Raw genomic sequence first — 129,909 nt, 5'->3', positions numbered from 1 at the left:
TCATGGAGGCCAGAGGACTCTCCCCACCAGTACCTGGTCTTGAGGGAGGGGCCTGATTGTCAAATCTGGCCTGAAGCAGGTGAGGTTCCTAGTGTGACTTGGATATTGTTTGGCTTCATTTCAACCTTCTAGAATAACCGAACTCTTTATCCTTTATCAAAGGCCTCATTGATTGCCATTGCATTACTAGAAGAAAGTTTGGGGCTAAATTGGCAACAGTGCTTTCACTAAAAGTCACTTCTAAGTGTTACTAGTTATGAGGATTGTTTGAGACATGTATCAAGCATCATCTCATTTATTTCTCAAAGCAGCCCAGTAAACACCTCTATCATTCCCGGTTTTAAGAAGAGAACACTAAAGTTTAAGAGTTAAGGCTGGTAAGTAGTATAACTAGGATTGTAAGCTCAGACAAGTCTGGCTTTAAAGCCTCCGCTTTTACCATTGTTATATTGTCGTATCTCTCTTAGTGATGAAATGGACTAACTGGAATATGTAGTTGGAAGGGACCTTTTAGACCAGTGTGCTGAAAAGTGTTTTTTTGTTTTTGTTGTTGCTGTTGTTTTTTAACTAATGAAGAAACTGAAATTCAGATTTCACAGTGATTAAAAGAATGCCTGGGTTCATATCCTGGCTATATCCCCTACTAGCTCTATGACTTTGGGCAAATTTCTTCATTTCTCTTTGCCTCTATTTCTTCATCTGTACAATGGAGATGACAGTAATACCCAGTGTGTGGCATTCTTGTGAAATAATGAAATAAGATAATCCTTATAAAGTGCTTAACACAATAAATATTAGCTATTGTTACTGTCATTGTTTGTAATGGTGAAAATTTAGATATAAATTTCCAAAAGTACTGGTTAAGTAAATTAAGTATACATACACATACATAAATATTGAAATGTGTATATAACTGCGTAATTGAGATATCTCTATATAATTTACTTTATATGTATTATATATCATAATAAGATATAAAATGCATTGTAATGAAATTATTAGAAACTATTATTTTAGGTTGGCCGTGGTGGCTCACATCTGTAATCCCAGCAGTTTGGGAGGCCAAGGCAGGTGGATCACCTGAGGTTGGGAGTTCAAGATCAGCCTGGCCAACATGGTGAAACCCAGTATGTACTAAAAATACAAAAATTAATCGGGTGTGAAGGTGAGTGCCTATAATCCCCGCTACTTGCTTGAATCCTGGAGGTGGAGGTTGCAGTGACCTGAGATTGAGCCACTGCATACCAGCCTGGGTGATAGAGTGAGAATCTGTCTAAAACATAAACAGACAAACAAACAAAAACTATAATTTTTCAGAATAAGTACATGGAAAACTGCCCATAATTTAATGTCTAATGAAAAAATAGGTAACAAAACATTGTGTATAATATAATCCCAAATTTAAATTACACACACACACACACACACACATATCTGTTTATCTGTCTAAGCTAAACAGATGTGTGTGTGTATGTGTGTGTGTGTAATTTAACAAAATGTTAACACTTCTTCCTTTATTTTCTCTGAGCAAAGAGATCATGGGTGATTTTTACTTCTAGTTTATGCTTTTCTGCATCTCTCCAGTTTTATGCAATAAAATGAATTGCTTTCAACATGTAGGCAGTATCCAGAAATGATTAGAATTTCATCATTCTTGATGTTTAGTTGATTTGTGACCTTTCTGTCCACGGGATTGCTTATAGCTCTTGCTTTCCTTTTACACACCATAAAAACGATTGGCCTATTCCCTATCTGCCTGCAACATCACAAGGGCGCCTGCCTCAGTCCATGTGATGTCCATGAAGGCCTTTTGTCCTGGGCACAAAGTGGAAATGCTCCCTCAGGAACATGCAACCCTGCAGCCTGTGCCAGGGAGCACTTAGTTTGTTCAGCTGCTCCTGGCTTGCTTGTGTTTGAGCTAATTCTTTTCAAGGTGAACTTCAAATTTCTGACCCAGTTTTATATTTTAATTTAGTTATTTGTTTTTGATAAGCTCCCATAGTCTTGTTTGGAGAGGCAGGCCTGGAGCTGGCACAGATATACAACCACACGTGATGTTAGGGACCATCTTGGCCTGTGTTTCTTAAACTTTTCTACCTCATAATAGAATATATGAATGGGTTATGCCCCCTCCCCACCCTGGTCTTAAAAATCTATAAAAGCAGTTTTATCATAATGTATCTGTGTTTTTAAAAATAAAAGCAAAATATAAAGTTTTATATTGTCATTTTAAAAAACGGCATAAAAATAAAAATAATTTTTTTAAAAATTGCAGTACAACCAGTGTCTCAGCAAGATAAGCTGGCTTTCTCATGCCTTGGGCATCCCTAGCTCCTGCTGCATTCCTGCAAGGATACCTGTCCCTTAGTTGGAGAAGCAAAGATTTGTAACTGCTTAATTCTATCTGTGGGGCCTGGAAGGCCAGGACAGGCCACTTCTTTCAGTTTTTCCTTTGTGGTTGCTACAGAGGTGAAGGATGACCTTTCCCGTCCTTCAGAGACAAGTATCTGCAAAAAAGTTTCCCTTGATAATATTGGCTAACTCAGTGGCAAATCTTTGATGTATTGTTTTGCTAACAGGGTTTCTGTCTCTTTTTTTCTTTTCTTTTTTTTTTTTTTCTAAACAGATTCTTGCTCTGTTGCCCAGGCTGGAGTGCAGTGGCGTGATCTTGACTTACTGCAACCTCCGCCTCCTCGGTTCAAGCAATTCTCATGTCTCAGTCTCCCAAGTAGCTGGGACTGCAGGTGCATACTACCAAGCCTGGCTAATTTTTTTGGTATATATTCAGTAGAGATGGGTTTTCACCATATTGGCCAGGCTGGTCTCAAACTCCTGGCCTCAGTGATCCGTCCTCCTTGGCCTCTCGAAGCGCTGGGATTACAGATGTGAGCCACCGTGCCCAGCCTCTCTTTTCCTCACCTCCAAGGTAGCTGGGATCCATGTTGGAGTCAGGAGGTGAGGGAAACCAATATAGGTCCTGCCAACATTGATCTAATTCAACCTTTTCACCTTAATGACCAGAAACCTGAGGTCCAGAGAAAGTAATTAGTAGAAAAACACTGAAATTCATTATTTATGGGATGGGCACAGTGCTAATTGGCCCTTTCCACCCTAGGCCTTGTTTAACCCTCACAACCCTGTGAGATAACGGGTGTCATCTCCATTTTTTAGATGACAAAACAGAGGCTCAGAGAAGTCATCTAACTTCCCAAAGTCACACAGCCAATAAGCAGAGCTGAGATTTGCTCTGTAGTTGCCTTGACTCTAAATCCAGGGATCTCTCCACCTACATTGAGGTTCTTGAGCTCCAAAGACTCATGACATCCTGGGAGGAATGTTCCAGGAGTCTGTAAGACACAACCATCAAAGTGCTCATGTCTGCAAACAATTCACTTTTAAATTAGGAGGAATCACTATTCCTCACCTGCTCACATGCTTTCTTGGGTGGAAATGACAGGGGAGGCATGGGTGAGTAAGGGATATAGGGGAATAGAGGGATGGAGGGTGTGGTATTAGAAAGAATCTTCCAGAACATGTCAGTATAGAATTTATGAATTATGGTTATATTTTACTTTTCCATACATAAAAAAATAATAATTTTTTTCTCCTATGGAAAAGTCATCTGTCATTGGGTTGTGGCAGACTTTGAGAAGTGTCACAAACCACCTGCTTTCAGGGACTTGCCTAAGGCCACTCTGACTAATCAGTAATAACTCTGGAATCAGAATTCAGGTGTCCCAGTTTCTAGCCTGAAGCTTGTGTAATATTGCTGCTTTTAAATTTTAGCCTTTAAAATGACTTAAGGGGGACTCTAATTGGGAAGAAGGACTTGACCCCCTAACAGTACCCCAAAAGCTTTAACTAAAACCAGTGAAATAAATGAATCCAACTATAAAAGGCTGCACCTTGCACACTTCTTTTCCTTCCTTCATCAATCCATAGAGCAAATGGTTCTGAGGAAGTGCTCATTTAGCATATGTTGGATGTATGAGTGAGTGTGCATCTACTGTGTACTTGGAGAGTGAATCTTAACAGGCTTTGAGGATTAAATGAAAGCTCTGGGTTTTTGCGGCAGACAAGTGTAAAAATGAACATCCTCAAAAACATTTACATACATGTTTAGGGGGTTACTGGACTTGCTGAAGTCTGTTTGTTCATTGAGGTCCTAAGCGCTAGGGGAAGGGCTTTTGGCCTAAGCATTAGACCTTGAATCAGACATTGTTCCTGTTCTTGAGTTGCTCACAACCTAGTTTCTTGCTACTCAACCCTTAAATTTCATAGCCTCTTCCATGCAAGGATGCACAAACATGCACAGCGTGCTTCATTACAATTCCCAAAGCATTGAGCATAAATCCATCTATTCTCAGGATTTTATAAGAAAGGCTTTATACCAGCTGCCATGAGCAAACAGAAACATACCCCACATAAGCTCTGCCCTCAAGGTATCACTTGTCCATAAGGAAGTGTTGAGAGTGATGCAAAATATGGCAATTTCAAGGCCTAGTGAGCAGGGAAGCTCATGAGGATCTTATGCATTTGAAGCAGGGAGGGCATCTGGTGGGCTCAGGTGGTGCTCAGGTGACGGGAGGTGGAGCTGAGGCTAACTTCGTGCTGTTGGTTCCTATGCCAGAGACTCAGATGGGGTAAGCAGGATTCTGTGCAGGGTAGGTACTCAGATGATATGGTGGTAAAATCTCACCCCGAGGGCCCAATAGTTGACATTACTAGAGAGAATTGCAGAGTGGGGAGGGGGAACCATGGAGCCAGAGGAACTTGGGTAGGGCCCACAGCTCTACCAGCCACTGCCTGGGTATCCTCAGGCTGGTTCCTTAATCTCTTTGAGCTCAGCTTGCTTTCAGAGTTGTTGGAAAAATTAGAAATCAGATGTAATACTATGTGCATACGAATGCTTAACAGGTTAAGGTTTGTTCATTATTACCCCTTAACGGAAAAATATGTTAGGGACCAGGCCAATGTTAACTCCTCCAACTTGGCGCATGTCGACCCAGCATTTTCAGATAGTGACTCATTCCTTCAAACCCATTTCACTCTACAGCTTTGGGAAGGAGGAAGGAGCTGTGCATTGGAAAACCCGATTTTGAGTGCCCAACTCGTCACTTACCAGCTTGTGATAACCCTCAGCCACACGTGTTCCTCAATTTCCTCATCTGTAGAATGGAATATGATAGCTAGTTCATAGGGCTGTTGTGAAGATTACATGAGGGAATATATGTTGCAAAAAATAAAGCCGTTGGGAATGATCCACAAAATGCTCGTTGACACCATGGTGATCTGACCAAGCCCTGGGGGAATTGTATGGACCAAGGCAAGGCGGCTGCCCTGTCATTTCTGAAGATGGAGATGGCAAGTGTGATCAGACGGAGGCTGGGCTAATGATTTCATGCATTCTCTCTTTTCTTGGGCTCATCAGAATAGAACCCTGAAAAGGACATGAAAGGGACAAAATGAATATTTACCAGGAGCCTGCTATATGCCGGCACTGAGACAGATGGTTTGTACACATTAGTGCATTTCATACTCACAGAGCCCCAACAGGTCTTCAGGCCCATTCCAGTTTAGAGATGGAATAAGCTCAGGAGATCTTCTTAAGAACCTCATAATTAGAATTGCCCTGGGATATGACAGAAGGTAGTTTTATACGGGGAAAAGAAATGAAGAAAAACGACAGGATTCACATGGAGGAATTGAGGAAATGCAATCTTGGATGTTTCTAGCATCCTCTTTGCAGAGACTTAGCATTTCATGGGACACTAACATTTCAGAGCAACAAAAGGGGGTATATGGAGATGATTTAGATTAAATTCTCTTTTTTAAAATGATGAAATTGAGGCTCAGATAGTAAGGGACTCGCCCATACTCACAGATATGAAGTGGAGAAGGCTAGATTAGAAGTTAGCTCCCTGAGTTCTTGGTCTAGCCTTGTTCTATTTCACCATCCTTTCATGCTTCTGTGTGTGCCTGTTAGTCTGACTAGGGAAAGAAAATTTGAAGAGGAAAATCACTGTTGAGTTTATTGCTCAAGTGAGAGGCCAGAGGTCATTGAAAACATTAGACTTTCAGCATTGCTGGAATGATTGTCGGTAACACTTCATGGGTTCCTTTGATGTCCAGGACTCCCCTTTCTGGGTCTTAGAGAAGCAAGGTCACAAGGCTTTGGAAACCTTGATGTTCACGTGAGCAAATAATGCTTTGCTGCAACTGAACTTTGCCACTTGAACATTATTCGTTTTGAAAGAAACTGCCTTTCAAAGTTTCAAGTTAAACTTGGAACTGGAGCTATGTCCTAAGAGTCAAGCAAGAGGAGTCAAGCACAGTGGCTGTGGCATGAGACATGAATGATTCAGCACATATTTATCAAGTGCCTGCTCTTCCTCTGTGCAGGGCTCTGATGAAGACCTTCCTAACAGAGAGGTGGACCACAGCAAATAAGTGAAACATATAGAGGTGAAAAGAACTATAGGGAAAAGCAAAGCAAGAGAAGGAGAAAGAAAGTTCTAGGGGTGGAGAGTGGGGTTCAGGGTAGGCCTCGCTGAGAAGGGGAGACATATGTATGTATATATATAAAATTGTGGTAAGAACAGGTAACATGAGATCTATCCCATCAACAAAAATTTAAGTTAACTATAGGCACAATGTTGTGCAGCCGACCTCCAGAGCTTCCTCATTTTGTATAACTGAAACTTTATGCCTCTTAAATAGTAACTCCCCATTGCCCTCCCTCAGCCCCTAGCATCTACCATTCTACTCTATTTCTATGAGTTTGACACATTTAGATACATTATATAAGTGAAATCACGTAGTGTTTGTCCTGTATCTGACTTATTTCACTTAGCATAATGTCCTCCAGTTCAGCCATGTTGTGGCATATGGCAGGATTTTCTTCTTTTTTATGGCTTCATAATATTCCATTATGTGTGTATACCACACTTGCTTTATTCATTCATCCATTGATAGACATTTAGGTTGTTTCCTTATTGTGGCTATGGTGAATAATGCTACAATAAACATAGGACTGGAGACTTATTTTCAACATACTGATTTCATTTCCTTTGATATATACCCAGTAGTGGGATTGCTGGATCATATGATAGTTCTATTTTTAATTTTTCGAGGAACTGCCATACTGTTTTCCACAACCGCTACACCATTTTACATTCCCACCAACAGTGTACAAAGGTTCCCATTTCCCCACATCCTCACCACTACTTATCTTTTGTTTTTAAAGAATAGCCAAATAGGTGTGAGGTGATATCTCATTGTCATTTTGATTTACATTTCCCTGATGCTCAGCAGCGTTGAACATCTTTTTATATACCTGTTGACCATTTGTGTGTTGTCTTTGGAGAAATGTCTATTCAAGTCCTTTGACCATTTTTAAGTTGGGTTATTTGAAGTTTTGCCATTGTGTTTTAGGAGGTAAAGGAGACATTTGAGCAAAGACTTGAAGGAGGATTAGAGAGTAAAAAGTCACACCAATGACAGGGGAGGAGTCCTTTCAGGCAGCGATACCAAGAAGCACAAAGTATTAGAGACAGGAACCTGTATGGGGAGATGGAAGAGAGCAAGGAGGCCGGTATGGCTGGACTGTGAGTTAGGAAAAAGTCGTAAGACATGAGGTCAGCATGGTACCAGGGACCAGAGCTGAGGTGGAGAAGTAGTCTGATATGGGGCATATTCTGAATGTGGTATCACAACAAATCATCCAATACAGCTTTAGTTAACAAATATGCAACGTGTGTTTTCTACATTCAAGGCAAATATAGCACGACCCTGAAGCACTCACCATAAAGGTTGGGTGATAAGAAAAGTAAAGAAATAACTGCAATACAAGGCATGTCATAAGCAACACAGAGAGGAGCAAATCACTAGGGGATGTTCCTTTTGTTCCCAATCAGGGATAATTAAAGGCTTTGCTGGTTTGGCCTTTGACATGGTTTTCAAGAATGGATAGAATTTCTAAAGTCTTTTTACTGTTCTGGTAATAAATATTAATATAATATGTGTTCATCACAAAAATGTTGTAAAATGCAAAATATAAAATAACCACCAATAATCCCACACCCAGAAATAATCACTATTAATATTTTGATGTGTTTTCTTTTTCTTTCCCCTATAGAATCAATTTCCCCTGTACAATTATATAATCAATCAGTTTACACAATCACACACAGTATAAAACTTAGATCGAACTGTTCACAAGTTTACAGTATCATTTTTCATTGAACAAATTATGAGCATTTTCTAAGACTAATCTTTGAAATGTTAATTTTATTTATTGCTTGGTATTCAATTATATTGCACCAGGAGTGGTTCAATAATCTTCCATTGTTGGAAATTTATTGTTTTCTTTACTATTATGTAGACAGTTCCACTTTACCATTCAAAATGCTCACCTCATTAAACATCATTATTCATAAACCTTTGTGCATATTTCTAATTCTTTTCTTATAATACATTATTGAACTGGAATTACTGGATTAAAGAATATGTACATAAAGTTCTCAAACATATTATACCTATTAATCAACTTCCCTTCAAAAGGTTGTAATAATTTATATGCCCACAAGAAATCTAAGAGAAGATCTGTTTTCCTATGCCCAAATTAATAATGGTCATTGATACCAAAAAGGAAAATTCCAATTTGAAAGGTTTAAAAAGAATCTCACTTTTATTCCTGATTCAGTTAGTTTTGTTGTATAACAGAACATTCCCAAAATCGTGGCTTATGAAGAAAACCATTCATTTAGCTAATGATCTGTGAGTCTGAAATTTGGGCTAAATTCAGTTGGGGTCACTCATGCAGCTACTATCAGATAAGGACTCTACTTTTAAAGGATTTGCTGCTTATGGGTAACAAGGGCAGGGAAGTTTGTGACTGGATAATGTACCTCTCATCATCCATCAAGGGCTTCCTTATGTGGCTGGCAAGGAGTTCTGAGATACAAATTCTTTTCAAGTCTCTGCTTGAATAGCACCTGCTAACATGCCACTGGCTAAACCAGGTGACATAGTATCAGCATGGGAGCACGCTCCTTGCTGTTCACATGGCAAGGAGGTTGGAACAGAATGAGGGAAAGAACTCGTGGCAGTCTACCAAGGTTATTACAAACAAAATAGAACAATACCAAGTATTTGTTTAGCAATTAATTGTACGCCAAACAGTTTCCATGCATTATCTCATGGAATCCTCACAACTGTCCTGTGAGTAGGTGCTATTATCTCAGTTTTAGAGCTTAAGGATTGTATCAATTGAAAGCAGAACAAGTATGTGATATATATTAAGAGATTTATTGCAAGGAGTTGGCTGTATGCAATTGTGGGTGCTGGCTGGGCAAGTCTGAAATCTGTAGGGCAGGCCCTGGAAGGGCAGGCTGAAAATTTTAGGCACAGGCTGAAGATGTAGTTCAGAGATGGAATTTCTTCTTCACCAGGGAAGCCTCAGTTCAGTTCTTAAGGCCTTTTGACTGATTAAATTATGCCTATGCAGATTATCTGGGATAATTTATCTTACTTAAAGTCACCTGATTATGAGCTGTAATTACAAAACACCTTACAGCAACACCTGGATTGGGGGTGATGGAACAACTGGAGACTGTAGTCTGGACAAGTTGTACATCAAAAGACCATCACAAGGACCCAAGAGAGGTTCAATAACTTACCCCAAATCACATAGCTGTTAAAGTGGCAGAGCTGGAACTAAAATGCAGCTCTGATTGTGAAGACCTCAGTATTATTAACCACTACACTCCCTTTTGATATTGTAATATTTTTATACATGTATTGGGTGTTTAAGTAATTTTTCCTTTGTAAGTTTTTCTTCTCCACTCTGGAGTCGGGTAGCATTTTAACAAGTGGTGATGTGAGGTGAAGAGGCAGAGCTCATTTGTAAATGTAGAGATAGAAGGTGTGTATACAAGGGTGTTTTAGTTTCATGTTGTGCTGTAACAAATTACCACAAACTCACTGGTCTAAAATGATGCGAGTTTATTATTTTACAATTCTGAAGGTCAGAAGTCCAAAATTAGTCTCAGTGGGGTAAAATCAAGGTACCAACAGGACTGTGTTCTTTCTGGAGGCTCTTTATTTGTCTCTTCCTTGTCTTTTTCAGATTCTAGAGGCTGCCTGACTTCCTAGGCTCATAGCCCTGTATCACTCTGACCTCTGTTTCCATTGACACATGTTCTTCCTGGACTCTCTTATTTCACTTTCATAAGGACCCTGTTGATTACCTTTGGCCAATGTGGATAATTCATGGTAATCTCCCTATCTTAAGATGCAAAACTTGTTCATACTTGCAAAGTCTCTTTTGGCATATAAAGTAACATTTTTACATTTTCTGGGGATTAGGACATGGACATCTTTAGGGACCATCATTCTTGCCACCACAAGAAGTTATGGTGTGAGGGATTCAAACCGCCCTTATAAACCTTATAAAATCAGGGAAGACGGGAGGGGGAGATATGTAAATAAACCAAGCTTGCAGCAAATTCCTCATTAATCATTAGGTCAGCTTGCTTTCTGACCTGCTTCCTCATAGCTGTTTGGAGCCTATTGCCTCAGAATCATGTACACCCTGTTATAAGATTATAGTTCCCCTCAACTGTTCTATAGATAACAACTTTAACATTATGAGATGTTAAGTTTTCCCTTTGAGATATTCCTTTCAAGTCCTGCATACCAGTGAAACTACTGACATCATCTGGTCTGAAGAACCTCACAGGAACTGACTCACCAAAAAATAGTTTCCTGATGATTTCATCCCTCTTCCCCAAATCAGTCAATGACCGCAACTCTCCAGCTCCTTCCACTCCACAATCCCCTTAAAAACATCAGTCAAGAATTCCTTGGGGAGATGAATTTGAGGATCGCTTTCCATCTCCTGGCTTGGTGCTCTGTAATCATCAAACTCTTTCTCTGTTGCAAACCTTACTGTCTCTGTGTAATTGGCTTTTTACTACACAGTGGGCATATAAACATATTGGTCCTATAACAGGATCTATTTTATTAGGCCTATTTGTGCTTGTTGGGAGATGGTGCCACATAAATCAAAAGAAATGGTGGATTAGTCTGTTCTCATGCTGCTAATAAAGACATACCCAGGAATGGAAAATTTATAAAGGAAAGAGGTTTAATTGGCTCACAGTTCAGCATGACTGAGGAGCCCTCAGGAAACTTACAATCATGGTGGAAGGGAAGCAAACACATCCTTCTTCTTATGGTGGCAGCAAGGAGAAGTGCTGAGTAATAAGGGGAAAAGTCCCTTATTAAACCATCAGATCTTGTGAGAACTCACTCAGTATCATGAGAACAGGATGAGGGTAACCAACCCCATGATTAAATTACCTCCTACCAGGTCCCTCCCATGACATGTGGAGATTATGGGAACTACAATTCAAGATGAGATTTGGGTGGGGACAGAGTCAAACCATACCAGGTGTGTTGGGACAGATATAGAAAGTCTTGAGAATCTTCTGCAGTAAAAACAGCACTGAACTTGGTATCAGAAGACTGGGGCTCAACTCCCTGCTCCACCTCTGGTTGTGTGGCCTTAGAAAACCTATCTAACCATTTTATGGCTTCAAGTTGATGCTCAATGAAGTTTTTACCTTGACCATAATTAGCAGTTTCTGTGGGCTATGGACCCTGGGGCCTGTGGGGTTCTTGGGTTAAGTCAATGAGTCTATGTATACATAAGTGGCACAACAGTTCTCAATATGTGCTATTTTTCAAGTATATGGAGATTCTGTAGTGATGACTAAGAAACACCATTCATTTAAAAGTGTTACTGAATTCATAGTACCTGTTTGTCAATCCACATACTCTGCAAATGGAAAACTGCTAACATATGCAGAGTCAGTGAACTTATTTTTAAAATAGGGCTTGGAACTATTAAGATTGATGGATTCTCCCAGCAATAAGATTTCTTTTGAATTGAAAAAGAAGGGGGACGCCAGTGTTTTTCAGAAGGGGAGAGGCCTGGGTGGAGCTGTCTTCTGAGAAGGCCAGTCTTGCAGTAGTGTGGGCCATGGACTGAGCAGTGCTTCTCAGCCTTGCAGGCTCATTGGAATCCCCTGGATCATACTGGTACCGCTGTCCATGGCCACACATTCTGATGTAATTGGTCTGTGGTGGGCATGGGGAAATCAAATCTCCCTAAATGATTTTAATGTCCAGCAAAGTTAGAGAACCACTGGTGAGGGACCACAAGTGCTGAGGCCCCAATTGCACTCAGGCGAGAAGCAATGAAAGGGATGGAAATGGAGAGAAGGGGACAGTGGAGGTTCTGCAGAAATGAAATCAATAGCACCTAGAAAATGATTGCATTGGACCGAGGGTAGTGGCTCATGCCTGTAATCCCATCACTTTGGGAGGCCGAAGTGTGCGGATGGCCTGAGGTCAGGAGTTCGAGACAAGCCTGGCCAACATGGTGAAACCCTGACTCTACTAAAATTACAAAAATTAGCCGGGCGTGATGGTGGGTGCCTGTAATCCCAGCTACTCGGGAGGCTGAGGCAGGAGAGTCACTTGAACCTGGGAGGTGGAGGTTGCAGTGAGCCGAGATTGCACCACTGCACTCTAGCCTGGGTAACGGAGCAAGACTCCATCTCAAAAAAAAAAAAAAAAAAAAAAAAAAAAAAATGAAAAAAAGAAAATAATTGCATTTGGGAACTGAAGAAGTCAAAGTGTCAAAGTTAACCTGAGGTTTCAATACTCATGTTAATAATAATTACAATAATAATATAGGAAGAGAAGGCAAAGCTTTACAAATGCTTATATGTGCCCTGTGCTGTGTTAGCTCATCCACCCATCAAGTCCACTTCTCCTCACAGCAGTGAGATAAAGCAGGAGCTCTTTTTGTTCACTTTTTATAGATGAAGACCTGTGAGGGAGCTGGTAAGTGGCTGAGCCGGGAGCCAACTTCAGGTCTAAGTCACACTCTGGATTCTCCATCACTAGTCCACATTGCCACATTGTTAGGCTTGGGGGACCTGGGCAGTGTCTCTTTTATATGGAAGGAGGGGCCCAAACTAGCAATCAGTCAGGTCAACTCTGTGGCTCCTACTTCAAAGAGGACTTCTCACCCCTTCTGGGTAACACCTCACTGCAGGTCAAACACACACCCACATGGTGGTCAACTCTAGACCCTAAAAGGCATGATTGTTACTGTCTGGGAAATGTAAGATCCGATGACAAGGGGCAATACTTCCTTAACCTCAGTCACCTCCATGCCACCTTCAGGTCTTTGCTAAATCCTGTCACAACTCCTCTTCAGGGCCTGCTTCTCCCTGGTCAAGAGATTTTTAATGTCACAGGTGATAAGTTTAAGAAGGACAATTTAGTAGGCCTGATGATTGGAAGAGATTATTTAAAATGTATGTTTGTAAGAATAGAACATTTACATGTTATTAACAGGTCCTTAAATTAGGATGCTGCAATAATTGCTAGCCACTGGATTTTGCTACCTGAGGGAAGGGTTTGAATAATTAAAATTTTGAATTGTTGTATTGTTAGAGTGTGCATTTGAAATATATAAAAGGTGTAGCCCAGAAACCAGCCCCAGGCCCTAAAGGATGAATGTTAACTAATTCACTTGGGTCTGAAAGATGCTACTTTACCCTCATCTGTAGAATGATGATAATAATGACTAATCGTCATTGAGGTTATTATTTTTGGCAACAGAAATTGATCGTCTCACAGTTCTGGAAGCGAGAAGTCTGAGACCTAGGTGTTGGCAGAGCTGTATCCCCTCTGAAACCTGCAGGAGAATTTGACAGTGCCTCTTCTTAGCTTCTGGTGGTTTATCTGGAGTCCTCGGCATTTCTTGGCATTTCTTGGCTTATGGCTGCATCACTGCGATCTTGCCTGTCATCACGTGGTGTTCTCACTGTGTTTCTCTGTCTTCACATGGCCATCTTCTTATAAGGACACCAGCCATATGAGGTTAATGGCCCACTCTATTCCAGTATACTTCATCTTAATTATTTTTGCAATGTCCCAATTTCCTAATAAGCTCACATGTTGATGTCCTGAAGGTTAGGACTTCAATATATCTTTTCTCTCTCTTTTTTTTTTTTTTTTTTGGCAAGAGAGACACAATTCAATACACGACATCTGCTTCACTTGACTGTATTTCATTTCAGGGCTTTTTACAGTAAACTTTCTTTATTCCCATCCCCACTTTATTTTTGTTCAATGAGCTCTTATCAATTAATTCTCACAATAATTCCATAAGGTAAGTCATTATTATTTTTTGTGTGTGTGAATGAGAAACCTGCTGAAGGTCATGCAGCTTATAGGATTTGGAGGCGGCATTTGAAGTCAAGCAGTTGACCCACCTCCCTGTGTCCACTCATGGAGGTGTGAAGAAGAAAAGAGATAAGAATACGTCTGAGGGCAGGCCGGGTGCGGTGGCTCACGCCTGTAATCCCAGCACTTTGGGAGGCCAAGTCAGGCAGATCATGGGGTCAGGAGTTCAAGACCAACCTGGCCAACATAGTGAAACCCCATCTCTACTAAAAGTACAAAAAATTAGCTGCTAAAAATACAAAAAATTAGCCAGGTGTGGTGGTGAGTGCCTGTAATCCCAGCTACTTGGGAGACTGAGGCAGGAGAATCGCTTGAACCTGGGAGGTGGAGGTTGCAGTGAGCCGAGATCGTGCCACTGTACTCCAGCCCAGGTGACAGTGTGAGACTCCATCTCAAAAACCAAACAAAAAACAAACAAAAACCATCTGAGAGTAGTGACCTCAAACCAATCACTTTTATTAAAATGAATTCATTATACCAACACTGAGCACCTGCTGTATACTATGTATGCTGCTGGTGCTAGGGAGACAGGTGAGTCAAAGTAGACTTGACCATGAGTAAAACTTACCGTTCGTGGAAGACAGGCAGAAATCAACAACCGCACAAATGGGATATGTAAGTACAATTTAAGATTAGCGCTCTAAAGAAAACTGACCCAGTTTTAAGAGCATTTAATTGGGAACTGGCCAAGACTGAAGGAGAGGGCTGGCTAAAAATAATATGACAATTATTATTAATGGGGAATGGCTTGGATGGGCACTATATGTGCCTCACAAGTAATTGAATAAATAAGTTATCAAGTATTCTTTCCATATCGTGGGATGTGTCCCATTAGTGAATTGTGAAATAAGTTTAATGGTTGCAAGTGGCGTTTAAAAACAGACTGGAACTAAACATCAGAGTGTATTACCCACAAGGTGGGAGGATTTTATGAAAGTTTTAGTTATATATACGTGTGTGTAATCTGAGCCCCTACAGAAAACATATTTTATAATGTGTCATCCACAAAATACAGAAATATTAGTTGAGCTTTGTGATTAGGTTGGTCTCCAAATTTGAATCCCTACCTTGCCATATTCTTCCAGAGCAACTTTGGGCAGCTTGTGTCATTTCTTCAAGCTTTCTCCTCTGCTAAAACAGAAGAGCATCTCTCTTATGTTTTTAGGATTGACTGCAAGCAGAGAAGGAAGCAATGCACAGGCAATGTCTGAAACATGCTGTCTTCCTTCCCCAGTGGTTTGGTCATGTTCATGGGGTACTGAGGTCAGCCCTAGCCCCACCCACCTTCCTGACATGTGTGTCTTTTCTAGACAGTGAGCCCCCAGGATCCCACACCCCATGAAGCAGACTCTTTTTGTGCCCCACATTACAACCTCTGGGTCTCCCCTCTAACTGCAGGTCAGCAGTGGTGGACACTTCTTTGCTTACTTCCAGTGTGTCCCATCTCAAGTGCCAGGTTCGACCTCAGAGCTTTCTCAGAAACTGAGGGAACCCACTTAGCCACCTGTAGGTGTCACCCAGAGCTGGGGGCAGTTAATGTTCTTGGAGAGGGATAAATGCCTGTCCCAGGTCCTTCAGAAGACACTTCTGGCCTGGTGCAGTGGCTCACACCTGTAACCCTAGCATTTGGAAGGCCAAGGAAGGAGGATTTCTCGAGCCCAGGAGTTTGAGACCAGACGGGGCAATATGGCAAGACCTCATCTCTACAGAAAATTTCAAAATTAGGTAGGTATAGTGGTGTGTGCCTGTGGTCCCAGCTACTGTGGAGACTGAAGTAGGAGGATCACTTGAGCCTGGGAGGTCAAAGCTACTGTGAACTCTATTCGCATCACTGCCCTCCAGCCTGGATGATGGTATGAGATCCTGTCTCAAAAAAAAAAAAAATAATAAATAATAAATAATAAATAAATAAATAAAATAAATAATAAAAATAAATAAAGTTACATTCTACATGGTGCCCAGAAGGTCTGGGCTTCATATCCCAAGATGGGAATCAGCTTGATAATGTCCTCTTAACAGGTGCTCCCCGCTCTAGGTCGCGTTCTCTGCGGTCTCTCACTCCTGCTTCCTGGATCTTTTCCCAACAGGTTACCTGCTTCCAAGGGCCTGCTTTGGGCTCTGTCTCTGGAGAACCAAAAGAAACCATGCCTGCTAGCGCTCAAGGAGGCTTAGGAAGAATTTTCTCAATAGCTCCAGGTTCAGGAAATTTCATCCAATCTGCTGACTCTCACTTCTCTAGATTAATGGAAACTGAAAAGGGTGGGGACAATAAAGGCCCCAGAAAATCCACACACTATATATATTCTTTTTTTGGCAGCCTTCTCAATTTGAGCTTGAGCTTCTGAGCTCAGTCTGGGTCAGTTGATGCCTCACTTACTTTTGCGTTCCGGATGATTCACTAGCAGAAGTATTAATTATATTAAAACAAATATCCTGATTGGGCATGGTGGCTCATGCTTGGAATCCCAGCACTTTGGGAGGCTAAGGCAGGAGAACTGCTTGAGGCCAGGAATTCTAGACCAGCCTGGGCAAGATAGTGAGACCCCATCTCTGCAGAAAAAAAAGTTAAAAAAATCTAAATACACGAAAATAATCCCAGTGGTCACGTAGTGAGCTACTATTGTATCTACTAATTTTTAAATGTCCACATCTATTAATTTAATCTTAAAAATTTTAAATGTAATATTTTTTAACAGCTTTATTGAGCTATAATTCACCTATCATTCAATTCACCCATTTGAAGTGTATAAGTAAGTGGATTTAGTAAATTTACAGAGTTGTGCAACCCATCAGCCCAATTATTTTTAGAGCATTTCATCATCCTCAAAATAAACCCTGAACCTATTAGAAGTCACTCTTCACTTGCACTCAACTTACGCCATCCTTTGGCAACTCCCAATCTATTTTCTGTCTCCATCGAATTGCCTAGTCATAGAAATGGAATCATACAATATGTAGTCTTTTGTTTCTGGGTTCTTTCACTTAGCATAATGTTTTCAAGTTTCAGTCATGTTGTAGCATGTATTAGTACTTCATTTGTTTTGATTGCTAAATATTTCGTCACGCGGATGTACCGTGTATCTACTACTTCCGGATTGTTTTTCTGGTTCACTGTAGTGTCCCTAACTCCTACAACAGCACCTGCCATAAATGCTGTTGAATAAATGCAGACATGAGTGAATGAGCGATCAATGATAGCTATCATAACAGGAATGAATCTTTGTTCACAAACTAGGTTGTAAAAGAGGTACAGGAGGGAGGTGGAGCAAGATGGCTGAATAGAAATCTTCAGCAATTGTCCACCCACAGGGGAACACCAAATTGAACAGCTATCCACACACAAAAACACCTTCATAAGAACCAAAAATCAGGTGATTTTTCACAGTACTTGGTTTTAATATCATATTAAGGAAGGAGGCACTATAGTGGGTAGGAAAGACAGCCTTGAATTGCTTGCACCACCTCTGCCCAATCTTCCAGCAGCCACCATGTGGTGCGGAGAGAGAATCTGAGTGCTTGTTGGAGGGAGAATGCAGTGATTGTGGAAATTTGCATTGAGACTCATTGCAGCCTTGTCACAGCAGGAAGAAACACCAGACAGAACCCAACCAACACCCATGGAGAGAGCATTTAGACTAGTCCTAGCCACAGGCAAATCATCCATTGCAGTGGTCAGAAGCTGAGTTGCAGCAAGCCCTGCCATCATGGGCTAAAGTGCTCTGGGTTCTAAATAAAAGTGAAAGGCAGTTTAGGCCACACAGACTATAATTCTTGGGCAAGCCCTAATGCTGTGCTTGCATGGGACCTAGTGGAATATAAGCCAGGGAGGCCAAGGGAGTGCTTGTATCACCCCTCTCCCAACCCCAGGCAGCACAGCTTGCAGCTCTGGGAGGTACTTCTTCCTTCTGTTTCAGGAGAAGAGATGGGAGAGTAAAGAGGACTTTGTCTTGCAACTTGGATACCAGCTTAGCCACAGTAGAATAGGGCATCAGGCAGAGTCCTGGGGCCCCCATTCCAAGCCCCAGCTCCTGGACAATATTTCTAAACATACCCTGGGTCAAAAGGGAACTCACTGCCTTGAAGGGAAAGGCCCAGTCCTGACAGAATTCATCACTTGCTGACTAAAGAGCCCTTGGTCCCGGAATAATCAGCAGTAGTAGTCAGGAAGTATTTGCCATGGCCCTCGGGTGAGACTCAGAGTTGTGCTGGCTTCGGGTGTGACCCCAGCACATGCCTAGCTGTGGTGGCTGTGGGGGAAGACCCCTTCTGCTTGAGGAAAGGAGAAGGAAGATGAAAGGGGACTTTGTCTTGCAATTTGGTTACCAGCTTGGCTATAGAAAAGTAGACCACCAAGTGGGATCCTGGGATCCCCAATTCCAGGCTTTGGCTCCTGGATGGAATTTCTTGATCTGCCCTGGGCCAGAGGGGAACCCACTGCCCTGAAGGGAGAGACTCAGGCCTGGCAGAAGTCACCACAAGCTGACTGAAGAGCCCTTGGGCCATGAGTGAACCACAGTAGTAGCCAGGCAGTCCTCACCATGGGCCTGGGATGGTGCAGGCCATGGTGAAGAGACTCTTCTGCTTGTGGAAGTGGGAGGAAAGAGCAGAGAGGACTATGTCATGTGGCTTGGTTCAGCTGTAGTAGAATAGAGAGCCAGGTAGATTCCTAAGATTGTTGACTCTATGCGCTAGCTCCCAGATCGCAACCCTGGACCCATCCAGTGCCAAGGGGATCTCATCGCCCTGAAGGGAAGGACACAAGGCTGGCTGGATTTGCTACCAGCTAATTGTAGAGCCCTAGGGCCTGAGTGCACATAGACAGTTGTCAGGCAATGGTGACTGCGGGCCTTGAGTGAGACTCAGTCCTTGGCTTGGCTTTGGGTCTGGCCCAGCACAGTCCCAGTGGTGGTGACCACCTTAATTCAACTTAATTTGAACATTCAACTTAAATTGAATGCATCAACCTATGAAACTACTAAAAGAAAACACTGGGGACACTCTCCAGGACATCAGACTGGGCAAAGATTTCTTGAGTAATGTCCCTCAAGCATAGACAAGCAAAGCAAAACTGGACAAATGGGATCACATCAAGTTAAAAAGTTTTTGCACAGCAAATGAAACAATCAACAAGGTAAAGAGACAATCCTCAGAATGGGAGAAGACATTTGCAAGATATCAATCTGACAAGAGATTAACAACCAGAATATATAAGGAGCTCAAACAACACAACAGGAAAAAAATCTAATAATCTGATTAAAAAATAGGCAAAAGATCTGAATAGACATTTCTCAAAAGAAGGCATATCAACAATAAACAGGTTTATGAAAAGATGCTCAGCATCATTGACCATCACAGAAATGCACACCAAAACTATAATGAAATGTCATCTTACCCCAGTTATAATGTCTTTTTCCAAAAGACAGGCAGTAAGAAATTCTGGTGAGGATGTGGAGGAAAGAGAATCCTCATACACTGTTGGTGTGAATGTAAACTAGGACAACTACTATGGAGAACAGTTTGGAAGTTCCTCAAAAAAACTAAAATTGGAACTACCACATGATCCAGCAATCCCACTGCTAGGTATCACCCCAAAAGAAAGGAAATCAGTATGTTGAAGAGATACCTGCACTCCCATGTTTATCGCAGCACTATTCACAAAAGCCAAGATTTGGAAGTAACCTAAGTGTCCATCAGCATATGACTGGATAAAGAAAATGTGGTACATATACACAATGGAGTACTATTCAGCCATAAAAAAGATGAGATCCTGTTGTTTGCAACATTATGGATGGAACTGATGATTATTATGTTAATGAAATAAGCCAGGCACAGAAAGATAAATATTGCATGTTCTCACTTATTTGTGGAAGCTAACAAAAATGAAGACAACTGGACTCATGAAGATAAAGAGTAGAATGATGGCTACCAGAGGCAGGAAAGGGTGTGTGTGTTGGGGGGAAGTAAGGATGTTAAAGGATATGAAAATATAGTTAGATAGGATAAATAATATCTAGTGTTTGATAACACAACGGGGTGGCCATAGTCAACAATAGTTTATTGTACATTTAAAAAATAACTAAAAGGGTATAATTGGATTATTGGTAACAAAAAGAAAGGATAAATGTTTGAGGTGATGTGATTTACCCTGATGTGATTATTACCTATTATATATGCCTATATCAAAATATTTCCTGAATTCCATAAATATACACACCTAATATGTACCCACAAAAATTAAAAAAAAATACAAAGAGGTATAAATAAGTTAACTTCCTGTTTTGAACCCTACCATGCTCAATTCAGTGCTTCCTAGCCTTTTTTGCTTAAGAGTGTATGTGTCTCCGGGGTCATCATGTACACACACTGATAGCCTCTGAGATAACCCCATTCCCAGCAGATGCAGGTTTGGGAGACCATCAGGCAGGAGGCAGCTGGGCTGTCCCATTTCACAGCCACTGGCTCAAGAATTCTCCTTGAAGCTTCCATACCCTCTGGGTACACAGGGTTCTCTCCCTGAGGTGCTCTTGTACGGCTCCCCAAGATCTTCTTTGCTTTGGTGTGTATGACATAGCCTGTGGCTCCTTCTCCTCTGGGACCTTGCCAGCTTCCCAGGTGTTGTAAACTGAGCCAAGACAATTGGATTGTTCACAATTCTTTAGTTCTTCAGTAGATATGGGTGGGATCTACAGGTAAGGTCACAGAGAAAACAAATCTCAGTTGGAATTCCACCACATGTACCTTTGCTTATTAGCAAACAGACACATGTAATTATGTAAGCTTGATGAAGACTCACTTCTCTGTCCTTTGATGTCTTTCCTCAGCATCTTGCATAAAAGGTTCTCTTTAGATGAATGTAACAATATTTTTGTAGCAGGAATCAGATAAGCTATTCAGAATCAGACAATAAAACCTTCCTATGAACGAGTCTTAAGCCCAGGGTGGCTTTCCAGAGAGTACAGGCTACTGCATGGGACAGGCCTCGTGTGCTCCTGTTGTCTTACAGAACTGGGCTCTCTATGTTCTCACATTCTGTTCATGCAAGAGCAGGAGTGCCTGAATATGTCTAGCAATCTGCATGTGTTCATCATTTCATTCCACTAAGGAAAAATTCTTTCTAACATTCATCATAACTGTTTATAAAGTCTCTGACTGAAGGGCTGGTTGTAGCTTCCATTTTTGATTAGATCATTTCAAATGCTAACCAATGCCTGAAGTGTATATTCCTGATGAGTATACTTCAAATGTTAACTAACCACATGTAGGTGAGTTACTACTCCTTGTTTTACCCTAGGGCTTAGGTTAAAACAAACACATACACATCCTACGATCTAAGCTGAAATATCTTAAAGTATATCACAGACCTTGTCACACAGGTCCTCTATAAACTGAGGCCCAGTAGGGTGAGTACATAATTTATCATCCAAACCAGGATTGTGTTACAGGATGAAAGAGGGTCTTAAAATAATTCTGCAAGACAACAGGAGCACACTGGGCCTGTCCCATGCAAAGAGGGATATGTGATCACTTTAAGTATTAGTCCCTTCCACTCTCCTACGATTATGTGGGGGTTGGGCTATTCCTCGGGCTTTGGCCCTAGAGAGATAGATGAGTGTGCAGGGATCCACCACTTCTATAAACATCCCCAATCCTCTGGACACTACTTCTCCTCCTGTCCTTGACTAGCTTTGAATAACTCAAACAAGGTGGAATCGGGCATGTTCAGATGCTGAAACATAACATGTGAACAGTACCTCCCTCCTGGGCGTGAGTGTGGGGTGAGGTAGCAGCTGGATCTCATCTTTCATCTTGGTTCCACTCCGCAGGAACCTGAGCACCTACTGTGTGCCAGGTACGGCATCAGCGCTGCACAGCTGTTATCTAGACACACTTCTGTGTCTGACTCTCTTTCTCCTTCCCAACTGCCCACTTTTTAGCTAACTGTAGTGGGATGAGCAGAGGTTTAATCTATCAGTTGCAGGATGGATTCCAGCTTCTACCACCCTAACCTTGTGATCTTGGACAATTCCTCTTCCCCTCCTGAGCCTCGCTTGCCTTATCTGTAGTGTTATGAGGGAGACCAGATATAAAGTACATGTCCCCTCAAAGTCCACTGGCCCCCTTGTCCCTATGGATTGACCTTGTTCTAACCGCAACACCCAAAAAGCAAAGCTTATCAGTTTTGTCTTTGGCTGGCCACCACTCTGACCTCTTCCCCTCCTGCTGTCACCGCCCACTCTGCTCCTGACCCGTGGATTTGATGTTTCTCTCTCTAATACTCCAAGCATGTTCCCATCCCAGGAACTGTGCATTTTTTTGTTTCTCTGCCTGGAAGGCTCTTCTCCCAGGCATCTGCAGTGCTAGCTCCCTCATTTCCCTCAGTGCTTAATAAAAACTCACCTTCTCCCAAGGTAGATGGATCACTTGAGGCCAGGCACATTCGAGGCCAGCCTGGCCAACATGGAGAAACCCTATCTCTACTAAAAATACAACAAAAAATTAGCCGGGTGTGGTGGCGCGCACCGGTAGTAGTCCCAGCTACAAGGCAGGCTGAGGCACGAGAATCATTGTTTGAACCTGGGATGCGGAGGTTGCAGTGAGCTGAGATAGCACCACTGCACTCCAGCCTGGGTGATGGAGTGAGACTGTCTCAAAAAACAAACAACCCCCCAACCAAACACACACACACACAAAACTCACCTCCCTGACACCTTCCCTGGCCTCCCCTGACAGCACTCCTATTCCCCTCTCACATACCACCCGCTCTGTGGGCCGCCTTTCCTGACTCAGGCTGTCACTCCATCCTGTCTCACTACCTAACATTTGATATCCTTGTTAACATCTGTCTCTGCCACCACAGTATCAACTACAGGAGAACAGATTTTGGTCCATTGAGTTTGCCGTTATAGTCCTGGTACCCAGAACACTTCAGAAGGTGTTTAATTACTGTTCGTTGAATCAATGTTGAATCAATGAATGCAGATGTGGGGGAGGAGGAGGGCCTATATTATCCGTCTCATCATATTCACTGTCCATCTTTTGGGCCCACCCACAATGGGGATTTCCCATCTGGGGCCTTCCTAGCCTCTGAGGCTCCAGCTTCCCTATCCCACTGCCTGCTTCCCCACCCCCCAGGTGTCTAATGTCTCATCCCTTCCTTGCTTCCTTCCTTCCTTCCTTCCTTCCTTTCCTCACTCACTCCCTCCCTCCCTCCTTCCCTCCTTTCTTTCTCTCTTTCTTCCTTCCTTCCTTCCTTCCTGACAGAGTCTTGCTCTGTCACCCAGGGTGGAGTGCAGTGGCATGATCTTAGCTCACTGCAACCTCTGCCTCTCGGTTCAAGCGATTCTCCTGCCTCAGCCTCCTGAGTACCTGGGATTACAGGAGCCTGCTACCACACCAGGCTACTTTTTGTATTTTTAGTAGAGACGGGGTTTCACCATATTGGCCAGGCTGGTCTCGAACTCCTGACTTCAGATGATCCACCTGCCACGGCCTCTCAAAGTACTGGGATTACAGGCATGAGCCTCTGCACCCAGCTCTCATCTCTCACTTTCTCACAGCAATTCAGTGCTCCTGGATTTGCATACCTCATATGAGATCAACTCTAGCAGGGTTGAGTTCAGAAGAAGGCAAGCATTAAAAAACCTTTTCCTTCCTCTCCCATATAAAGTGCTTATCGGAGGCCTGAGCAAAATTGCGTTTAAATAACAGGTGTGCAGTGCTGACGCGTGCCTGGCACACAGGAGGGGCTCAGGTGCCTGCTGAGGGGAACCAGGATGAAAGATGAGATCCAGGCACTACCTCACTTTAGGGCTCACTCCCAGGAGAGAGGTGCTGTTCAAATGTCGTGTTTCAGAATCGGAACACGCCCCACTCCACCTTCTTCCAGTTATTGAAAGCTAGTCAAGAATAGACATAGAGTCCAGGAGGAACTGGGATGTCTAGAGATGTGGATTTCTGCCCACCCACCCATTGCTCCAGAGACGAACCCAGAGGTTCTTTTATTAAGAGGAAGGGATTGACTATACAGGAGCTGACACAACACTGAGAATGGGGGCTACCACATTTTCTCCTACTCTTGGCACCATTGCTTACATAGGCTAAGGAGGGCAGTGGCATAGCTCAAGGTGCTTGATTTATTCAGAACCTGGGCAGCAAGTAGTGTAATAAATTGGGAATGTTTGGTTCCAAGTCTCTACTCATCTCCAACTTGCTATGTGACCTGGAATAACGCCCTCAACCACTCTGAACATTTGGATTATCCTCTGCCAAGGTGGGGCACCGGCAAATTAAAATGGCAAATAGCTTTCAAAGGTTGAGTCACTGCTCTTTGCTATGAAAAATGAGATGCCCTGGACTTAAAGCATTTTGCATAGTTTGCCTGAGACCTAAAGCAGAAGTGAGAAAAGGCTCAATGACTGGCATGTCAAGCTCCCAGCAGAGTGGGAATGTCATCATCTCGAGAAGCTGCAGGCACTGCTGGCTTCCTGCAGGTGTGTTAGATCTGAAAGCACGGACCATTCGGTTCTCATTTTTCGCTTGTCAGTGCAGGTATCTGTGGACTCACTTGAGGGGCTGGACTTCATTCTTTACTCTCTTCTCTATCCTGAGAGCTTATCACTAATTTTGAACCATTTCATCTCCCAAATAGCTTCAGGCCACCTACTTATCTCCATTCCCACTGATGCCCTCAAGTCCAGGTCCTGGCTTCCTGCACCAGCCTCCTAATTCATGCACTTCCTGTTTGGCAGGGAAGTTAAGAGTAATGTTGGGAATGAAACCAGGGTCACTTCTCTCTCCTGCTTAAGCCCTTCAAAGCTTCTGTATTACTGTAACAGAAAGTTCAAACTCTTTGCATTGCTTCCACTGCCATCTGTGATCATCTGTTTCTCCAGCCCCTTCTGCCCCTGCCTTTGTAACCCCAGCCACATTGAATTACTTGCCCCAGACCTTCCTACCTCCAGCCCTTCACACAAGCTATTCTGAGGCACTTTCTCTCCCCAAATTCCCTGACTCACTGCGTCTGGCTTAGGCTGCATTTTTTCCTCCTTTGCTAACTCTGATTAACTGCCGGGGGAGGGGGCGGGGAGAGGGTGGGCATCTGCCTGGAATGCTAGTTTGAGAAGGTTTTCGGGGCCCAGGTTAGTGGGAAAGAGAGCTGTGAATAGTGAAATGTATTTGCCATGGAAGGAGGAGTGGGTGTGTGCAGTCTAACCTTTGCCATCCTTGATGTAATACTTCCTATCTTCTAGGTCAAGCCCACTCTCTCCCCATGCAATCCTCTGACTGCTTCTGCTCTCGCTGATTTCACCTTCTGCAAATGTGTTTATATAAATTAGAGTCACATGACTTAGCTCCAAATCGTTCCATAATTGCACTAGGCATTATTTTTGTCTCCTGGTCTAGGCTAGAAGCTCTGATAAAGCAGAACACGTTTACTCTCATCCTTAATCTTCTCTGACACAACTGGGAAACAGGTGCTTGTGCGTGAATGCATAGCTGCTTGCAGCCTTTGGCTTTTGATCCCCACTATGCTGTAGATAACCACTTGTTCTTGAATCTACACTCCTTCCTGCAGCCTCGAAGCCCCTGTGCTTCCATGCTGCCTCTCTGGGCTCACCTCCTGTCACTTGCTCCATCTGGAACTCTGCTGTTGCCTGCCTGTGCCCTGCCTGAACTTCTCATGGCTCCCTCCTTCACATCATTCAAGTCTCAATTCAAATGTCACCTTCTCAAAGACTCTTTCCTGACCACCCGCCTACTCCTTTGTGGCTCTCTAGAACCTTACCCTGCTTTATATCCTTTACATCACACTCTCACTGCCTGAAATTATTTACTGATGTGCTTCCTTTTTCCTTATTCTCTGTCTTTCCCTACCACCCTGCCTTCGCAAGTAAGCTTCCAGAAGGCCATGTTTACTCTGCATTGTTCTCACTGTATCCTCACGCCAGGCGCTGTTGTTGAGTGGATGGATGGATGAATAAGTGAATGAATGAATGAATGTCTAACAAATGGACTGTCTGCTTTTGAAATTGACCCAGTAGGAGAACCCTTTGCCTAGACGTTCATTTTCCAGGCCTTTGAGATGATGGCCTTTGGCTCTGCGAATTCAGGAGAATTGTAGATGGCCTCTTGCTTTTTGGGAGAAAGCTGTGTGTATTGGAAAGAGGAAAAAAAAATAAGAGACAGGAAATGACTGCTGAATTTCTGTGTGGAATGGTCTGTCTGAAAGGCAAAGGAAACATCTTGCTCCCCAGTCTCTCAGCCTCCTGGAAACAGAAGAGGCCATGAGAGGACCACTTCTGGTGGCCATATTTGTTGAAACAAAGGGCCATGTTTCACAGCTGACTCACCAGAAAGGAACAAACACCCTCTTTCTATCCGGCTCTGAGCCTTGGACTTGAGAATCCCCTGAAGAATGTTAAGGGGGTTTAATGTTTCTCAGCAGAAACTGCTTTTAGAGAAAGGAAACAAGGAGGAGGGAAGCATTTTATTGTTTTCCTTTTGGTCTTAACAAACAAGGCCTCTTCAGAAGAATTTCTTTTCTTTCTTTTCTTTTCTTTTCTTTTCTTTTCTTTTCTTTTCTTTTTTCTTTCTTTCTTTCTTTCTTTCTTTCTTTCTTTCTTTCTTTCCTTCCTTCTTTCTTTCCTTCCTTCCTTCCTTTCTTTTTTCTTTCTTTCCTTCTTTCTTTCCTTCCTTCCTTCCTTTCTTTCTTTTTTCTTTCTTTCCTTCTTTCTTTCCTTCCTTCCTTTCTTTCTTTCTTCTTTCCTTCCTTTCTTTCTTTCTTTTTTCTTTCTTTCCTTCCTTCTTTCCTTCCTCCCTCCCTCTCTCTCTCCCTTTCTTTCTTTCTTTCTTTCTTTCTTTCTTTCTTTCTTTCTTTCTTTCTTTCTTCTTTCCTTTCTTTCTCTTTCTTTTTTCTTTCTTTCTTTCTCTTTCTTTCTTTCCTTCTTTCTCTTTTCTCCCTCTCTTTATTTTCTTTTTCTTCCTTTCTTCCTTCCTTCCTTTTCCTCCCTCCCTCCATTCTTCCCTCCCTCCCTCTCTCTCTCTTTCTTTCCTCTTTTTCTTTATCTCTTTCTTTCTTCTCTCTCTCTCTCTCTTTTTGGTGTGATTTTTATTCCCCAAATTCTATTTTTCAGTTTATGCTCAGAAGACTTCATTTCCTCCAAGTCCAGGTGGAAAGCTGCATAGGCCACGATTGTTATTTGTTTTTAATATTTTTTGCTGTGATCAATTTGGAAAATACCAAAAAGCAGAAAAAGAAAATCAAAGCAATCTATTAATATATTCCCAGCATTCAGAGGCATCGCTCTAGGCTTTTGCTGCTCTCTGAAAATTGGGAACACATCGTACACATTGCTTTTTCATTTGATAATATACCATAATGAGTCATGAACATTCTTGTGAAATTTTTTTTTGCATTCTTATTATAAAACAATGCACTTTTGTTATGGCAAATTAAAAAAATAAAACAAAACAACAAAACTAGATAGCACAGATAAATAAATTTTAAAAACATATAATCCCACCACTGAGAGATAATCACTACAAAATTTGTACCCAACTATTCCTTAAAAATGTATTCTTAAAAACATAATATTTTTATCTAAAAACCTAATTTAAAAAAAGCAAGTAGAGCCAAGTTGTACATTCAGTGGGGCAGAAAAATAGCTTTTTGTAATGTAAAATCAAGTAAATTTAATACACTACATGATTATTATGTGATAAATACATGGCAAATTCTACTGGTCCAGTGAAACCTATTTAAATCGCCTTCTCCCTTGCCTTCCTTTACTATGGAGCCTGCAAATTAAAAAATACCCAGTTCCTTTGCAGTTGAGGGTGGCCATGTGATTTGTTCTGGTCAATGAAATGAAAGTAGATTTCTGAGAAAGGCTTCTTTTTGCAAATAAAAAGACAGTCATTTACAAAAGAGAAGACTTTTGTCCTTTGTATTTCTCTCATTTTTCCTGTTGCAATGTGGACATGACACCTGGAATGCTGCAGCCATTTTGAAAACATGAGGACAAAATCTACAAGCAGAGGACAATATGGAAAGAAAATAGTAGAAATTATTGATGATTTTCATGGCAACTTCTCCACCTATGAGCAGTCTAACTCTGGAATTCTTGATGAGTGAGAAAAATGTCTCATACTTGGTTATGCCATTATTTGTGGGTTTTCTGTTACTTGCAGCTGAATATTCTCCAAACTATTTTGTGATGGCATGACATTTTATCAAATCTAACATCATTCATGTCTGTCCTGTAGCTCTCCATGCTCCATGCCAAATTGTCAACTGTCAAATTAGAACTTAGGAGGGTCCTGTTCACAATAATATGCCTAATCCAGCAAGTTACATATTTAAGATACTTATTTCAGTGGAAGTTCATATCTGGCTGAATTTTCACTCTCTTACTCTTTATTTTATTTATTCAGTTTTGAGACAGAGTCTCATTCTGTCACTCTGGTTGGAGTGCAGTGGCACAATCTCAGCTCACTGCAACCTCTGCCTCCCAGTTCAAGCAATTCTTGTGCCTCAGCCTCCAGAGTAGCTGGGACTACAGATGCTCACCACCACGGCCAGCTGCTATTTTGTTTTCTTTGGTAGAGACGAGGCTTCAACATGTTGGCCAGGCTGGTGTTGAACTCCTGGCCTCAAGTGATTTGCCTGCCTCAGCCTCCCAAAGTGCTAAGATTATAGGGGTAAGCCACCATGCCAGGCCTTATTTTATTTTTTTGAGACAGGGTTTTACTCTTTCACCCAGGCTGGAGTGCAGTGGTGCCATCGTGCATCACTGCAGCCTCAAATGCCTGGGCTTAAGTGATCTTTCTACCTTCTAAGTAGCTGGGACTACAAGTGCATGCCACCATGCCTGGCTAATTTGTTTTTTCTTTAGGAATGAGGTCTTGCTATGTTGCCCAGGGTGGTTTCAAACTGCTGGCCTCAAGCAATCCTCCTGCCTTGGCCTCCCAAAGTGCTGGGATTACAGATATGAGCCACTATGCCCAGCTCACTCCTTTATTTTTATGTAAGTTGCGAAACTTTTCTGTACTCAAACCCCGATAAGTGACCAACTCACCATCTCCAAGTCAAGGACTGAGCTTTATACATCTGTGTATCAACCCACAGCCCAGTGCCCTGTGAATGGTGGATACTCAATAAACATTAGTAATTGAATTGTTTGATTTTAATTTTCTGATGTCTTGGTTATGGAATATGTAAGTCTTTTTGAGATTATTGATTTACACATCTTTACAGAATCCACAAATACAAAACATTGTTTGTTTATCAAAATGCTAATCAGAGCTATTAAAATGATACTATCATATTCTTTTGTTTAAAGAATATTTTTTAGCTTCCTGTCATCCATCAGTTAATTATTGTCCCTAGCAACATAACTCAGTCTGGTGGTGAGATAACACATTTGAAAGAAAGATTGTGTTTAGAAAGACCTTGAAATGATTAGTGAGGAAACTATGATTCAATTCATGTTGTCTTGTCGTGATTGCAAGTGGGATGTGGTCAATTAGTTGAGCTATGCTTTGTGCATCCAGACCCTTATAATTGAGGAGCTGGCATTCTTGCCTGTCTGGGCAGGCAATTGCTCAGCAGGGAGCCTCATGGCTAGACAGGCAAGAGGGAAGAGGGCAATGTGGTTGCTCAATGAGCCTTTAGAACAAATTGATCCGGACTGTTTGTGGTTCCAAAAGCCGCCCACTACTTGCTATGTGATTTTCCTTGTGGACAATTGGGCAATGGGAGGGGGTGGGGACAGGAAACTTTAACCTCTGCCTAGCCACTCACAGCAAGATGAGAGGCAACTGCTCAGTGCATGTCTTCAGCACATGCCCTCTTTTGCCTGGCTTGGTCCATCTTCTTCAGGGATGGGAACCAGCATGATGAGAGAGAAGATACTCAAGGGGCCAGTCTTCTTGACTTCAGCCCTGTGGGAGGCCTCTTGATAACTACAGGGGCCTAGTGGGCTTTGGACCTCACAGCCAATCAGGTGAGTCGCTTCAGCAACTGAAGAACCAAGACAGCTTATGGCTGGGCTCCAGGATCGGGAGGTCCCAAGAGAGGGCAGAGCAGGCGAGAAGGCTCTAAGGTTAATTGGAAAGAACAGAACAGTGAAAACCACTGAGCTCGTTCATGCTCCTTTATCCCCCAAACCATTTTGCCTAAATCAAAGGTCAGGTGTAATGGACCCTCTGTGGGAAGATCACATTAACTGTCATAAGCCATTTTCTAAACTCAGGGGTCAGGACAGAGTCCACAGGAAGTAAAGGAGGAAGATGCTGTGTTGATTGGAAAGGATCATAGATGTCTTCATGTAATGAGCCTTAGAGGTTACCTAGGCCAACAATTGCCCTTTACTGAAATGGAAATGGCTAAGAGAGGGAGAGTGGCATGCCTAAGGGGTCAGGGTGTTGGGAGAAAAGGTGAATGTTGGGAGAGAAGCTGAGGCAGGGCTTGCATGTCTGACATGATGTAAAAGAGTCTTGGAACATGTCCGGGGTCCAGGGTCTAAAACCCTTCGTGGCCTTTGGAACACCAAGCTCTGTGCTGAAGGGTAGAAGTCTGCCCTGCCTTACCATAATCTAAGCCCAGGGCATAAAACCCCTCATGGCTTGGATGGAATCCAGGGCTCAGGGCATAAAACCCCTTGTGGCCTCTGGAATGTGTCTAGACTTGCTGGCTCCTTGCTTCTAGCACTCCCATTATCTCAAGTAGCAGAACATGTTCAATATGCAGCAAAGAAAATGCTAAACCATCACAGCTGTAGCTCATTTGCTTGATGCATCACTTTCTCTCAACCTTCACATCCTCACCACCTGTTTCTTTGTTTGATCACCAATAAATAGCGTGGGCTCCCAGAGCTCAGGGCCTTCACAGCCTCCATACTAGTGTTGGCTCCCTGGTCCCACTTTCTCTCTTGCTTTTTCTCATTCCTTTGACTCCGCCTGACTTCATAGCCCCCACGGCCTGGTGTTGGGTCCGATCACCCCAACACAGGGTGCAACTAGGCTTCTTCACACCAGGCCTGCTGATCCTTCCCCATGTCTCTTCTGAGCCTCCTTTCATATTTCCAGTGGGAAGTGGCTCGCACTTCCCTGCAGCCTCTGTGTTCTGATTGCTGTGCTCTGCAAGTCCTACTTCTTCTCCTCTCATACTCTCCCCAGTGAGGACCTTCTCTTCAGGGGCAAACCACCTGGTTCCAGAAAAGCACATATCACATGCTGAGAACATAGTGGGTGCTCAGGCAATGTCAGTCTTCCCCCTCCTTTAGCAGCTCGTTGATCCCTGGAAGATCAGGAAGCAATTGGAAACCCAAACTAGATGCCTTTTATGTGCTAAACTACATTGCAAGCTATTTGGGCAAGGGCTTTGCTTGGTCTCTCCTGTAAACTCAGGGCCTAGCTTGGGATCTAGCACATAGTGGGTGCTCAATACAAGCTTGTTGACAAAATAAATGAGCACCATGGGAAAAATGGTGCGATCCTCAGAGCAGTCAGGGGAGGCTCCCAGAGGAGGTGGGGCTGAGCCAGGCTCTAGAAACAAGAGTACTTGTGATTCTTTTGTTTATTCATTATATTGATTTAATAAATATATATTGTGCCAGGCATTCTTCTAGATGAAGGGAACACTGCAGCGAGCAAAACAAAACATCCTTGCCATTAAGAAGCTGACACCCTAGTGGAGGGGGATAGTTGACAGACAATGAGCTCTGTAATGTTTTATGATGATTCATGTAACGGAGGAAAATGAAAGAAGGTAGCAGGGACAGAGATGGTGGGTGGTGGGGAGTCGAGGGGAAGCTGACATTTTATATGGAGAGGTCAGAGAGGGCTTTACTTACGGAAAAGGGACCGTGAACTGCTCTGTAGCAGATCCCAGTGCCAGAGGATCCCACTCAGACTCCCACAAACCCGTGACTCCCTAGAATATTCTTTTCCCTTTGCTTCCCCAAGTAAACATCCTGGTAGTGGAATCAGGCTGGCTGGCATAGGTAGGACGGTGGCATTGTGGGATGGAAAGGTGGTGGTGGTCACACCTAGATGTGGTGGTCACACACAGACTAGGTGCTCAGTACCCAGAAGCTTTGAACCCCAGTCCATGCTTTCCAGGACTTGACTCAGTGGTCCCCACCCTCAGAACTCTTCCCTCCAGGAGCCAGCAGCTCCCAGGCAAGGCCATTAGAGGGGCTTATCCAGTGCTGGACTCTCCTCTGGGATTTTGGAATTGTCGGCAAATTGGTTCTTGTGTGTATGGTGGGGGAATCTGGATAGTGTCACATTGTGAAAAGGCAGCACATCCTGGTTTTAGACCAGAAGCTGAAATCCAGGCTGGGGTGCCATCCACCCCATTCTGGCAGAGATCCCTGGGGCCACTTTCTTGCTGGGGAGCGAGGCTGGCACGTGGGATCACCAGGCTGGCCCTGACCAGGCAAAGTCATCCTAAGGCGTTTGCTTCAGACTAGAATGTTAAGCGCTCCGCATAATGGGAAGGCTATGTGCATTCTGTGGAAATGACTGTGATACTCACTGGTCTGGGATTATCGTTGTTTGGATATAAACAAACAGGTGATCCTGGAGGCTGGAGAACTTGCGGTGACTATGGCACATGCCTCTTTCCTGCCGAGAGCTCCATGACTGTCATTGGATTCCAAAAGGGGTGGTTGACTCTCAAATGGCAAAGATTCATCAATTTAATATTCATAAGGGTCCTTGGATTCTTAGGGGCAGAAAAGGATGTTTTTAGTCCTTAGTACTTGCATATTTTGATCTTTCGAAAGGCTTTGATCTTTCTGATCAACAAGTTTGAATAGAGGAAAGGTCAAGGTTGCCTTCCCAAAACATAAAGACAAACAGCTTCCAGGAGAAGAGAGGCCAGGGGAACACCTTGTGTGTCCCATTTATGATAGGCTTTGCTTTGAATACAGACACTTGCTTGGAGGGAATCTAAGACAGCTTGCAACCCTCTCTCATCACCTGTGTCTTGCAGAGGAGGAAATTTAAACCTTGCCTCCTGGACTGCAACCTAAGGCCAGAAAGCTTAGCTCATTTTCTGCCAGTGGAGAAACAAGGCAGACATTTATCGGTACATACTAAAAGAATGAATCCCTGCTTTCCAGGAGATGAGAAAATGGCACTTTGGGTCCAGTTGTTCTTGCTGCAAAAAATAATCATGATCATTGTGTATGAAATAATATAACTTATTATTACTTAAATTGTATTTTAAATGGCTGGGTTGTTTTTTTTTTTTAGCTCCAGATAAGAATGTTTACATTGAAGGAATACTTTATACTTTTCAAAACACTCTTATTTTCATTATTACTGAATCATTGGTCTCAGTTTTCTCACTTGGGGAGTGTGGGATGCGAACAAATCAAGGGGAAATGATAGACGTCACTACACATGTCATCTTAGCTTGATTGGTCACCCTGTGTCAAGAAGGATGCCGAGGCCACTTCTGAGCTCTGCGGGAAGGTGCTTCCTGATGGATTAGTCAGTTCTATGATGAATGTCAGAGGAAGGATCTAGTTACCCAAAACCCCGTGATGCCTGTTATCTTTTCCAACCCTAAGTGTCCATGACTCTAGGGCAAGGGTCAGTAAATTACAGCCCTGGGACCAAGTCCAGCCCACCACAAGTTTTTATTTGAATAGAATTTTGCTGTCATCTTTGTTTATATGTTATTCTTGGCAGCTTTTGCGCTACACGGCAGAGTTGATTAGTTATAATAGAGACTGTATAACCCACAAAGCTTAAAATATTTGCTATTTTGTTCTTTTCAGAAAAGTTGGCCAACTCTGTCTTAGGGCAGTTTAGAGTACTTCTTTTTCTTTTTTTTAGATAGAGTCTCGCTCTTTCACCCCGGCTGGAGTGCAGTGGCACGATCTCGGCTCACTGCAAGCTCCGCCTCCCGGGTTCACGCCATTCTCCTGCCTCAGACTCCTGAGTAACTGGGACTACAGGCGCCCGCCACCATGCCCGGCTAATTTTTTGTATTTTTAGTAGAGACGAGGTTTCACTGTGTTAGCCAAGATGGTCTCGATCTCCTGACCTTGTGATCTGCCCTCCTGGGCCTCCCAAAGTGCTGGGATTACAGGTGTGAGCCACTGCGCCCGGCCTAGAGTACTTCTAAAAAACATAAATATATCCAACATCACCATGAAGGAGGGAGGAAGATCCTAGTAGCCTTACTTTAAGAATAAAGGAAGTGAGGGACCATAAGAAGTAATTTGCTTAAGGTCACAAGGCCAGGTATCACTTTATAGGTTCCCTAAGGCCCCCGGTTCATTCCACTGCAACATGTGACTTCAAAATAGAATGTCCTAGTTTGGTGTAGAAAAGTTGATTTAATTTGTTTTAGGATAAGAGTTACACACCACATATTTAGCTGTAAGCTAGGAGATCGATAGAATTTGTTTCATGTGCAAGACTGGGAGCTTGGAAATCCCTGGTTGTTATTGGATCTCAGGCACTTCATGTATTCAACAGTGTGAGTCCTCCTAGAAGAAGATGCTGAAACAGGAGTAGATATGTAAAAGATTTATTGGGGGAGGTGCTTGTGAAGGATGAAAGGAAATGGAGCAGAATTAGGTAGGCCTTGGACCATGGTGCAGGTCTGAGCCCTGTGAAAGGAGAGAGCAAAGGAAGGATTGGGTCAGAGGAGCCCCAGACCACAGGGCAGCTCTGAGAAAGGCTGCCAGACTGATGAAGAAGGCTACATGGGGAGAAGGGGAGAGACCTGGCTCTTATGCCCCCATTGTATTCAGCTGCTGACCAGGAGTGGCCTGGGGTACATGTGGCCCTGGCAGGAATGGCATGGTGGAGTCAACAGGGCAGCATCGAGAGGCTCTCAGTCAACCAGGCACCTGCAGCAGGTTCTCTTGAAGGGGAATCTAAACAGTGCTCCTCTGTGGCTGGCATGGCATGGATTATTTACCCACGCCATGGGTAAATGGTGTGGCTGGGCCTGGCTCTGTGCTAGGGCTGGAGGCTACAGAGATCTGAGAGAACATTGTTCTCATCCCCAAGGCGGTTCATGATCTAGCTGGGAAGACCAAACATTCAAACCTGAACAAGCAAATATGCATAAGGCAATAATAAAAGGGGGTGTGTAGTGGAGTAGCCTGAAATTATCAGGAACCATGTGTGCCATGCTTCAAAGAGGGACCCTGGGAGGAAAGCCTGGGATGTTCCCATTTGGTATGATGACAGGCATGTGTGCAGGGTGCTCTGAGTCATTTCAGCCTTCCCCATGCCCACGAGTCACCTTCACCCATCTGGCATTCATCGAATGCCTACCAAGTACAAGGCTCTGTGCCAGGTACAGCCAGTAGGTGGGTTCTTTGCCATAAACAAACTTACGATATTGAGGGGTGTTATAGGCACTGATGAGTCATTTAAAAAAACAAATCTATAGAAATATGTTTGGGTTTGTGTGGGACTCTTAATGACTGGAATCCTGCTAATACTCAGGTGAGGCACAAACAATGGGCAAAATCATTCATTTAGCAAACATATATTTGTAAAGCTCTGCAATGCATGATGCAGTAGTAGGAAGGAAGTCTTTTATTTCCATTCATTATAAAAAATAGAACAAATTTAAATTTAGAAAAATATGAAAAATATAGAATAACAAATTATAAACACCGGAATATACCTACCACCCAACTTCAACAATTGTCAACTCATGACAAATTTTGTTTCACCTTTAGCGTCACCCACATCCTCTCTCATATTAGTTTGGAACAAATTTGCAGACATCATATCATTTTACTGGTGAATATTTTGGTAGGTATCTCTGAAGGATAAGGATGCTGTTTTTCTTTTGAAATATATCCAGAATACTACTACATGTGTCACCTTTGTGAGTCTCATTTTCTTATTTATGAAATGAACATACTGGTATCTATTTTGCAGGGTTATTATCTCCATTTTATATGAAGTACTTGGTCCATATTTAGCTATAGTCATATTCCCTATTATGATTATAGCACATATGAAAAATTGTGACTCAGAAGGGCATAGAAATCTGCTTTTCAATAGGATATTGAAGTGGTTCTGATGCAACCGTGGCCAAGACCACATGTTGAGACACACTGTTCTGGGGGTATACAATGACAAATTGGTGCCATCTTTTTAAAACCTAAGTTGAATTATGTCATTTTCAGACATTTTCCAGGGCTTTCAGGACACACTCAAACACTTTATCTTATACTCAAAGTTCTTCAGGACTTAGAACCAGTGACTCCTAAATTTGAGTGGGCATCATAATTACTTGGACATTCTGTTAAAATGCAGAATCTCAGGTTCTGTCCCTAGGGCTTCTGGGGTGGTGCCTAGGAATCTGTATGCTTATTAAGTTCATGAAGACTAGTGATACAGGGGTCCTCCCACCACACTTTGATGACTCTAGATTTGAGAAGTAAGAGAGATAAACCCACAGTCACCTGGAGGACTCACTCTCACAGTCTATTTAGAATGTTTGGTCACTGTGCAAGAGTAGGTAGGTATGTGTATGCAAGTGCATATTATGTCCACATTAGGGGGCAAAAACTGACAGCCCACAGACTGAGTTTATCTTGAAATCTGTGTGTGCTTTCTGGCTTGTACAGTATTTCATATCTGCAAATGTTTACCAAATTAAAGAAAACAGATTTCACATTAAAATCTTTATTTCTGTCCTCCTTTGAAGATAAAAAGGTCTGACCACACTGAGACTACATTTTCCCATGGCAATATTGGACTGGAGGTGGTAGATGCCATTGGATGTGATATATATTCTCCACTTGACCCCAGTCCCCACTACTTCTCATTAATCACATCTAACCCAGTTTTCTAGTTTACATTGGCTGCCTGGTGCTAAGACACTTTTGAATTTGTGATATAATCTCCCCATGTAAGTTGACATGTGTGTGTGTGTGTGTGTGTATGTGTATTTGTGATCTGTCCTTGGCAGTGCAGATCAAAGCCAAATTGAAGATGGGTTAGTTTGGTCATGACATGCACATCAGTGGTACACATCATTGGGTAACACCATTGATGGAAGTTTCCACAAATCTTCTCTGGGAGGAAAGAATCATCCCAGAGAAAAATACTCAGAAGATAGCTGCAGCAAGGTAATTGTCCTCATTATAGGAGCAGTTTCTTTACTCAGGTGATGACATACAGTAAGATCACCACAAACCCACTATTCAAGGACACAGGCTTTTACCCAACCTCGAGGAAATTAAAACTAAAGCCACTCACACCCTTCTCTGAAGGCAACAAAACACAGATAGCTAAAAGCGAAGATACATGCATATGAATACATGTGCACAGAGAGATGTATTCTCACAGTTATATGTGAGTATGGCTCTAGATGCATGTATGAAACTACCCAATGGTTCCATTTTGCCCACTGCCCAGATAGAGCCAATTTATCAAAACAGGAGAATGCCAATAGAGAAAGAGTTTAAGTCATGCAGAGCCTGCAGAATGGCAGACAGGAATTCTATTACACAAATCCATCACCCCAAACATTGAGAGGCCAGGGTTTTTCTAGGATAGTTTGGTGGGCCAGGGAATGGGTGCTGCTGATTGATTGGGGATCCAATTATAGGGGTGTGGAAAATGATCCTCCTGCCTGCTCAGCCTGCTTCTGGGTGGGGCCACAGATCCAGCTGACTGTCTGGGTGGAGCTATCAGTAGTCAGAAATTTTTCAGTCAAAAACCTGAAGAGACATCTAAAAAGGCTAATCTTAGGTTCTACAAGAGCAATGTTATCCGTAGGAGTAATTGGAAAAGTGGCAAATCTTGTGACCTCCAGAATAATGGCTGGTAATTGTTTACCTTAGCAGAATTCAGGGTCCTTTCATTCTTCTAACCTGGTGGTCTGTCATTAGTTTTACAAAGGCGGCTTAGTTTTAGGGAAGGGCTATCTTTTAAACTATAAATTAAATGTCTCCCAAAGGTCACTTGGCCAGACCCCAGGAATGATTAAGGGCATTTTGGAGGTTAAAGGCAAATTGGGGTTGGTTAGATCAGATCTCTTTGACTGTCATAATCTCACTGTTATAAAATTTTTGCAGAGGGGGTTTCATACATGCTATAAACACAAGTGATTTTGGTAGTGCTAGAATAATCACAGAAGGGAAAATGTATTAAGTGGCAGCTTGTGAAAGACAGAAAGAAAATGAATGTAAGAACTCTCTTAGAAGTGGGAGCATGAAATGATAGAAAAATTATGGATTTTGGAGTCAATCTGACAGTGACTTGCCTGATGTGTACTGAGTTCTGCAAGTAATGAAAATTAAAGGGAAATCAAATGAAGTTGGCAGGATCTTGGTGCCACGAATCAAGATCCAGGGGCTGTGAGGTGCCTGGCTGATTCCAGACCTCGGGTACTTCCACATCCTAGGTGTCCTTTCCATCATCCTCACTCCCAGGTGAAAGCACTTTGCATTGGAATCTCCATCTCAGGCATGACCTGTGGCCAGGCCCTGTCACCTGTGTGCACATGGCCTGCTCAGCCTCCTCTCTACCCCTATGGCTTTAGCCTCTTTCTGGGAGGGTCCTTTTCTGGTGCTGCTATGCCAGGGCTGTGGGCTTTGGTTGGGACTGGACAGGTGCTGAGAATCTGGGAGGATGCTGTCGCTCTCAGTCACCACACTCGTCGTCCCTGTGTCAGAGGCGTTCAAACCAGTGACTCCATCTTGAACAGGGGCTGGTAAAATGAGGTTGAGACCTGCTGGGCTGAATTCCCAAGAGGTTAGGCGTTTTTAGGCATAGAATGAGATAGGAGGTTGGGGCAAGATACAGGTCACAAAGACCCTGCTGATACAACAGGATGCAGTAAAGAAGCAGGCTAACACCCACCAAAGCCAAGATGGCTACAAAAGCGGCCTCTGATCATCCTCACTGCTCATTATATGCTAATTATAATGCATTAGCATGCCAAAAAACACTCCCACCTGCGCCATGACAGTTTACAAATGCCATGGCATTTACCCTGTGTAGTCTAAAAAAGGGATGAAATCTCAATTACGGGAACTCCTCACCCCTTTCCTGGGAAATTCCTGAATTTGGCAAGGAAATTTAGCAAGGGAAATTCCTTTGTTTAGCATATAATCAAGAAATAACCCTAAGTGTACTCAGTTGAGCAGTCCGTGCTGCTGCTCTGTCTATGGAGTAGCTGTCTGTTTCTTTACCTCTCTTAGAAACTTGCTTTCACTTTACTCTGCGGACTTGCCCCAAATTCTTTCTAGCACCAAGAACCCTCTTTTGGTGTCTGAATCAGGACCCCTTTCTGGTAACACCTGGTTGATTTTTTTTTTTTTTCTTATACCATCCTACCCATTACATCTGTCTTATTGTTTATCTAGTGACCTCAAGGGTTTGGATAAAACATTCCTGGCAATGGGTCAAGCTGAGAACTTGGCCAGCTTTCAGTGAAGTCCTCTCCATCTCTCCATAGCCACTCTGTTTTCTCTCTTTTGTAGCCATCTTCTCCTGCATCTTAAGACTCCCATGATCCTTAATCCCATTCTGTGTCCCCTGCTCTGTATGGCATTCTCCTCAGCAAGGCCTACCCCACCTGCAGTGCTTCCATCCAGAGTTCACCTTCCTCTCACTTAAACAGGCCAGGCAGTGCTCTCAGTAGGCTGTTAGGAAGGAAGCAAGTTGATTCTACCTGTACCTGGGAATCAGATCTCTATCTTCCTTTGAATCATCAATTGCCAGCTTGCTAGCTCTGTGCCTCTAGGTAAGATATTCAGTCTTTCTGAGCCTTAGGTAAAAATGTTTTAAATGCCAACATAACAGCTATTTGTCGGCCTAATTGCCATTTTCTCCATAAATAATGATGAAGCCCTTTTAAATTTCTTTCGTTTTTTTTTTTTTCTCTCTTGAACTAAACATCTAGGAAGCCAAGACTGAATATTTAGGAGAAGAATAAAGACCTGTTTTTCATGTGAAGAGTTGAAGTAGGAAGAACATAGGACTTCATTCTGGCTTCAGTTCCTGCCTGGGTAGATTTTGGCAAGTTACTCTAAAGTTTCTGATTCTCCAGGACCTCATCTTTGAAATGACAATAAAAATACTACCTTCCTTTTGCTTAGAGTTGTGGGGAGGGTTACATGAGCGAGAATGTATAATTGTGCTTTATGCACTGTGAAAATCTGTGTAAATGTTAGACTCGGCTGCTGCTGTGACATCATAACTTCTGGCGGGAGAGAAGCCCTTCAATGACTAGCTCTCTCATTTGCTTTGTTCTTTCCTGTTTCCCTGCTATGAGGTTGTGAATTTGTGGCTCTAAGGGTATGCAAACTTGTACATGAATGTCCATAGCAGCATTATTCATGATTTCACAAAACAACAAAGCAAAACATGGAAACCACCCAAATGCCCTCCAGCAGATGAATGCTGGATATCTGTATAAATTGTAGTATATTTATACTATGTAATATTATTCATCAATAAAAAGAAATGAAGTAAATCTTGAAAACTTTATTATACTATGTAATATTATTCATCAATAAAAAGAAATGAAGTAAACCTTGAAAACTTTATGCTAAGAGAAATAAAACTGCTGCAAAGGTCACATATCCTATGATTGCATTTATAGGAAATGTCCAGAGTAGGGGTTTCTGATCTGTAGAAGACATACAGTAGATCAGTAGCTGCCTAGAGCTGGAGGAGGTGTTGGCAGGGTTGGGAGTGATTGTTAATGGGAAGGGAGTTCTTCATGGGGTGATGGAATGTTCTAAAATTCATTCTACTGATGGCCGCACAACTCTGTGTCTGTATTAGAAATCACTGAACTACACATACACTTTAAACGGGTAAATTGTGTGGTGTGTGCATTTTATTTCAACGAGACGTTATATATCAATATTTTTTTTAAAAGGAGTGGAGATACACACCTTTGCTTTTTCTCCTTCTTTCCCCAGTAGGAGTGGTGGCTCACACCCGTAATCCCAGCACTTGGGGAGGCCAAGATGGGAGGATCATCTGAGGTCAGAAGTTCGAGACCAGCCTGGCCAACATGGTGAAACCCCATCTCTACTAAAAATAAAAAAATTAGCTGGGTGCATTGGTGGGTGCCTGTAGTCCCAGCTACTTGGGAGGCTGAGGCAGGACAATCTCTTGAAGCCAGGAGGCAGAGGCTGCAGTGAGCCAAGATTGCGCCACCGCACTCCAGCCTGGGGACAGAGTGAGACTCTGTCTCAAAACAAACAAAAATAAAATAAAATAAAAATAAAAAAGGAGACGAGATATACACCTTTGCTTTTTCTCCTTCTTTCCCTAGTAGAAGCCCTGCAGGGGGTCCCCTTGGAGAATATTTTGACTGTACTTGTCCCTCTGACTTGGATCCGTTTCCTGTCCACCACTACTGGTTTTGTTGTAGTTCCTTTGGACAGGCCCATACCGTTCATGACAAGCCCTCTTCACCAGTCCCTGCCATTGGTTCCACTGCACTCAGGACTTCTTTCACAAACTGCTACCTCCTGTGCTGACCTTGTTTCGGGAGGGCAGGGAACTGCGCCAGGTTTAACTCACCTCAGTGCCCCCAGTCAGCACATCTCTACCAGAGTAGATGCAAAATAAATAACTGTTGCATGAATGCATATTTACCTAACAAGAGGGTTCCCCTTAAGTTCAATATTTAAGCTTAAGAGCTTAAATATTGAACTCTAATACATCAAGACCCTTTGAGGGTTTGCCTACCGGTCTACGGGGCCTGTAAGAGCCTCACAGGAAGGAGAGACAGTTTTAATGCATTTAGTCTTTGCAACAATTAAACAGGAAGCAACTGACAGTGTTCAAAGTCACATGGACAGGGCTACCAAGGGCCTTTATTGGCCCCTACACCTTCTTAGTCCCCAGAACCTACTCTCTTTACAAGACCTCTTCATAAGCCAAACAGAGCAATAATAGCTTTGAAAGGGGAGGGTGGCAGCAGCTGGAAAGGGGATGAAGAAATACAGAAGACCAAAGTCATGACTGATTGAAGACAAACAGGAAATGCACGTAAAGCATCTCCATCATCTCTCCATGACCGTTTCAGGGTTACAGTCAGTGAGCTGCACATTTGGCATCAAATAGACTCACCCTGTGGGGACCCCAGCCCCCCTCAGCCCCACTCAAGCCTCCCTTCCCCTCAGCAGTGAGAAATGCAAGTTGGAAACAGCCAGGCCAGGAGCCTGCCCCACGTGAACACTCAAGCTGCAGACACCTCCACCGAGAATGAGGTTACTGAGCTTGGAGCTTCACTTCCCAGTTAGAAAATCCCCACCAGGCAACGCGAAGAAGACACCATTTGTTGCATCATTAAATTGTAACAAGCCCTGAAATGCACTCCGGAAGCCTGGGTCTGTTTGTCCTTGCAGTCGGAAGGAAGCCTGTGATTGGCTGGCCAAGCTCAGCCTAGCAGGCCTTATCTCTGACTGGTTATTATTTGATTAAAGAGCCTTCCTCCTCCTGTGGTGTTTCAAAACTGCTCTGGGAGAATTTGCTGTTGCGGGGGGGACTCTTTCTGAGGTTACTGTGGAGCACCCAAAGTCCGTCAGCCTCTGGCCGTGCAGAGGGGCACCCAGAGGAAGTAGACCTTGCTTCTTATTCACCCACAGCCTGGGACTGTCTTCTCCAGAGTCTCCATCACCTTTGCTAATCGACTGATTGGAAATAATTCCTCAAACACCACCAAGTCAAGGATACAGGTATTTAAAAACCTGGGGGTCATGGAGTAATTTCTTAGGATGTCATGACATGAGACATGGGGGCAGGACGAGGAAGCCAGGGAAGCAGCGTGGAATGCAGGAGAGGCAGACACAGTAGGAAGAAGAAAGTCAAAGACAAGAACTCAGAATCATGGAATTCCATGGCTAAGGCAAAACTGAGGCTCGTGGGCATAGTTGTTTGCAGCTGAAAAGAGGTGCAAGCGCTTTTGTGATGTAACATTCACACCTGTGTGCATTTGCTCCTCATGAAATCCTTCCCGAGTTTTTGCTAGTCTTTTGGCCTCCGTGTAATCCTCCATCCTGGCTCAGAACCCCCAAATCCTCAGAGGATTTTGGACACTTTACGAAAAATGTAATTGCTTTGGCTTGAAACATCATTAAATCTGATTTGCAAACGGCACATGGCCTTCAAAGGCTCTGCTTAGTAGTACAGATCCTGGTACCAATCCTCGTGATGTTGGCTACAGAGGAAAGAGGAGGAGCTGAGCACCTCTTTTAGGAAACTTTGTTTCCCCCTTTAAGATCTGTGTTTAACGGGTGATATTCATTCTCATCCCTACTGTATTCCCTACTCGGGGGTGTTTTCTGAGCTTGGGTCGGGCAGACAGTCTCGTATCAAAGGACTTTCTCACTGTAGGGGAAAGCTGGGCTCCATTTGGGGCCAGCAGGATTTAACCGTCTGGAATGAAGATCAAAGACAGCAGAAAAGACAGGCTTCATTCTCTCTGTTAGATTTGGCTGGAGGTGGCAGCAGAGGGGAAGATACGACGCAAAACCAAGGAAATCAATACTTTTGTTTTAGTACTGAGTGGAAAAGAATGTTTTTTACAGTATGTCAGTATTCTTAACACTGATTTTTCCCTGTATGCATTTCAGGTTAAAAAATAACCATGCCAACTGCATTTCCTCCCTCCACTCTCTGTGGCTGTCTATATTGTCTTGATTCCCAGTGTTGGTATCCAGATAGTCCCTGCTTTGTTAGCCGCAGTGGAATGAGTCCGTGGATCCCCCGGCAGGACGGTGGAGATGCTTCCTGTGCTGACTGCTGTGGTCCCCAGGGAGCCTTCTCTGCAGGGGTCCCATGGGATTTCCTGAGCTTATCCAGAGTATGAGGGCCGAGAAGTTTGTCATAATGACTCATGCTCTTCTTCATACATTTATGGAAACTGCCAAGAGGCGGAGGACAAGCCCGACGCAAGGGATTATACTTCTTGGATGTGATTCTTCTCTGCTCTTTTGGAACATTTTCTCCCTTTGCCATTACCAGCATGGTCTGGATCCTGTGTGCCTCTTGGGCCTCTTTTCTCCTCCTTCTCTACCTCTGCCTCACCACAGGAACACGCTTTCTGTTTTCTGGACCCACCGTGGTCGAACCTTATCACATGTTATCCTGTCTGCTTAAAGCATTCTTCACCCTACCCTGCCTCCGGGTCTGACCAAGTCAGGAGATTAGTCAGGACTCTTTCTGAGTAAATCCACTTCTGCTATGAGGTTAGGGTCCCCTGAACTTCCCCTTACTGGACCACTAACCACATTGTCTTACGATTGCTTGTTTCCTGATCCATTGCTCCCGCCAGACTGATAGCTGTGAAGGCAGGGTTCATGCCTTTATGACTCCCAGCCAGGACCCCAGAGCCTAGGAATCTGTGACACCCAGTAGGCTCTTTCTTGTGATAATGGCTAACATTGGTGGAGTGTCTTCTATATACCCAGCACTCTCCTAAGGGCTTTATCTTATTAACTCAGTCCCCACAATGAGCCATTGAAGTCACTGAGGTGTGTGTCAACCCATTTAACGATTGAACAAACTGTAAGTTAAGTAAATGGCAGACTTCAGAGCCCTTTTTTTTTTTTACATCTATGTCACGATGGCCACTCTAGGGCTGAATGAGCCAGTGAGGAACGAATGAATGATAGCAGGCTGATGGTAAAAACATTGTAACTGTTTCACATGCTCGGCTGGACCCATTCATTCAGCCGGGCCTACTGAGCACCAGCCATGTGCCAGGCTATGAGCAAGGCTTTGAGAATACAGTGATTAGCAAGTACAGACCCTGAGCTGAGATGTTTCAGTTCTCAGCTCTGCTCTGTTCTCTCTGTCGAGATCAGCTTTCCCGTCCCTCTCACCTGCCTTGGGAGCCAGGGTTAAGCACTTACAGGCTCTCGCCTCAACACGAAGAGGAGCTCCATATCTGGAGTTTGTTCCAGCCTTGAAGTAAACACTTAATGAAGCTAGCCTTGTCTGGAAGCTGACTGTATCTCAGGCACCAGGCTGAGTGCTTTGCCCTGGCTGATCTCATATTTCCTCCTTGTGAGGCAGAGGGGTTACCACCACCCTGTGTTTCAGACGTACGAACCAAGGCTAAGAGAACATAAGGAATATGCCCAAGCTGGTAAGTGCTAGAGCTGGGACTCAATGGCAGGCTGGTCTAGCCTCCAAGCCTTTGCCCTTTCCATCAACCAGGGACTTTCTCAAGACCCTAAGCTTTGGGCTCACTGCATCCTGATGACTGGTTTCCGTTATTAAAAGTAACAGCAAAAACCAGAACTAACTTTTGCACCAACCTAATAATATTCCTGTCAAACAGATATTCCTGTCTGTCTGCCTCCCCAGTTACTGAGTTGGGGTTTTCTCCCTGCTTAGTGGTCCTCAGCCCTCTCTTCCTTGACTGTACCCCTGACCTAACATCTTTTCTGACCACTGATGCTTGTGGGCTCCACATTTGTGCCTGATTAGGCAAGACGGGGCACCTGCCTGGGGACATCTGCTTCGAGCAGCCCTCAGTCTCCAAGTGGCCCCTCCTCTTCTCTTCTCTCAGGGAATGGTCTTGGAGCATCTCGTTCTAGAACATCATGTTTGAAGAAGTCTAAACCAAGGTCCCCAGCTTAAGAAACCCTCACACATCTGTTAATCTTTTGTTAGAAAAGCAGACAGCCTAAGGAAAAGGGTCATTAGAATCCAGAGCCGAATCTCGCGTTTTTCACTTGTTATTTAAATTGTCCAAGCTCTAGTTTCCTCCTTTGTAAAATGGGTGTAATACTTTCTCAAGAGGTTACTTTGAGAGTACAGATTCTGTGTTCAGTAAGTATCGGTTGTGTGCTTACTGTGTGTGAGGCACACAGCGGGTAGAGTGGAGAATGAAGCTGAGAAAGCTGCCTGCCCTTGTGGAACTTACAGTTGAATGGGGATGACCGACATTTAAAAAATCACACAAACAAATAGCTCAGTCCCATATGTGATGAGAAAAAGAACAGAGGACCTAGTTAGATGGCGTGGGAGCTAGTCAAGAAAAGACCCATTGATGAACCAACAGGATTTGAACCCTTAATACCCTGCCTTGACCAGAATGCAGGAAGTTCTCAATACTTGCCGCCCTGGCCATAGACCTGCACCTCTCTGGGGCTCAGAGTCTGTGAGAATAAAATGAGGGAGTTGGACTGAATGATTCCTAAGACTGAGTTGCCCACCTCTGGCATTTTATAATTTGATGGCAGGTTAGATCCATGTGAAACGAGGGTCTCTGACTCCCTATCCTGGGCTCTTCTTCCCCAGGTGCTTCTGCTGGTGGAGAGAAGCTAGGCCCAAACTCAAGGACGGCAGGAGGAAGAGGTAGCCAGTTCTGTCTTCTAGAATCCCCTTTCTCTCAGCACCTCCCCACTACTTCCCCCAGCTGGAGCCCAGTATTCACTCCCCTGGGGTCACTCCTATCAGAAGAACTCTCTAAGCCCCTTTCCAGGAACTATGGCATTCCTGTAGACCCAGTTCTCTGTGTCCTTCCTCTCCAAGCACCTGCACGTCCAGTCTGGACAATTAACGCACCTGGGGTGGGATTCTTTGGATGGTGAAATTCTGAGAACAGGCAGGCTGCGAGGGCAGCAGGGAGCTGAAGATTTGAGAATAAGCCTAGGTCTGTTCCTTGGCTGCCCATGAATGCTCCCAACACTTTCCACTTGACCTCCCCCAGGCGCACCATGTTCCCTCTGCACAGCACACAGTGTCTATTGTGAGCTCTTATTAGTGACATCTCTTGCAAATGGCTGGTTAGCATTTTTTCCAGACAGAGCAGAAACTCTGGAGGTGGTGGGGAGGCTAAGTTTGCAGAGGGTGATGAAAGGAAATGCTTAGCCTCAGGGCCCTGAAAGAATGGGGATGTCAGCATCTTCAATTCTCTCCCACCTTTCCTGGGTGGGGTGGAGGGGGGCTGTCCCCTTGACCTCCAGAAGCATATGCGTTCTTTCTCCATCTCTTCTTCCCTACCTGGGGTCTCACTCTTGCCTGCAGCTGTCGGTTATCCAATACCCCCATTGCTAGCTGGTCATGGGACCTCGTGGGACCTCCAGGGGCACTGGCATTTTAGCCGACGATGCCTGAAGAGAGTAATAATGGTGAGGAAACTGTGGTAGGCATGAGACTTCAGGGCACACAACTTTTCTCCATATGAATTCAGGATTTGAAAACTCCCTGTTTGATGGTCGAGTGCTAGAGAGTTGAATATTAAGAAAGAGATGCTATGCTAGATCAAGAACATTTCCAAAGAGAGGTTGAATAGGAAGTTGTACCCCAGGGCAGTTACCCCCAACAGCTTGTAAGAGGAAAATGACAGTGTATGTGCAATGAAAAGTTCACTCTCATCCTTCAGTTCCCAGAACTTCAGCGTTGCTATTCCCACCATGTGGTGCTGGGTTCTCCAATGGCCACAGCATGTCAGATGTAAAACGGGCACCCTGGATGTCAGACTGAGCGAGTGCTAATTAAAACATTGCATCACGGCTCCTGGGCTCTCCAGGCACAGGCAGGCAGGAGCCCTTTCCCCACTCTGTCCTCCTTGCCGGGTGCACTTGCTTAGTGAGCTCTGCGTGCAAACTCTACCCATGCCCTGTGGGGCTGGCGGGAAGTGTCGCTGTGTTATGGGCTTTAGCATCCTGCCAGAAATCAGATTGGCCATAAAAACACCCAAAATGAGTCTTGAAAGAAAGCGACATTCATTTCTCTCTGGGCTGGACATTCTGCAGGAAAGGGGTGGTTGCCGTAGAAATGAACCCTGAAGGCTGCTAGTAACAGCGTCATTCCTTTTTTGAGTCAATTCCAAAAAGTGACTATGAGGAACAGGGGCCTGGGAAAATTGAAAACCTTGGGAATGAGAGCTCTGCTAGGACTTGGCTATGGGAAAACCAGGGGGACTATGAAGCAGCCGCAGGCAGGAGGCTGGCTTCTCCCCACCATCAGCTCTGCTTCCACTTGGACATCTGCAGGCACCATGGGACAGGAGCTGAACTTTTGCTCAGTGGTCCCCCCAGGCTGGGGCAACAGCAATTCTGACTCCCATCAGGCTCCCCTTGGGGGGCATTTTAATTATCCTGTGGGTTGATGCTCGGGGTGAGCCTGCTGGGTAAGGCGGGCTGGAGCCCTTTCCACTACCCAGACAGAACAACATGAACTATTAGATACTAGGAAATGTGCTCTCTAATCCTCCAATTTTATGGATCTGTGAAGCAGCACCGTGTGTCCCTGGGGCTTCACCATCGCTCCTTCAGTGCATGACTACACCATCATTCCTGACCCATGTCTGATTAGCTCCATGAATCAGGGCAACAAGGCGTAGTCACTGCTCTCAAGGAACTCACAGCCCAGTGGAAGAGACTGGTAATTAAACAGGCAATTTAGTGCAGCATTACAGAGTGGAAAATGTGACCGGACCATAGAGCAGTGCGGTATATTCACAGTGCAATGTGTTTCTTCCCAACTCTCCCTGTCCCCAATCCCTGTCCCTGCCCTGAACACCGTCTCCATTCTAGCTGGGTCTCAAATCTGATTTTTCTCCAGCCAGTGCCAGTGGTTGTTTAGCATTCATGGCACCCACATTACAGACAGCAGATAGCTGTTGGCTTATGATGTTTTTTCCAGTCTAGGGTGAATGTAGTCAATTTGAGGAACTTCCCTTCGTTTTGAGAGTCTCTCCTTCCTGCTTGTTGGAATTTTAAAGCATTATTTCTTTTATCAAATGATGGGGTTTGTTGATTGGCAATTTATGTTTAATTTAATTTTAACGTTATGACTGGGCAGAATAAAAAAGTTAGTATCCCTTGGTTTACTGCACTGTAATAGCTCAGAGTCCAGGAAGCATTGTTCAAAAAGCTGCTTGTCACTGAGGCTAACATTCATGCCTAAACCCATGCAGGAGCCCTTGGGATATCCTTCTTAGTTTCTGATTTCCCAGCCTGTAGCAGAGTAGCAGAGTTGATCTATTCAAATTCCATTCACTTCCCCAAGACACTTAGCTGGCTATTGCAGCCAAATCCTTAAATAGAAACTACTGTTTTCTTGGCGTCCCAGGCTCCTGTATGTTTAATGCCTCAAGTATCCACTTTCTGGGCCAAAGTCATGAAAATCTAAAGGGGAAACTATCCGTCTCAGAAAGTAGTTGCAATGGAAATAAAAGCCATTAGTACTCAGTGTTATCAGGATGTTTAATTTTTCATTGATATTTCAAGATAAAAGTTGATCTTCAGAGTGGTGTTAATTCAGGTCACCAGCTTCCACTTAGATGCAGCTTAGAGACTGCTGCAAAAGATGCCAGTACCTTGGTTTATGGTAGCTGAATCTTGGGGGTTCTCCATCTGCCTGCTTCTGTTAGGGGATCTTGGGATCATTGGCTTTGCTGTGATTAAATGAAGTCCCCTGATGCATGTGGTTATTCTGACACTTGAGATATGTCCAGGGCACTGGAAGTCTCTCACAAGCTTGATAGATGCAACGAAACGTCCACCAGGCAAGCCAAATCCCAAGAATGTAAGTGGCAAAGTCCAAGTTCTTGGGCTATAGTTGAAAGTTCCTGTGTTAAACATTGTTTAAAATAAACAGGTCATGCTAGGACCTCAGTGCTTAGATATTTAGCTGCAAGGAGCGTTTTGTTTGACCCATGTTTGCAATCTTGCCTCCTTTCTGTGACAGCAAATGCAAAAGAGACTCTCATGCTTGTGTTGAGTGCTTCTTGAAGTTAAGGATATACCTTGTGCGTGATATTGGTGGACACCTTCTCCCTCTGCCTGTCGCTCCCTTGAGACCCAACACATCTCCTGGCACGTAAGAGGCCAAACATGGTTGTTGGTGACAATGATAATGCAAACAATACACATTTTAGAGAGAATGTTTCTGGCAGTTTCTACCATGACCTAATACGACTACTTAATTATTAATATTTTAGCTTGCCTATTTCATTATTAAAATAAATTCCTTTGACTTGGTCATTGTGTTTGGTTTACTTCCCTAAGAAAAGGAAGTTGACAGAGCATGAAGCTGGTGGGCAGCAGGGCCTGCAGGCGGACACTGTGTTCCTTTGGAACCTGCACTGGCTGCTTATGCAGGGGCAAGAACATTGTAGAAGATTTCAGGCAGTGTTTCTCACCAAGGCTCTGTCAGCTGTGTGGACCTATGCAAGTCTCTTTATGTCTCTGGGTTTGGGTGTCCTTAGCTGTAGAATGTGTTAGGCTGGATCTGAATGGCTCAGCCTTGGCCCTATAGGTGCTATACATTAGATAATTATTTTTGTTGTGGGGACTGTCCCGTGCATCATAGGAAGTTTAGCAGTGTGCTGTCTCTAACTGCTGGATGCCAGTGGTACCCCTCCCTTCATTTGTGACAACTAAATATATCTCCAGACATTTACAAATATCCCCTGGGGAGCAAAATCATCTCTGGTTGAGAACTATTGGAGCAGATGATTTCTACCTGAGTTGGAGAAACCACACTAAGAGTTGTTAATGCATCCTGTTTTATTGAGCTTCTACTCTGTGCTAGGCACTGTATTAGACTTTGTAACTTGAATAGATATTCTATTGAGAAAAGGGCATCTACTTCATGAAAATCTGAATGAGAGCTGGATAATCTGAATTATTTGCACAGGCATGGAGGTAGAGGGAAGAAGATAGAATCCCTGTTTTGATTCTTACTAGCCATGTGAGCTCCATCTCCTCATCTGTAAAACATCATATTTTCACACTGTTGTCAGGATCTAATGCCCAGTGTATAGGAAAGCAACAGATCATAGTAGACACGCAATAATTAAACTTTCCCCAACCACCGAGGGATTCAGATCTGTGAAAATCATTACTTTTGCCAGTATTGTTCTATCTTTACAACCTACTCTTCTTCCCCTACCCACCCCAACCCTCTTCCTTCTCAAGCCAGTGCTGATATATCATCTTAAAATCCCCAACTGTCTATTTCAACAAGAGCCCCCAGATCTCTTGTGTCACCAGATTGTTGAACTTGGGCCATCCTTGAAAGGGTTGTCTCTTCCTATCAAAAAAAAAAAAAAATTCTCTAATAACCGGAGATTTGTAGACAGCCTTGTTCTACCTGTGTGCTTGAGCAGGACAATGGCAATAGGAATTGAGGACAAGGGACCCTCTACCCACATGCATTAGCTGCATGCTCCTCCTGGAGGCACTGATTAGGCATGGGTTCTCAGTGTCTCAAGACCATGCTTTGGATATTGACAGCAGCTGCTGTGCCATCTCCTCCACGGAAAAGACCTTGGTGTTTGGTAGCCTGGCATAGTGAGAGTCCTCATGTCACAGTGAGAAGGATTTCGGGGTGAGGGAGTTTGAAGCTGCACCCTCCTCTCAGTGAGAAACTGACTAGGGGCTCCAAGGAACATAAAGACTGTGTAGTTCTTTAAAAAACAGACTCTGCCTCAAATCCCAGCTTTGCCACCTACTCCCTGTGTGACCTTGGGAAACTTAGTTCTTTTTCCTGAACCTCAGAATCATCTCTGAGAAGTCTGTAATCATAAGGGTCTTTCTCGAGTTGGATAGTTATGAGAATTAAATAACAGAGTGTATGGAGAGCGCGTGGCACAGTTCTGGTAAATACTAAGTGCTCACCAGAAATCCATTATTGTTAATAATATGTATCATCTTAAATGGTAACTCAACACTAATGAATGTAACATGTTAAACAGACAACAAAAAGCAGAAGTTTGGGTGGATGAAAAATATGAGGTTGACTCATTCTGTTACTGACAAGAAAACAGGCTTAGAAAGGGCCACAGTGGGAAAGCCTTAGCAACTAGGACCTCGGTGCTGGCTGTTGGCAGAGCTGGGACAGATTCCCCCTCTCCAGATTCCCCTTCAGATGCTGGTTCTCCCACGCTGGGGCTGCTTTCCTGCTCAAACCTTTATGGCTCATGTTTAGAAAATTACACAAGAATTAAGGGAGTAAGGTTTTAGAACAGTGTGCAGTTTGCAGAGGGAATCTTTTTTGGAGACTTGTTTTCAGAGGGACTCTTTCTTCAGGATAAGAGAGAAATGAGTATTTTGTCTAATATGTTCCTAAATACCCAGGGGTACCCCAGAGCAGGGGGTTTCTAAACTTCCGTCTTAGCTAGATGAAACAGGAAGAGGAGACTGAGTGTTTCACAGCTTCTCTCTCCCCCTACCCCGCTCCCCCTACCACAGCGCTGAGAGGAGGCCTGTCCTCTACACACCAGCTCACACTAACCCATTGCTTATGCATCGCCAAGCACTACTGAAACTACCTCCTTTGCCCATTGTTCTCCCACCTTCTCAAAGTTCAGCTCCTGACTCCCAACCTAGACCCAAGGGATGGTGAGTTGATATTTTGCTTCAGTGCTGATATTCGGTCTTAAGAACCACTCTGAATTACTAAACAGCTGAGCACAAATAATATTCACCTTTCCAAACGAGATTTTAGATTTCTCTGGGCTGGCTCAGACCTCATATCTTGCCTTTTACCCTTGGCCAGTGACTCATAAGTTTGCTTGAGAAGGAAAGACTGAGGTGTTCAGGGTCCATGGTTGAAAGAAGAAGAATTTTTAACAGAGTGGCTTGGTACTATTTTAGACATGCTTGAGATGAAAATTTATGTAGGTTTTTTATGGTGTCAGCATGTAAAATTATGCATGACTACAATGTGAATGGAACCTTGCTTAAAATGTCATAAAATATTTGAATTAAACTCTACTGTAGTCTTAAGTGATGGTTATAATTCAGTCAAAAGGTTGAATCAGTGGAGTCATAATTCCTATTAGAACTCTATTTCCTATTTTGCCTTTTTAAACGTAACAGTCATCTACCTGCTGTCTTACTTATTAAAAGAGGGCTCACCATGAACATAGTACACATTTGAATGTTATTCTTTTCCTCACCCCCTCATTTTTAAACCCCTTTCTAGAATAGCATATATAGAACAATGACTTAATGGAAAGATTGGTAACTATGGCTCCTGGGCCAAATGCTGCTTATTCATCAAATCTGTTTGATGAATAAAGTTTTATTGGCACACAGTCACATCAGTTTTCTTATATACTGTCTAAGGCTGCTTTCATGCTACAAAGGGACTGAGTAGTTGTGGACAGGACCATATAGCCCACAAAGCCTAAAATATTTACTATCTGGCCATTGATTTTTTAAAAAGTGCTGATTTTGACTTAGAGAATGAGTGTCAGAGTCAGATACATCTGGGTTCAAATCAAGTCTTGGTTCCTTGCTAGCTGTGACATTGGGAAAGTTGCATAACTTCTCTGCGAAACCTAATCTGTACCGTGGGGATGATCAATACCTATCTTGGAGAGCTGTTGTGCGAGTTAATTGAAAAACCTACAGCCTTGTGCCTGGCACAGAGTAAATGCTCAATAAATGGTAGCTATGCTGATGATCTTTCATTCTTTTATCCAACAAATGTATATTTGGTGCTTTTTCTATGATAGGTCTGGGGGCTATGCAGTTACTAAAATGTAGAAAGTTTCTGCTCTTATGGAGCTCACATTCTAATGAGGAAGATAGACAATGGTCAAGAAAAAAAATTAACAGGTTATTTTCAGAGAGGGATAAGTGCTATAAATAAAATAAATAGGATGATATAGAAGAAAATGACAAGGCAAGGGACAGAAAGTTGCTAACCAAGTTAAGATCTAAAAATAATAATGAATCAGCCACGCAAATGTCTGAAGAAGGAATGTTCCTGGGAGAAGGGACCATAAACACACAGTCTCTGAGCCAGTCATGAGCTGGGGATGGTCCAGGAACAGAGAGATGACCTTGGGGACGAGGGTTGAGTAAGGCAAGGGAGAGTGATAGAGGACCAGAGGCGAGAGGTAGGCAGGGGCAAAACCATGTCAGAGCTTGTAATTCCTGAAAAAATAATTGGCTCAGAGGCAGGGATGCAAGCTGAGACCATGAAAGGGCAGAAATGTAAGTGGGACCTTGACCTTATTCTATGATCTTTGTTCTAAGTATCATCATCCATCCTCTTTGGTCTCAGGCATTGGCCACTGTTGAACAGAGGAATGAGTAGGGTCCTCATGAGTCCTGGTCAAAGTGGCAGCTTTTGGCTGTGGCAAACCCCTCACACCCTACTTGGGTTCTTCTCCTCACAGTGCCCCCTGATTCAGCAGACAGATCTTCTGGCCTATGTCTCTACCTCTTTAAAATAATTCCTTTTCAGAAGCTTTTAATGCTTCTCGAGGTAGAGCACTTAAGGTGAAAATCAGTTAACGTAATCTCAAAACTCTAATAAATGTCCAGCAACATAAGACCACCAGATAAGCATTTTATCCCTAGGGTCACTCAGAATTCACAGCTCAGTTCTCATAATTAGCATTTCTTTTATGTCTGAATCATTGAACAGGTGTGGAGAACTCCATAACAATATTTTACCTGTTTAAGGTTTAAAAGCAGGCCTTAGATATAATCAGTTGCTCAAACTGCCTCCAGAGTTGCTAATAATAGCTACACAGTATTCCACAGTAGCAAAACACTATTGCATACTTGTGGCTCACTTAGAAGTAAAAGTATCCCTTCAGTTTGCTTACCTTTATCCATTTTGAATGACTCCTTCTCCTCCTCTGGTTGTTTCCCTCTTTATTCTCCTTCTTCATCTCCTTCATCATCAGCAAAACTTTTTATTGGAAGTACTTAGCTCACTAATAGTAATTAATATTTCCTTTACAAAGCCGGGCATGGTTGTTCATGCCTGTAATCCCAGCACTTTGGGAGGCCAAGGCAGGAGGATCCCTTGAGCCCAGGAGTTTGAGACCAGCCTGGGCAACATAGTGAGACCCTGTCTCTACAAAAAATAAAAACAAAAATTAGCTGAGCCTGGTGGCATGCATCTGTGGTCCCAGATACTCGAGAGGCTGAGGTGGGAGGATAGCTTGAGATGGGGAAGTTGAGGCTTCAGTGAGCCAAGATCGTGCCACTGCACTCCGGTCTGGGCAACAGTGAGACCCTGTCTCAAAAACAATTAATAGTATAGTTGTTGAAGGAAAACTATTCTCTCTCTATATATATAGTATATATATACTACATGTAATATATACTATATATAGTATATATACACTACATGTAATATATACTATAGTATATATACACTACATGTAATATATACTATAGTATATATACACTACATGTAATATATACTATAGTATATATACACTACATGTAATATATACTATAGTATATATACACTACATGTAATATATACTATATATAGTATATATATACACTATGTAATATATACTATATATAGTATACATATACTACATGTAATATATACTATATATAGTATATACATATATTTCAGTCCTTGGGTTTGCAGAAATTAAGTATTAAGTATAGTTTACTTACATATCTATAGTATAGTATACTTACTATATATAGTATGTTACTAGATATATATATATACTTACTATAGTATAGTATATATAGTATAGTATAGTTTACTATATATACTATATAGTATATGTAGTATAGTATATATAGTATAGTATATATAGTATAGTATAGCTTACTATATATATATAGTAAACTATATTCAGTAAGCCCACCCAGAAGTGGGCTTACTGAATCACATGGTAGCTCTATTTTATTTTTTGAGGAACCCTCATACTGTTTTCCATAATAGTTATACTACAAACACTGATTCTTAATCTGGGGTACAAACACTGATTCTTAATCTAGGGTCCATGAATGACCTTGGAGGGAGGTTATGAAACTGCTGAAATGGAATATAAATTTTTACATGTGCATTTTTTTCTGGGAAAGAGACTGGAGTTTCATCAGATTATCGAATTGTTCCCAGATGCCAAAAAGTGAGGACTTACTGCTTTATAGACTTCGCTGCCTCAATCAGTAGTATAGTCCTTGAAGGAAAACTATGTAAGTTTATACCTGGAAAAGAAAAACGTGCTGAAGTTGAATCCAAAGAAGCCTGTGATTCTGAAATACACCTATTACCGGCTGTGATCTGTGAAAGCAAGTGGGACTGATATCTGGATCCAGTGGAATCTTCGGTCTTTGAGGGGACCGGACATTTTCCTAGGAACTGCAAGCATTACATAGTACCCACTCTGTGCCAGGCACTGTCTCAGTGCCTTACATATTTTAACTCTTAATCCTTATAATACTATGAAGTAGGTACTATGATTAGCTTTATTTCACGGATGAGGAAAATGAGGTACAGTGAGATAAAAACCATAAATTGAGTTTACTTTAAACATTCCAAGACCCTTCACAATTGTGGACAGTGTAGTTTGATGAGCTGTAATTAATGGTTCAGAATAATTATCATTTTGACATGTGTGAATGGCAGCCATGTTGTAATCTTGAAGTACATACCAAATTAATAACAGAATTCCTATACATGCCACCTCTGTTTTTGTGAATAAGAATGCCGTACCAGGTCACATACAGAGGAGAGCCAGTTAACTGATTTGCTTAATTAGAATTTGGCTAAGAGTCACTGTGGCTTATAAAATAGGTTTACTAACCAAGTAGGCAATTTTATTTTTGTAACTATTAGCACAATCAAAAAAATTCAGACTGTTTACCTAAGGCATGCCACAACTTTGTGGAGCTTAAAGTCAATGAAACTTTATCTCTGGGAGGTTAAAATTTCATTCATTCAGGATTTGATCAATTGATGGAGCTTTAGATAGAATTCATTCTTTACCTGGATTATATTTATTCAACAGTTAACGAGCAGGTGACCTTGAAATTTAAACGAACTATTCTCTAAGAACATCACTTATAAATAAGCTAGAGAAAAACCAACATTATTGTGTTGGTTTTTATTATTATTATTTATGGCCCATGTTTAGAAAGTTAGGCAAAAATTAAGGAGAATAAGGTTTTAGAACAGTGTGCAGTTTGCAGAGGGAATCTTTTTTGGAGACTCGTTTTCAGAGGGACTCTTTCTTCAGGATAAGAGAGAAATGAATATTTTGTCTAATATATTTCTTTTTTTTTTTTTTTTTTTTTTTTTTTTTTTTTTTTTTTTTTTTTTTTGAGACGGAGTCTCACGCTCTTGCCCAGGCTAGAGTGCAGTGGCGCGATCTCGGCTCACTGCAAGCTCTGCCTCCCGGGTTCCCGCCATTCTCCTGCCTCAGCCTCCTGAGTAGCTGGGACTACAGGCGCCCGCCACCGCGCCCGGCTAATTTTTTGTATTTTTAGTAGAGACGGGGTTTCACTATGGTCTCGATCTCCTGACCTTGTGATATATTTCTAAATACCTATGGCTACCCTAGAGAAGGGGGTTTCTAAATTTCCATCTTAGCTAGATGAAACAGGAAGAGGAGACTGAGTATTTCACAGCTTCTCTCTCCCCTCACCCCGCTCCCCCTACCACAGCGCTGAGAGGAGGCCTGTCCTCTACACTCCAGCTCACACTAACCCATTGCTTACGCATCGCCAAGCACTACTGAAACTACCTCCTTTGCCCATTGTTCTCCCATCTTCTCAAAGTTCAGCTCCTGATTCCCAGCCTAGATCCAAGGGATGGCGAGTTGATATTTTAAGATTTATTTAACCCATATTAAGATTTATTTAACCCATATTAAGATTTATTTAACCCATTGGTTACCTATAGCAGTTACTGGGAATTCTACAATTTATGTATGTGTGCTTAATTTACACCTGTGTCCAGTGCTTTATGGAGGTGAAGTAGGAACACTGGCCCAGAAGTGAGAGCCTCTGGAGAAATAACTATGATGTGATTGATAAAGGGGGAAGGTGTTTTGTTATCTCATAAGCAGAATCACATGTGCAAAAGGAATGGGGTGAGAGAAGTGTTGGTCTCTGTGATCCATCCAACCAGTAGTAAAACAAAATGGGGCTAGAAGAAGAAATTGCACCTTGCAATCCTAGATTATGAAAAGCCTGTTCTCTAATATCTCACTTGCATGTTGGAGATCATCCTTGTAATAAACATCAAATATTGTATGGAGTAAGATGATGATGACTGCTAGTTAGAAAAGATGTGGTGAAAACCATAGCCAAATAATCCTGCTATGCTTACTTAAGTTTTGCTTTATGTAAGGTAATTTAGGTAATTGGAAACTAGATTGATAACACTCTTTACTTTGGAGGCCTTTTCTTTTGGGAAATCTGTAAGTTAAAAGCCAAAGACAGTTACACAGAGTATGTTTAGAACACCCAAGAGAATAAATTTTCTAAAGGAAAATATTTGAGCTTTTATATGTCAGATTTCTTTAGAAGTATTCTAAAAATTCTAAATGTCTTTAGAAGTATTCTAAAAATTAGCCTTAGTTGAACTTAGATTGATCTTCCTTTCAATTATACTTAATGAGTGAGGTTCTACCTTACCTTGAACTCATTGGAAAAAGAATAATCCAATTGCCAAGTAGTTCAGCTTCTCCTCTTCAGGAAAATTCTTTCCTTTTGACAAAGACTGATTCTGAGGGAGGAACGATAAAAATAAGTCTTCTAGCCATGCCTAGTTTTTCCCTTTCAAGCCTTTTCAAGTTCCTTCTTTCAAGAGTATTGGACATATGTGTGTTTACCTCCCAGCCTCTGCTTGGCCTTGTTCTAGATCGTGGCATTCTGTTCTGTGTAGACCACCCCGTACACTGGAGATCAGGGCGTCTAGTCTTCCTTGTAGTCACATGTTTCCTCTACTCTGACCCAAGGAGTGGGGTCAGGGAGAGAAGATGGGAACTCCGCTGCCTACCTTAGATGCATGCCTGCTCTAAGAGTTACAAAGTGATAAGCCCCCAAACTGTGGTTCACACATCCCTCCTTGAATGTTTTTATTCCTAAGGCTATCCTTGTTCAGGACTCTTGATAGTTATAACAGCCATGCATCCTCTCCTTTTATAAGTAGCTAATCATGTCTTATGCTTAGACATTCAACAAATAGATATTGAGCATCTGCTTTACGCCAGGTACTGTTAGGCACTAAGAATGCAGGGGAAAAGTCAAGAATGCCATTTGAGAGAGAGAGAGGGGCAGATATTAAATGATTAATTCTACAATTAAATGTTTAGTTATAATTGTGGTCATTCCTATGGGGAAGAAGCTTAAGAAAGGGGCCTGCCTTAGTCTGAAGGGTCCACAAAGTTTTTCATGAGGTCATGAGTCCCGAGCTGTGTTATGAAGCATGAGTTGGAGAGGAGATGTGGTGGGGACCACTGCAGGCAGAGCAAATGCCAGAGAAGGGCAGAGCCTGGCTTTCACGGGGAAGTGAAAGAAAGCCAGGGTGACTGGAGTCAGAGAGAGAAAGTGTACGTGGAAGGAGATGGGGGTGGTGAGATTAGCAAGGGCGGACTGAGCCAGGTATTCGACACATGTTACAGGCTTTAGTTTTTGTTCTAAAATCTGTAAGGAATATATGGAAGGATTGTAGTCAGTTGGAATGGTGACAAGGGAGAGAGATGGGGGTATCTGGCGTGGTGCATTTGGCACGCTGCGTTTTCAAATGCTCGGTCTGACTGATGCGTATGGGACGTCTGGATGGGTAGCCAGTGCAGAAATAGATGTGGGGCGTCCAGGCAGTGAGTTTTTATGCCCCCCAGTGAAGATGGTGATATTTTGGATTAGGATAGTGCAGGTGGAGAGGGAGATAAGGGGATGATGAGTTTAAAGCTATTTAAAAGGTACAATTGTTTAAGAGTTAGTGTTCTATTGGATGTAGGAAGAAGTCAAGAACTTCTAGGTTCTTCGTCTGCTGAGGAGATGGTATGAAGTGAGAATGAAGGAAGGACTTGAGCCAGCAAAACATGCCAAGAGAAAACATCTAGGTGGGTAGAAAGAAATGCAGGAGAGCATGGGGTTGTGAAAGCCAAGGGACTGCCTGGCTCTTTACACCCAGAGCCGCGACTTGCTCAGCAAGCCATCCCTACCCAATAATCTGCCGTCAGGTTATACAACAGTAGAAAGCTTGGAATGAGTCTGGGCTTGTCCACATTAGAATCTAGTCCACATTAGGATTTCTTTTCCAGACGGCAAGATGCTTTGTTTTCACATCATTCCAGCCAGCATCTCAGCTCCCCAAGCCATCTTGGACAGCATCTTTTAAGAACCAATGGTGATTTTTAGGGAAATGGTCTTAAGCAATACTTAGGAACAAAAGGTTTTCCTGAAAGACATAGCGTCTGCAGAGATGCAATTTTAAGCACAGCAAAGACAAGTTTTTATGATGTTATATAGTGTAGCCTGGCTTGTTAGAAGCTCCTAAGTCTCTTCATTCTACATTAGGATTTTGGTTTATCTCAGCCCAACCAGAACTGTCATTGATGTGGTATAATTGTCATTAGAGCTGTTCACAAATGTTTAATTATCTGGGATATATGGTAGGATTACACTTCTTTACCCAGCAAAGCAGATTAGGAGACAGTGTACAACTTACTCCACTCTCTTTTCCAGCCTTGGCAAACACGAAGGTATCTGTCAACATGGAACCTTCCTCAGCCTGGGTTCCTCAGTGACCATTATGAGCAGAGTCCCAGAATAACCTGCTGTTGACATGTAGTATAGGCAAGAAATAAACTCTGTTGTTTCAAGACTAAGACTTTTGTTACTGTATTATAACCTAGCCCATTCTGACTGAGAGTCATTCTTCCTAGAACAAAGTAACTTTAAGGGTTCATATGAGTTTCAAAAATTTTAGGACAAATTTTGCCAGGATCCAAGCTCAAAGCAACAGCATTTTCTCTTTTGTCCCCAAAGTATCTGCAAGAAGTATGTTTTCCAAGCATAAGGTTTTGGCAGCCTAGCCCTGAGATGAGGATCACCGAAGAACTAGAGCCACTTCCAAAGCAAATCCTAAAAACAATTATCATAGTGTTTTCAGACCTGGGATCTGCTAGTCCAGCTCTAACTGCCGTGTTCTTGCCTACGCTGGCTGAATAATACAGCCCTTGTATGTTTGGGCTTTAGTATCAGGGAGACGCTGAATTCAAAGTGCGTTTCTGCCACTTTACAGATTCTGACCTCTCCTGGTGCCTCAGTTTTCCCCATCTGAAAAATGGGAGTAACAATAGTTTCTAACCCACGGGGCTGTTGAGAGGACAGGTCCATCATCTGCCTGTTTGCCCTCAGATCTATTCCCCATCCTTCCCTGCTCTACTCTAGATCTTAGGACAACGCCTCCTTGCAAACTTATTCCTCAGGCTTCCTTGAAGCTTGGGTCAGCCCCAATTGGCTGAGAGAGGATAAAAGTCATGGTGTCTCCCTCTTTCTCAGGTGGTACCTTCAGCAGTGGTGGCTCCATGGTTTTGGCTCCTCCTGGGCAGGACCCCCTCCTTGGTCCCAGTTGTAGCCTATGAGGTGATGGCTCGTGGCTCTGTCAACACCCGTCTTTGCCACTCCAGCCTGAGGCACGGCAATGATCTTGTGTTGCTGCTGATCTCTGGGCCTCACCCTTCTCCTTTTGTCCTCTCTGCTCTTCCAGGACCTTTCTAAGTAGTTTTCTGTATTAACGTCTCACTAGTGAACTGTCTGGAAGGGGTTCTTTTTTCCTGATGGCACCATGACTGGCACAGGTGATTATTTGAGAAAATGCCTCTAAAGTACTTAGAATAGTGCTTGGCACATAGAAATTGCTCAATAAAGGGTAGCTAACAAAACGTACTTACTTTCTTCCTTACCTAGATGCTCTGCTGCCAATTCCACCCAGGCAGGCAGGCCCGTGAATACAACATAGCTCCTGAAGCATTGCCCACTTCTTCTCTCCCTGGTTGACCAAGTCCATAGACATAGGCTTCTATTTTGATTCACCCTTCTCTAATCTTACAAGGTAAAGGGTATTCACATACCTCCATGACATTTATGACACATGTCAGAATTTTATTTTGAAATTTCCAAACTTTTTACTATGGCTTACAAAGACCTGGTCTGCCTGCGTTTCCAATTCCTCCCTCTGCCATTTTCTCACTTATCCACTCCAGCCACACTGGCCTTGGTTCAGTTCTCACTCTCTGCCAAGCTCTGCCCTCCCTCCGGGCTTTGGCGTGTACTCTTCCCTCTTCTTGGAAAGGTCTGCTCTGGCCTCCTGTCTTGGCCCAGCCCTGCTCACACCCTGGCCTCAGTGTAACTCCTCTCCCCTTTTAGAAGTCCTCCCTGACCGCCTTATCCAATATTGACCGCCTCTCTTCTTCTCGGGAATGGATGCTGTTTGGATTCTTTATTGCACTTAAAAAAAATTTCATCGTGATTTTAAGTTTGTTTATCTTTCTTCTTACTGTCTCCATCCCTACATACCATAGGCCATTAGACCATGAATTCCACAAGGGTAGGATCTGTGTGTGACTTCTTCATCTGTATATCTTCAGCACTTAGCAGGATGCCTGCCACAAAAAAAGGCTCTCAGTCTGTGTTATGAATGAATGGTTGAACGAATGAATACTGTATTACTCTGTCTTTAAACAGCTTATGTCAAAGTTCTCTTGCAGGGCAATAGTGATAATTTGGGGTATTCTACCCCTACTCCTTACCCTGTTGCTTGTGTTGTGTGGAAGCCAAGCAGAGGTCCTGGGTTGGCTCAGGCTGGTTACCCGCCCCATTGCACCTTGCCTGGGCTCTGCGTGGTACTCAAAGTTCCATTCCCTTCGTGACATACTCAGCCACTGGGACCTTCGCTGAGGTTTCCAAGGTGCTACACTATCATTCTTCACAGTCCCCCCATCTTCACCCTTTTTTGAAGCCCTGCCACCTCCAAGCCTCTGCATCTGAAGGATCTCAGAGCTGAGCCACCATCAGACCCCTGAGTCCTGTCCCTTCTCAATGCCTGAGCCATCCTGGCCTCCACTCTTTTCTTGGACATTCTCTCCTCCCACAAGCCAGCTTGAGTCCATGAGAAAATAAAGGCCCATTTAGAATTTGTCTTCTTGGATACCAACCCCCCAAGCAGCTTCTCGTTTTTTTGCTTTTGATCACAAAAAGGCAGTTAATTGCAATTACTTAGCCTCCTTCCAGGGCTTAGGAAAGCTCAGGATTTAAACCACAGAGCCTGGCTATGCTCCTGGGAGAAGGGAAAATACCTTTCATTCCTTAAAAATGAGCAAACAGTAGTTACAAATTAAGAGACATCCAAGCTAATTTCTTAACTACTCTGCTCTGCTAGTTACCCCACGCAGGGCCCCCGTTTCCCTCTAGAATTGGTGCCCTGCCCAGTGGCGCAGCTAGTGGCTGGAGGCATGGAATACTACCTAGTTCCCACCGTGCTTTCTTCCTGGGGAGCTGAACTTTGTCATGTACCCTATCTGGTGGGACATGACCAGAGAGATCTCCCAGAAGCCTGGCTGCTTACTGCCTGGCTCCAGTGTATTTGACGACCATCTTGAGAGACTGCTGCTCTAACCTGCCTCGTCACAAAGACCCTTTCCATTCTAGGATGTCTGAGTTAGACCTGGGCTTGGTGCATTCTTTGAACACTATGTCTCGTTGTAACTAACTTCAATGTCCAGGAAAATGTGCTTGTTTTCTCTTCTGTTTGGCTCTGCCCTCCTCACTCTCCCTCCTAGAAAGAGGTCCCAGGATACCTTATGCTTGAGCCCAGGAAGTTTACATGATTATAAGCCATGATGTTTGACCACAGTTCCGTCTTCTTTAAGACTTGGAAGCAGGTGTATATGTAAGAAGAAATATCACAAATATTTTAGCTTGGGAGCAATCATTTGGGACTAAGGAAATAGTTGTCTGTGTCTGTAGTGTGGGCCCACTTTTCTTGGTGAAGCATTCTGGAAGATTCTGCCTTCTCTAAAAGAAGGAAGAATATTCATTATTTGCTTCTCTGAATTATTCAGTTCTGAATTATGATTTCATAAACCAATATATATGTGATGGGTAACGCAATTAGCAATCCAAGTGTGGGGTACCGTTACAGACATTTCCAGCCAGCACCATGCTATTCCAGTCATCCTTTAACGTCTCTTATTTGAAGCTTAGTCTATTGATTGGTTTCCTGATGAGGCAGGTTTCAGTCAAAATGAAGTCCTTCTTATGCCATAAGTGTGGTAAAAGTAAGTCAGAGGGGTTTCCTTTTCTTCTGGCCTAAGACCCTTTCTTCTTCTTCTTCTTTTTTTTTTTTTTTGATATGGAGTCTCACTCTGTTGCCCAGGCTAGAGTTCAGTGGCACGATCTTGGCTCACTGCCACCTCTGGCTCCTGGGTTCAAGTGATTCTCTTGCCTCAGCCTCCTGAGTCACTGGGATATCAGACACGTGCCACCACGCCCAGCTAATTTTTTGTATTTTTAGTAGAGAGGGGGTTTCACCATGTTGACTGGGATGGTCTCGATCTCTAGACCTTGTGAAAGACTTAAAGGCAGAATCTAAGGTCATCTTCACTGCCACCCCCCAGCATGTGATACACTGGTAGGGACTATTTCTAGACACTCTCTCTCTCTTTTATTATTTTTAAAGAATGTTTGAGTCATTCTAGCAATAAGATCCAGGCTCAAATATGATAGGAAATGCATGTATTTATTTGCAGCTATTTAATTGTGCATATTTTATTTTATCCAATGAGATCTTGAATTTCTAAAAACAGGGACTAGAGTGTATCCTCCTCACAGAGTATAGGTAGGCAGTAAAAAAGTTTTTGATTAATTGTTTAAATAAACTGGGCTTGGGATGTGTTACAATAAGGATCTAAGCTGCCCATTTCATTAAAATGAACATGCGTGGTGACAATCAGGAATGTATTTACCCAAGAGTAACGAAAGACACCATTGTAATGGCTTACACAGGTAGAGATTTGGCAAAATCCAGAGGTGTGTGTCTTGAGTTTGGACATTGAATTATGTAGCAAATGGGAGAAAAACGAAAAAGGAAGTAGTGCCAGCTGTGTCCTCTTTTACTAAGAAATAAAAACTTCTTCAGGAATCCTCAGTTTGCCTTGCTCTCAGTTCACATTGCCCAGAACTGGGTCATGTGACCTTCTTGGCTATAAGGATAGTTGCAGTATTAGGGAACAAGATGATCATAATTGGCTTAGATACCTTGATTCATTCTTTTCTCAGAGCTAGACAAGAGATCACCCTGAATATAATCAGAGGGTGGAAATACGTCTTGAACAGGTAGGTCTCAGTGACTGCCCCAAATCAGCTGGAACTAGGGAAGTGAATTCTGGAAGCCACAAGTCAATGAACTTGATGCTGATTTTTGAAACTTTTTGAAATAATGATTAAACAGGAGTAGTGTAAATATTCTAGACTATAAGCTTGAAGGGAGGAGGTATGGTGCTGTCTTGTTCAATGCTGTATCTACAATAGCATGGGTGGCATGAAGTAGATGTTCTATAAATGTATACTGAATAAATAAATAAACAATAGCAGCCCAAGGAAAAGTAGGCCATAATGAGAAGAGTATGGATCCAGTAGGAATAATTCATGCCAAGCTACTTCCTTTAAAAATTCTTGACAGAACAATCATTATATTTTATATAAGGGAATTTAATAGATACTTTATCATTGGATTCTGGCAAGTCAGTTGACAATGTCCTTACAATATTCTTGTAGAGCAATGCTATTATACATAGGTAGACCTGCAGCTACTTGAACAAATGAACCCAGGGAAGTTTGGTCAATGAATCTGGATCAGTCTGACGGGGAGCCTCTGAACAGGGACTATTAGGAAGGCAGCATGAATTATTGTCAAGAATATGAGGTTTAGTATGAGAAAGGCCTCGGTTCAAATCCCTTCTGTGCTGCTTTGTGTCTGGTTGATTTGGGCAATTTATTTAATTACTCTGAGCCCGTTTTTCTTATCTGTAAATTAAGGATCATAATATCTTGCAGCTTCATCATGAGAATGAGCCATGTTAAAATGTAGCAGGTATACTGGTCAATATGTAGGATGGCAGAACAAAGATTTTAAAATACCTTGAAAATCTGGAAAATGGCAAAACAAAACAAAATGCAGTGTACACAGAGGTACATGTGCATTACTATCACAAATGCAGTGTGTGCCCCATTTTCATAATTGGCTTAAGTATTATGATTCATTATTTTTTCAGAGTTGGCCAGGAGATCGTCCTGAACAAAATCATAGAGAGGGAAACAGAGAGCGAATAGCTTCTCTGTTGGTACAATGGGTAGGACCAGATTTTTATAGGATCTAATCAGACTCTCCTTATGAAGACAGGAAATCTAACATCTGGTAACACCACCCTGAAAATAAAAGGCAACCAGCTTGGGTAATGAAAGACTGTATTACTGTGTATATAGAATTTGTAGTGCTGTCACTCTTCTTGTTCCTATTACCAATAATGTGTGTCCTCCTCTTTTTTCCTTATGAATCTGGCTAGAGGTTCATTAACTCTACTGATTTTCTCAAAGAATTAGCTTTCAGTTTCAATTGCTTTTTATTTTCCTACTTAAAAATTTTTCTGTTTTCATTGATATCTGCCCTTTATTGTTTTCTGTTTTTGTTTTGCTTACTTTGGGTTTAATTTACATTTTTTTCTTAAGGCTGAATCTGAGATCAATAATTTGAGATGTTTCTTTTTTTCTAGTATAGGTGCTTTAGTACCATACATTTCTGAGTACTGTTTTAGCAACATGATATATTGTGTGTTCATTATCATTTGGTTCAAGGTACTTACTAATTTTCATTTTTATTTCTTTTTTACATCATGATTTTTTAAAAGTATGTGAGTTTCCAAATAGTTAAGGATTTTCCAAATACCTTTAAGTTAGTGGTTTCTAATTTCTACTGTGCTCAGAGTATATGTTTTACATGATTTGGATCCTTATATGTGCATTGAGACTTGTTTTATGGCCCAGAATGTGATCTATCTTGGTGGATGTTCTGTGCACACTTGAATGTTTATTCTCCTGTTATTGGGTGGAGTGTTCTATAAATGTCAATTAGACCAAGTTGGGTTTATAGTATTGCACAAGCCTTTTACATCTTTATTAATTTTTTACCCACAGTTCTATTAGTTATTGGGGGAGGGATATTGAAATGGCTGACTACAATTGTAGATTTTTAAAATTTATTCTTGCAATTCGATTAGTTTTTGATTTATGTGTTTTGAAGTGCTGTATCAGAGGAATAAATATGTAGAATCGGTTTGTCCTCATTATGAATTGACCCTTTTATCATTATAAAATGATCCTCTATATTTCTGATAATATTCTTTGTATTGAAATTATGTTATTAATATAACCACCTATATTTCTTTTGATTAGCATTAGTATAGCATACTGTTTTCTAACCTTTTACTTTTATTTGTCTTAATATTTAAGTAAGTTTTTAAATAGGTAGCGTATCATTGGATCTTCATTTTCTTTCTAATCTGACGATATCTGCCTTTTCATTAGGGTGAATACTTATATGAGCTTAAATCTATCATCTTGCCATGTATTTTCTCTTTATTCTATATATTCTTTTTTTTTCTCCCCCATCATTTACTGCCTTCTTTTGAATTCATTAAACATTTTAAAAATTCAACTTAAGCTTCTTTGTTGGTGTGTTAACAATAACTCTTAGTTTTGCTTTCATAGTAGTTGCTTTAGGAGTTAAAGTATACATCTTTAACTTATTACAGTTTACCTTCAAGTATATTATACCACTTAGTGCATAAGATAAGAATCTTACAACGGAATACTTCTCTCTTCCTGGACTTTGTGCTGTTGTCATCATACATTTTATTTCTACATATGTTATAAGCCCCACAAAATATTGTTTTTGTTTGTGCATTAAGCAATTATCTTTTAAAAGGGTTTTAATGACTGACATGGTGGCTCACTCTTATAATCCCAGCACTTTGGGAGGTCAAGGCAGGCGGATCACTTGAGGTCAGGAGATCGAGACCGGCCTGGGCAACATGGTGAAACCCCAACTCTACTAAACATACAGAAAAAAATTAGCTGTGCATTGTGGTGGGTGCCTGTAATCCCAGCTACTCGGGAGGCTAAGGTATGAGAATTGCTTGAACCTGTGAGGAGGTTTCAGTGAGCCGAGATCACGCCACTGTACCACTGCACTCCAGCCTGGGTGACAGAGTAAGATTCTATCTCAAAAATAAAATAAAATAAATTAAAATAAAAGGGTTTTAAAAATAAGAAAAATCATTTACCTACATATTTATGGTTTCTTAAGCTCTAATTCCTTTGCATAGATTCAGAATTCCATCTGATAGCATTTTTTTTTTTTTTGCCTGAAAGACTTTCTTTAACATTGCTTACAGAACTAGCCTGCTGGTGATGAATTCTTTTGGCAATTTGATGTCAAAATATGTTTATTTTGTTTTCTTTTGATATATATATATAAAGCATATAAAGTGTACATATTATATATTAATATAAAAGAACTCTTGAGTGATAGATTCTTCATTCAGTACTTCAGATACTGCTCCACCACCTTCTGGTTTGCATTTTTCTGATGTGAAATCTGCTGTCATTCTTATCTGTGTTCCTCTGTACAGTAATGTGTATATATATATATATATTTTTTTATCTCTGATAGCTTTTAAGATTTTCTCTTTATCAGTGGTCGTAGGCATTTTGATCGTGATGTTTCTTGGTATGGTTTTATTCATGTTTCTACTGAGTTTGTTGAGCTCTTTGGGTTTATGAGTTTATAGTTTTGGTCAAATTTGGAAAGTTTTCATCAATTATTCCTTCAAATACTTTTTTCTGTCCTCCCTAATCTATTCTTATGTCATATTTCTCATTTTCTTCAGGGACTACAATTGCATGTATACTAGGCTCACTGATACTCTTTTACTTTCAGTATTTTTCTTCCTTCAGTGTTCCATTTTGGATAGTTTCTATCACAATGCTTTCAAGTTTGTTTATTTATTTATTTATTTAATTTATTTTTTTTGAGACGGTGTTTCGCTCTGTCACCCAGGCTGGAGTGCAGTGGCAGGATCTCGGCTCACAGCAGGCTCCATCTCCCGGGTTCACGCCATTCTCCTGCCTTATCCTCCCGTCAAGTTTTTTACTGTTTCTTTTTTAGTAATGTCTAACCTATTAATCCCGTGTGTGTGTGTGTGTGTGTGTGTGTGTGTTAGGGTGCTAAAAATCTCAGATAGTGGTTTTATTATCTCCTAGATGTTTGTGTCTTTTTTTTTTTTTTAAGATTGTTCACATCTCTACTTCCCATGCTCAGTTTATTTTTTCTACTTGTTGAACACATTGAATACAGTCATAATTACTTTCTTAATGTCTTTGTTCTCTTATTTTATCTGTCATTTCTGGGATGCTTTCAATTCATTGATTTTTTTTTCTCATTACTTTCCTGCTTTTTGCATGCCTGATAATTCTGATTGGATTCCAGATGTTGCAAATTTTACCTTATTAGGTGTTGGTTATTTTTAATTTCCTGTAAATATTCTTGTGCTTTGCTCTCGGACACTTTGTTCTTAAAAACAGCTTAATCCTTTGGTAGCTGGCTTTTAAGATTTCTTAGATAGAATCAGAGTAGCTTTTACATTAGGGCTACTTTTGCCCCACTACTGAAGCAAAACCATTTGAATTGTGAATTATGAGGTTTTCCAGTGTGGGTGCCAGGATCAGGCACTATTTCTGGTCCTGTAGGTTCAGCTGGGTACCTTTCTACTCTGCCTTGTGGGAGCAGAATTAATTTCCTACCCTGTGCAAGCTTTAGTACTTGCTCTCTCTTTTGTTCATACATGATTATTTCCTGCCCTTAGGTAGCTTCCTCACACACCTGCTCTAATAAGCAGAAGACTGGAGTGAGATCTGTTGTAGATCTCCACAGCTCCTTCTTTCTCTGTGTAGCTTTCTCCTTGCTGATACACAACTCTCAGTTCCAGCTGCTTTGGCCTCCCTGCTCTCCCAGTTCCATCTCCTCAACTCAGGGAGTCTGCCTAGCTCTTTTGTGCTGCTCCCTCTAGTTAGTAAATCAAGGCAATCATAGGGCCACCTCATTTGTTTTCCCTCCTCAAGGACCACTGTCCAGCACAATGTTTAAAAGTCATTGTCTTATAAACGCCTGCTTGTTTTTGTTTTTAGTTGTTTTAGGCAGGAGAGTAAATTCAGTCCTGTTGCTCCATCTTAGCTGGCTAGACTGGATTGCTATAAATGACTGTGGCTCTCTTCATAAAACAGATTGCCAAGGGTGTCACCTGTTTCCAAAACAATTGTTAAGTAACATGAAACACCTGACATTGCAATGTACATCAGCTTCTCAGTAACGACTGTGCAACAAACAGGCATTACCGAAGAGTGGCCTATGAATGAATTTTATGTAAGATGATCCATTTTCCCCTTTGGCTTACATTTTAAAACTCCTGTGGTATTCTCTCTAGTGAATTTGTTGTTACTTTCTCTATAGTAGTTACTTCAAACCCTAATACTTTCCCCTATTTTCTCCCTTCTTTCTTTTTTTCCTTGTCATGGGCCTGTATACAAAATTTCATAATGTTTTGGGGTTAAAATTCATCTTTCTCTAGTTAGCATAAAGTGCTTGAGTATTTAAGTGTGTGCTTATTGCTAAGATTATGTGTGTGGGTTGAATAAAGACAGGGTCTTTGACCTCAAGAAGCTCAAAATCTTTTAAAAAATATGAATATAAACTCCCATTGTTTTTGATTGTTGCAAAAGAGGAGAACATTTGCATTTTGGGGTGGATTTATACACCGAGGCATAAGAAAGTTCAAGATTTATACACAGAGGCATGAAAAATTCAAGAGAAGGATTTTTTTTTTTTTATTGTTCCTTAGCCCCAATAAGTACTGAGTGCTTACTATACAACAAGAGACTTTGGTGTTAACTAAGAGACTGAGGCAAGTCACTGACATAATGTGTTTGTAATCTTCTAGAAGACTTGACAGAAATTGAGAAAGATCCAAGGTGTGGTATTGTAGTATATATTTGAGATGTCACAGGAGAGTGTGGTTATTGAGGGCTGGAGAGATTAGGGAAGGCTTGAAGAACTAGTTCAGGAAGGAACTGTGGAGTTTCAGGGAGAACTGTATAAGCAGAATTAAGAGGATGAGTGCCCATGGCTTGTCTAAGAACAACCAGAGAGGAAGTAAAAGGCTTCTGCTGGAGAAGAGGGAATAGCAGAGGCCTCTCTGTGGAGGCCTTATTGTGTTCCAGGCTCAGGCATTTGTCCTATGAGGGGCTGTAGATGATTTTTTTCCAGGTGGATATGCACGAAGATTTGTATTGAATAGGGGATTAGGATTAGTGAGTATATGAGGGACAAGGACTGGCAGCAGAGGCTTGAGGGAAGGGCATATGCCTTAATCATCTTTGTATTCCCAGATCCTAGTTCATACTTAATGTTTGTTGCTTGAGTGCATGTAAAAGTTTATTTATTATATTTCGAGACAGGGTCTCGTTGCCCACGCTGGAGTGCAGTGGTGTAATTTTGGCTCACTGCAACCCCTTGCCTACCAGACTCCAGCAATCCTCCCACCTCAGCCTCCTGAGCAGCTGGGACTATAGGTGTGTGCCACCACCCCCCGGATAAAAAAGGTTATTTTTCCTTCTAAATTGTTAATGCTCTTGATAATCATTGGCCTTGCCAATGGCATGACAAGTATTGTGAAAGAACTTCATGGTCAGTGTTATTTTGTTCCAAGGGCTAAAGGTAGGCCAACTTCAACTCAGACTCCTTCAAGTCATTTTTTTAAAATTATATTTTAAATTAACTAAATAGTTGCATATATTTAGGGGGTACAAATCAATGTTATGACTTAATACAATGTGGAATAACTGAATCAAGCTAATTGACATATCCACCTCAGATATTCCTGTTTTTGTGGTGAGAACTTTTGAAATGTACTCTTAGCGATTTTGAATTGTATAATACATTATTTACTATGTTCACTATGGTGTGCAACATATAGTCCAAAGGGGGAAAAAAGTCCTTATTTCTCCTAACTCAGGCTTTTTATCCTACAAACCTTATTTGCTTCTTTACATATCTCATTCTCCTCCTTAAAGGAAAAGGCACTCAGCCACTTTTGTAGAAATTACACAGCATGGCCATTTGCAATCCCTGCCTCTCCCATTCGTAATAAATCCTACATAGTCTTACAGATCTCATAAAAATTCAGACCACACACATAACCTGATAGCCCACGCGCACATTCCCAACAAAGCCTGGAAGAGGGACAAGCTCCCAGATAAGCTGAATTCACACAAAGCAGAATCAGGTACCCACACACACTCACACACGCATGGCCTAGGCAGTGTAACCATCTGTCCAGGCGCTCACACACTATCTTTAGCCACACACAAGCACGCACAGTCGAGTACACACATTTCACCCTCGGATCCACGCACGCTCCCCGAGACCCGCAGGCCGGGCCCTGCCCCCGGCGCTGGCTCGCCGGTGGCCTGCGTCAATTCCACGCGCCGGTTGCGTCATCATGGTGCGCCATTGCAGCAGGCATTGGCCGGGACTGGAAGTGCGGGGTGCTGCAGCAGCCGAAGCCGGAGCTGCTAGGGTGCGAACTGCGAGAGCAGGTGTGGGCTGCGAGAGGCTGCTCTGGCCGGGAGCGCCGGGACAAGTGCGTGGAGCTGGTGCGGGACCTGCAAGTTGCTGGGGCAGTCGTGTCCCCTTTTCCCCGACCCCCGAGCTCCGGGCTTCTCCCTGAGAAATGGGTCGGGCTCGTGCAGGGGTGGGGGCAGGATTCATCTCTCCTAGGGGGACCAGACTGGGGCATGGGTTCCTCTGGGTTGGAAGGAGTCCTTATGGACTCAGTCCCCTAAGCATCTGCACGCGCGGAGGCGCCGCCAGCCAGCCCGCTTGGGTCCCTGGGGGACACTGAGGCAGCAAGGGGTGCTCTGAAAGGAGCCGGTATGCTGGAGATAATGACAGCTTCACCATTGATTGGACTGAGCGCTCACTGTGTGTTACACACTGTTTTAGACCCTTTGTTTATGTTATTCAGTCCTCTCAGCAACCCAGGAGGTAAGAGCTATCATTCTGCCCATTTTCCAGATGGGAAAACCAAGGCATAGAAGTTAACCAGCTTATGGTAATAAAACAATCACACAGATGGTAAGCAGTGGAAGATTTAAACCTCAGAGCCGGTCTTCCAGCCTCTGTCCTTTTCAGATCCTCCAGTCAGCTTCCCTCAGCGCATGCTGGCTGGTGCCTCTAGGATATTGCTTCTTTATTACTCCTTGACCTTGAGCGAACTGTGGGGAGGGAGGAAGTGCAAAACGTGGACCTCCTATTGGCACAAGCGAGCCTCTTTGTCCTCTCCTCATCCCTTCTTCACTTCGTTTTCTCAGGCAGCAGCGGCTCCCCTGTTGTATGGACATTCTGCACCCGAAACTGATAGCTGAGTCCTGAAGTTTTATGTTATGAAACAGAAGAACTTTCATCCCAGGTGCATTGGTTTATTCTCTCCCCTAGCCTGTTATGTTAGATAGTACTTATGTTAAATTGTTAAGGACATAGGTGGTTATGCCGAGAATAGCAGTGACTGGAGCAAACCCATGTGGGGATTGTAAAGAGATTGGAATATGCCTTCCAAAGGAACACTATTAATCTAGACACGACTTTTCAGGATGTTAAAGGAATAATTTTAGGCCAGGTGAGAAACAGGCAAAATCAAAAATAATTTAAGGCTAGAGACTATGTTTGAAAGTTTTTCTATTTGGGGTTAATATCTATTTTAGGAGTTTACTCTTAGTGAACCTTTTTCCTTAGGGTGGAAAAAAGCTTATCGAAAAGGATGAAAACTTATACATCAGATATTTCAAAATAGTGTGCTTTTCTTTCAGAGCTTTGTAGCTTTGTATTACCTTTGTATTAAAAGTGAAAATGTTTCTTTTAGGACATCACAAGAAAATTAAAATCTTAATTCAATTTAAGTAGGGGAACTTAAGGGGTGCCCTAATTGCCTTAATTAAATAAACATGCCTTCATTCTGCCAGGAACTATTCAATTATTAACAAAAACGAAATAAAAATAAGCTCTTATTTTCACTTGCAAGTGACTGTTCATAGCTATTTTGTTTGGATACAATTCATAGCTATTTTGTTTGGAAACCATTTTGTTTGGATACTATATTTTGTTTGGATACTATTCGTAGCTGTTTTGTGTGTATACAAAGGATACAATGTTGTATCCTTATATATTCAGGAAGTCTTAGAATGCAAATGCTGATTTTTTTTTTTTTTCTAGTCAGGGCCGCCTAACTGTGTTCATATAAACACATCAAAGTCAGTTTTTACCTTGTGACTCAACATGGTAGAAGTCTATCAGTTCATTTGCTATCCCATTATGGAGCAAAGTAATGTAGAAATCAGAATTTTGAGTTCTGGTATTTACTCTTTTGATTCCTTGTTAATTTAAGTGGTACTTATTTTTTATAGCACATGATTTGGGAATTACACTTTGTGACATGGATGAATCTGCACTGACCCTTGGTACAATAGATGTTTCTTATCTGCCAAATTCATCAGAATACAGTGTTGGTCGATGTAAGCACACAAGTGAGGAATGGGTAAGTTTAGGATAGCGTTAAAAGCATTCAGGCTAAAAATGTTCACTTCAGTGGTGTTTGTGAAGGTGCACATACTGGCAGCAACATAATATCACGTCATGATTAATAGCTACAGAAACTGGTAAGTTTATGAAGCCTAATAAAAATTTTTATGGCATTATATTGGGAAGAAAAAATGGTTAGGAAATTAATGTACACTGATGATGTTAGAAAATGAAACAATCATTTTGCATAGGAAAAAAAGTAGTAGTTTTGGGTTGGGTAAGAAATTCTTTGTTTCTTTCTTTCTCTTGGTATGTACTTTCCATGAGTTATACTTAAAAAGCATGAATTTTATAATAGAAATAAACTTTAAAAAATTAAAAATAGGAATGTATAGTATGAATTCAATCCAAAAGGCATACATTTTCTTGGATTGTTTTTCTTATTTCAGTATAACATGATGTATTTTAAATATTATCTCAATTGTCTTTATATAAAAAATAGTGGGGTTTTTTTTTCTTGCTTAATTTTGAGAATGTTATATCTGTATAACAGAGATTTGAGCAACTGAGCTCAAAGTTAAGCATTTTTAGAATAGAAGAGCAAGGTTTGACCCTAATTGAACAGCATAGCTATAATTTAAATTCTGGTCTTTAAGTTCCCTTAATAAGATAAAGGAATGTTATATAAGTTTACCTTTTTTTCCAAATTTAAAGTAAAATTATAAAAACTTGCTCACTATGTAAGGCCTTCATGTTCTGTAGTGGGACTGTGTGATTTCAAAGGGGGTAAGGTTAATTGTTAGACTAGAGATCCCGGAGTCTGAATTTATTTATCTTGCTATCAGAAGTCTGTTTGACCTTCTACAATTTAGTTTTTAAATTTTTGAATACTGCTTTCAGTGTGTAGCTGTTACTATGCTTGGGTGCTCAACGTTTGCTTATGTGGTAAGCTTTTATCCAAGTGTTGATCATGGAGGGAGTACTTAAATGAAAATCACTCCGAATATGCCAGAAGTTTTTCTTCTGTCCAAAATAGTTTTTGAGATCAAGTAGACAAGTATTCTCTTGCCATTTATAAACTATTTTTTTTCCTTAATATTTGTCAGGGTGAGTGTGGTTTTAGACCTACTGTCTTCAGATCTGCAACTTTAAAATGGAAAGAAAGCCTAATGAGTCGGAAAAGGCCATTTGTTGGAAGATGTTGTTACTCCTGCACTCCCCAGAGCTGGGTAAGAACCTTACTGCTTATGGACCTTAATACTCAGCATAAAATATGATTTCCAACTTTGTAGTAGGCGGTCTTATTGGACTAAATTCACTTTCAGAACAGAGACCCATGTTTATGAACTAAATATTTCAAGTAAAGATGTTGACACACTTTTTGTTTCCATTCATTTATTCAGTAAATATTGGTCCCATAATTGATACCGGGTAACATTCTAGTTCTTTTGAGGTTTTAGTAGGATTTTAAGGGGGAGAGTAGATCTTACTTTCAGTTAAGTCTTCAAAGGAGTTAGTGGGAACCTTCATGAACTTTTAGTTGTTGAACTTTAGCACTTAACATTAAAATCCTAGCAAGATAAGAAAGAGATAATGGGACAGAGTAAGAAGTTAAAGCTGTGACTTTGCTTTGAGCCTTTGCTAATGGAAGGTATCTGTTGACTTTGTGATAGTGAAGGATTGTCACTAAAATGTTAGAATGAAGATTTAAGAGAGTGTATATGGGTTTGTTGATTGTATTTTGGTGAAAAAACACAAGCCATGCAATATCTTTTGCATTACAGTGTAGTCTTTGAGAAGAGTTGAGTGGGTGAGAGGTATGTTTTCGGTGGTAGTTGAAGAGAAGGACAAGTTAGCACAGGAACATAGAATTTCATGTGGTTGTGTTCGAAGGCAGTAGAATTGCCTTTTAAAAGTCATTTCTTGATGTTAAGCTTTCTCTGGGATCCAGTTACCAGGATGTAGAAATTCTGCCGTTTAAGTGCCTGCCGTTTATAGAGGTTGCACTTGTGTGGCTAGGTAATTGTGCTGTGTGAATTTTCTGCTCAAGGTTGGCTTGGCAGAAAGTAGAATTCTGAGTCTGATCTAAAGGGATTTACTAACATGGGAGAGATTTCTGTGGAACCCAAGCAGTTTATGTTAAATGTTCAGGTCTGCTGAAGAACGTCTTGTTATAAATATTGCTTCTTTTAAACCACAAGTACTTTGTTGCAAGAATTTGGTAGAATTCAAGGATCACAGAAATTTCTGGCCTAGGAGTAAGGCTAGTTCAGATTAATAGGCCACTTGAAATCAAGATTTAAACAGAATGTCATTTTCTTTTTAAATCTGATATCTAGTCTGATTCTAATTTTGAATGCTTAAAACAATAACTGCAAAGTGTTCTTAAGTCAGAGGCTATATTTGGTGGTGGTGATGGTTTGGAGTAAGGGTAGATGGTACAACAGACAAGTGATTTTTGCCCTATTAGAGTACCTGATGGAGTTGAACTTGATCTTGAATTACTTCCATGACAGGATCATTTAAAATAATTTGCTTAAAAAAGTTTTTTTTGGTAACTTTATGATATTTGCTATCTTTTCTCTGAAATCCTATTTTCCTTTCCTTTAAAGAGATTACAGTTAAGTGTTTTTATATTTTTTATTGAGGGAACACTGCTTTTTCAGCATTTGAGTGTGGAACAGTTACTTTTTTGCCCATATTGATAAAACTATAGACTGTCTTTTCAGCAAAGCTATCTCTGGATTATCTTTCAAGATCACATGTAAAGATGGTGACCAGTAGACATGCGATTTCTCATTAAGTGGACAGTTATTTGGGTGTAATAGAAAGACCATACTCTTTAAATCAAGACATAAGATTGAATCCTAAACCTCTGCCAGCCTTAGTTTCTCACCTAGAAAATGGTGATAACTCTTATGTGTCAGGATTTTTGGGAGATTTAGTAAGCAGCAATATCTGCATGGTCCTTAGCATGGTCTTTGTATTTTGGGAAACCTGAAATCTCTGACATTCTTGTAGCTTCACTTCTTTCAGGGTGGAGATGAGGAGTCAAGCAGGAAGGGGTACTATTTCCTTTGGTTTTAAGGTGTTTTTTTTTGTTTGTCGGTTTTTTGTTTGTTTGTTTTGAGACGGAGTCTTGCTTTGTCACCCAGGCTAGAGTACAATGGCATTGTGTTGGCTCACTGCAACCTCCATCTCCTAGGTTCAAGCAATTCTCCTGCCTTAGCCTCCCAAGTAGCTGGGATTACAGGTGCCCGCCACCACGCCCAGCTAATTTTTATATTTTTAGTAGAGATGGAATTTCACCATGTTGGCCAGGTTGATCTCAAACTGCTGACCTTAGGTGATCTGCCTGTCTCAGCCTCCCAAAGTGCTGGGATTACAGGTGTGAGCCACTGCACCGGGCTGGTTTTAAGATTTTAAAGATTAGTTTTGAGTTTATGACTTTCTTTGAAGGCTAAAAAGTACTTTTCAATAAAACTTTTTTCTTCACTTAGATTTTTGAGGCAATGTCTGTTTTTATGCTTGATATTAAAGTCGTCAAGAACTTGTAATGAGAGCTCTTCATCAATCTAGTTGTTTATTTATGTCTACATTTACTTTGTTTTATATAGGACAGATTTTTCAACCCCAGTATCCCGTCTTTGGGTTTGCGGAATGTTATTTATATCAATGAAACTCACACAAGGTAAAAATAAATTTCTTGTGTTTTTAATACATCTCAAAAGAAAAACTTCATAATAATCAGTTAATACACTTTAAGCTGAGTTGCTTTGCGTTATTGAGAGTTAATGGAATATGAGTTTCTGACACAAGAGACAGACATTATCTGAAAATTGGAAGCAGTATAGCCACAGAGAGAACTATTACTGTTACCACTTGTGTACTTAAAAATATTTTCAGGGGAGTGTAGATGTCACTTCTTTGACTTATATTGATTTTGCATATGAAGTATGCCAAAATGTGGGAAACATTTGTCTGAGGAGACTGGTAGGTTTGAATCTCTTATGATTTATTATGACTATTTAATACTTTAAAAAAAGTATAAATTACTGAAATCTGCCCAATCTGTAGGGTGTTAGAAGACATTTTCTGTATTGAGCAGATGTCGTTTGAGTTATTGTTTACCCAAGACTTGACTTAGAATTCTTAAAATCTCTAGGCGTTTGGGGATAGGCTTGTAAGCACCAGGGTGAGAGAAAAAGATCTTTGTTTTATCTGACTCTAGGCCAGGGAACAAGGAAGGAGGGTCGAAAGGTTGTGTGAGTGTCTGTGAGGCAAGAGAATCAGTAGCCAAATGCTAGCAGTCCTTGTAATTCTAAAAATAGATACCTGGAGTAGGCAGGCAGATAGGCTCAGATGATGAGAAATACTTGAAATTCTATGAAAATTAGTGCAAGAAATCAACTGCTTGAAGCCCTTATATTACTTCTCATAATTTGATGATTAGATCAAATATGAGAATGATAATACTTGCATATATAGTAAACTTTAAAAAATAGAACTGAGGTCTAAGACGAGCAGATCATTCCCAGGCTGCTGGTCTCTCTCCCTTTTTTAAATGTATGTTTAAATTTAAATTTAAAAAAGAGGGGAGAGACTTTGGTCCATTGAATTTTTTTTGATAAGATGATAAGATCCTAAGAAAAGGGATCTCATAGAGTCTTCCTTATCTAAGTAGATATTTTATATAGAAAGCCAAGAGGTTTGTTTCTTGCCCTCAATTAGAGACAGTTAAGGAAAATTGCGTTTGCCGTGATGACTAAGCAGTATGAAACTATTCAGTGAAATAAGCTGCATGTTCAGCTATTTAGTTCTTCTGTATATTAAATGAAGCAAAGCCTAAAACATTTTTACACATTCACGTACAGAGTCACACACTTGGTCACTGTCACACTCATGCACATGTGCATACACACACACAATTCTTTCAGTCAGTTGCAAAGGGATTACATAGAGAGCTTGGACTTTGTACATTCCAATAATATTTCTGAAAATGTTGGCTGAAGGAAGAGTTTAGGATTAATGTTTAATATATTGGGCCAAATTTTTGGAAGATTTAGACAAAGGAGGAAGAAAAAGAGAATGGCAGGAAGGAGAGGTGAAGAAATAAGTCATTCATAAACAGTTCTCTCTCAAGTTACTTTTTCTTTGCCCAGAATTGAGGGCATTCTGGGTCTTTTCAGAGTTAATGAATTGATAATGCGATATCATGTAATCATTACAAATGGTTTCAAATTATTACATAATGAAAGCTTGTAGCATTCTTATTCTGAAACTTGTCTCTCCATCCTCCCATCTAAATACCTCATAGTAATTTGTAACTGACAGGAATATATTCTATCCCTCAGGTATATTTAAAATGTGAAGGGGAAAAAAAGTGAAAAATTCTGGCTTTGTTAGCCCAGAGTACAGATATTTAGATCATGCTTGACTTCTTTCAGCTGATCAGCCTTGTCAATTCAATTAGTCAGCAATTATCTTAGGAAAAAACAAAAACTATAACAATAACAAAAAATTAGCCTTTAATCATAGGAAAAGACTTCTAAATGTATCTTTTATAGCCCATAGCTATAATTATAAACTGTATGGTTTATTAGAATAGATATAGCTTATATATAGCATTAAACATTTTTGCCTTTTTAATGGTATTAATAAACCCAGATGTTCTTATTTCATTTTTGTTTTCATATTAGGGTTATTCAGCACAGTAACACTATTCAAACGTTAATACACAAATTCCAAGTTTCAATTTTAGCTGAGAGTACGTGAATAAAATTGGCTGCACAACATTCTGAACTACTAAGGGGAATTTGCTGTAGGAGAACCCTAAATCTCAGAAATGGATGACATTAGGCTTTGTTTTTATGGGTGGAAAATTAGTTTATGATTTAAACAACTTGTTTTAGATTTACCTCTAATACTTCTCTGCTAAATCATTTTCACAGACACCGGGGATGGCTTGCAAGACGCCTTTCTTATGTTCTTTTTATACAAGAGCGAGATGTGCATAAGGGCATGTTTGCCACCAATGTGACTGAAAATGTGCTGAACAGCAGTAGGTAAGGGCAGGACACAGGTGTAAAGGTGGGAAATGGCAGGGATGGGCGGTAGGAGTGGGAGGGGGAAGTAATTCTCCTTAGTAACCTTTAGTTTCTCTGGGACTGTGTCTCAAGAAGTGTTCACATTTCCAAACATTAAATGTTAAGCTCCAAAGGAAACTAAAGAAGGGCAGGCAATAGATGCTTTGGTGACAGTGCCATGTGGGAATAGCAGTCTTGTGTTATGGATTAATAATCAAATGGGTTTCTAAAACATGAAAGGCAAATAGAAGTTCAGAGATGCACATATTTCCAGAATTCTCTATTTTCTGTAATATAAATGTTGGAGACATTGAATTTCCTATTTTATAGCCAAAAGAGAAGTGAATTTGATATTTTTGCCAGTTACTGAGTACCTAGGTACAAATTCTTATACTAGAAAGTCATTGCTAGAAATCTTAACAGAATGAGATACTGCCTTTGCTCTCACAGGAGCTTGCTTACAATAGGAAAGACTGATTGGAACTCAGGTGGAATGGGGAAATAAATATTCTAGAGTATGGGAGTTTGGGTGAAGGTGTTCCAAACTTCCATACTCTAGCATATTGATTCTAGAGTACTGGTCTCATTGGTGTGGCCAGTTTTAGAGATCTACCTGGATTTGGGGAGCAGGAGATCAGGGTGAATTAAAAGGCTGCTTTGAATTCACAAGTGTCATTTGTAGACTCTTCGTTACGTTTGTTAAGGCCTGAACAATGCTGGCACGTAGTATGTGCTCAAGAGATGCTTTTCGAATGGATGAGTGAGTAGTTGATAATTGAGGTGCATCAGTCATGGTAATGACTTGTAGAAACATTCCTGGCCAGAATGCAATGAATGCTTTTTGGGGAATAGACTTGGGGGGCATCAGTGTCCTGTGGTATTGGTCTTTTTGTATTAGTGAATTATGGGGCTGTGTGGAATTTTGCTGTACTTCACTAGTCTAAAATCAACACCAGTGGGATAAAACACAATTATTTGAAACTCTTAGGTTATTATATATTCTGTTTTCTTGTTAAAACCTTTAAGTATGTTTGTTTCATACAGATGTTTTGACTAGAAACTGGGATGTTAGAAGTGGTTTAAGGAGGTTGAACCTCATACTTTCTCCCTTAAGTCAGCTGGAAGATTTATAAAACTGGATTAAATGTTTCCTTTTATCTCACTGCTTATGATTCCATGCTGTGCTCTTTTGATCTTGAGCTGTGCCTTTTAAAAACTACTGGTTTGAGTTGAAAAATTTTGTAAATATTTGTGTCCCTTTTTGGTCCCTCCCAGAGTTTTACATATATTTTTACTAATGGAGTCAGAATACAAATTAAAAGTAAATTAAGTCTTCAAAAGAAAAATCACACATTAATTTGGTTGTAGACTTTTGGATACCTCTGAATTGTATGCCTAAAGCGGTAACCTTTCTTTTTCTCTCTTCTGCTAGAGTACAATTTCATGTCCCTCCCACTTCAGTGGGAACATTCAAATGCACATAGTTGTCACCCAGTAAATTTGAATTAAATTCTTAAGTCCACTTTCCAGATTCCTCAGAGATTCTTTGATTTAGGAATATAATACTCTTAGTATTTAGTAGATAGCCAGAAAGAGCACTTCTAGCTTGAGCTTATTCTTTCATGTTGCCACATTTTAAAGAGAACATGTATTTTGTTTTGTGATTTACAGCTGCAGTTTAGAAAATACTGAATACAGAATTTAGTATAGAATCAGTTACATTGTCTCTTTTTCCATTTTCATACCAGAGTACAAGAGGCAATTGCAGAAGTGGCTGCTGAATTAAACCCTGATGGTTCTGCCCAGCAGCAATCAAAAGCCGTTAACAAAGTGAAAAAGAAAGCTAAAAGGATTCTTCAAGAAATGGTTGCCACTGTCTCACCGGCAATGATCAGGTATTAAAAGGCCAGACAAAAAGCTTTCAATCACAGCCATGCTGATTTGAGCAAATAAGACTGAATTATTGAACTTTCCTAGCACAGTTCTCTTTGTCCAAAAGATGTTTCAATGAATCCTGATATTAAATTAAACTCTTCTTAAATTCTTCTTCAGCTTTCATGCAAAGTAGCACTGTGGTAGGCTTGAAGGTGCCTTCATCTCTGTTAATTGATAGCAGCCAATGTATTACTACTAACATCTGCTCATCTAGACTAGTTGTGAATCAACTTTCACATATCCGAGTCATAAAAGGAGTGGTTTGTGTACATCAGAGGGATCATTCTGCTCACTAAATATTCATTCACCTTGGTCATTTGCTTCTGCAGTATAAAATATTTTTAGAGTGAAATATGATTGTAGTCTATAATAAATGGATACTTTTGTAATAGTATATATATATAAAGTTAGCTCTAGTTCAGCAATTCAGATATACATGCATGCGTGTGCACACACACACACAAAGTCATTTATAAGAAATTTTAGGTTGTAGGTCCATAAATTTAGACAGAAATAACTGTGTATGCTTGTATGTAAAAATATATGTGTGTTCATTTATGTTTTTTTTTGTTTGTACTTTGTTTCAGACTGACTGGGTGGGTGCTGCTAAAACTGTTCAACAGCTTCTTTTGGAACATTCAAATTCACAAAGGTCAACTTGAGATGGTTAAAGCTGCAACTGAGGCAAGAATTTCTGTGAATCTGTTACCCCATTTTCCCCTCATTTCTAGAGTGATTTTAGAGTTCTTGTGGAAATATTCTCTTGTGTACTGTTATGTATTTCAACCCATTTGGAAGATTTCCCTCTTTTGTGATAACTTCAGCAGCTGTGTATTTGGGGAGGAGAAATGGGATACAGGAGTACTTATCAGCAATATGCAGGATTCTTTTTGTAAGTTACCTTGCAACAACCCTGAAAATCTGGTAGAACAATCTCTATTTTGTAGATGAAGCAATAGAGACACAGATAGATAAATAGGTTGTCTCAAGTGGCAGATAATAAGTGACTTGTCCTGGATTTCAAACAGACCAAGCCTGACTCCAAAACCTGTGCTCTTTTTATGTCAGTAGAGCTGCTTCTCAGAAAGGGTATAAGTCAACTGGAACTCTTGATTGCTCTTCTTCCCCCAACTTATTTCTGTTGTTATAGTTGCTTTTATTTTTAGCTCAAAAAGTATTACATTGAAGGAAGTTCCTATTATTGGAAAATGTTTTTAAAGAGTGAGTCACTGATTAGCCAGTGTTTGAGTGACTCTAGCCAAATATGCAGTTGCAAAGTGTGATTGAATTTTACATTTGAATTTTAAATTTGGCATTTTTTCCTTTGCTAGACGAATTTGCCGCTTCTGTTTCTACCAGTTCATAGATCCCATATTGACTATCTGCTGCTCACTTTCATTCTCTTCTGCCATAACATCAAAGCACCATACATTGCTTCAGGCAATAATCTCCATATCCCAATCTTCAGGTAAGATGAGCTTATTTTGGAATTTAAGGAATTAAAAAGGCTATGTTTTGAATTTTTGTTTTTTAAATTATACCTTTCGATATGTTATTGTAAAGATGACATTAGCTTTTTTTCTTTTATTATAAAAGTGATATATATTTATTGTGTAAAATGTGGAGAGTGCAAAAATGCATTAAGACTATCATCATTATTTATATCTTTTATGTGGGATACTTGGTGAACTGTGGCTACCTAAACTTTATGGGCATTATTTATCAAATGGATAAAAGGTAGTTAGAAGGGCAAAATAGCAAATTACCAGACCAGGCTCAGCAGTAGGGAGTTGTGTGGTGGGGGAGGGGGCAGTGAAGTGGGAGAAGGGTTAGTGATAAAAAGATAACCATACCTGTAACTTTGACCTCATAATTTAGTGGAGCTAGAACCACTTAAAAAGTGCAATATCATGGGAAAGGTGTCTTTTAGAGGTTTTCACCTTTTGAAAGGTTTTTTAGAGGTTTTCCTCAATGTGTTCCATTTAGGGGAAATGGTATGTGCAAATGTGGAGAGATACAGGAGCATGATATGGTTGGGAAGTGGTGGACAATTTGGTAAGGTGGGAATGTGGGATGCATTAGGAAGGATCAGAGATTGGAGGTGGTAGCTGCATAGGTAGAGCCAGATCAAAACAATTTCTAAGCCAGGAGATTAGAGTTTGTCCCGTAATTGAGAAATGACACGTTCAGATTTGTATTTTGAAAGGTCATTCTGGATTCGGAAGAATGAAATCAATTCTGCTTCCATTAGGATAGTTCAGGCAGAAGATAATGAAGGTTTAAATTAAAAGTATAGTATTGTTTTTGGACAGGAGGGCATAGATTTAAAAAGTATTTAGTAGCTTGAATTTATAAGACCCAATGCTAGTCCATATGGGGTCTCAATAGAGGGGGAGAGGAAGGAGCAAGATTCCCAGGTGTTTACCAGCTAGGAAACTGGGTAGATGGTAGGTCTGATCACCAACAAGGAATTGGTGAGGAACTGGTTGAGCTGGTTTGGGAAATTAAAGTTTGAAACGTGAAAGCACAAAGCATCTCTAAGGTCAACTGTGTAGGTAGAGAGTGGATAAGAGGAGCATGAATTTAGAAAGAGACTAGAAGGAAAGTGGGCTGGCAGGTTGTGCAGGTGGAGCTTCACAATATGGCATTTGTCACCTTTGTGTGCTATGTCCTCAGTATCACAGTCTAAGGAACTCCTTCTTAATCCCTTGGCTCAGAGTTCTATAGGCTTTCAGAGTTCTGTAGCTAACCAGACTCCTGTGACCAACTGAAGAGAAGCCATGCATTCATGCAGTCAATGATATTTATCCAGCTGTGCTTTAGACAAGAGAGAACAAAATATATAGTCCTTGCCTTCACATAGCTTAATGGATAATGTAGACAGACGGCTAGCTGTAATACAGTGTGATATGATCCTACAGGGTAGATGTGCTTTTCCAGGAATTAGAATATCTGTGTTTGCTCTCCAGGGGACCTCTTCCCAGAACCAAGGAACCTGGGAAACCGAATTAGAAAGTCATCAGGAAGTTTCTGGTGGGCACAGACTTAGAGGGAAGAATGCTCCAGTGGGGCTCTAGAGAAGCCTTGCTTCTCTTGTAATTAGAATATTTCCTGTACCTTTTTCCTTCACATTTGGTTCTCAACTAGGATTTCTTGGAACTACTTAATAAACACTGATAATGTTTTTGTAATCTAACTTCCCTTTCATGGACCCTATGCCAGCGACTGTGTAGCTCACCTGTCCTTCAGACACAGCAGGCTGTAGATAACCCAGTCTGTTTTTGTGCAGCTTTCTTTTGTTACATGACAGTCTACCCATTCACAAACCACTTCTCCTGTGTTATTTTTGTGGATGGCTCATCTCATTCATTTTATTCTGCAGAGTTTTACTCTCAAAGAGTGATACTAAGCTTTGGCAGCACCTTACTGTGGCCTCCTTATATTTATTGTACGGCAGTGGTCCCCACTCTTTTTGGCACCAGGGACTAGTTTCATGGAAGACAATTTCCACGGACCATGGGGGTGGGGAGAATGGTTTTGAGATGATTCAAGCATGTTACATTTATTGTGCACTTTATTTCTATTATTACATTGTAATATATAAAGAAATAATTATACAATTCATCATAATGTAGAATCACTCGACAGTCCCAACTGGAGGTGATGGGAGACAGTGACAGATCATCAGGCATTAGATTCTCATAAGGAATGCACAACCTAGATCCCTCATGGGCAGATTTGCAGTTCACAGTAGGATTTGCACTCCTATCCTATGAGAACCTAATGTTGCTGCTGATCTGACAGGAGGCGGAGCTCAGAGGGTAATGCAAGTGATGGGGAATGGCTGTAAATATAGACGAAGCTTTGCTTGCTTGCCTGCCACTCATCTCCTGCTGTGTGGCCTGGTTCCTAACAGGCCAGGGACCGGTATTGGTCCGTGGCCCTGGGGTTGGGGACTCCTGCTGTAGAGGATACCAAAACTATATATATTAATGTTTATATTAGTATCACTCTACTTGAAAAGAATAGGAGGCTGTGAGTTTGGAAAGATTGACTTAGTTTCAACTTCATATCACAATTAGTGTTGTTGAAAGAGACATGGGGTTGGGAAAAGAATTGTTTTATGCCTGTGTGTGTGCAAAGGAAGCACATTTTTGTTGCATGTTTTGGAAAGATGGTTATGTGTGGTTTCAGTTGGATAAAATTATTTTTGTCTCACAAGGACCCTTTGTAAGCAATAATTATTTGAGAAAATTTCCTCCAAGGAGCTTTCGTGATAAACATCATATTCATTTTGTAGTAAAGATGTCATGGGCAAATTTCAGAATGTCTAAGGGTCAGTGTCTTGATACCCTGGGCAGGATTTTAAAATTTAGAAGTGTTCTGTAATCCTCTTAAAATCTATACTATCATTTTTACGGGTAATATATCATGCAAACTCCTTTTGGCTTGGAACAGATGTAATAGAGGCTCATTATACACAGTGATATCCCAAAGACTGATGAACAATGTAAATGACTGAAACATGTCAATAATGTGGAAAATGAAAAAAATGCCTGCATTTTTACTGTCAGCTGCTCAAGCAGCACATAAGGGCTTGTATCCATTTGGCAAATGTTTTGAATTAACTTGGAATGTGAGTATTCTTTTTACATTTTTCTTTGTAAATAATTCATGCATTCTGAATTTATAGTACTTTGATCCATAAGCTTGGGGGCTTCTTCATACGACGAAGGCTCGATGAAACACCAGATGGACGGAAAGATGTTCTCTACAGAGCTTTGCTCCATGGGGTATGTGTGAGCTCTAATTATCCTTAGGGCCGTTGTGTTGGTTATCACGGTGGAAGGAAAAAGGACTCTTTTGAGTTGAGATTTTTTAAACACTACTCTGAGAAATTTGAGTGATTATTGTTCGAGTTTGTTAATTTTTTGTTGTTATTGTTGTTATTACCAAAATATAGCATTGGAGGAGCTGCTTTATTAGTGTGAATAAGATACTTTGTCAGTAGTCAAGTTATAGTTTTTTCTGTTTTGCTTTTAAAGATTTAATTTTTCTGAGCTCATTCTAAGTTGAGTGGTCTTGAATTCGTGTTTTACTTTCTTCTTATATCCCAGCATATAGTTGAATTACTTCGACAGCAGCAATTCTTGGAGATCTTCCTGGAAGGCACACGTTCTAGGAGTGGAAAAACCTCCTGTGCTCGGGCGGGACTTTTGTCAGTTGTGGTAGATACTCTATCTACCAATGTCATCCCAGACATCTTGATAATACCTGTTGGAATCTCCTATGATCGTATTATCGAAGGTCACTACAATGGCGAACAACTGGTAAGGATACCTACACAAAAGTCGTCTTTGCTTACCAAGTCTTTTAGACTTAACTTTTAGAATTTAGATTTGCTTTTAGAATTAACTAAGAATTTTTTTTCGGTACTCCCTGTGTTTAAAGCACTGTATGAAATGTGATTGGATGGGCATGGTGAGTAGCTTTCATGCCCTGTCTTTAACTTGATTGGTAGTGCTTATGTGGTGTTTTCCTGAGCTTGGCAGAAGTGACCTGGTTAGATTTATCAGTGACGACCTTGGTCATGGGATTGGAAAGTGGGAGAAGACTTGCCACCACGTTGCAATCTCTGCTGTGGAAGGTTATCTGTGGTTTGTTCTCCCCAGGGCTTAATGAATATGTGCATATTTTAAATTGGGCATGAAGAACTTGTGAGGTCATAGTGGCAAAAACACCTACAGATTGAGAAGTAGCAATGACTTTTTCAGTATACCTTTTTATTGAAGTGTAATAGTTACAAAAGAGTAGATAAATCATAAGCATGTAGCTTGAATTATCACAAAGTGAATACATCTATGCAACTAGCACCCAGATCAAGGAACAATATTACCAGGACCTTTGAAACCCTCCTCGTGCTTCTCCTGTCATCATCCCCTCAAGGTTAATCATTAATTTCATTTCTTATAGACTGGATTAGTTTTGCATATTTTTGCACTTACGTAAATTGGATAATATGTGGTCTGTACGCATCTGGTTTCCTTTGCTTAAGCAGGTGTTTGTGAGATTCATCCACATTGTTGCATGTAGTCTATTCCTTCTCATAGCTGTGTAGTATTCCAGTGTATGAGTATACCATAATTTATTCTACTGTTAACAAGATGTTTGGCTGTAATTATTCTTGTATATTTTTTCTCGATGACCATATACATTCATTTTGTTGGGTATGCACCTAGGAGAAGAACTGATGGGTCTTAAAACATGTATTTTCAGCTTTAGTAGGTACTGCCAACCACTTTATCAGAATGGTTTTACCAGCTTACCACTCCAGTCAGCCGTTAGAGTTCAAGAGGAATTTAGTTTTGTTCTTATTTATTGTGGAAATTTTTGGTGAGGTACTTATTTCAAGCTTATGGCTCCAGATGTGTCAGAAATTCAAGGACATCTGACAATCAGAGGCTTTAGAAATTAAGTGATAGGCTTACAAATTAAGTGATGTGATCTGTATGACACTCTTCTCCTTGTGTTCTGTGAATCTGTCCTTGATGTATACCCTACTCATCCTGACTGTGTCTCACAAGTTCATATCTGAGTCTGTGTCCATTACATGTCCTGCCATTGTGCCTTATATGTAATAGATACTAGGTGTTTACTGAGTGAATACTCAGTTCAAAGGCCACTGTGAGGCTGGATTTGCAATTACTTGCCTAATATTAGACATTTAGACTCTGGTGATCATCAGACCTCAGATAAATGACCTCTTCGATGTTTTATTCTTATTTAAGAACTACAGAACAGTTTTCCAGGCTATGTCATATTTTTCCTTGATTAGTATGCAATTGTATTTTTGTGAATTGTGTGAACATGATACTAAATGAAATAGTATTAAATGTTTTGTTTTTCATTGACTGAATTCCATCTGCCAATGACATGATTACATCTTTGAGCATCTTTGAATACTAAACATTTTCTGACAGGCCACAGTTAATGACTGCTTCCTTTCCTTCTTCATTCATTGTTCTTTTTCAAGATGAACTTACAGTTTCCATAAAACAAGTTATTCTGTGGATAATAGAATGTTTGTGTATGTGTTGGCTTTATTTCTCACCATGTCATTATCACTATTGGAATTTAGGGCAAGCCAAAGAAGAATGAGAGCCTGTGGAGTATAGCAAGAGGTGTTATTAGAATGTTACGAAAAAACTATGGTTGTGTCCGAGTGGATTTTGCACAGCCGTTTTCCTTAAAGGTGAGTGTCTGTTGAAATGAAACCGTGTTGAAGCATCGACCTGGAGTCAGGAGGCTCCAGTGCTGAATCTAACAGCACCTCTCAGTGTGACTTGGGGGCTGCAGTTTGCTCTCCTGTAAAATGAGGACTATGAGAAAGGTGGTGTTGCCTAAATTTTTCCACAAAATTTGCCTATTGACAAAGAAGAGTGAGTATCTGTTTTTGGGAGATATCAGGCTCAATATTTATTGCTATTATTATTTTTTTTTAATTCATGACCATCTAAGGGGAACAAAAAACACGTAGAAGGAATGAGTTCTAGTATTTGATAGTACAGTAGGGAAATTTTAGTTAATAGTAATTTATTGTATATTTCAAAATGAAAGAGAAGAATTGTAATATTCCCAACACACACAAAAAAGGTAAGTGTTTGAGGTGATGGTTATCCCAGTTACCCTGATTTTATCATTACACATTGTATATAGGTATCAAAATATTGCATATACCCCAAAATATGTACAACTATTATATATCAATTAAAAAACCCCAAAAGCCAAAAAAAATTTTGAGATGGATGAATGAATAAACGAATAAATAATTGTAAAAAAATAAAAATTCATGTGAATCTTGCATGTGCCTTTATAATATGTATTTATATCTTATGTTTTAAAATTGCCTTTAGGGGAAATTTTTCCAAACACCTCCCCTAAAAGCTGCGTAACTTTTTTTTTTTTGAGATGGAGTTTCATGCTCTTGTCACCCAGGCTGGAGTGCAGTGGCGCAATCTCAGCTCACTGCAACCTCTGCCCATTAGGTTCAAGCAATTCTCCTGCCTAAGCCTCCTAAGTAGCTGGGATTACAGGTGCCCGCTACCACACCTGGCTAATTTTTGTATTTTTAGTAGAGACAGGGTTTCACCATGTTGGCCAGGCTGGTCTCAAACTTCTGACCTCAGGTGATCATCCCACCTCGGCCTCCCAAAGTGCTGGGATTACAGGTGTGAGCCACTTTGCACAGCCAAAGCTGGGCAAATTTGACAGGATGATGCTATGTCTTATTGTGTAGAATCCAGTACCACACATCCTAAGGGATAGTGCCATCCTCATTGAAAGTCTGGGACTGGCAGGTCCCTGAGGCCCTTGCTGTTTTAAATTCTTAAGATATTCAAATTGTAAAGGAGAAGGAGAAGAATGGGTACCGAAGTAGGGAGCCCAGGGATAAGGAGCAGAAGGTCCCGCCTCTCCTTTTATTCTACTTCCTGGCTTAACTTTAAGAGATTCCAGCTGCTGTGGTAGATGCTTGCTGGCCTTGAATGCTTTGATCTTTTAGAACCTCATCATTTCTTTTCTTTTTCTTTATTTTTTAAATGGTCACGTAGCTCCTCTGTCTTGTTATGATTTGCTTTTAGATTGAGGTTCTTTTGAAAATAATGTGGTTCTTGGGTTGCCAGATTTTTTAAAGTATGATTATGTCTATCATCACTATTAATGATATTAAGAATGTCAATTTTATGACGATGTGTGAGAAAAGTTAAAAATTTCTTTTAATTTTAAAATGATTTTGTTTAAGCATCCTATTCTTTGTGTCTTCAGTTCTTAAGTTCAGCTTCATGCTTAGCAACAATCTGTGAATCATTCTGGACTTCTGAAGATAGTCTAAGATATAGAAAGTATTTCCCATGCTCTATAGCATGGCTTATTTCATACACAACTGCCTTTTAACCTTTGGAAGATGAAATTACATTTTATATGTTGATGTGAAAGTGAGGGTAAATGATCATGTTGTATTTTTTTTCTCCAGGAATATTTAGAAAGCCAAAGTCAGAAACCGGTGTCTGCTCCACTTTCTCTGGAGCAAGCGTTGTTACCAGCTATACTTCCTTCAAGGTAAAATTTGTAGAGCTATCAAACATCTGTTACTTCTTGTATTGCATAGATTAACCTTATTAAAAATGTGCACATTCTTATTTTCACTTCTTTACTCAAGTAACTTTTCTCTTGGTCCAATAAGGAATATTGAGATGACATGTTTTCATATTAGTTTGGAAGTTTTTAATTATTTGCTTATAAAAGCTTTTTGATTTTGTGAATTATATAGGAGTTCTTATTTGATTTATGCTTTTTGAATACTTGAACTGAGTTTTTGTGGTAGTAGGTTATGCATATTGTATGTAAGTGAACCATAGAAAAGGATTTTGCTGTTTGAATTTTTCAGAATTCAAATTGAATTTTAACTTAGATAAATTGAATATGAAGCCTTTCCTTTCATATGTGGAAGTGTTGAATTTTCAGAAATGTTTTAGAATCTGGCATCTTGCTTTATGTATTCTTTCCGCCAGTGGTTTTGGAAGTGATGTACCAAGAGACTATTTAGTCATAACTAAATAACAATTTTTGGCCAGGTCATAATATAGTCTATTATGTAGGAGAATAACCCATAGAAATAATCTATGTGTGGTTTAAATTTAAAATATATAGTAATTTAAAGTAGCTAATTCATTTAAACATCAGTTCCACATAGTTTGCCTTGTAAAAGAGTGTGGTTGTGGGTTGATTTTTGAAACACTTTTTAGACCCAATGATGCTGCTGATGAAGGTAGAGACACATCCATTAATGAGTCCAGAAATGCAACAGATGAATTCCTACGAAGGAGGTTGATTGCAAATCTGGCTGAGCATATTCTATTCAGTAAGTAGAATACCAGACTCTTTAATTCTACAATTTAGATTCATCATGGTGTGGTGCAAACTATACAGGTTTTGAAATCTGCTGAGGTTAGTTTCCACTTCTATTAATTCACAGGTGGTGATAGGTAAGTTATTAGAAAGAAGGTGATACCATGGGGATTTGAGGTAATTGGAGTTAAACATCTTATACAGAGTCTGGTAATTGTAGGTGTTCGTGTGGTAGTTGTTGTGCTTTTTAAAGATAGTTATTATTAAAATGATTTGTTGCCTCTGTTGCTCATTAATGTGTTTTATTTGAACTGCTTGAACTAATTTGTGGTACAACGTCTAGATTTATAGTTGCATGTCCATTTCTGCTTTGACCCCGTAGAGTTTTTATAATGCAGCAAATATGAGTGGCCTTGTATAAAGCTTTGCCTTAGCCGTGGAGAATACAAAATGAATAATTAATGGTTCTGAACTCAACGAGCTTATGTTCTCGTCAGTGGGATAGTTATACACAAATAATTAAAGTGAACCTGGAGAGGAGTGTGAGTTCACTGCAGGATCAGTCTTCTTTAAGTTCCAAGTTGTACAATTGCGTACTGTTGTGGAGGCTGCTTTAAAATCCCAAGGCAGCACGATGGTTCTTTGCTGCTCAGCCCAGTGGTGATTTCTTTCTTGCTGCTCTCTGGGCCAGGACACTGATGATACTCTCAGCGCCTCCTGCCAATGCTACTGGGGAGGCCTCCCTCCCTCACCTGGCTCCTCCCATTCTGGAGGCTCCTATTCCTGCTTGACTTTGGGTCAGAGGATTCTTTCTCAAGCACGTTTGATTGTGTCTCTCTCTGGCTTAAAATCTGGATACGAAAAATAATACCTTATTGTCGAAAAGTTGGAAAATAAAGATGAAATAGATAGCGAAAACCCACTACCCAAATAACCATGGGTGTTGCTGTGTAGTCTCTAAAAATATTTTTTACAGTTTTGTATTGTGCAGCTTTCCATTTGTAACACATATATTCATATTTAAAAATTCTTTATAAATATTTTAATAGCTATACATATAGTACTGAGTACTTTTTTTTAAACACTGGAGACAACTTCAATTACAAGTAGTGAATGAAGTGTTCATAAATGTATTGTCACCTTAGAAAACTCACAAATGTTATCGTGATTTCAGATTATCATTCCATGGGTGTTCTCAGATTTGATTTATATAATTATAATTTTATGCAAATTCACTGTAGGGGTGTGCACTGTAGTCATTCTCAAATGTGTTTCTGTGCCCTTCCTTCTTACGTCTGGGTCAGGTTGAAAGAGGAAATACAAATATATTGAGCGCCCATTACTGTGGCTCCTGTGCCGGGCCAATCATTTTATTCTCACATAGTCTAATAAGCTAGTAGTATTTTCATTTTACCAGTGAGGAAAGTGAGGCCAGGAATTCAAGTAATTTGCCCCAAGTCATGAAGTTAGTTAGTGAGTTAATTAGGATTTGAGCCCAGATTTTTCTGACTTCAAGTCAGCTGTTATCCTTTTACTACACCTTCATTTTAACATGGTGAATACCAGCAAGAAGAGTGAAGTGGAGTTGTAGTTATAATAGACTAGATGGGAGCAAGTCAAGGAATATGGAAATGGGAGATCCTGTAGAACTCAAACAGGCTTGTACTTTGGGTCTTGATATTTCAATAAAAGTGTCTCTTTGTCATTCAGTAACTAAATTCCATTGGCCTGGATTGAATTTGGACCTGTCTTAGCCTGTTGTATGATGAACAGTGATCTCTAATGACGTTCCATTATACCAGAACACTGTAATATTATAACTTCCTTTTGGTAAATCACACTTATGGGAAATGTGATAGACGACTTTTACAGTTTTAAATACTCTTGTTTAAAATTTAGGTATTTCAAAAAAGTTCAGCTATATTTGTAAAAAGTGCAACTAAAAAAAGCTTTGTGTTTGTCTTCCAGCTGCTAGCAAGTCCTGTGCCATTATGTCCACACACATTGTGGCTTGCCTACTCCTCTACAGACACAGGCAGGTATGTCTGCAATGTCACCTACAGTTAAGTAGGAAGCGTTAGGATGTTTTGTTAGCTGCTCAGATACATATTCAGGGGCAAATTTGGCCCACTCATGGCTAGTACCATGAGGTAAACAGTAAAATAAGCTGAGGACCCTGCCCAAAGGAGCTTATCAACTTGGTGGAGGAAGAATCTACATTTAAAAACAAAACAAAACAGACTGCTTAATATATGTAGTACAAAGCTATTGCTTGATTAATACTGTTAATGTAAATAAGATCTATTTCATTAACATGTGGCATGTATTCTGATAGCAAATGCTTTCCAAACAAATTGATTGACATTTTAGAACCCACCGTTTATCCTCCCAAAATACATTTGTCTAAACTTTATGATGGAAGAGACCACATCAGTCTTGTTCAGTCATGTTCTCAACACCAAACACAGTGCCAATATATATAGGCACCAAGTAAATATTTGTCAGATAAATATTTAAAATGAAGGAAATCTTGCTAAAAAATAAGCACTCCTTACTTGCAGATGGCTTTTTTTCTCTCTCTTGTGATCTTATGTGTGCATATCATGTGTCATGGCTAGAGTGTTCACTAGCGTGTGTAATACCTTGACATTCCTGGAGGACCAGCTTTTTAAGCAGTTTTCTGACTCGCTCTGCATTGGTGTTCTGGCCCTACTTCTCTCTGTGCTAGCAGTGAGCTGCAGGAAAGCCAAGGCAAGAAGAAAGTCTTGGAGTGTTGACCTCCCAACTTTTTGGAAAGTAGGTTTTCCACTGTCATGATACCATTTCTGTCTCTTTCTTTAGGGAATTGATCTCTCCACATTGGTGGAAGACTTCTTTGTGATGAAAGAGGAAGTCCTGGCTCGTGATTTTGACCTGGGGTTCTCAGGAAATTCAGAAGATGTAGTAATGCATGCCATACAGCTGCTGGGAAATTGCGTCACAATCACTCACACTAGCAGGAACGATGAGTTTTTTATCACCCCCAGCACAACTATCCCAGCAGTCTTCGAACTCAACTTCTACAGCAATGGGGTACTTCATGTCTTTATCATGGAGGCCATCATAGGTATGTCAGTCCTTGAAATATTTTCAGTAATTTTCATGGAAAATAAAAAAGCCTAAAACACATAGTGGTATCTGCTTTAATTTGGGTGATAGCCCCTTGCTTGAGGGAATGTGGCTGTAATTTTAGTTTTCAAATGAAAATGTAATCTCCTGTTACATCACTGTTTATAACTACAATGAGTAATTACTGAATTACCATTTGTATAATATTACCCTTATTTCTCAGGAGAGGTAGAGTGTCTTGCAATCCAGGAGCTGAAAATCTAACTGAGATGAGACATATACAGGGCAGCAAAGTGAGTGGAGGGCCTCATTTGTGATTAAGAGAAAAGAGAAGAAAGAGAGAAGAGGGGGCTTATGTGTTTGGAGAAGGGTTTTGATGCAGTTGGGATCATATGGAATCATAAGCATTTAATCTTGTGGGATTTACTTAAATTTCTAGAAATACAGGCCATTATTTTTGATGTATTAATCTCTTAAGGTTATTTGAGCCAGTTGAAGTTTTTCTTGGAGACTTTGAGCTGGCAACTTCATTGTTGCTTTTCTTTTCTTAGCTTGCAGCCTTTATGCAGTTCTGAACAAGAGGGGCTTAGGGGGGCCCACTGGCACCCCACCTAACCTGATCAGCCAGGAGCAGCTGGTGCGGAAGGCGGCCAGCCTGTGCTACCTTCTCTCCAATGAGGGCACCATCTCACTGGTGAGTGAAGACTCTTCAGTGTTGCCTGGTCTCTTTTCTTGAGCGTTTTCGTGAAAACATAACCCCCGTATTTTTCTGTTAGAGAACGTTTGGCCCATTTTTGATACTTTATATTCCACTCCTGGATTTCAGTGACCACCAAACCAATATGTCATTTACTATCTTGGTTTGCTCTCTGGGTCACTGCTCCACTGAATCTGTCCTGCAGTATGAGCCATGATAGGACAGATTGCTCAATGTTCTCAGGCAGTCACATCCAAAGCTAGTGAGCACGTATTGTGTGTGAGCCACTGGGTCAGTGGTTTGTAAATAATTAATGCACCCACCTGTAGATGATGAAACCACAGATGGTAAGAGTTAGAAGCAGCCTTAAAAATCATCTGCTCGGCCAGGTGCTATGACTCATGCCTGTAATCCCAGCACTTAGGGAGGCTGAGGCGGGCAGATCATGAAGTCAGGAGATCGAGACCATCCTGGCTAACGTGGAGAGACCCTGACTCTACTAAAAATACAAAAAAAGTTAGCTGGGTGTAGTAGCACGCGTGTGTAGTCCCAGCTACTTTGGAGGCTGAGGCAGGAGGATCGCTTGAACCTGGGAGGTGAAGATTGCAGTAAGCCAAGATTGCGCCACTGTTCTCCAGTCTGAGAGACAGAGCGAGACTCCATCTCAAAAAAAAAAAACATCTGCTCAACCCCTCTCAGTTTACAAACGAGGAAAACAAAGCCCAGCAGTACTAATGAGCATTTATATTATATACCCAAACACTTAGGCATTTATCATGAGACATATGTATTTAGCAGTAGATTTCCTTCTTCTCAAAATTGTCAACATGTAGAATTCATATTTTATTTGAATTCCGATATTTTCTTTTGTATGAATGTGTCTTGAGATGTTGATGAGATAAGGGCATGTGTTAGGAGTACCGCCCCTCCACACCGTGCTTTGGGTGAGGTGTCCTGGTGGTCCTGTTGGGGAATCTGTTTTGCATGAACTGTGGGTGGTGGGATGGGAGGGACGAGGGCGGATAAGACTCGAAGACTGACTTTGGCTTTTCTCTGGTTTTTGTTTACTTATTCCAGTGTTGTGTTTCCTCAATCACCATGTTTGTGTACGGTATTTATTATAACTATTGCAAAAAAACGGTCTTAGAAAGTAAAAGAAATAGGTGGTGGGGGGCTGATAAGCAGTCTTCAGGGGATTTGCCACGTTGTGGGTGTGGGGAGAGAATTGAGCTCAGGAGTACCCCTTGCAGGTGGTGCAGTGTTGGGTGCTCTGCCAGTGAAGTGACAGAGGTCTCTTCTTGGGCTTTGTCCATGGCCATGTGTGTATCAAGACGGTGGGCACTGAGAATCACAGGACTTGCTCAGTGGGGTGACGGAGGTAACAGAATGGAAGGCTTTGGCAGCTACCTTATACCATGTTTTCTGCCTTTAAAAAAAGAAGTATAAAATGGTGGCATTTACATCTAAATGACTTTTCTTTTCAGCCTTGCCAGACATTTTACCAAGTGTGCCATGAAACAGTAGGAAAGTTTATCCAGTACGGCATTCTTACAGTGGCAGAGGTAAGAGAAAGAGCTTTCCTTTATTTGTCTGTATGAAGTTACTTGCTCTTCATTCCCTTTTCTACCACTTATTTAAACCAATAATTGGCCGGGCGCAGTGGCATGCGCCTGTAATCCCAGCACCTTGGGAGGCGAAAGTGGGTGGATCACCTGAGGTCAGGAGTTCGAGACCAGCCTGGCCAACATGGCAAAACCCTGTCTTTCCTAAAAATACAAAAATTAGCTGGGCATGGTGGCACGTGCCTGCAATCCCAGCTATTTGGGAGGCTGAGGCATGAGAATTGCTTGAATCGGAGAGGTGGAGGTTTCAGTGAGCCAAGATCGTGTCACTGCACTCCAGCCTGGGCGACAGAGTGAGACTCAGTCTCATAAATAAATAAATAAACAAATCAATAATTACATTTAGTATACAGTCATGTTCAGATGTAGAGAAGAGAAAAATAAGAATGGGGAGAATAAGTGTCCTTTGGATTATTTAATATTTTGGTTCCTATTTGTAAGTTGTGTTATCTAAAACATATCCTGACTTGATTCCATGACATCCAGAAGTCTGTATGCTAAGTTGAGATGTTACACCTATCAGTATGCTTGTAGCTTGCACATTTGCAGTTTTCATTTTTGAGATTCTATCTTAATTTTGGTAGATTTAGTGTAGAGGGGATGGCCTGGAAAAGTAGATATCAATTTAGAATATGTGGGGGTACTTTTATTTGATCTTTCTGGTAGCTCTCCCCTCCCACCCGCCCTTTCTTTTGTCCCCTGCTGTCTCCCGACTGAGTTTGAGTTTGGAAGGGAAGTGGATTGACGTTATGAATGGCTAAACAGAGAAGAGCCAGGAAGGGTCAGAGAAGAGGACCGCCTTGTGCTGGCTCCACTGGGCAGTTGTTTGTGTGCCAGTGCATATTTATTTACTATCCATTGTCTCCTTGGCCTAGCACGATGACCAGGAAGATATCAGTCCTAGTCTTGCTGAGCAGCAGTGGGACAAGAAGCTTCCTGAACCTTTGTCTTGGAGAAGTGATGAAGAAGATGAAGACAGTGACTTTGGGGAGGAACAGCGAGATTGCTACCTGAAGGTACTTTGGTGAAGAATTCTGGTGGATATTACAGGGATATGTTGAGGTTTATGTTGCAATGAGATCAGCTGGAGCCCTGGTGATGTCTTCATATCTAAAGAACTCCCCAACTCGCTCTGGTGCCTTCTGTGTGGTAAAGACACTCAAACTGTTTGAGTTGAATTAATACCTTAAATTATTCGGTTTAAGTAGAAAAGGAAAGGAGAGTCTGAAAAGTCAGGAAGATGAATGTCATAGGTGAGACTTTCACCATCCTTTTATGAAATATACAGGTGTATACCTGTTTATCTACACCTGCACCCCCTCATGAGGCAGCAGTTTTGCTATTGAGCTGCCATTGGCCTGGTTGCTCTTTTTGAGTCACTCTTGCCGTCCCTCCCAAAATTTCATATATTGAGCTCTTTGCTGTCAGTTAAAACAAATACCATTATAGGAGAAAATTTAGATTAAGAAAAAGTCCCTGATTTAGAAAAATCAATTTTGTCTAATTTATAATTTTAGAACTTAGTAATAATGACCCATCTTTTCTGAATACTCTAAGTGGATTACTCTTTTTTGACATTTAGAAATTGTCTTCTTTTTCACTTGGGTGGTACTAGTGTAGTTTTAAGATTGGGCAGTGATCTTGCTTTCACACTCCAGAGGGGCTTCACCGAACCCATGTGTTTTGGGTAGGTACCGTGAGAGCCTCTCGGCCATAAAGCACCCCCGTCACTCCCCAGCCATTGCCCACAGTGCAGCCATCATTCCCCACATTGCTGGACTGTGGGCAAAGGCCATTTAGGGGAGGCAGGGAATAGGTGCTGAAGAAGGAATGAGTTGATCTTAATGGTCTCTCATTGGTTGTTTTGCAGACTTGAGTGACTGTCGAGCCCAGGCTTCAAACTGTGGAAGGCCTAGTCTTAGGAGCAGCTATTTTCAGTGATGATAGCATATCATAATTATAGCATTCAGTTATGAAAATTTCTTCTAGGTGGCTGTTCAATGAACACAAGCCTCATATACTATAAAAAAGTGAATGATTACCATAAAGAATGTGTTTGAAAGCCAGCAGTTGTTTCCTGCAGAGATTCTCTGCATGAAGGGCAGGGGTCCGCTTTCGTGTAGTGCTGATGTGAGTGGCCATCTTCTCACGTTACTGGCTCTCCAGAGAAAGTCCTCTGTCCTCTTGCCTTGTGTCTCTTGTCCCTTCCTCATGACTTCATCTCCTGCTTTTGCACACTCAGGTGAGCCAATCCAAGGAGCACCAGCAGTTTATCACCTTCTTACAGAGACTCCTTGGGCCTTTGCTGGAGGCCTACAGCTCTGCTGCCATCTTCGTTCACAACTTTAGCGGCCCTGTTCCAGAACCTGAATATCTGCAAAAGTTGCACAAATACCTAGTAACCAGAACAGAAAGAAATGTTGCAGTATATGGTATGTTGAGTCACTATTTGTTCTTTTAAAAAATTTTTTTTGATTACAGAAATTTGCTAATTGTAGAAAATTGGAAAAATGCAAACTTATCCTGACCTCTAACACCGTAGAGTATTACTATTATCTTCTTTGGTATGTTATATAAGTTGAATGATACAGTTATACACTCTTATGTCTGGCTTTTTTCACGTGACATTATTTTTGAGATTCATACATGTTGCATATAGTTTGTTCCTTTGTTCTTGTTGTGTAGTGTTCCCTTGTATAAATATTTACCACATTTTATTAATTCTGCTGTTGAAGGATATTTGGGTTGTTTTCAGTTCACAACTGCTTTGAACAGTGTTGCTGTGAGCATGTTTGAATATGTCTTTTGGTGAACATCTGTGCCCCTATATACAGCATATATATGGGAACAGAATTGCCTGGTTGTAGGCTCGAGATATATTCGGCTTTAGTAGATACCGCCAAACAGTTTCCAGTACCTGCTTGTACTCCCACAACAGTGTGTGTTTCACTTGCTGCACATCTTGGCCAGCGCTCCGTCTTGTTTGTTGTAGGAGATATGATTGGGGTGGGAGTAGTATTTCATACAGTTGTAGTTTGGAGCTGAAACTACTTTGAATCACTTTTCAGAGCCAGAAGGAATCTAATCTAATCACCTCATTTTATAGTTGAGGAAAATACCGAAGGTCACACTGCTAGTTAGTGGGTGATCTTGGGATCAGAAATCTTGTTTCGTAACCTCGAGGCCTGTGCTTTCTCTGGTTCCACTGATGTACAGTCATCTGCGTACCACTGGGTAGCTTAAAGAATGTTTATACGCTGTCTCATTTGATTCTCACAACAATCTTGGACAATGGATGTTTTAGGTATTTCTATTTCCCTCCATTCTCCCCATTTCTCTCTCTACACCCTCTTTTCTTTCCCCCTCCCTTTCTTGTTTACCTCAACATAGGCCAAAGTAGGTTTAAACAAAGTAGGTGTAACAGCAAGTCAGCTGAGAACTCATAGGTTGTCAGTGGTGGAAGTGGGGCCCCACCCCTGTCTGCTGACTTGCCCTCATTCTCTTCCGAGCTCCCCGTACTTTCTTACTGTGGCTATTGGGATTGTCATGATTTGTTGGGCCTAACCATTTGACAGGGTTTTATTCTCTCTCTTCAGCTGAGAGTGCCACATACTGTCTTGTGAAGAATGCTGTGAAAATGTTTAAGGATATTGGGGTAGGTGTCCACCATTTATGGTATAAAAGCTATCTTAACTTCTGTTCTCTTTAGATCGAGTCTGTTTGAGCTACCTTTGTGGTGGGGTGAACCCCGAGAGAAGCAGTTTCTGCTGGCTTAATGATACAGGCGTTTTTGGGAATGGAGCATGTAGGATGGGTTGGGCTATGTTGAAGGTGAAACCCATCAGTGTAGATTTATTTGAATGTTCTGGAATTTTACTGGTTTCACATTTATTCCCAAACTGCTATATATAACTGGTATCAATATGTTTCAAGGTGCTACAGGTTGAGTATCCCTTATCGAAAATGTTGGGACCAGAAATGTTGGATTTTGGAATACGTGCCTTAGACTTACAGGTTGAGCGTCTCTAATCCGAAACCCAGAATGCTCTAATGAGCATGTCTTTTGAGCATCATGCTGGCGTTCAAAATGTTTTAGATTTTGGGGTGCTTCAGATTTTTGACTTTGGGATTAGGACCACAATCTTGGCTCTTAATTATTCCATATGATTTTTAGTTACTTTCTTGTATTTTTACAAGTATTTCTAGAAGTATCCTCAGGTGTCCTTTACCTTCATAATTGATGGAGAATGTGAGTTCCATAGAGATACTAGTGGCCTTTTGTGAGGGACTGTTTGTGACTTTATTCTAAGTCATTTTAGAGTACAGTTAAATTGGTTGAAATTTTAGAATATAGTTATGTTGGTTGAACTCCATCAAAAAAAAAAAAAAAAAAGGAAAACCTTGCTTGCATTGGAAACTCCCACCTCATACACACACACATGCATACATTTACTTAAAGCCAGGATATGGTTTTGTGTGCCTTTACTGCCTTCTGAGGTCTAGGAAACCACAGATCAGGTTGGTGATAGAAATTATTTTTTATTTTTTATTTTTTGCCTTTAATTTAATCTAAACTTTTTCTTTAGGTTTTCAAGGAGACCAAACAAAAGAGAGTGTCTGTTTTAGAACTGAGCAGCACTTTTCTACCTCAATGCAACCGGCAAAAACTTCTAGAATATATTCTGAGTTTTGTGGTGCTGTAGGTAACGTGTGGCACCGCTGGCAAATGAAGGTCATGAGATGAGTCCCTTGTAGGTACCAGCTTCTGGCTCGAGAGTTGAAGGTGCCGTCGCAAGGTCACGCCTGCCCTGTCCCGCAGTGATCTCCTGGAAGACAAGTGCCTTCTCCCTCCATGGATCTGTGATCTTCTCAGCTCTGCATCCACACAGCAGCCTGCAGATAACACTTGGGGGGACCTCAGCCTCTATTCGCAACTCACAATCCGTAGACTACAAGATGAAATCTCAATACATTATTTTGGAGTTTATTAAAGATTGACATTTTAAGTACAACTTTTAAGGACTAATTACTGTGATGGACACAGAAATGTAGCTGTGTTCTAGAACTGAATCTTATATGGTATACTTAGTGCTATTGGGTAATTTGTTGGTATATTATCTGGTTAATGGTTAATGCTTCCTTTAAAAATAATTGAGTCATCCATTCACTCTTTTTCAGTTTTATCTTTGTCAATAGTAGCTACATTTTTAATGGGAGTACCTTTTATCCCAAGTGCTTTATAAATGAATGGACTGATATATATCACACCCAGGTATCACTGTGCTGTCCTTTGCAGTCAGATATAGAAAACGTTTTTAAGAGGTATGTGAAAACAGACAGTATTAGTTTAGGTCGGGAACTGAGATATTGTAATCAAATAGTTAACATCAGGAAGTTAATTTGGCTGGCAAAATTCTAGGGAAACTTGGCCAGAAAACTGGTGTTGAAGGCTTTTGCTCATATAAAAAAGTGCCATTGAGTTTTAAATGACCAGCAAATATTTAGAACCCTTCCTGTTTTATGTCTGTACCCCGTCTACCCCTCAGGTAATACCTGCTTCTCACGGGTACAGCTGTTTCTTGGAAATCCTCCAACCAAATAGCAACTTTCCTAACTTGATTAGCTTGAGCTGACAGACTCTGTTAGAATACAGTGCTCTGGCCACAACTGATGAGGGCTTTCTGTACTGCACACAGATTGTGTACTGCACCCCAGTCCAGGTGACTGGTGCCCACTTGAGTTGTGCCGTGCACAGCCTGTCCAGTATATGCATGTGGTGGCCCTACTGACTGGTAATGGTTAGAGGCATTTGTGAATTTTTAGCTTTGAGGAAAAACCATGACTTTTAACAAATTTTTATGGGTTATATGCCTAAACCATTATGCCACGTAGTGGTAAATAATTATGAAAAATGGTCTGTTCATAATTGGTAGGTGCCTTTTGTGAACAGGGAGCATAATTATTAGTTTATTATGGAAATTATGGTGATTTCTTAAATATCATGTAATGTTAAAACATTTTCTAACAGTTTACTGTTGCTTATCTCTAAGATATTATGGAATTAAGAATTTTTCCAGATGAGTGTTACATAGTTTCTTTGAATTTAGTATAAAAATACTGAGAATTAAGTTTGTACTTCTATAAGCTTGGGTTTTAAACACTAATAGTGTCTCATGAGTAACGTGTGTTTTGGAAGAGGGAGGGATGCTGATTGATATTTCACATTGTATGAAGTATCACGTTTGAAACTGGTAGCAATAATGCTATGCTGTTGTGATCCCTCTCAAGTTCTGCATTTAAAAGATATTTTTTCTTGATAGGAATTGAGGTACTGTTAAGTCATTGTCAGTTGTAGTAGCTCTGATGTTAATGAGATAATCACGTTTTAGCATTCCATTTTACTGACTAGGGTGGAAGAACACTTTTCTCGGCTACATTTGGAGGATACCCAGGGAGTCTTGGGTGTTCCTTATGTGGGGAATCAAACATTTCACTAGTCTCTTTTTTTCATCCTTTAAATTGTAGATTAAGGATTACTCAAGCTCACCATTATTCAAGGTTGGGACTCACTTCCCAGTGGATACTCTGCCCTGCCTGTCACTGCTGCAAAGAGCTGCTGCTTCGCCAGCCTAAGCAGAGAAAATATGGCTTCTCTTGCATTATTTTCCCTTTTGGTTGGTTTGTTTTCTAGAAGTTTGATCAGATGCTTTGAGGAATGCAATGTATGATTTGCTAGCTCTCTTACCACTTAAGTCACTGTGAGGATAAATATGCATGCATTTTGTAATTAACTGGTGCTTTGAAAATCTTTTTTAAGGGAGAAAAATCTCAACCAAAGTTATGCTCATCCAGACAAGCTGACCTTTGAGTTAATTTCAGCACAACTCATTCTTCAGTGCCTCATGACCGAAAAACAAAAAACAAAAAAGAAAGCATCTTCACAATAAAGCTTCCAGATAGCACCGTTTTGCTAAAAGATACGTTCTCATTGTTTTCCAACAGTGATGGCTTCCATGTAAGGTTAAACAAACTAGGTGCTTGTAAATAATTTTATTACAGTTTACTCTATTGCATTTCTATAACATGAAATGCATGCCCTTCAGGGGAAGACTGTGAGTCAAGTTAAAAAAAAATATTAAGCAATATGCAACTGCTCTCTGTTTTTAAAAATGAGAATGTCCTAAGTGATTCAGAAGAGAGGAAGGAATTTATGTACTCTTAAAATTGCATGAAAAACAAGGCAAAAACTAGTGTGAAATGTGTAGAACTGTTAACTGAGACGGCATTGAGTCTTCCTTCTGAAATCTGTTAAATCTCACAAAGTCATGAGGGTATATGGAGAAAATATTTCTGGGATTACAATGAATGTAAGCCCAGATTGTGGAATTTCCAGTAACCTGGACCGGGAAAAGCATTTCCCATAGTACTCCATGTAATATGAGTGCTCTGTGAGATGTTCATCAGTGTTTTATAGAAATGGTGTTGCTGGGAACTAAGTTTGCACATGGAGACTTACAATGCACTTTAGCGCAGTAAGGGCTTGGCATCTGGCAGTGAAAAACTGTTCAACCCAGCATTGCCCAAACTATTTTGACATCAGGACCTTTTTCTCCTTTGGGATACCTGTGAACCTCTCACTACTGTCCTGTGGAGAACATTTTGGGAAACACTGTTAGATAGTTCTTTAAGGAGACAAAACGGTAATGAACACATGGCACTGGGGCAGAATTCACATGCATTTTGTAACATCCAGTGTGGCATGGAATAGATGTGTATTTCCTCCCCTAAAGAAAATAAGCACAGAAAATTATATTGTAGGTGATCGGAGCTCTTTCCTTTGATAGAAAGAACAGCCCCAATGATCCTGGCTTTTTCACTGAACATATCAGAATACATGGATGAGTTGGGGTTAATAAGGTTTTCATTCAGATGTAGAAGAAAGTATTGTACAATTGAATGCAGATTTTTACCCACAGACAGTTGTAGTGTTTAGACGTGACAGGACCTATCGTTGAGGTTTATAAGACTTACTATGGGCTGTAAACCTATTTTTTAAAACTCTTTTTAGAAACCTGAGACTTGTCATCTGGCATTTTAGTTTAATACAAACTAATGATTGCATTTGAAAGAGATTCTTGACCTTATTTCTGAACATCTAAAGCTCTGAAATGTCTTGATGGAAGGTATTAAACTATTTGCCTGTTGTATAAAGAAATGTTAAGACTGTTGTGAAAAGAATTACTGTAAGGTACTGTGAAATGACTGTGATTTTTGTGAGCGAAACATACTTGGAAATACTGAATTGATTTTTATGCTTGTTAATGTATTGCAAGAAACACAGAAAATGTAGTTTTGTTTTAATAAACCAAAAAATGAACATATTCTTGATGTGTTGGATTTGTATTTAAGACAGTTTCCTACATAATTCACTATGTGAACAATCAGTCTTTTCTGACTTTATATAGCAACTTATTAAAATGCTTAACGATATCTTACATAAATGTATGAACCTACAGTACATGCTTTTATTATTGACCCACAGCTTTCCAAATTTGATCAAGCATTTGGAGATGTAGGTCTGCTTCTTAGCTGTTGCTCTCCTTTTATTTAGTAAATATTCATATTCTAGAGAGATTCTTTGGGTTTTTGTAAATATTTCTTTAAGCTTGGTGCTTTTTGTTATATTTTTACATATTTAAGTTAATAAAAAGTGTTTTCTCCACTAGTTTATCACAGTTGCTCAAACAATGTTAGTTTACTTTTTTGACAAGAAAATTATTTCTTTTATCAGAGCACAGATTTTGTGGATTCTTTGAAAGTTCTCAAATACGGCCTGATATCCAGAGTGTGCCTTCTGGGAACAGTGGTAAACGTGTGCCTGCTGATGACGTCCATGTCCTTTGGATGCATGATGCGGCTGTGAAACTGACTGACGCCCAAGACCATCCCATCCGTTCTCCAGCCAGCCTCTCTCCCTAAACTTTCTACTTGAACCCTTCTGATTTCCTTTGTGATGTTGCCGTGACTGTGCCCCTACTCTGGCACATTCATTCTTTGCATTAGCACTCTCTTGCTGCTGCCAAAGGTTACCTTCCTTTTATTGTAGCTAAATTCTAACTTTTACAGCCACTAGGTAAGTGGATGTTAATTTTGAAGTCTCATCTCTTGTTTAGTCTACGCTCTAATTGTAGTCCTATTATTTTCCTTTTTAAGCTCTTGCTGTCTTCTACACACCTAGCGAGTAAAATTCCAACATACCTCCTTGACATGTGCAAGGGCACTTGTGGTGTTGACACCCCCACCTGGCTTCTCTTGCCCCTTCAGTTTCCATGGCCCTGTTGTCTCCTGTCTACCATCACGACTCCGTTCTTCTCCAACTCCTTGCCTCCCATCCCTTACCAGATGGTCCTGGTGGTGTTTCCTGGTTCTCTGATTTGAAAAAAAATTTTTTTCAATATAATCTGGAATTTGCTATTTTTATGTGAAAGCATCTAATTTTTACACGATGGTCCGACAACATGTATGGATCAAGTAAATTGCATTTCCAGGCCATTTCTGTCTTGGCAACTGCCAGTTCGTATCTTTTGGCCTAGGAAAAAGGAGGATGAAAGGATGAGTTTCTAGGTGCTCCTTCCAGGAGGAGCTAGTAGGCAATCCCAGGGGAGAGAAAGCTAACCTTGGTCACCTGACTTAGGCAGGACTAGAGCTTGAGGCAAGTATCTGATGAAGACCGGTGATGTTTAACTAGGCAATGAGAACATCTGGGTCAGCCTTTGACATCTGACTCACTCCTGTGCCCATGTCAAAGAAAGTGTGTATCAAATCGAGCTAGCATTTGCTGCTGGCAATGGGCTACCTATGACAGGTGATTAGAGTAAATGATTGGGCAAATGCAATTTCCAGCCCTCTGGGAAAACGTCTTGCCTCTTTTGTCTTGCAGGTTGGTGGACAATCAGAAAGGAAAGAACACAAGTGGACACACCCTCAACTACCTGCTGAAAGTTCCCAACCTACGTGGCCGAGATACATCACACAGGACTTAGTAGAAGTGAGGTGACTCCCTCAGGCAAGAGCAGAGGTAGCATGCCTGAGTGTGCTTTTCACCTTGTTCCTTACTTCCTTACTGGTGGGCTAATCCTACGTCCATACCCTCCTTTTTCTTTGTAATTATTAATGCCCTCTCTGACTCTTAGAAGAGTCTAGGTGTGCATAATAGACTATATTGTTGCGTATCCCTGGGCTATGCCGCTGCTAGTGACAAAGAATCTGGCTGGAATTGAGAAAGAGGCTACCTTAAGAATATATATTCAGGTTGTTATCACCTGAGAATTTTAACAGTCTTTGAGTTTACTTGTAAGGAAGTGTTTATGCACTATAAAACGTCTAACTTCTGCTTCTTGAACCAATCTTGGCACTTGTTGGGGAGAGCTCAGAAATAGCCCAATTGTCCCCAAGTAATCTCTCTTGGAGACAGAATCCCACAAAGCCCATTTCTTCTCCTACTTTTGGAGGGTTTGAGGCCCAATTTGCCTGCTTTATTATTTCCCCATTGTTGAAATGGTGGGCAAACATCCTGCTTCTATTACACGATGCTAGGTGTGCGTGGTAGTGAAGAGAGCGCTGACTCCCTTCACCTAACGAGGGAAAAGTAGAACAGTGTGGGGTCCACAGTGAGGATTTTAAGGAGCCATGGAATACGGTGGCTCTGTCTAGACCAGTGATTGTCAAGTGTGGTTACCAGACAAGCAGCATCAGTATCACCTGGGCAATTTGTTGGAAATGCAACTACTTTGAGCCCCAACCCAGAGACCAGCAATATGTATTTTAACAAGTCCTCAGGTGATTGTGATACACATGAAGTTTGAGCACCCTTGCTCTAGACACTTTACCTTGGCAAAATCTGGCATTTCACAGTTCTACACAGTATACTCTGGAAGTAAAAACGAGGGAGAGGGCATGGGTGATAAACGCCCTTCTAAAATGGCTTTTCCTCCAGGACGTATTAAAGTGATCTAGTAAACGGGACAGAACTGGGCTTTCAGGTAACCGTGCTTAAATCCTCTATGTACCTGGAGATGTTTCTACAACGGGAAATGGCTGCCTCGAACCTTGTCACTGCCTAGCCATCTCTGTAGATGCTGGCATAGCTCCCGTGCAGTTGGGTGACTTACACCACAAAGTTTGGCATCGAGATGCTTCTCAGCCCTCAGTCTATGAAAAGGAGGCTTGCCCGAATTGAATTCTGTGTATGAGCTTTACACAGTCCTTTAAACTGATCCCTTGGTCAGTAAACCTAGGACTGAGAGCTGGCTTGCTTGTGCGCGTGCAGACTCTGAGCTGGTCACATCACTTCTGTGGACATGGTCGTTCTCCATATGGCACGGGGGCAAATGCACAGTGGATGTTTGAAGATGAAATTAGGTTTAATGAAGGCGGAAGTGTTTTGTAGGCTGGCAAGTGTGAAGCCACTGTGTGTTTTGTATGCTTTCATGTGATGGCCAGTCAGGTGTGGCCACAGAAGAGACACAATTTATTGCTACAACCTGCCTCACAGGTTGTAGAGGCAGGAGGCATGGGACACACCACACAGGGCCACATGGGAAAGACACGGGTGGTCAGGAGGCAGAAGACAGGAGCGAGGGGCGGGGCTTAGGTCAGAGCCTTTATTGATGCTTCTGAGGGAAGGGCAGGGCAGAGCAGGGTGAACTGTTTAGGACTGACAATTGAATAGTCTGGATAATTTCATTAGGCTCTAAACTATAGGAGTGGTCCCTAGTTTGCTGGTATCAGTCCCTGGGATGAGTTAGGTAGAGGAATACTGCTTACGAGGGTATATGGGCCAGATTGAGAAGGCATGACTCTGGATTAATTAGTGTGTATATCAAAGTAGGCTCCTGGCTGAGTCCTTTGCTATCTCTAAGAATTGGCTAGTGCCAGGAGGGGCAGTCTCTCCCTAGCCAGACAGTCTTTTTAGGATGTCAAAGAATCATAGGACAGAAAGTTTAGCTCTGAGGAAGCTTATGGGTCCTTCAGAGGGAAATTAAGGATATTGTGCCTCCAAGTTTTACAGAAGAGAAAATTACCAGTGCTCACACAGTAAGTTGATAGAATCTATTTTTTTTTTTTTTTTTTTTTTTTTTTTTTTTTTTTTTTTTTTTTTTTTTTCTTTTTTTTTTTTTTCCCCTTTTTTTTTTTTTTTTTTTTTTTTTTTTTTTTTTTTTTTTTTTTTCCTTTTTTTTTTTTTTTTTTTTTTTTTTTTTTTTTTTTTTTCCCCTTTTTTTTTTTTTTTTTTTTTTTTTTTTTTTTTTTTTTTTTTTTTGACCAGAAGCAACATTGTTTGACACAGTCCAGTCAACACCAGCCAAATGGAACATGGACAAGTCAGTAAAATGACCCAGTTTTCCTGCACCAAAGTCGAACCATGCATGTGTTTGATGTGAAGCTTGGCAAATGGCATAATGATGTGGACTGGACGGAAGTTAATTGGCTCCAGCAAAACAGTGTGGCAAACATATCTAGGACTGACTTGTGCTTCTACTGTTAGGCACCGGGCTAAGCACTTTGTATGTATCATCTCAGTCCTCTGAGGTGGGTACTGTGAGCCCCATCCTACCAGCGATGAAACTGAAACTCGGGTGAAGTAGTTTGCTGAAGACTGGTCAGACGGAGTTCACATTTCTCTTGATCATTGTGACGTGCTTCTTTCTGGAGTTTGCAAACCCAAGGAACCTTCATCTAGGAGCAGTTGACAAAAGCGCAGGAAAAGCAGTGCTTGGGAAAACATCCTTAGGATAGGGGAAGAGAGTGAGCAAAGGGCTTCGCAGAAGCTCTCTTAGACTGTTCTTCCACAGAGTTGAGCGGGAGGAGAGTCCTTGAGGTTGAAAATAGCCAGAATATGCTACTGCTTATTACAAATCTGTTATGGCACAGAGCCACACTCAGCAACTTAGCATAGGGTAGTATTTTTATTGTATGCTCCAGAAACCATGCTGATCATGGTCCTAAACAACCCTGATAGTAACCTGAATGTGAGCAATTTCTCAGGGTCATCGTGTTGGCAAGCGGTTGGCTGGTTTTCCAACTTGATCTTCAACATTGTGTTTTACAAATGCTCAGTGGAATCACTTAGCCTCCCTGGTGGGTCCATGTCTGGAAGAGAGAACAACTAACTTTGAAACAGAATCTGGAGATGGCACTTATTTGGGAAGTGGTTTGAGCACAAAGCGAGCTTTAGTCAGGTTCACTTTGAAGTCTCCCACTGTGTTCACTGGATTGGAAAACTCACTTGTCTGTTGTGGCTGAGGGAAGAGGTTCCACCCTGTCCTCCCTCACTGTGCAGGCTATGGTCCTGGCCCCCTCCCTCTGCAGTCAGGAGAGACCTCTCCCCTCCAAGACACCAAATGGATCACTTCCAAACCTGCAGTCCTGGGACAGCAATGATATTAACAGGGCCAAAGCTACTTAATGCTTTACGGCTCTAAACTACAAGCTGTTTTTTCATTTGTTTGTTTGTTTGTTTTTAGACAAAGTGTCTTTCTGCCTCCAGGTCAGGATTTTTTTTGTTGTTATTTTTGAGATGGAGTCTTGCTCTGTTGCCAGGCTGGAGTGCAGTGGCCCAATCTTGGCTCACTGCAACCTCCTCCTCCCGAGTTCAAGCGATTCTCCTGCCTCAGCCTCCTGAGTAGTTGGGCTTACAGGCACCCGCCACCATGCCCAGCTAATTTTTGTATTTTTAGTAGAGACGGGGTTTCCCCATGTTGGCTAGGATGGTCTCGATCTCTTGACCTCGTGATCCAGCCACCCTGGCCTCCCAAAGTGCTGGGATTACAGGCGTGAGCCACCACACCCAGCCAGGAATTTTTGTACAATCTGTTTTGTAGGAGCCTTCTAGCCTCCTTAACATTCCCCCATAGAAGTTCCCTCTCACTGCAGACACAAAGCAGGAAATTAAATTTGGAGAGTATATCTAAAATGGGCAATGGAACACAATCATTGTTTCTGGTCAGTATGAAACCTAAGTTTTGTTGGCAACAACCTTGCATTTAGTTCTTTCTCTTTGTGACAATTCATTGCTCTTCTTTATTCTAATCTTTTGAACCAGGAGGGTCAGCTGAAATGGTGTGCCTGTGCTTGCTGTTTTATTTCAGTTTTATTAAAGATAAAATCTTGTCAGGGCCCAGAAAATAATTTTACATAATGGTGAAATGTAGAGATTGAAAGAACAACTGTCAGGCATTTGGGTCTCATGGCACTGTGAGGGGCTAGGACTTGGTAGATACTGAATATGGAGTTACTGTAGCCAGGCCAGGCATACAGAGACAGGAGATACCCAACACCAGGTGAATTCCCAAAAAGCTCCAAGGAAATCAACTTTAAAAATTACAACATGATTTTAAAGGATTAAATGCTTTGCTATTTAAAGTAGGCCCCCTGGCAAGGTCTTTAGTCATATGAAGGTCACTGAGTCTGCAAAGTAGAATTAGTAATTGGTTTTATGACTTCGGGCACACACTTGATCTCTCCCTTTTGTTAATTAGGGCCAATAATAATGACTGACCTCATGTCTAGCAAAACCTGCTGAGCCAGTGTGAGGTGCTTTGCAGTGTAATTTAGGTGTAAAGATGGGCTTCGGTCACGGAATTGGACTTTCTTTTTTTTTTTTTGAGATGGAGTCTTGCTCTGTCGCCCAGGCTGGAGTGCAGTGGCATGATCTCTGCTCGCTGCAAGCTCCGCCTCCTGGGTTCACCCCATTCTCCTGCCTCAGCCTCCCAAGTAACTGGGACTACAGGCACCTGCCACCACACCCGGCTATTTTTTTTGAATTTTTATTAGAGATGGGGTTTCACCGTGTTAGCCAGGATGGTCTCGATCTTCTGACCTCGTGATCCGCCCGCCTCGGCCTCCCAAAGTGCTGGGATTACAGGTTTGAGCCACCGCGCCCGGCCGAATTGGACTTTCTCGAGGCAGAGTTTTGCAGTAGATTCTGTAGGCCCTACCTCTCTCCCCTCAGCCACCCTGGAGGACAGCCGCGGATGTTCCCGCACCCACTCTCTTCCTGGGTCTCTCTGTAGGGGGTGTTCTTGCTTTCTGCCTCTGGTGCTTGGGAGCCAACACCCCAGAGAGCTGTGGGATAAACAGCCCGCCGTTTCTGTCTCTCAGGGGCGTGCTTTGGAGGGCCCCTGTGGGTGGGATGGTGCTCCAGTTGCCCTCATCGGTGACCTACTCATGAGCACCCCTTTCTTGGCTTTTCCCCCTGTGTCTCCCTGTCCCATCCCTAACTGGACCTTCCTGGCATCAGCTTGCACATAAATGACTTGCAGGCAAACTTGTCTTTCTAGCAGCTTTTAGGGAGATGCAAGCTAAGACAGGCCTCATGACTATTCATCACACCAGATGCTGTACCAGCTGGGCACAGTGGCTCACGCCTTTAATTCCAGCACTTTGGGAGGCTGAGGCAGGTGGATCACTTGAGTTCAGGAGTTCAAGACCAGCCTGGCCAACATGGAGAAACCCCATTTCCGCTATAAACGTATGAGAATTAGCCAGGCGTGGTGGCGCATGCCTGTAATTTAAGCTACTCATGAAGCTGAGGCAGAAGAATCGCTTGAGCATGGTAGGCGGAGACTGTAGTGAGCCGAGATCGTGCCACTGCACTCCAGCCTGGGCAACAGAGACTTCATCTCAAAAAAAGCAAAAACAAAAACAGAAAAAGATGCCGAGCCACAAAGCCACGTCAACAGCTAGTGTTTCCAAAGACTGTTAAGTTGCACTAACCAATGCAGTGTCCCTCCAGGTTGCGGAACAATTAAAGGGAGAGAGAGGGAAGCTGACGTTTCTAGTTCCGGGTTTGAGGTCCCTGCCAGAAGTTGGTGATGAGGAATGATCTGGAAATACTGCCCTGGTTCCTTTGCTGGTTGCCAGTAAGAAAAATGATCAACTTCTGTGGTTAGAGAGAATAGTATTCAGGGTGGGAAATATTCAGGGAGGGTTATTACCATCATCAACTCTCATTCACAGAGCCTAGAGAAGGCAGAAGACACAAAGGGCCAGCCTACCTGGGGCAGCCCTCTGGCTCTCAGGCTCTCAGGGGACACAAGACTTTACCCAAGAAAAGTTACCTAACAATGTTGTAGTTGGAGATTTGGATGGTGATTGAGGGAGGTCTCACATCAGAGTGAGTTTTTAATTGAGCCTTGAAGGAAGGGCAAGAACCAGAGAGTGGGGACAGGAATCCCTTTAACAGTTCACCAGATGGTTTTGTTTTTTGCTTTTTGTTTCTTTGAGACAGAATCTCACTCTGTCGCTCAGGCTGGATTGCCGTGGTATGATCTCATCTCACTGCAACTTCAGCCTACTGGGTTCAAGCGATTCTCCTGCCTCAGCCTCCCGAGTAGCTGGGATTACAGGTGAGTGCCACCATGCCTGACCAATTTTTGTATTTTTAGTAGAGATGGGGTTGCCTCATGTTGTCCAGGCTGGTCTCGAACTCCTGACCTCAAGTGATCTGACTGCCTCAGCTCCCAAAGTGCTGGGATTACAGGCATGAGCCATTGTGCATGGCCCCAACAGTGAAATTTAACAAAACTCTTAAGTGATAATATGCGAGGACTGTGCGTGGCCACACCTAGTGGTGACCTGTGAGCTCCGGACAGATGGCCCACCCATCACATCACATCCCTAAAACTACTGTAAATAATTAAAGTAGCTTTAGTTATTTAAAGCTACTTTGATAACTTTAAATTTTCAGAGAAATGAAGTCAATGCTTCAGATGTCAGAAAAGTTTTCTGTAAAATTCTAGCTTTTGTTAAATCTGTAAGAAGACCTGGCGGCCCGGTGTCTGTGCCCTGGCGTGGAGTAAGGGGTTGCCAGTGAACAGACAGCATTTGGATGGGGCATGTGTCTTTTCATGTGCCACACTCCCCCTACCGAATTGTCCCCTGGTTCTCAGGCCAAAGGTCAGGGGTTGTTAATTATTGGACGTACACTGTTTTCTTTTGCAAAACAGAAAGCATTGTCTCCAAATGCCTATGTTTATTTAAAATGGAAAAAAAGAAAGCAGATGGACAATTTGTTTTTTTTCAGGGTAACGGTAAAGTAATACATATTGAGCAAAAACTAATTGCCAGTCATTGGGCTAACAGCTTTACAGGCAAGACTAGCCACTTCCCATTTTACAGATAAAGAAGCAGAATGGGTCTCTGGAAACTCCTCAAGCTCTTAGGGGAAGCTTGGTCAGTGGGCACTCAGACTCCAGCTCTTTCCACTGAATCTCAAGTTTCCTTGACCTTGATTTCCTTCCTGGATGTCTGGATTTCATGATATGGGTGTACTAAGTACCCACCCCACGACCCCACCAATACATTTGGATATGGGTTTTGAGATGAGGGGAAGGAGAAGGAAGGTAATGCATTAGAATGTGGGACTTTACCAGAAAAAAGTAAAGCCCACTTCCCAGGACCCGTATATCTGCCCTAGGAATTAAACCCACCCGTTCCAGCATAAAGGGGCTATAACTATTTGAAGCGGGGAGGCACACACTGCTGTTGAATGTGATGGGTGGGCCAATCTTATATCAGGGGCCTCAGGATAATAGAAAGCCACAACCCAGAAGGTCATGGGCAAGTCCATTTTCATAGCCTTCTTCCAGTACAGAGCTCTGAACTACCAACAGACGAGAGTTTCGAGCAGCTAGAGTCTGGTGCATGGTCTGGGGGCAGCTTCCTACCTAAATGCCTTCTGGCTTAACTGCCTTCGCATATTACTGCTGTCCAGGGGCTTGTAGCTTTATGATTCAGAATCTGGCTCAGGGTGCCTGGGTTCAAATCCCTGCTCTGCACTTACCAGCCACTTGAACCTTGTGCCTGCATTTTGCTTAGTCACTTCCACTGATAGGAGATCAAATGAAGTAATGAACATGCATGAGGCATTTAGCACCAGCGTGGCACACGGTAAACGCTTTATACACATTAGCTCTGCTAAGAGGCCTACCCTTTTCGAGATGAGTCTGCACACTTTCTGCAGAAGCCACTGCTTTTCTACCCCTACTTGCCCACTGGCTTCTTTGGCCAGCGTATTGAAACCACCGCGTAAACAGGGGCGTCCGTGTGCAGGGGTAGTGCTTTGGGGTTCACCACCCTTGTGAGCCTTTCTAATGGTCATGAATTTTCAGATGCTAATTTGCTTGCTTTAAGCCTCACCTGGACTTAAACAGGGGCATCCGTGTGCAGGACTAGTGGTTTGGGGTTCACCAGCCTTCTCAACCTTCCTGTTGGTCATGAATTTTCCGATGCTAATTTGCTTGCATCAGGCCCCACCTGGATGGACCAGGATGCAGGGTGTGGCCACACTGCGCATTCCAACTCTGTCCACTAGATGGCGGTCGGATTTCATCAAGGGGTACCAGACCCAGGCCTGGAAAAAAGGTGTGGCCTCCACCCAGACCCTGGGACCAGGTGGACGCCTCCTGGGGTGCTTCTTAGCAACTGCAGCTTATCACTGACTGCCAGAAATGAGACCTCAGGATGGATCCTTCAAGTGGAGGAAAGGAAAGGAGAGATAGAAATGCAGATGGGGTGGGAAGTGGGGTAAAAATGGCAGCAATGGGCATGGCTCAGGGAACCCAAGGTCTCCATCTAGCCTCCGTTTCCTGTCTGCAGCCTAGAGGCACAGGGATGTGGATTGATGGGGACCCGAGGCAGCCCATCTCCTGCCAGGAGACAGGCCCTGTCACCTCTGCCTGGGTTTCACATCCGCCCGTCCCCTGTGCTGGTCCAGGCTCTGGTCACTCTCTGTCAAATTGTCTCTGCTGATTTTATTGCCTTCTCTCCAGTTTCTCTGCCCACCTCTGCCTTGCAGCCTGTCTTCCCTGAGCCTTTCTGTTCCTCCATCCATCACTGTCAGAGCCCTCCAAGACCACCTGCTTTTCCCTGGCCCTCCCTGTTCACTGCACTCTGTGCTTCCTCAGGCGCACCCCATCCCGTACCTTTGCTTCTGCAGTTTCTTATCCCTCACTTCTGCATATTCAAATCTTATTCTCCACCCCAACCCAGAAGTGATTGCTTCCTCCTCTGAACCCTCACTGCATCGCTTCTATGGTGCTGCGCCCTTTCATTTATTCCTTCATTCTAATATTTGCTGAACACCTACTATGTGTGGCAAGATGTCAGGGATACGATGGTGAATGAAGTCAACATCTCAGCTCTCCTTGAGCTTCTGTTCCAGCTGGCAAGATGGGCCTAAAAGTAAACAGTGTAAGGAAAACAATCACAGTCTGCCACGAGGGCGGTTTAGGGAACCCATGGGTGCTGTGGTAGTGTGTTGTGGGGTGCTAGCTGGGGAGCCTTATCTGAGCAAGGTGGTGTTTCAGCCAAGCCTCAAGACTGAGAAAGAGCCAGGTTGGCAAGGGGCTAGTGGGGTGGGAGTGGGCTGCCCCGGCAGAGGGGATGGCATGCATAGGACCCTAAGGTGGGAAGAGACTGGGCTGGTGGAGAAGCTCAGAGAAGGCTTGTATTAGTCCGTTTTCATGCCTCTGATAAAGACACACCTGAAACTGGGTAACTTCTAAAGAAAAAGAGGTTTAATGAACTCACAGTTCCACGTGGCTGGGAAGGCCTCACAATCAAGGCAAAAGGCACATCTTAAATGGCAGCAGATGAGAGAGAGCCAAGCGATAGAGGAAACTCCTTATAAAACCATCAGATTTCATGAGACTTATTCACTACCATGAGAACAGTATGGGGAACCGCCCCCATGATTCAATTATTTTCTACCGGGTCCCTCCCACAACAGGTGGGAATTATGGGAGCTATAATTCACAATGAGATTTGGGTGGAGACACAGCCAAACCATATCAAGGCTGAAGGCAGCATCTGAGCTGAGAGGGGTGCCAGAGGGCCAGGTAGGGAAGCTATTGAAGGGAAGTAATGAAGACTCAAGCTTTTTAAAGAGCATTTTTTTTTTCCTTCGCTGATCTGTATATAGTGTCCTGAGCGGAAGGAGAGGAAAGGAAACCATAGTCCAGAAAGAGATGCTGGTAGCTGGGGTGCGGATGCAGAAAAGTGGGTGAATTTGGGCATTCTGGAGACCAGCTGAGCAGGCCTTCTCCACCATACAGGGAGAGGGTGCACTGTCGAGGTAAACTCCAGTGGCTTGGGGTGGGGTGGGGTGGGGTGGAGGATGGCTGCCTCCAGAGCACAGTGAGGGAGGGGTTCTGAGGCCATGTGCAGTCTGGGAGGTAAAGTGTGATGTGTTTGACAGCTCTCAGGCAGCACAGCACCGGAGGGGCAGTGTGAGATTGTGAGATGGGCAGTTGGATCTGATATTCGATGAATGGCCTCCCAACTCCTCGACGGCAGGAACTGTGCTTGATTCACTGTTGTGTCTCTAAAAAAGCATTTCCTGGGATAGGGGGAAGTGACCTCTCTGACAAGCACGGGGATTTGATACTATTGGAGAAATGGATGCCAATGGGTCTGGATGGGCTTCTCTTGCCGCGTACTTGGAAGCACCTAGGGATGCCTCCAGTGGCTGCAGAGTGAGGGTGAGGGCGGCTCATTGCTTTTCTCCTCCGTTCTCCATTGCTGTGCCTAGGGGACTCCAAGCCAACTTGGTCCTCCCGCATGTTGCTTAGGCAGTGAGCTCAGGATCCCCCTCACTCCCCTTTAGGGTCCACTGGTTACACTGTGGCCTTTGAAAAGTGGAATGCTCCTGATTTCAAGTCATGTAGGATAGAGGCCGACTTCCTCTCAGAAGGGGAAAGCGGTGCCTCCCGTTCTGCCTAGAAACACCTCTTTCATGCCCAAATCACCATATTGGAACTTCACTCCTAACAGAGACTGTGCCAGCTGCACCTAAAAAGACCACCATATTATCCCTTATTATTCATTTACAGTGTAAATTTCACACGTTGGTAGACAGATTGGCAAAGCAAACTGGGGGAGAGTGGGAGGGAGAATGTGTGGCTTCATGTCTGAGGTCTGTGGGAAGAGGGGGGAATGTTGAGCAGGGACGAGGGGAGGGACGCTGGGGCTGGAAGGAAGTGTCCTGCTCTGCACAGTCGTCCCCTGGGTTGGCGCCTGCCTGGGAACTTGAATCCTTCCTCAGTAGAGGAGCCGGGGGCTCCAGGTGGAGCAAGGTGAGGCCACCTGCCATTTCATCCAGTAGAGGGCACCAGCACCCTGCAATCCAGCCTGGAGTTTTGGGACCTGGCTGGAAAGACCGCTGAGAATGGAAGAGGTTTTGGGGCATCTCAGGACCTCAAGCACCATGTACCTGGAATCTCCTGCCTTGCATCCCCTGAGCTCCCTGCTCCCCTCTGCTGCTCCAATAGGGCTGCATTTCCTTGGGTATTTCCCAACCCAACTCTGGCCCCACGTTTGCCAGCATGAGTCCTGGGTTGTGGGACCTCCAGCTAGACCTGGGAACTTCAGGCAGCTGTGATGAGCACCAGAGGGACCCCTGAGCTGGTATGTGCAGCTGGGTCTGCCTGCTCAGGAGCCTCCAGTTCCTATGGCCTCCTCCCTGGAGGGAGAGTTTGCTGGGGAAAGAGAGCTTGTCTTTGCATATTTCATTTATTCCCTAGTTCCTTAGGGCCTCACTGGACCGTGCGCTGAGTCGGTACTCCCCAAATCGACTGCACCTGTGTGCGTGCTGGGCACTGGGCCTGGCAGCTGCTATGCAGAGTGGGAGTAGAGCCCCGGGAACAGTGAGTGGGTGAGAAGGCTCAGCTGGTGTGCAAAATGGGATCAGAGCAGGGCTGGGAGGCTGGAGATGCTGAGTGTGGAGGAAGGAGAGGAAGAGGAAGGAGAGGGTAGTGAGCTGGTCTTGGAAGCTTGGGGAAGGATTCAGACAGGCACAGAAGAGCCACATTAAACAAGGGCTGGCAGCCACCTGGGCTGCCAGTGTTCTAGAACTAGGAAACCAACCCAGGAAGCTGGCTCTGTTCCTGGCCCTCAAAGCCCTTTCCTCTAGGCTGTTCTGGGCCAGGGAAGGGAGGGGAAATGTTTTCCTTATTCCACTCTGGCCTTTAGCTGTGGTGTCGCCTGCCAAGCTCTCTGGAGGATCCAGGGGGACTGGCCATCAAATCCCCCCAACATCTGTGCCCTTCTGTCCAGACACTGTTCAGCTGCAGCCTCGGGCTGGGCCTTTCTTCTGTGCCCTGGGCCGAGGACCCAGAGCTGTTGGGGCCTGTGTGCCCCTCAAGATCCATGAAGGTCTCCACAGCTGCAGGTGCAGGTGTCATATTCTGCATAGGTTGCAGTTCGTGTGATTGTCACCGCCAGCATCTCTGAATATTGCTCACCTGGGTATGGAGCTGCCCAAAGTTCTTATGTGGGTTTTCAGCCATACTGACATGGGTTATAGACATGCTGGACTATTGGTAAAATCACATTGGCAGGCTGTGTTTTCTTCTCCCAGCCGGTAAAGCTGCAATTCTGGCAGCCAGAGGACGTTGCTTACTTGGTGGTTTCCAGCAGCCAATTCCCCTGTCTGAAAAGGGTCCCTCATTGGGTTCGTTTGTTATGGGCTTATCTAAAATGTTAACCTATTTGTTCTTAAATGTCATCGGTGGATGATTTTTATCACAATGAGAGCCTCATTGATGAAAGTTGTTGAGAGCCCGGGGACTTCGTGCAAAGTCTTTGTGGACCACAAGGGAATCTAGCAGAGAGGGGAAGTGGGCGGGTTGGATATGGCATCACCTTTCAAACTGAGGCCATGGGAGCTGCTTCAGGCTGGGCATTTGGGCAGTTCGCTTCAGTACAGGCCACACCCCTAAGCAATGTTGTGTTACAAAGACAGGTTCACCTGAAACTGGGAGGCAATGGGCAACGGTCAGATTTCCATCCATTCCCTATCACAGCACGACCATCAGGAAGGGTGACTTGAGAGGCTCAGAGAGGTTGAGATTCTTGCTCAGGGCCACACAGCGAAGCAGAGGCAGAGGAATGCTGAGAAGGCAGATTTCTGCATCGTATCTTTGGGAGTTCTTTCAGCAAAGTGGGACCCTGAAAAGCCAGAGATGCAAAGTTTATTCATTTGGTTGGTCAAATAGAACTTACTGAGTGCTTACGGCATGCTGGGTGCCAAGGACAGCTCAGTCTAATGGGGGATGCCCCTGCAGAGTGTCAGGATGATCCTGGGGAGACGCCCACTTCAGCCGAGTCAGGTTTCAAGCAGGCTTCTTGGAGGAAGCAAAAAAATACCTGCGCCCTGTTGGCGGATAATCCATTAATCTGATGCTCCTTTGAGACTGTCCCGAGAGAAACAAGAGAGTAAACACTAATAAACAAATAGCAGAAATAATGAACAGGGATGGAGTTCTTGCTAGACACTACTCCCTGCAAGGCAGGAGTCCCTACCCCTGGGGAAACCGAGGCTCAGGGAAGCCAGGAATTGTTGGGAGGGCCCCAGCTGGTCAGTGGTGGAGCTGGGAGTCCGTTGGGTAGAATTTTGTTTTTGTTTTTTTTTGTTTTGTTTTGTTTTTAATTTCTGTTCATCACGGAAAATTCCAAACATGTACACAAGTGGAGAGAACAACAAAGTACCATGATCCCAACATCCATCTTCAACTTAGGGCCTATTTCATTCTATCCATACCCTCTCCACTACCCCACCACTGGATTATTTCATAGTAAATCTCTGACATCATCTCATTTCATCCATAAGTATTTCAGCAGGCAGCTCTAAAGGATAATGACTCCTTAAAAAAAAACCACACAATCATAATCCCATTATCACACCTAAACCCATCAACAGTAATTCCAGTCAGTGTTCAATCATCAATTGCCTCATTTTTTTTTTTTTTTTTTTTTTTTTTACCAGATGGTTTGTTCAACTCAGGATCCAAATAAAATCCACACATTGCATGCAGTTTCATTTGAGCTGTAGTTTCTCTCCCTCTTTCTTTCGTTACAATGTAATTGTTTACACAATCTGGTCATCTTTTCTATGGTTTCTATACCTCACATTTGCTGTTTGTATCCCTGGGGCCCTGTTTAGCATGTTCCTCTGTCCCCTGTATTTCCTATAACCTAGAACTTGAATCAGGAGGCTTGAGCTGATTTAGGTTTGAGTTTTTGTAGTGCCAGTGTCTTGAAGCACAGATCACAGGCAGCCTGCTGAGCTCTGTGTGTGTGTGTGTGTGCGCGCGCGTGTGTGCCAGTGTGCCTGTGTGTGTGCACACATGTGTATGTGCCTTTAGGCTTTTCTCCCTGGGCCACTTCTCAGAAACCACTGCTTTCCATTCTCTGGTGGTCACAGGCTCCTCTTAAGGTTACAAAACTGCTTCAAGGCTGCTTGTCAAAGAGCAGGCAAGGAGCAAAGAGCAAGTGTTTCTCCTTGTCAAAGCTTCAAAGAAGCCTTCAGCATGGACAGAATTTCTTTTAATGTCTGCACTTCAATTTCCTGCTGCTGCCTCCTTTTGTTGCCCATATTTTGACTGTGGGGTCTTTCCTGTCAGGATCCTTAACAGGTCTGAGGATTCAGCATTCTCCTCCCTCTCCCTTCTGTTGTTCAGCCCCTATTTATGAATAACTTAGCACATATCAGCTCTGCTCCAGTGAAGTTAGACATAACCTTGGGCTTCTACCTCGAAGGTCCTGTGGTCTGAGGGGGGCAGGCTGCCATGGAAATGGCAACAACCACAGTTCACCCACCTGCCAGCCAGCGATTCCTAGGGGTGCTCTGAAAACAGAGGAAGGAGATCTGGGGGAGGACCTGGGAGGACAAGTCAGCTTCTGCCTCTCTGGCTGTGTGGAAGCCCCTGTCCAAGTCAGACTGAGCCTGGAGGTGTTGCCTGCAAAGTGGAGAAAGAGGCCATGTGCCCCACTACTCAGATACCTGCTTTGGCACCGGAGATGTTTGCCCTGAGCCATCCATCACCGTGCAGGTACTTAGTGAGCACCTCGTCTGTGCTGGGGGAAGAAGGGGCTTGTCTCATGCTCTCAAAGTATGTATGGTGTCCAGGCAACTGGGTGGCGATCTTTACCCCTCTCCTTTACCCTTCACATCCATCTGGGGCCTATCATGTCCCCTCGACCTCCAAAACAGATTTCAAGTCTATCCCTTCTCTCCACCTCCCCCAGCCCAGCCTGGCCCCCATCATCCCCCAAGTGCCCTGGCTCACTCCTGCTTCCTCTCTTCCTCACTCGAATCCATTCCTCACTGTCCAACCAGAACTCTGTTTTTGAAACATTAATCTCATTATACCCACCCTGCCTAAAATCTCATAGTAGGTTGAATAGGGATTTCCCGCCCCTACAAGTTCATGTCTTCCCAGAACATCAGACTGGGACCTTATTTGGAAGTAAGAGTCCTTGCAGTTGTAAGTAAGTTGAAGTTATCCTGCATGAAGGTGGGCTTTAAATCCAATGACGGATGTTCTTATAAGATGAGGAGATGACACACAATGACAGGCAGAGATTGGAGTGATGTATTAGTCCAGTTGCATGACTGTCAAGGTACACCTGAAACTGAGGAATTGATAGAGAAAAGAGGTTTAATTGGCTCACTGTTCTGCAGGGGGGACAGGAACTTGAGTGCTGGCATCTGCTCCTGGTGAGGGGCCTCAGGAAGCTTCCAGTCATGGCGGAAGGTGAAGGGGGAGTAGGCAGGTCACCTTGTGAGAGTGGGAGCAAAAGAGAGAGAGAGGGTGGGAGCGAGAGAGAGAGAGAGAGGAACAAGAGAGAGAGAGAGAGAGCAAGAGAGAGAGACAGAGAACAAGAGAGACAGAGAGAGTGGGAGCAAGAGAGAGAGAGAGAGAGAAAATTGGGGAGGTCACAGACTGTCTTAAACAACCAAACCCAAACCCTGCGTGAACTCACTGAGCAAGAACTCACTCCTCACCAAGGGGACGTTACTAAACCATTCATCCTCCTGATCCAATCACTTCCCACCAGGCCCCACCTCCACCATTAGGAATCACATTTCAGCATGCGATTTGGAGTAGACAGACCTCCAAACCATATCGTGCTGCTATAAGCCAAAGAATGCCAGGGACTGTGGGCAGCTGCTGAAAGTTAGGAAGAGGCATGAGGGAATTTTTTCCTGGATTTCCCTGGAGCTTTCAGAGGGGACACGGCCCTGCCAACACCTTGATTTCAGACTGTCACCCTCCGGGACTGTGGGAGAATACATTTCTGTTGTTTTCAGCACTCAGTTTGTGCTACTTCGTATGGCAGCCCTAGGAATCTAATAAAACCCTTCATAAATGGCATTCCACATTGAAACATTGTACCTAGAATGAAATCCCAAACCATTCACACGGCCTGCCAGGCCTGGCATGTGCCGGTCCTTCTCCCCTGCTGCCTGTGCCTGTGCCCTGTCCACCCCTCACGTTTCATCTGTCCTCCTCCTAATCACTCGACATGCCAGTTCCCCAGAGAGACCTTTCCTGGCCTTTCCTTCTCTGACCCTGCTCTAATCAAAACCAGGTCCGCCTATGCTTCTCTGTCACATCCATCTGGTTTTAACTTCCTCATGGCACTTACTCCAAGTAGTAATTTTGAATAAATTGTGAGGCACGTTTCCTCACCAGATTGTGGTCTCTTTGTGGGCACACCTATCTGTCTTGTGTGTCCTGTATACCCAGCCCTTAATTACACATCTGGCACATGGTAGGTGTTTAATAAATGACTGCTGAATAAATATACCCAATATACACATAAACGAAAATGCCTCATGGGAAGAGGCTGTAGAGAGGGTCAAATGCCAGGTTGGCAGAGAAGAGGAGGGAGATCAGAAATGACTCAGGCAGGCCGGGCGCGGTGGCTCAAGCCTGTAATCCCAGCACTTTGGGAGGCTGAGACGGGCGGATCACAAGGTCAGGAGATCAAGACCATCCTGGCTAACACAGTGAAACCCATGTGGGCACCTGTAGTCCCAGCTACTCGGGAGGCTGAGGCGGGAGAATGGCGTAAACCCAGGAGGCGGAGCTTGCAGTGAGCTGAGATCCGGCTACTGCACTCCAGCCTGGGCGGCAGAGCCAGACTCTGTCTCAAAAAAAAAAAAAAAAAAAAAAGAAAAAAAAGACTCAGGCCATGTCTCCAGGGGTCAGACGTATCATATTGATGAGGGAGGGCCGTGGCTATCATTGTAAACTTGGAAGCACTGGATGCTCATGACTGTGTGCCGGACGACTCTGCCAGTGGACAGAAGTGGCTCTGCTTGCTGGCGAGGAGGCCCTGAGTTTGAGCAGGAAAGGTTGTTCAGCTCCCTGTGCTGTGATTTACGGATCCCAGACAGAGGGCAGGTGGTCACAATTTACAAGGGCCACAGACCCTTTGGGCCACAACTGTGGTGAATGACGTCACCCAACAAAGGGAATTTACTGCACAGGCATGATGCCAGGTGTCAGGGTGAGTGAGAAAGGCCTGCCGAGTGTCTGCTCCAACTCCAAGTTCACAGATAGTCCACCGAGGCCTTCGGGGGCACGTGACTTGCCAGAGCCCACCCTGGGCATCCCCCTGTGGCATCGCAGGCCTGGATCCATGTCTCCTTGTGCTGTTCCTGCTTCCCTCGAGCCTTTCCTTTCAGAAAAACAGCAAAAAGCAAGCCAAGAACCTCACCTTCCGCTCTCTGGGAGGCTGGCACTTACATCAGTCCGTCTGGCTCAGCTTTTCCTTAAAGCTCACAGAGCTGACTGCGCGGCTTTATGGAAAACGTAAACTGTAAAAAACTTTCTAGCTTCTTCAACACCTTTGCCAGTGCCGGACAGGTCACTGCTTTTTCTGCAGCCCCCGCTTCTGTTCTTGCTGCCGTCATGAATCTTTGGTGTCTGGGAGCCTGAGACGAGAACTCGGGGGTGGGAAGGTGTAGCAGCGTGGACAGACAGCAGGTGTGTGACCTCATTCACCTGTCCGACTCCATCCAAGTGAGGCCTTACAAGGAGGCTTTGTGCTGGGCACACAGTGGTGCCCAATTAAGACTGACTGACACAATGAACAGCCATGGATGGTTTGAGTGACGGGGTCCAGCCCCCTCTTTCTGTGACCTGCTCCATCCTCTAAGGCATCAGAATCTTCCTCACTCAGCAATGATGCATCCCCAGCTCTGCCCACCTGTTCAGCCAGGAAATCTGGAGATGGCCCAGGAATGTCCCCTTCACAAGCCGCAGTCTTGATTCCTACCACATCTCAAAGGCCCCACTTCTGGCCAGCATCCCTGCTGCCACCGCAGCCCTGCTACCCACCCAGTTGCTGCATGAAGCCCATGACTGGCCCTGGCAGCCGTCCTTGTCTCCCAGGTAGTCTATATGTTACAAAGCAGCTTCAAGGAGGTGAGATTTTTAAGATGAAAGTCACTCAAGTTCTGCTGATTCCTTACGTGAAACTGTCCATAGCTTTCTGTTGCACTTGGAAGAAAATTCCAATTTGCAGGGCCCATGAACCATGCCCACTACCTGCCACCCCCTCCCTTGCCAGCCCCTGACCTCTGTGCTGCCACCAGATGCCCCACTCTGCTAAGCTCGTCCCTACCAGGGGCTCTCTGTCCCCACGGCTGCACTTCCTTATCCTTCAAGTCTCAACTTACACGTCACCTCCTCGGGGGACATCCTCTGTGACCATCCATGTAACATAGGTCTCTGCCCCCATTTCACCCCACAAACATTATACTGTAGCTCAGGGGTCTGTAAACTACAGGGCCAAATCTGACCACAACCTGAGTTTGTAAATAAAGTTGATTGGGACACGACCATGCCCATTCCCCTAGCTGTGGGCTTGGGTGCTCTCAGGTTACATTGGCAGAGCTGAGTAGTTGCAACAGAGACCGCATGGCACACGAAGCCTAAAATCTTTACGATCTGGCCCTCTGTAGAAAAGTTTGCCAACCCGTTCTAGCTCAGCCTCTCATTGGCTTTCTTCAGTGCCATCTTTCACATGTAATTATTATATATATTTTCATGTTTTTTCCCTTATTTTTTGCCAATCTTTCCATAAAAATGTGAATTTTCTGAGGGTAGGACCTTATATGACATTCTTAAGCGTATCTCCAGTCTCCAGTTGTTGACAAAAATAAAATTTATAATATTGTCCAATACTTTCCTAGGACTAATAGAGTAACTACTGGTCAGATTGGTTGGTATCTTTGGTTCATCTCTGCTTGGCTTATTGGTTCCAAACACACACACACACATGCTAGACCAGATGAGTGTTGACCCTGTATTTATTTACATTGGTGGTCCTCAACCTTTTTGGCACTGGGGATCAGTTTCGTGGAGGACAATTTTTCTATGGATGGGAGTTGGGTGGGGATAGTTTCAGGATGAAACTGTTCCACCTCAGATGATCAGGCATTAGTTAGACTCATAGGAAGTGTGCAGCCTAGATCCCTCTCATTCACAGTTCACAGTAGGGTTTGTGCTCCTATGAGAATCTAATGCCCCACTGATCTGACAGGAGGCAGAGCTTGGGAGGTAATGCCTGCCCGCCCACTGCTCACCTCCTGATATGCGGCCCGGTTCCTAACAGGCTATGGACTGGTACTGGTCTGCGGCCAGCACATTACTTCTTGCTCATGCAGTCACACCTGGGCACAGGCTCCTCTTTTATTTATCTCTCAACCATATTGGCTTCTTGGATAACTTTTGGAGCATGAATGAATTGGCTACAAGTGATTTTTTAAAAAATGGATAAAAGCACTTTGGGAGGCTGAGGTGGGCGGATCATGAGGTGAAGAGATCGAGACCATCCTGGCCAACATGGTGAAATCCCATCTCTACTAAAATACAAAAAATTAGCCAGGTGTGGTGGTGCACACCTGTAGTCTCAGCTACTCAGGAGGCTGAGGCAGGGGAATCGCTTGAACCTGGGAGGCGGAGGTTGCAGTGAGCCGAGATTGCACCACTGCACTCCAGCCTGGAGACAGAGCGAGACTCTTTTCCCCCCGCCCCCCCTCCAAAAAAAAGAAAACGATAAAACTTTTCCCTTAACAGAGTGAACAGGGTGGAGGACAGACCACAGGCTGGTTTCTGGAGGAAGGAACCTTGAGCTGGGCATCGGTTCTAGTCTTGATGCCATGACCTTGTGAAGGGTGACCTCAATTTCTTTGGAAGGAAGTGGACTATAAATGATAACTGAGAGAGCAGACCCCCTCTGAGCTTAGCGTCTTCATCCTGCAACATGGTTTCCAAAGAGTATAGACTTACTGCTTCCCAGTTTCCTGAGGCTCTCCTTGAAGTTGGATTTCCCGTGTGAGGTCAGGTGATTCTCACTCACAGCTGAACCCACCAAACAAAATTATCTCCCATAGTTCATATTCCTGAGGCTAATTTCCGGTTCAAATTTTCCCACAAGCATTTGCTCTGTGTCTTTGGGCAGGACGCCTCACGTCTCTGAGCCCCAGCCTCTTAACCTGTGGCAGGATCATATTTTTAAAATGTGATCTGATTGTTGTTATTATCGCTATTTCTTTTTCCCTCATAGAACTCTTCCTTCCATTCCCGTCTTCCTACCCCTTCTTCCTACCTTCCCGTCTTCCTACCCCTCTCTGTGATGGCAGAAAGGGGATGAAAAAGGAACATTCTTGCTGGCCTCAGAGTTTCAGTAGCCCAGATCTTCAGGCAGACAAAGAGCACTCCTGTCTGCAAAAAATTATTTTGAAGGACATGAAATGCATGAGAGGAAGACCCTCCTCCCATCCCTATCGCTGACCAGAAAAGGATTTTCAGGGCTGCAGGCAGGAATGTGAGTTGGAGGGGGGCAGGGAAGGTATCGACATGGAGAGACCCCAGAGGGGCTTGGCTTCCTGTCCCCAAGGCTGAGCTCTGGGCAAGTAGCAACGTCACCAGGTGTATCTGTGGGAGCTGAGGGCGGAGCAGGCTGTCTGTTTTCCAGGGAGGCAAAGGACCTCAGAGAAGAAACGGCTTCCTCCCGGGTCATGACAAAGCATGCCCTGAACAGCTTCGTGTATCCACCACATGACATGGAAAAGGCACAGCAGATGATTCCACAGGGGCCATGAGGCCAAAAGGGCCCTCACAGGCAGGACTAGGGGTGGCTTGGCGGTGACCTGCATGGGCCTAGGCCATCACAGCCCAGATGGTCCCTTCTCCCTGCCCCCATCAATCCTGGGCATAGAATTGACCTTCTTGAGCCTTCTGGGCAACTTCAGGGGAAAGGGCGGGTGGATCTGAATTGGCTGATGTAAATTCCACCACCCTGATCAGACAAGAAAGAGTATTGTCACTCTGGGTTGACGTTTGTATGTGATACAGGGCGGAACATGTGTGAGGTTGGCTTTGAAAACCGATCAAAGGGGGTATGGGCTTTTGAACTGATGAGAGATTGTTTAGAATAAAACTGCACAGGTGTAGAAGGAGTAAAAAGGAAGGAGAGAGAGAGAGAGAGAGAAAGAGAAAGAAAGACAGAGAAAGAGAGAGAAAGAAAGAGAGAGAGGAGAGATATTGTGAAATCAATCCTCCAGCTGATGGGCAGCAGATGGGAAAAGGTTGATCTACACATCAGGTCTGGTTTACAAGGCTGATGGCAACCATAAGACGCCACCTGCAGCTGACTTCTCAGAAAATCTGGCACCAGAACACGGGGCTTGGAGTAATCCATCTCGGGAACCATTGAGCCATGAACCTGTTAAACGGTATCTGCTGGAGCTCAGCTCATGCCCAGCTGCAAGTGGTGGTGGAATCTCTGCCACTCAAAGGCCAGATGGTGCAAATAGTGGTGGTGAACCTGGGGTCCCAGTGCAGGGAACACACACTGAAGCAGATGCCTGGGCTCACAGCTCCTGGGCCAGCTGAACTCAAGTTGTTGGCACTCCCTGAGCAGTTGAGAGGGGCATCTGTTTATTCTGTGTGTT

The 129,909-nt window shown here is 42.4% G+C and overlaps 1 protein-coding gene across 4 annotated transcripts; it reads left to right on the top strand.

Annotated features, from left to right (window-relative positions):
* Positions 1-42,781: 42,781 nt before the first annotated feature.
* On the top strand, positions 42,782-106,477 carry GPAM (glycerol-3-phosphate acyltransferase, mitochondrial). 4 transcript variants are annotated; one of them, XM_050804358.1, is made up of 22 exons: positions 42,782-43,034; positions 73,539-73,636; positions 74,628-74,758; positions 75,849-75,971; positions 78,360-78,433; positions 80,694-80,807; positions 82,577-82,723; positions 83,351-83,447; positions 84,095-84,231; positions 87,457-87,556; positions 87,881-88,093; positions 89,902-90,015; positions 91,795-91,880; positions 92,567-92,682; positions 94,638-94,708; positions 95,511-95,775; positions 96,329-96,471; positions 97,959-98,036; positions 98,972-99,112; positions 100,339-100,528; positions 101,693-101,751; positions 102,683-106,477. In XM_050804358.1, the coding sequence occupies exons 3-22, from the start codon at positions 74,657-74,659 to the stop codon at positions 102,797-102,799; spliced, it is 2,487 nt and encodes an 828-aa protein (XP_050660315.1). In that variant the 5' UTR covers positions 42,782-43,034; positions 73,539-73,636; positions 74,628-74,656; the 3' UTR covers positions 102,800-106,477. The 4 variants fall into 4 exon arrangements, with proteins under 4 accessions (XP_050660315.1, XP_050660317.1, XP_050660316.1 ...); XM_050804360.1 differs by lacking the exon at positions 42,782-43,034 and adding an exon at positions 72,670-72,764; XM_050804359.1 differs by lacking the exon at positions 42,782-43,034 and adding an exon at positions 72,744-72,808.
* The last annotated feature ends 23,432 nt before the right edge of the window (positions 106,478-129,909 follow it).

The sequence above is a fragment of the Macaca thibetana genome, chromosome 9 (genome assembly GCF_024542745.1).
Source record: "Macaca thibetana thibetana isolate TM-01 chromosome 9, ASM2454274v1, whole genome shotgun sequence".
Taxonomy (NCBI): domain Eukaryota; kingdom Metazoa; phylum Chordata; class Mammalia; order Primates; family Cercopithecidae; genus Macaca; species Macaca thibetana.
The sequence above is the reverse complement of the archived record's forward strand: the minus strand, read 5'-3'. Positions and strand labels throughout refer to the sequence as shown.

Excerpts from the sequence above, each read along its gene's own strand:
- GPAM (XM_050804358.1), top strand. The coding sequence starts at position 74,657 with ATGGATGAATCTGCACTGACCCTTGGTACAATAGATGTTTCTTATCTG. Across the intron at positions 80,808-82,576 it reads AATGTGCTGAACAGCAGTAG|AGTACAAGAGGCAATTGCAG; the intron begins GTAAGGGCAGGA and ends TTTTCATACCAG. Across the intron at positions 83,448-84,094 it reads TGGTTAAAGCTGCAACTGAG|ACGAATTTGCCGCTTCTGTT; the intron begins GCAAGAATTTCT and ends TTCCTTTGCTAG.